The 121,896-nt window shown below is 44.1% G+C and overlaps 3 protein-coding genes across 3 annotated transcripts; 1 reads left to right on the forward strand and 2 right to left on the reverse strand.

Annotated features, from left to right (window-relative positions):
• Positions 1-61,219: 61,219 nt before the first annotated feature.
• EPDR1 (ependymin related 1) lies at positions 61,220-85,667 on the reverse strand. Its single transcript, XM_054385057.1, has 3 exons — positions 85,405-85,667; positions 63,084-63,292; positions 61,220-61,410 (listed from the first exon to the last, which is right to left on the reverse strand). Exons 1-3 carry the CDS (start codon positions 85,665-85,667, stop codon positions 61,220-61,222), a joined length of 663 nt encoding a protein of 220 aa, XP_054241032.1.
• A 1,648-nt stretch (positions 85,668-87,315) lies between these two features.
• SFRP4 (secreted frizzled related protein 4) lies at positions 87,316-97,538 on the forward strand. The gene is made up of 6 exons (XM_054384946.1): positions 87,316-87,757; positions 87,904-87,984; positions 88,075-88,140; positions 90,762-90,960; positions 94,920-94,983; positions 97,353-97,538. The coding sequence occupies exons 1-6, from the start codon at positions 87,316-87,318 to the stop codon at positions 97,536-97,538; spliced, it is 1,038 nt and encodes a 345-aa protein (XP_054240921.1).
• Positions 97,539-105,872: 8,334 nt separating this feature from the next.
• On the reverse strand, positions 105,873-120,009 carry NME8 (NME/NM23 family member 8). The gene is made up of 15 exons (XM_054384977.1): positions 119,977-120,009; positions 119,818-119,875; positions 119,314-119,420; positions 117,911-117,982; positions 116,721-116,837; positions 116,041-116,107; positions 114,827-114,906; positions 114,335-114,427; positions 112,835-112,992; positions 111,538-111,707; positions 110,604-110,748; positions 109,808-109,915; positions 108,386-108,537; positions 107,272-107,416; positions 105,873-106,095 (listed from the first exon to the last, which is right to left on the reverse strand). The coding sequence occupies exons 1-15, from the start codon at positions 120,007-120,009 to the stop codon at positions 105,873-105,875; spliced, it is 1,728 nt and encodes a 575-aa protein (XP_054240952.1).
• Positions 120,010-121,896: the final 1,887 nt, after the last annotated feature.

Raw genomic sequence — 121,896 nt, forward strand, 5'->3', positions numbered from 1 at the left:
CACTGCCAGGCCATTTCACAGCTGATTTTTCTTTTTGTGGCCGTACACATTCATGCTCTCTCTCTCTGCAAGCTCTTTGCCTTTCCCATTGCTAGTGCCTTAACTTTCTTACACATATTATTTTCTATTAATTTTCCCTCATCATCCCCTCTGCATTCAATCTACAGATGCCCTGTTTCTATAAATAAGTTTTTCAGATTTTGCTTCCTTTTTCTGTTATGTTGAGTTCCTCTGCCCCTAGGAAAAGTGCTTTCACTCACAATTTATGAGTTTAACAAGAGCAAAAAAATTTTGAAAAGTGAATGGATTTTTAAAATTATTTCTCTTCCCTATAAACTGGTTATAAACTCTCTACCTGTACCCATAATCATCTTGCTATCTTATCAAAAACCTTCTGTATGCAGTCCTTATCTACATCAATAATTACCCCAAATTTTAGCTATGTTTTTGTGCATAAGCTACTACATGTGCACTCAAGAGTCAGTCTACTTCTAACTGTTTTAATGCATTTCTGGGTTTAACTGCTCAGGGTTTCCACCTAAACAAGTTCCATTATTGTCTCTGTTTTCTGGGGCTAAACTACAGCAGTTGTTCTATGAGCTGATGAAGAGAAGGGGAATTGGGAAAAGATGAGACCACATGTGGGTTGAAACGAAAATGGATTTTCTTGAAACAACATGTTATATTTATAACACAATAGAACTAATACCAATGCCTATATAAAGTATACAAAGTTATACTTGGTCCAGAAAAGGATTACAGCAGTAACACTAAACAGGAAGGCAGTCCCCAGGAACAGAAAGAGCCCAAGAAGAGATGGAGTTCAAGCAAGAGACTCCCCTGTTTTCAGCAAACCTCCCTTTTTATACTGAGTATGACATTTATGGCATGGGATATAGCTGTATCCAACTGAATCAGTTGCCCTGGCTGATTTGAAGCTGTTAATTGCCTTAAGGCCCATGGTGGCTGAGGATTCTGTCACAGCAAGCCCCAGGACATTTATGCATACAAATATAGCTAGTAATGTCAACCTTAGGAATATGAGGATATTCTTGTAGGACCAAATAAATGTCTGGTATTTTCATGAAGCTTTAAAAGGAAGGGATTATTTTTGTCATTCTTGTGACTAGACTTACCGAAACTAAAACATTTAAGTGAAAAGAAAAAAAAAAGAGAAGTAAAGGTTAGGAAAGCAAAAAAACCTCCACCACTCTAGGCCAGAGATGTGACCCTTTGATGCGTTTTATTATACCAGAAGAGGAAGTATGTCCAGATTACTGTACAGAAACTGCCCTGTAAGCAAGGCAGGGATTTTTACCACACTGGACTTTACCCAAGAAGTATTTCTAACTCATTCTTGCAAAGCCTGTGGCAGCAGACCAAAAGGGTTAGTAACAGTTGCAGCCTTCAGTAAACAAGTTATGTATTGTCACTACAACTATCGTCACCTCAGCAGGCAGTCAATCCCTCTCAGATTTTAGATTTACCTGGTTAACAATGATGACTAACAAGAGAGTAATTGTTTCTAGGATAGTTTGCATATTTGCAAGGCCCTTTGTCCCAGCTATATTTAATAACATTTTCTAAACATAGAGAACTCTTAGGGAAATAATGTATATTTAAAGCACTATCACCTCTAGAAAGGTTGTAAACGCTGGCATGTTGCTTCAGCTAAAGGGTTACTTAAAAGGGTGCTTTGTCTAAAGCTGTTGAAAACCACTTGAGAGCAGCGCTGAAACAGCTGCTGCCCCTTTGTTTTTTGTTTGTTTTTATCTTAAATGGCTGTAGATCAAATAGGTACCTCTATAACCCTTGTTTCCTCTTCCCTCTTTCTCCTTTCTATTTTGCTTTAAGGAAAGTATTTGCTAATGTCAAATACTTTGTTCTTGTCTGAATGACAACTATTATTCTAAACAAAGCATTTGTGGGGAATTCTGAGTAAGTGGATGAAAAACTAATAAATCATCTCAATAAAAAGTCAGACAAGCAAAATTATGCAAGAAAACCTGAAAAATTCAAATTACTAAAACATGCACTTTTTTCTTTTCCTCCATGCTCTAGCATATGACCAGAGAAGTGGGTGTCAGATTTTAAAATATCTACAGTCACAGAATCACAGAATATACCTGGCTGGAAGAGACCTCAAAGATCATCCAGTCCAACATTCAACCCAGCACTGAAGGGTCAACACTAAACCATGTCCCTCAGTTCCAGTCCTTTCTCCCGTAACACCATACACAAACCCAGCAGAATAAACTGCAGAACCCACCCTTTAATTTTCTGTGATCAAATTTAATGAAGCTTGTGTATTTTGTTATTTTAAGTCACTCCTATCTGAAAGCTGTTATGTGCTCCTTTCCATCTCTTTTCCTGGTCCCACAACTGCAGGTTCTTGTGAAATTCCCATGAGGTTTAGGTTTGTTTTCTAAAATGATATACATGGACCACATGCAATGCTGAATTCAGTTGAGACTATGATTCTGTGATAAAGACCTGGATGTACCTGGTGGAAAATACAGGAGCATGGCAAAGTTTGATGCGTGTACCTCAAGGAGGTTTGATTTTGGGTGAGAACAGCCAGTAATTTGAACTGTATGATGCTGTTACACGATACCTCTCGTCACCATTTCTCTAGACATTTATCGCAGTATGAAACACCCATATTGATGAAGAAGGTATTTCAAGCCACTGAGAGCAAGTCCCTGTGATTCCGATGGGAGCCCGGGCGGGGACTGGCGTGGCCGCGCTGCGCGCACCCCGCGGCGGCGCACCGCCTGTCCCGGGGAAAGGCGCTCGGAGCGCCTCGGGGGCGGGAAGCCAGCCCCATCTTCTGGGCAGCCGGCACGCTGCACCGGCTGCTCGGGCTGGTCCGGCAGCTCCGGCCAGCACAGCCCAGAGACAGCTCAGAGTGTGCCGGCGGAGTTCTGGGCCGCGGCAAGCGGCACTTGCTCCGGTCGGCCGGATTGAGCTCAGCACAGGCGCTTTATGGCATACACAAAGACATTTCATACAGTCACAGAATGGTTTGGGATGGAAGGGATCTTTAAAGGTCATCTAGTCCACACCCCCTGCAGTGAGCAGGGTCATCCCCAACTAGATCAGGTTGCTCAGATCCCCATCCAACCTGACCTGGAATGTTTCTAGCTTCTCTGGGCAATCTGGGCCAATGTTTCACCATCCTCAGCTAGAAAAAGCCTTCCTTCTCTCTAGTCTAAATTTCCCCTCTTTTAGTTTAAAACCATTATCCCTTGGCTTGCAACAAGAGGACCTGCTAAAAAGACTGTCCCCATCTTTCTCATAGGCCCCCTTTAAGTACTGAAATGCTGCAATAAGGTCTCCCCAGAGTCTTTCTCCAGGTTGAAGAACCACAACTCTCTTAGCTTTAGAAAATGGAGCTTTTCTAGAACTGAAGCAAGTGTTGATGTTAATTTGTAATTATAAACAAGAATTCTTAAACCTGATGAATAAAATTCCTAAAAGGAACTACTATGAGTTTAAAGAAGCTGTAAACATGAAGTGTTGCTAATTTGATACAATTTACGTTAATTCTTTCAGTTAAAGAATGATGTACTACTTAAAAGGGGAGAGAAGATGCTGTTCTAATGCTGTATTGAACTCTGCCCTGTGCTACAGAAACAGGGAAGGAAATGCTTGTGGTTTTCAGTCTGTGATATGGAAGCCTAAACCCATCCCTCCTGATGGTGGGAAATCCCGTCTGCTAGATAGCAAGCACAAAGCAACATGGGTAGCTGTGGGCTGCAGCCTTTCTCACCAGCTCTGCGGGAGCTGGGTTTGATTTTGGAGATATGTTTTGTCTGGTAGTTTGTTTAGTTAACACAGCTAATTCCCTTTCCAGGATGAAGGAGAAACTCTGGAAACGTCATCCCGTGGCACTGAGCCCACAGAACCGTGGCCCCTGTGGGGACAGGCTTTGATTTTGAGCTTGCACCTTATTAGCAATTAGCGTTGTTGCCAGGACTGTGACTTCATTCTCACAAAGCCTCTTTTGCTCAGGAATACCTCATGGAACTTCTCTTGAAAGCCTCCTGCCCTGCGCAGTGTTACGTCTTGCTACAAACCATGAGGTAAGGGGAGATGTGGTGGGAGTGTGGCTCCTAGAGTGAGGACTGATGGAAAAGATTCCTTCCCTGGCTCTGTTGACTTCTTTCCTCCCGTTTACGGTAGGACCATGCTGTGATTATCAGGTGTGTTCACAGTTCCCTGATGGGAAATGTTGTCTTGTGCCTTGTTCCCTTTCTGTGATGGCCCTTGAAGGAGAGAAGCCTACATACAGTTAATGGGTGGTTATTCAGCTCCCAGGTGGCTCCAATGAACAGATGTGGAGGGTCATTCATGGGCTGGACTAGATGATCTCCAGATGATCTCCCTTCCAATCCCTATCATTCTGTGTGATTCTGTAAAGCTTTGGAAACCAACTGCACCTCTGTTTTGTTAATCACTGTTGTGGCAGGGAACATTTCAAAAACTTTCTTCAGGGATACAGAATTTAAAAGTCACTTTGCTGAGCTGTTAAAAGCGAAGACAAAGTTACTGTGTTTGAGGATGTTGAAAGCTAGATTTCAGGAGGCTGGAACAGAGACTCCCAAAGGTGGATTTTTCCTGAAACAATAATTTAGCAAGTGAGGCATCAAATGAAGAGGAGAATAATTAACTTACTCTTGGAGGACCAAATAAAAGATGTAATTTGAAGTCTATATACGAAGGCTACAAAGTTAATAGGTCACACTGTACATGCTTCTGGAATAGAAAAGTGAGAGGTGAGAGCAGAAGGGCAGTTCAAGAAGAAAAGAGACTTGACAAATTAATAGGCCACAGGTCCATATGCAAATAGCAAGTAAGTAGCACATAGAGAGTGAATTTTGTTCCCTTTTATGTAGAAGTTGCATTCAGCTGTAATTTCAATGCAATAAATGATACTGCTACTTTAAATATCCCACAACTTTTTATAGAATATGTGAATGGAGAGGTGCAGAGATGTACATCCAGCTCTACTGAGAAGTGCTTTCATAAATATCTGTAGACGTGGTCCTGTTCAGAAGATGGCAAAGAGCTCAGGGCTGCAAGCTCTGCCCTCAAGCAGAGGGCTGTGTCCCAAGCACCAAGTTACACCCTTCAAAGGGAAGATCTTGGCTTCGAAAGCAGAATGACTGTCTCAGACAAATGTTTGTTTTAAAAGTATTATCTGCCTGAGCCTCTCTGAAGAAGAACTAAGGCTGGTTTGTTTGCTTTCCTCCCAGCCTTTGGGATCTAAGGTTTGTTTTTCTAGCATGTACAGGTAACGGGAGCAGTGTTTGCCTTCAGAAAGAAGCAAACAGTAATAAGTACTAAAACAGGGGAATGTCTCAGGCCAAAGTAAGCTTAATTGATGTTCCTGTGACTTAAGCCATAAATGCAAACACAATTTTTGCTCTTTCTAATTTTTGAAGACATAACTTCATACGTTATGGCTAGTTAGAGAAACATTATAATTTCTTGACCTGTTGATGAACTGTGAACTAGTTCTTTTGCACTTTGAACTATTCTGAATAATTCTGAAAGTGAAGGAGAACAGCTCACTTGGCAATCATGTCCTCAAGTGGGTCCAGAAGGGCCACAAAGATTATCAAGGGGCTGGAGCACCTCCCCTGTGAGGAAGGGCTGAGAGACTTGTGGTTGTTCAGCCTGGAAAAGAGAAGGCACCAGGGAGACCTTATAGCAGCTTTCCAGTGCTTAAAGGGGTCCTATAAGAAAGGTGAGGAGGGACTGACTCTTGATCAGGGAGTGTGGTGATAGGATGAGAAGTCACAGATTCAAACTGAAAGAGGGTAGATTAGATATAAGGAAGAAATACTTTACCATGAGGGTAGTGAGGCTCTGGAACAGATTGCACAGAAAACTTGTGGGTGCCTCATCCCTGGAAGGGTTCAAGGCCAGGTTGGATGAGGCTCTCAGCAACCTGGTGTACTGGAAGATATCCCTGCCTGTGACAAGGGGGTTGGAACTAGATGATCTTTAAGGTTTCTTCTAAGCTGAACTATACTATCATTCTATGATTCTGAACACAGTGATGCTGCTGCTTTTTGAAGGGGGATCAGAATACATCAGGTATGTTGCAAGACACTTGAAGAGGACAAGAGCAGCTGTGAAAGTGCAGGTGAGGTATAAAGAACAGAAAACCAGTCTGAGAGAAGTGTTGCAAGAGTAAAATACTAACCAATACCCTGAAATCAGTTCATAAGTGACTTACTGACTGCAGATCTCCCAGAGATTATTGTTAGGACCATCCTGATGTTAACAATAAAAGCATCACAGCATTATAGCAAATTTTTTGTCTGTGCCCTAAATTCACAAGGTTAATACAACTGAGGGACTGTTTAAGGATGGCAAGTTTGCCAGAAGCACAGGTAAAATAAAAAATCAGCAAATCATCAGTTGAGAAACAATGGAAATGTGTCTGAAATGTGTGGGTAAATGGAAATGTGTCTAAAACGTTTCTGTGTAACAGGTACTTTAGTAAATCCAGCTAAGCATATTCCATCAGACAGGTGCCATACAAAGAGACAATCAGGAAAGGAAGCTTTGAAAAAAATGGCCAAGTCAGGAAAGTACATTCTGTTTGGGTATATTGTATTTATCTAATAACAAAGCAGATTAAGCTAAGCAAGCCATATGTTGGTAAAATTATGGCAGTGCTTTTATAGACTGTTCTGCTTACAGCCTAAAAAGTAAATATATCCAAAAGCAATAAGGACTTGAAAATTCTTGTTTTTACTGATTGAAGTCCTGTGTATTGGGCAGCAGCAGAAGGTTACAGTAAGCCTGAACTTTCACATCTCACTCACAAGTGATGAGACAGGATAGAAAGCTGATGTTTCAGTTGTGGCTTGGTTCTACTGCATTGTGTTTTATTATAATTACATTGGTTTGAGAGTTAAATTACTGATGAAGTGGCGTATGATTCCCATGTCAACAGAAAACCTCTACAAACAAGGATTTGGTCTCTAAAACACACACATCACAACATACTGTCCTATCATTTACATCTGACAAGACATATCCAGTGTTTTGGTTGGCCATCAGATATGAGGGGATAGCCAAGTTTCCAATAGCTTCACTTTCCAAACTTGAAATAAGACTTCAAAAGCTGTAGAAATGCAATTCAGGACTACGAAGCCCTGTACATACAGTATCAAATCTTTTGAGAAGGAAGAACTGTGGGTGCAATTATTGTTATGCTAACTGACAGAGTTTCTGGAAATTGCTTGAGATTTGCTGTGATTTAAAAATCTTTTCCATCTGTGCTTTCTCTGGGTTATTTTAGAGGACATTTATAGAAATACATCCACAATATATCATGGCCACAATGCACAGATGATATTTGAAATATGTTTAAAGTAATATGAACACTGATTTCCCTAAAGAGGCATCCCAAGTAATGCTAGGACTCAGAGGGAGTGAAGACTCAGGCTGATAGTCTTGGCTAAGTAATCATAGAATCATAGAATTGTTAGGGTTGGAAGGGACTATTTCCACCTATTTTCATCTATTTCCAACCCCCCTGCCATGGGCAGGGACACCTCACACTAGATCAGGTTGCTCAGAGCCACATCCAGCCTGGCCTTAAAATCCTCCAGGGATGAGGCTTCCACCACCTCCCTGGGCAACCTGTGCCAGTGTCTCATCACCCTCATGGGGAAGAATTTCTTCCTAACATCCAATCTGAATCTGCCCATTTCTATTTTCGCTCCATTCCCCCCAGTCCTATCACTATCTAACACCCTAAAAAGTCCCTCCCCGGCTTTCTTGTAGGCCCCCCTTAAGATACTGGAAGCCACAATAAGGTGTCCTTGGAGCCTTGTCTTCTCCAGACTGAACAGCCCCTCTCTAACTCTCTCAATCTGGAGAGGTGCTTCCAGTCAGAAGTCATTAGTCTCAGAAGAACGAACAGTGTCTTCCTGTTCACTGAAGATATCCAAGGCTGGGAAAGGACTGAGCTTTTCTTCATGCAGGCATACTTCAGCAAAATAGGATCCAATCCACGGAAATACTCATCAATGCAAAAACTGATCATCTATCCCACAAAAATTAAGAGGCTGCACATCCTGTGGTAAGAACAGAATAGTTATTACAGGTTAGTTCTTAGCTAACCAAGATGCTGACACTATGCAAAACACTCTTGTAGCAGTAAGTCTTCATCTGTGAACCAGTTAAGTCCATACTTTCCTCATGCTGACTTGGCTGTCTGAGAGATTAGACACCTCAGACCTTTTCTTCGTCTGCTTTTCAGGGTAGAAGTGCTTATAATACGAAAATGCAAGTGAGATGTAGTGGTTCATGGTTTAGGCAGTAGGGGTGAGATGCCTGGGCTGCACCCAAAGGTGTAATCTTTAAGGAGAAGCAGTAGACATCTTTCTGCAACAGCTGTTGTATGTTGGGCACTGAATTTCGCAAGCATTGCTAACCCCATTGACAAACACTGGATAGCAGGCTAAGGGCTGATGCAGTCTCTAAAGTGCCATAGCTTCATCTGCCAAAAATCAACCTTGTGAGCGAGTGGTAAAGTAGTCAAAATTGGATACAGTCATCTGCCACTTCTGGAGACAGTATTTTTTTATTTGTTTGCATGCTATCCATAAGCTACTGCTGTATTTACTTCACACAAGAAGGGAAAGTAGAGAGCATGGTATACCTTTGGTGTCTTTTTTCATGATTAAGCGCATTTACACACTTCTGAAGAGTGAGGTCGGTTTTCCCTCCTAGCTATGGCTAAAGTCTTAAAGAACCTTAGGGTTACCATGCACTTCTGGAGCTCCTGCAGAGCTTTGGTGCCAAGAGACTATCTCCACGCTCTTAAGAAATTTTTAGAGTAGGAGTGGCAAGTTGGCACAAATCTTCCTCAGTGTGTGGAGGATGAACATTGCTCTATCTCTTTGGAGGATTCTACAAGTAAAGCAATTATAGAATACAACTAGAAGCTGGCAAGGCCTTGAAAGTATCACATTCTAGTCTATCATCCTTTGCACTGGTGTATATACAAGGAAAAAGTTGCACTCCTTGTCCCCTGCTCTTAAGCCCAGCACGAACATCATCAAACTACAAATAGGATGCATGTGGCTGCTCAGTTCCCTGACAATGGGGTCAGTTTCTCAGCCTCAGCTTCTTCCTGCCTTCCATCATCTCTGAATATAGTGTGGAAGCAAATTGTTATTTTTCTTTTTAGACACCAGATGCAAATCTAGGCATGCAGCCAACTTCATGTATCCTTGAACAGAAATAATAAGACACATCTTCTGGGAAGAGCAAGCGAGGAGTTCAAAGGGCAGATAGGCTTTCAGCTACATTTCTGTTACACTTGCACAAGCCTCAGCACCCACAGCAAAACTAAAGGAACCACTGAAAAGTAAAGTTAAACCCAACTGCAGGTAGTTCAGCTACCATCAGAGAGGAGCAAACTGTTATCAGTGCTTCAGTTACCAAAGAAATGCCAGCAGCTGTCATCTTTTACCAGCCATGCTACTCACAGCATTTAAGTGCAGCACCATGGAGGGTGACATGTCATCTCCAGAGAGCATGGAAGGAGCATCCAGGCACAGCAAATACTACCTTGGGCTGCTGAGTTTGCTCCACCCCATTGAACTGTGAATAAATATCAGATGTGGAGGGAAGGGAATGATGAGGAGAGTTTTACTTGCTCATGTGTGGGCTGAGAAGTAAAGCAGACATCTCTTTCCAGTTGCAAGAGAAGCTCTGTGGGACAGATGAGGACTGGGGACTGCTACTACCAGTCCCTCTGAAGAAATGAAGTGCACAGAGTGTTGTCAATAAGGTGCTGCTGGTTTGGGCCACTTATTGCTGCCACTGATGGTGATAAAATTGGACACGGGGTCTCGTTACAATGATTAGGAGTGAAACAAATGGATTTGTTTTCCAGCGGTCAAAGGGGGGATCAAAACTTCATATTACTATTTCTGAGGACTTTGGTCACTAAGGCAGATGAATAACTCATAGAGTTGGTATGGCCTGTGTATACAACAGTGTGTAATGCAATATTTTCCTTATCTCATGAAACATTCTTATGCATAAATGCATTGATTTTCTTTTGTTTCAGAAAATTAAAAAAACACCCCAAATGTAACTAAAAATTATCTGTAGCCATTTTCTTGTTAAATGACATATAATGAAAATTTTTAATGCCTTTTTTCTTATTAAAATATGTGCCAGCAATGACATACAATATTATGGGATTACTATAAAAGGGCTACTTAACATTATAAACCCCATAAGAATCTGAGATTATGGTAAATAGAAAATTTTGTATGATGAAATGCAGAAATAACCAAGGTCTCTAATGAGTGTATAGATGATTCCTGTGCAAGTGATCCGTTGTGCTATGGTCAGATTGCCATATGTGCTATGTTTGTGTGATAGAGAGCAGTAGCCCAGGCAGCTGCTCCCTTAGTTGGACATAAATCAGGACACCAGACAATTGCAGGGGAATTTTCTGAAATGACTCACTGAGGGAGCAGGCTGTTGAAGGATGAGGTGGGAAGACAGACAGCAAAGTCATCATTAAATTTTAAGCAGAAGGCAGATAAAAATTCATGAAATTGTGGTCTTCCAAAATAATTCTTAACTCAGATCATAGAATAATTTCTTTAATTAAAGTAAGCAGCTCTGTTTTCCCTAGAGTCAGCAGTATGAATTGGGAGGGCAGGAATTTGGACTGATTTGTGGCGTGAACTGAAGGGAGACTTGAAACTCACCAGAGTAAAATTCTGCAGATAAGCACAGCTAACTGAAAATCCTGAACAAAAGAAAACCATTAAAGTAACTGGTTAACTTTTTTTTTTAAATTGTATTATACATCTCCACAAGATGTGTTCAATGATCTAGCTATTTGCCTTTGCCATCTCAGACCATCCTTTGCTAACAATGTGATTGCTTAGCTACCATGAAATTAGACTTCAAAGCCAATGATCTGAGAAAACAGCTTTGCTAACAAGGAATTTTAAAAGGATATTACACAGAATCACAAAAAGTTAGGGGTTGGAAGGCACCTCAAAAGATCATACAGTCCAACCACCCTGCCAGAGCAGGATCACCTAGAGTGGGTTACACAGGAATGCATCCAGGCAGGTTTTAAATGTCTCCAGAGAAGGAGACTCCACAACCTCTCTGGACAGCCTGTTCCAGGGCTCTGCCACCCTCACAGTGAAAAAAGTTTTCCTTATGTTCATGTGGAACCTCCTCTGCTCGAGCTTGCATCCATTGCCCCTTGTCCTGTCATTGGACATCACTGAGCGGAGCCTGGCTCCATCCTCCTAGCACTGCCCTTCACATCTTTATCAACAGCAATAAGATCACCTGTCAGTCTCCTCCAAGCTAAAGACCCCCAGCTCCCTCAGCCTTTCCTCAGAAGGGAGATGTTCCACTGCTTTCACTGTCTTTGTGGTTCTGTGTTGGACTCTTTGAAGCAGCTCTCTGAAGTCCTTCTTGAACTGAGGGGTCCAGAACTGGATACAATATTCCAGATGCAGCCTCACCAGGGCAGAGTAGAGGGGTAGGAGAACTTGTCTTGACCTACTAATTGCACCCCTTCTAATACACCCCAGGATGCCCTTGGCCTTCTTAGGGTAGTAAACCTCCCAGTTTCCCTACCTTTAGGAACTCAGTGCTTTTATACCAAAATATGGTAAGAAGGACCATTAACCAGATCAGTGCAGGGCTGTGCACCTGTCAGCATGCATCGGGTCTCTGAAGGCTCCTCTGTCAGCCAGCCAAGGTTCATATGGAGGCTCTCAGAGCTGCCCTTGCCCCAGGTCACCAGACAGACCTGCGCAAGCCAAAGGATGATTGCTTAAGCCAGCAGTTCTGAAAATTACATGCTGGTGCTAGATGCAAAGAGTTTGAAAGTGTATACCTATATATTTCTTTCTGCAAAGTTTACAACAGCCATTGTCAAAGATAAATTTCAGGTAATAGAAGTCATGTCACTGCATGTTAATTAAGAGGAACAGCATTTTCACCTTATGCTGTATTAGGGGAAATTCCCAAAGGGCACTGACACTTGCTATCTAAAGTCCCTCTATTTTTTCTTCTGTTGTTTCTGGGATTCATATGACAATCAACTGTAAAGTCTTCCACAGGTCATGTTTCTTAATGAGTATTATCATGGCACCCCTGCATGAGCCTGCACAGTGCTTTGCAACCCCCCTAAATAACTCAGGACTACTTTTAAGCCTAGTCAGAGGCTATGAAAGAATGTTTTTCTAGTCTCCTGTTCTTGCATTTTGGTCCTGCTGTCTGTACACAGGACCCTGGGGTGCACTGATTGATGAGAAGCTCAGTGTGAGCTGGCAGTATGCTTTTGCAGCCCAGAAGGCAAATTGTGTGCTGGGCTGCAGCAAGAGGAGTGTAGCCAGCAGGGCAAGAGAGGGGAGATTGGAGTAGATGATATCTAAGGTCCCTTCTTTATAATTCTATGATTTATATATGTATGTATATGCAGACCCAAAAAGAGACACACAGGAACTTGTTTCTCAGTAAAATAAAGCATACCCAGGATATGATTGGATTGTTTATTCTGTACTTTTTTTTTTACTTGCCTAATATTCCTTAATGAAAATCTAAAAGCAAAACCATATCATGGTAAAGGCAGAGGAAGCAGAGAGCGGTGCATATCTTGGGCAACTGTCTCATGAAGCCAACTATGAGGTGCAAAGACTGCTGATGACTTAATACCTCAATTTCCTGTGCTTGGTGCAAATAATATGGAGATCCCTTAGCTCACTCTGCTAAATATGCAGTCACAGAAAACGACCATACAGATCATTGTACTGTGATTAAAGATGACTAAAACTTCTCCATTTGCCCAGCAGGATGAAAAGTAAAAACTTCAAACTTCCAACTGTATTGGGCTTTAGTCATAAATACAGACACCCTAATGGTTACTATGATTTTCCTTTTGGGAGGTGGGGAAGGGGGGGGTGCATGTATTTAGAGGATTTCAAGACTAATCTTAGAAATGCTTATTGTCTTAGTGACCAGTCTGGCTGCTTTTTTTTTTCTTTACTGTGTTTTTTGTTTTTGTAGAAGCTAAAAATAGTTTAATTGGTTTGTGCTAGCAAGAAAAGCTTGGTTTTAATTCTGTGCAGACATGTGGCATAGGTTTGGGATGTGGGTTTTTAATGACCCAGGTAGTTTATGCTTTGTCCCCACAGGATCATCAACACCACATGCTCCAATGTACTGTTGTGTTTGTACAAGAAAATGAAACCTCCAGGCACTGCAACCTTTCTTTTTATAACTCTTCCACCTGCCAGACCTGAGTCGAAGTTAGAATACAGAGCTTTCTAGTGTTGTGTAATCCTTTGGCAGAAAGCAGAGTTTACAAACAACAGAGGTTGTTCACAGGTGCCTTTGGTACTTGCAATACCCTTTTATGATCCTGGGTTTTATTAATATTTCAATACTTCTCACATTGGACTTTAGAGGGACCGCCTTCACAGATGAAAAAAAAAATTAAAAGACATTCAGGTGAAGAAAAACGTCTGGGTTTAGGAAGATTTATGGACAAAAGGAACTGCCTGACTCTGGTGTGGTTATTGCTCATTGCAAATAATGAGCCTGAGAAATGGACCATGGGTTTCTGGCTTACACTGCCATTTGTACATCTTGTAACTTCTTTTAGCAGAAATTGAAGTTAGAGACTTTGATGCTACAGGTACCTCATCAGCTAACCTCTCGGACCTGGGAGGGAAGAAAGGCAGGGATGGGGAGGAAAGATGAAAAATCACTCACCTGGTTGTCATATATTCCGTGGTATTTTTGTTCTAGTTAGTGTGAATCATCCTGCAGCACTCTGTCAGAGTCTGGAGGATAAGGCAGGATGTGTTTTATCACAGAATATATGAAGACCCTTATGCTATGCCACTGTTTCTGTTTCTCTTGATCAAGCCAGATTGTCCTTTCATGTTTTAGTCTGTAAAATTCCAGGGATCAAGCTCCCAGGCTTGTTCAAGGCACAGAGCTCAGTTCAAGAAGGAAACTAGGCAGTGTGCCAGGGCCAGCTTTGTTACTCAGCTCACTAGTGTGACAGTGTGCAGCACCAAGGGAAAAGCACAGCTAGTGATATATTGCAAAAACTCTCCCTATATATATAATGAACATTTGGGATCTACAGAGTTACTGAGCAGGAACTGTCTGAGGTGAGAACAGCTTTCTCCTTTCTGTTGCTGAACCTTACCTCCCCCTCCAGCTCACAGTAAAACTCTCCTTGCACAAACGGATTTGCTGCTGTCTGTGACTCCTAAAAGAACCTTGACTGGATGCAGTTAAAGTTTTGTGTCAAGATTCATGCTACTTAGAAGGTTGCCATCCTGCTTCAAAGGAATAGCAAGGCAGCAAAGCTTTTATTATTGCTGGTCCAACCATGTGAACTTTGCTTAATCTGATATCAAACTCCTTGCATGTTTTTCTCTTACTACTGAAAGGGCTCTAGCTGTGTCTTTTCAAGGGGCATTTTAAATCATATTCCACTGGTTTTATTTGCTATGTCTATTTAAGTGGCCTATGAGTTGGTGAGTGATTTGAAATCGTCCTTTACCATGGGATTGTCCATTGATCAAAATTTAAGTATCCCCATGAAAATGTCTCAGATTATTGCTCCTTAGATGAAAATGGCAATTACACCAAATGAGTCATAGAAAAAGTAATCCAATCTCTCTCTCCTCTGAATGTAGTAAAGTACAGGCCTATGCGTGGACGCTCAAGAGCCAGGGAAGGTTTTGCCTTGCCCTTTATCCATCACCATCATCTGTCCTCACTGAGGAGACACAGCTATGGAGCTCCACTACCACCTCCATGGCCAGACCACCTCTGCTGAGAAATACACATGTGGCTATTTAACAAGCTGTCCCACTGGCCTCCTGTGATTCCCCTGTGAACTGTTTACATGTGCTCTACCCAACACCTGAAAAGCTCATCTGATAGCATTCTTAATCCAAGCACATACTTCTAAATCAGGCATTCACCAATAACAATGCTCAGTTTTCTCTGTCTTTACCCTAAGTTTTGCTTTGGGGTTTGGTTTTTTGGTTTTTTTTTTTTGAGTATGTATACAGTAACTGTGAGCAGGCAGAGTTGGCAAGGTACAGGACAGAGAGAGGAAACATTAATCTGCTACGATAAGACATGAACTATGGATCTGACTCAGGGACCAAATTTATGAGTGAATGTTAAAATGTGGCTAGGAACTGGGGTATAAAAGCCACTGTAACCAGCTAGTTAATGCTGCTGAATGATGAAAACCATGATAATTACAGGGTTGTATTTGCCTTTACAGCCATAGGAAATTTGTGGTAAAGCACAAACTGAAAAGCCAGCACAAAAACACAATCAGTATCACCAAATGGGTGTCAGATTTTTACAAGAATATAAAGAAGTCATTTTTCAATCTTTTTTTTTTTTTTCTAATTTGACTTTGTTTGTCTGAAAGACTAGGAAGGCCAGAAGCTGTACTTGATAAGTTTGTGAGCAGCCCCAAAGAAGCAATCCACATTGCCCTGCCCTGACAGGAGATGGGGAACTGCTGTCTGAGCTGCTAGTGGGGCCAAACCAAATAGTCCCTCAAAGTCCAGCCCAGGAGACTCCCAGCAAGTACCACTGAGACCTGAAGAGCACCTGAAGAGCAGGTGGAGCAGGTTGCAGCTGCATGTCCTGTGGATATCTCTGAAAGCAGTTCACCTACTCAGCCCATCAAGGCAGAGTGCTACAGCATGGTCTTTGAGTTGTCCTAAAACCTTGATTCATCCTTCAAAGTTCCTGAAGTTGGACTATTTTGCAGGTTAGGCAGCAAGAAGAGAGGTTACAGTGTTTTCTTGAACTTTTTATAACTTTCCAGGTGTACTCTCAGCTACATCATGGTTTCTAGGGAAGAAAGGGAAAGTGGAAGGTAAAGATTTTGCTGAATAACTTGGGCAGATTGTTTTGGGGGTAGTATTTGGCCATTTGCCTAGAGGTCAGTCCTTCTTAATAAATCAGCCAAGGTTTGGGCCACACCGATGACTGCTTTCTTAATTCCCAACTTCATTTGAGCCCCATTGTTTCAGGAGGGGCACCTTGGGAACAAGGTGCAGCTGGAATGGGAAGTGGTGAAGGGAGACCAGCACTTGCTCTGCCCCCCATCAACCCTGACTATGTGGATCCAAAAGGAGCTGTTGTCACAAGCAGGAAAGATTAAAATTCCAGTGGTTTCTGCAGACAGACTGTCTTACCTTTACAGCAAGCTAGGATCTGTCCCATAACATAGCAGGATGCTTCTACAGGATCTGTCTCCGTTCAGCTCTCTGGGCTGGAAGTCTCATGAAGCTCCTCAGAGTGTTTTGTTTTGTTTTGCTACTGGGGATTTGAAGGTTGGGTCATGAAGACTGTGACCGATGGCTCAAGGGATTCCCCAGGCTCCAGCCGCAGCAGCAACCATTTGTTTTCTTTTGACAGCCTGCGGGGGCCCTGAAGGCAGCTCAAATCCACCAGTGGACTACAAGCTACAAACCACAACCCCTCTCCACTCTTTTACAGCATGTACCTGATGGGAATATAAGCCCTGCAGGCCCTGGCTGTACTTTCCAACTGTTCTCTTGAAATTCACAGTGGTTTGGTTTTGTGTTTGGCTTTTTTTTTTTTCATCCAGGATTTGCCCAAAGGAGCTTGTTTGTATTTTGGCATCTCTAGAGGTGATGGCAGCAGCTCCAGTAGCAGTTTTCCTCTCTGAGTATACTTAGAGGGAGAGGTTTTCAGAGGAGTGTGATGGCTTTTGTAGTTCTTTAACTTGAGTAGCATAAGAGGCTGGCAGAAAACATGTTGTATTGCCCTACAAGTGTCAATAAGGTGTGCAAGAACCAGGATAGAAAATTACATAAAGCTGTCTGTGAGATTGCTGTTTCACACCTGAGAGCACTTCCTAAAAAAGCATGGCTAGAAGGAGTGTTAGATAAATTTGAGCTGGAAGAAACCATTTCTCCACTGTTTTCAGTGATACATTCTCGCACCTGATGGCCCAGTTCTTTCATTCCAGCAGGTTCTAGCAGAGCAAAGCTGAACAGGTTGCTAGCAGAGAGCCCAATGTTATCCTACTGCTAAAAACTCAAATATGCAGGAAAAGTCTTGAAGCTCCTAAAAGAGTCAGATGACTTTGATGGAGATATGTTCTTGCAGTGATAGTGGATAGATGCTCTACATGGAGGACCCCTTTCCCTCACTCCCCATCTCTGGGTGGATTCAAACCTTCTTGAAGATAAATAACATAAAAAATATCTCAACCATACCCATCTTATATGAAGGTGGTTTGTAAAGCTCAACATTTATTTATGGATATGGGCAAGACCCCATGGATTCTGTCACATCTGACATCTGACCTCTCAATCACTGTGGAAGATTGGGATTTTTCTGTAGGCTGCCTGGTAGACAGTAATCCCCCACAAACTCAGCAGTCCAAGACCTGAGCAACTGTTTGCCTGCTCTACCAAAGGCTCTTCTTAGCCTGCACAACCAGACTAGAAGGATAGTTGTTATTACACTGTGATGGCTAGTAGGATGTCTTTTCAATCAGCTCCATGATAAATGCACACAGGGGATGAATGACCACCACTTCAGCTGTGCCACATGGTGCCTTTTACTCTAAATCTACTACTGGGGAGATCCAAACAGAGCTGAACATCTCAAAGGAGTGGCAGATGCCCCATACTCAATCTGCTGTATGTTATAGTTGAGCTCTACTGAGGTCAGTAGTACACAGAATCACAGAATAGCAGGGGTTGGAAGAGACCTCTAGAGATCATCCAGTCCAACCCCCCTGCCAAGGCAGGATCACCTAGAGAAGGTCACAGAGGACCACATCTAGGTGGGTTTTGAATGTCTGCAGAGATGGAGACTCCACCACCTCTCTGGGCAGCCTGTTTCACTACTCTGACACCCTTAAATTAAGGAAGTTCCTCCTCGAATTTAGACAGAGCTTCCTGCATTCAAGTTTGTGCCCCCATATCCTGCAAGGGGACAGCAGGGCAAAATGTGACACAGACCCTCCTGAGGGACTAAGGATGCCCATTTCAGGAGGAGAAGAGAAAAACACAGTTTTAAGCTGCATGGGGTTTTATCATAAACAGGTAGGTTTGAAAACCATTTTGGAGCAGCGCACAGCTACAAACACAATATTATTTCTAGAAACCACCCATGGCCTCAGTGCTGAAAGATGCAGAGGGGCCTCCGCACGAGGAACGTCAAGTTCTCGTGTTCCAGACTGCGGTTTCCTTGCACCTTTCCATTTTGGCATAAATTTGCAGAGCAACTCACCATTTGTAATGTTTAAAGGTTAGCTGACGCACCAAGCGTATTCTTGGGCCATGGGGCAGCTGCAGTTCCAATGGGAGCAGCTGGGAGTGGGGAAAGCAGCACTCTTGTCTGCCTTACAACACTGGGGAGACGAGCTGCAGGAGCCAGGAAATCCTTTGGGGTTTTTTGCCTAGCCAAGGGAGTAAAGTCTTACTTTTTTTTACTTCAAGCTATAAAGATGCTGGTTAAAATTAGATGATTTGTTGATTCACTACAGGTTTAAAAACAAAAAGGCTCTCTGACCAAATTCTTTAGTGGGCAGGAGAGGCTTCTTTGTTAAAACAAAACGAAACAACAAAAAAATCACCCTAAAAGCAAAAAGCACAACACACATGCACATTCAAACACGCTTAAAAGTTACTGTTTTTTCCCTGGAAAATGTGGTTTCTCTAATTGAGGGTTGTAAGAAAGAAAAAAACCTTTTCAAGCATCCCACTCGATTAGTCATTCCAGGGTGGGTCAGTCTTATCATTTCACGTGATGTCCAGTAATGGTGATGCAATAAAGCAGATGCTGTCCGAATTTCGTGCCACCAGTCAGCAGCAAAACTATGCAAATCAAACCACCAGCCTCTTCTAGAAATTCCAAAACATTCCATCTCTTCCAGGACCTCTCCTTAACAGCCTTTGCCTTCCCAAACTAAACACGTCTGTTCCTTCTTCAGCAGCACATGACAGGAACAAGGCCCAACTGCTGGGTTTAAATTCTCCTTGGATACAGAGAGGTTCTCCACCTCTTTGGAAGAAGAGGTAGGGAAAAATAAGATTTCCAGAAATTGATTACAGTGTGGCAAGCAGTACTGTGGGTAAAATCTCTGAGGCAGGATCAACCCACTTAGTCCTTCCAAGACACTCTATCATTCTAGGAAGTTTCTACTCAAAGAAAGCAAAATGATGACAAAGTAATATTAATTCTGTTGCTATTTAACATATTTCATATCTAACTGATGTGTGGATACACAAAAAGGAAAGGCAACATGCTCTACTATCAAAGTTAATAGCTAATTTATCGAATCACAGAACGCTTTGGGTTGGAAGGGACCTCCAAAGGGTATCTAGTCAAACACCCCTGCACTGAGCAGGGACATCCTCCACTACACCAGATTGCCCAGAGCCCTGTCAAGCCTCACCCTGAATATTTCCAAGGATGGGGGCTCAACTACCTTCCTGTGCATCATGTTGCACCACCTTCATGGTAAAAAATTTGTTCCTAACATCCAATCTAAATCTCCTCTTCTCTAGTTTCAAACCATTGCCCCTCACCCTATCACTGCAGGCCTTGGTATACAGTCCCTCTGCATCCTTCTTGTAGCCCCCTTCGGGTACAGGCAGGCTGCTATAGGTCTCCCTGGAGCCTTCTCCAGGCTGAACACCCCCAGCTCCCTCAGCCTGTCCTTGTAGCAGAGGTTTTCCAGCCCCCTGATCATTTTCGTGACCCCTCCTCTGGACCTGCTCCATCAGGTCCATGTCCTTTCTGTGCTGAGGGCTCCAGAGCTGGCTGCAGTACTCCAGGTGAGGCCTCACTAGAGCAAAGTGGCAGAATCACCTCTCTCCATCTCTGGCCATGCTCCTTTTGATGCAGCCCAGGATGCCATTGGCCTTCTGGGCTGCAAGAACACACTGCTGGTTCACATCCAGCTTCTCATCCACCAGCATCCCCAAGTCCTTTACTGCAGGGCTGCTTTCTATCACCTCATCCCCCAGCCTGTATTGATAATGAAGATTGTTCTGGCCCACGTGCAGGACCCTGAACTTGGTCTTGTTGAACCTCATGAATTTCACCTGGGCCAAATTTAATTAAGCAAATTTCTGTTGAGTAGCCCTCCATAGAGAATGTGACTTCAAGTGACTAGTTATAACCAGCTTTTACCCCCAAAATAAGAGAAAGCCTAATGAAAGTGTTACACCCCAAGATTTTCTTGCCACAAGGGGAGATTGTGTTAGCAACACATGAAGAAGTACAAGGATGCAATCAGAACGACTAGCACCAAGCACAGCAGTCTCTATCAATCAGGCTCTCTGTTTAAGTGATAAGGTATGATTTTTATGTTGAATATTATTTTACTTGAAAAAGTGGCAATATTTCTGCTAGAACATGAAGTCTGGAAGCTATTTATAACTGAAACCTCATTCCCCAGCTGCCAACAACAAATCTACAGCAACACTAGCATCTCCTGTAGAACACTTTCTTGAGATACATGACCTGCCAAGTTGTGGATGAGTTTTCTACCTTAGAAGTAGAGTTCTCTAGAAACTTCTGAAGTTACTTTGGGTATGTAAGTAAATGCCAATGGGATTTTTGTTAGAGGGAAAACGTGCTCCATATCCAATTGCACTTCTAAAATGTGTAGATTCTAAAATTTATAGGTAAAGGGGTTGTACCAGAGATGGATTTGGTTGTATAATTAATGCCTGAAGAATGAAGAGCAAGGTTTTCATAGGAACCCAGCTGTAGTGAAAGGACATGGGCACAATGGCAGCAGCCATATGGCAAGGACAACTGGGTGAAAAGCCTATTGTAGTCAGTTTGCTGCTCATCAGTGCTGGCCAGTGTACCTAGAGAAGAGACAACCAGGGTCAACAGATGCTTTCTTAAATCAAACTCTGCAAGGCTAAGTTGCTATTCACACCAGGAATTTTCTTGAGGACCCCAGCACATACACATCAGGGAAACCAACTGAGATAAGCACACAGCTACGGCAGAGCAGAATCGTCCCAGAACTTCACTTCTATGCTTGAGGAGCTTCATAGTCTTGTTGAGATGGTGACCCTGTGAGACTGAGATATCAGAAACTTACTGCAAGACAGCTCTGCGCCCTCCAACATCCAAAGAAGCCAGCATGTGGTTTGTGGGAAACAATTCAGGAATACAAGACATTTTGAAGTATCTCCAAGTGCTGGCCCAGGAGGAGGGCTTGGGACTTAGACTGGAAAAGGCCTGGGGTAAAATCCAGCAGTGACTGGTGGAGTTCAGTACTTGGAGAAGTCAAAATTGGGGCAATACAGTGTTTAGCCTGAGAAGTGAAATAGGGAAACAGACTTCTGACAAGTTTTCAGTGGAGGAGTGATTGAGGAAGCCTAGTTTGCAACAGACTGACAGTGAAGCACACTTCAGGGGTGAGTGCTGGTGGAGAAAGTGTAGCAATAGAACTGCTTTTCACAGGGCAGCACCATGTTCAGGTTTTCATGGATCAAATATTCCAAAAAGCTTCAGCAAGACTTCCAAAAGACTTAGAATGCCAACTGTTTGTAACCTTCTGCTGGGTTTAATGCTCAGTCCTTTCCCCACCAGTGTAATCTGGAGCAGGTGACATGTAAGGATCGAGTCTGATCTTACAGCCTTGAGGTACTTTGAGAGGCATGCCCAGACTGGATACTCAGGAAAGGGCTGCCCAACACAGGTTCTCCCTGGCCAACACTTCAAAACAGAAAATATTGTTCTGCTAACACGTGCTCCCAGATTCTCCTCAAAAGTGACTTCCCAATATCCTGCATGATGCTCTAGCATGGCAACATGGAACAACTGAGTAGAAAACAGCAGTTCTCTGAGCTTGGATGGAGGGATGCAAATGGCATTTGGAAGAGGAAGAGCAGGAACCGAGACCTGTCAAATGAAGACTGAGAGAGAATGGAATTACGAAGAGCATTTCCCTCCAAACAGGAACTTTGAACCAAAGCTTCAACAGCTCTTACGCAACAGAGATAACTTATTGCAGTCAGAAATGAACATTCATTCACAGGAATGTGAGAGGCCCAAAAGCTTGATGATATTATAGTCTGCAGCCTTGAATGGAGACAGAAAAGACATGCAATAATGTGGCATTTAATTTGGGAAGGGAACACATTTTCTGGATCTTTTTAATTTAAGAGAATAAGTGTAGCTTCATTAAACATTTATGCCTCATGAACTGACCCAGATGAAACCAATACATAAGAAGAGATCACCCATTCTGCTTGCAAAAGGAGTCAGAGTGAGAGTTTTGGAACACACTGAAGGAGCACTGCAAATGCCTTGTGTTGTAGTGCCCTGCATTGTCTCTTACCAGCGTGCTGCATGTGTAAGCAAAGGCCACTATGCATGCACCCTGTTAGGATTAGCTTCCTGATTGCAAGGCTGAATACAATGAAGGGATCATTATGGAGGAATCTATTTTAAATGCTGTCTTGTCAAAATGTTTAAATAAATTATCAGATTCAGAACTGATCATGTAGCATGTGAGACCATCAATGGCCACACTGCTTTCACTTGTTTCTCTGTGATACCCAGTTGGAACTTTCCTGCCTGCAACATTATGAGTGCAAAGAACTTTTTGGAGGAGTCTTGGAATCTAGAAACATTCTGCTGGATAATTTGGCAGAGAACAATAGTACTGCAAGGAAATAAAATGCTTTTCTAGGCCTAAAAATAGTCAGCATTAACAGGTCTCTAATCTTGCACGGATCTGTCGCTTGGGCAATGTAGTCATAAAATTGAGCACTGACCACTTGCATTCTGATGTTTCCATTTCTTAATAATTCAAAGTGCCTGCCAAACATAAGGAAACTAAAATTTCAAAGATGCTCTGATGCTGTGTCAGAGGAATCAATCATTTTCCAATAGATGGTGTCTAGGAATGATGCCTGCCAGGATCTCAGTGGGAGGTTCTGAAGGCATATTTTCTGTAACTGAAGGCAGAAGCCAACTTATTTCACACAGCTCTTCAGCATGATTAAGTTTTCCAGTGCCTGGTACCTACTCTGAAGTAACCATGGCTGTTCTATATTGTTTTCTGTATTGCCAGTGTAAGACTATGTACATTCCTTTATCTCCAGCTCCTGCTTGCAGGGCTTGTTAGTGGTTGCCACTTGGCAATTTATGTGTATGAAGGATGTTAGCTAGTGAGTTGGTCATGATTAGATCACTCATCTGTGTCTTCTCTATGTGTGTGCTCACAGAGTCACTCAGGTAGGAGAGAGACTTCTCCTACCCTCACTGAGCTGGGAAAGAGTGTCTTGATAAGGGGTAGCAGAGATCTACAGATTCTCCTTTACTGATCTAAGGAGACATATTTAAGATGGGAAAGGCACAGGAATGTGCTAACACACCATGGCCATGGTAGTAGTGTAGCACATGTGAATGCTGTGTGGGAGAAGAAAAGATTTGAGAGTCACAAATAAGCACAACTTCTATTATCCAGCTGCTAAAAGTGACTTGTCCTTATGTTTTCAACTCTGAGAGCTGTGGACTTGGACAGGCAATGGAGGAAACCTTCCCTTCCCAGAAAATTTAACCAAGCTGGATAAATTTCTGGGAGAGAGCTTAAGTGGCTGACATTGATGGGAAAGATAATTAGTGCTAGGGTGAATGCTTAGCTTTACTGACTCAGACATTGCTCAGTTAATGCTACGTTCAGTATTTGCAAGATCCCAGCACAGCCCTTGTGGCTTTCCCCATTGGTTTACTTCACCAAATATCAGTTGGTCCAAAGTGGAAGCAGAAGAGAGGCATGCACAGACAGATGCAAGTTGTATGGGTCCCTACTGATGAACTAGTGCTCTGTGAGAAAATACAGCAAAGAAGTACAAAGAAGTCATGTATAAATTCAAGCTGGAAAGTAGAAGGTGTTGAATTATTAGAGCAGGGGGATCTTGCAACACTCTGTTCATGGGAGCAGCAGGAGGCAAACCAACATGATTATTTTTAAGATGGAGCAATGCTGTGCTTGTGAAAGGGAAGTGTGGTAATAAAATGATATGACCTTGGTGCTCCAAGAAATCCTAGTCCTGTCTTGGTCTGTAGGAAGGATGAGTTTAAGGAAGCTGCTTATTCATATAGGATAAAAGAATTTAATTGCTCTATGTTCTGGAGATGTGTTTCACTGGACGCCTGTAATGTGAGTGAGGGAACACTTGTAGCTTCAAATGCAGCTTACTCCATCAAAGCAGGGAATGCAGTCTTTCTTATTTTTTTAATTTGACTTGTGGTTAATAAAACCCTGGGAACATGTTCCTTGCCCAATTAAACATCAATTATTACCAAACGTCTGAAGAGAAGTGTTATGTTTATGGGTTCTTTGTTTCTCACCAAAAAAAAAAAAAAAAGTCCCAACACCACTTTCAAAAACAATTGTGTTACCCTTATCTACTATTGGGTTTTGGAGTTTCATGACCTGTTTGTGCCGCAAGAGCTACCAGCATCTAAGATGCATCAAGTGGTTTCAGTTTGGCTTATGCACGCAAATAAAATCCCCAAATGTTAAAAATGTGACTGCCAGAGCATTTACCCTCTCCTCTCTCACTGCCAACCCTGGCCTACTTTAAGACAGGCTGTAATAACCTCCCTGTATTTCTGTGTGAGCATTCCACAAAATCTCCGTTATGTCTGCCTGGCCCTCCACTGAGGGTGATCTGCAGCTGCTGAGCTAAAGATTGGCAATACACTACTTACTGTCATGACACACTGCTGGGAATTCAGTTTATTTCCAATATGAAATGTCAGCCCAGATGGCCCTTCTATAGAAGGTCTAAGTGGTTACTCTTCACCACTACCTTTCTTTGTTCTTAGGTGTCTAGACCAGGTTGCTCCAGGCCTCAACAAAATCCAGGATCAAACCCAACTCTGTGGATCCTGTGGTCAACTGATCCAGTTATCATAGCTAGAGCTGGTCCTGGCACCACTTTCAAAAGCAGTGACTTGCTGTTCCCATCAGTTTTGTTAGACAGGGCTTTCTCATGGTGTGAAAAGACTGAGAGGAGGACATTTTCATCCATAAGCCCCAGTAATGCTTCTTCTGGGCCATGTTTTTGTGATACATGATATGAGATGTGGTCAGACGACGTCTGCCAAAAAGGAAATGGACACAAGCATGTAACAGTGCAAGGGCTTACAGTGAAACAGCTTTTGATAATGCCTTGGGTTAAAAGGCAGTGTCTAAGCACTGCGGGGAGCTGACATGAAGAATGTCTAATAGTTTTTTGGTTAAAAATGCTCTGGTGCTACAAATACATGTTATTTTTTATACTGTTTTGATGGTTTGATACATATGAGATGTTTCACCAGGGACTGGAATTGTGCCTTTGTTGAACATTTACCATGAACACTTACTTGTCAAGGTATTACAAGGAGTAGCTCTGGAATTTAACTTTGATGATGCTTATGCAAAATCCTGAAAAGACAGAACTCAATCTGAGTGTTGTCAAAAGTTGCTCAAAAATACAGCAACATGGAGGTGTGGAGGTCAATCACAGAACTTCTTCACCTACTATACCACAGCAGGCTGCTACAACATGGAGAAAAGAAATTTCCTGCCTGATACGAGTTTCAGTTTCAGCAAAATCAGTGAACAAAATCCTGCAGGGGAAGGTGTTGCTGAAGTGGTCAAAATGCTAAAGATCTAACAGATTTGTAGAGCTGCAAAGGCAGGTTTTTACATCAGCTTGCTGGGCTGAGGAGGCATGCAAACCCCTGGAACGCTTCATTGTAACCAGATGGTACACAAGAGAGGGGAAATGTTAAGTGGGAAACCGTTAAGAGAAGGAGGTCAAATATCAGCCACTGAAGTGGTAACATCTGGATCTTTACTAAGCCCATGGAGGAAGCAGTCTTTTAGAGGGAGTGCTTCCTTTTCAAGTTAAAGAAAGAAGTGTTTAGATGATAGAAAAACTCCTTCACTTCTTACACTAGCAAAATCAAGCAAGTTTTTGTTGTCTAAGTAACCGTTCTTAGAATGATCAGCACCTTCTCCAGTGGAGTCCTGCTATTTTCCATCTGTTTGATGATTAACAGAGTGAGGCTGACAAGTCTGCCTTGCAGCTTCCTAATGCATTGTATCTCCTAGACCTTCATGTGGTGAACTCTTCTTTTTCTCCTGCTTGCTTTTAGAACAAAGAAAGCACAAAAAAGTGGTCACCATAGTGCCAGAAGTGAGTTTAATGACTTTACAAATGCTAATGGAAAAAAACTTATTTCACAGGTTTCTGTGATCAGAAATAGGAGGTGATGTGAATAATTCTGCCTTGGCTTACAGTGCTGCTGAAAGTGTTAACATCTTAAAAGCCCTCATTCAGTGCTTGGAACTTGAGAGCATTTTCACATACTACATGGCAATTGCTGTTGACTTTATTCTCCTAACATCAGGGCACAATGAAAATTAATTCATCAGCTTGCAGTCTGACAGTGATTAGTCTGAGTGTCAGACCAGCAAAAACTGGAATTCTGATGAGCAGAAGTGTGTAGTCTTCCAGGCACATCTGACACACTTCCATTTCATGGAACTGTTGGAACTTACTGCAATGCAATTCCTCTGGGGAGCAGACATACTTTTTTTGTGGTCTTTTATCTTGAGATTTAAAAAATATATACATATATATATTTGAAAAGAATATTGTCTTTTTTTTCCTTTTTTTCTTTTTTTTTTCTTTTTTTGCAAATGAGGTGCTAAAGCAGAGATCACTCACCTAATCTGTCATGGTATATTTGGGAAGCCAAGAGAAGCCTGAGTTAGCCAGGTCTCTGAGGTCCCAAATTGTATTCAGTTTCCTAACATCATGCTGAGCTCCACAAGAAATTAGCTGCCTGAATAATTACTCTTAGTTTTTTTGGTAAAACGTTCAGCCTTTAAAGCAACCACATTCTAGATAATAGAAGGATTACCAAAAAAATCCTTTTATATTAATACCTAATCTCATCTACAAATAGTCTGCCACTAATTGTTTGGGTAGTGGTAACTAGTAGACAACAAATTAGCAGTAATTAGTAAAAGTAATTAGTAGAAAGTAATTAGTAGACAACAAATCCTTAGTTGCAATCTCAGTTAAAATAACCTCCCTCTCCCAACCAATGCAAATGGACTCTCCAAAAGAAATAATTATATCCCTGAGGAACAAGTTTAATGCCTTGCTTGGATACACCACATTTCTCAATAGACACCTAAAGGTGAAGCCTTGCATGCAACAGACAGAAATTAATAGAAAGAGACAGAACGAGACAGAGCAATAGAGAAGTTTCTCTAAGGAACAAGGAAGAGAAGGGTCAAAGGAAGGAATATTTTGTTGTCTTGAAGTTGGTTTGAAGCAGTTTGTGAAATGTTTTGTGCTTTAATAATATGGCTGGGGGAGTGGGGAGGTTTTGCCTAGAATAAAACTGGAAGAATGATTCACCGCATGTCTGCAGCTGTTCCTTGATCCCAGTTAAGCCTGACACCACTAACACCTATGAGTCAGCAGAGGCTCCTTGGGATGGGCTTTGCCTGCCCTGTTTTGAGCCTGTTACAGTAGGTCTTTACCCATGTCTAGAAACTGGCTTCCAGCATTGCCTCTGTCAGTTTTTCCTACCCACTATCAAATGCCACCAACCTCCACTAAGAGCAGGGATCTGTGACTGCATCCCATGATCTCTGCAATGCAGCTGTAACAATCTATACTTTACTGGTTATGCCCAGGACCTCAATGCTGTTTGTCATCTCTCTGTAGCCAAGATAACAGATGTTCCCTTAGGGACTTTGTGACATGATGTTGAAGATTAACATCTGGACTGGTCAACAAAGCCCCAAAACAAGGATGGCTGTCATAAGCTGCAGCAAGGACTTGCATTCTTGAGGATCCTTTATTCTCTTTGAATTTTCATGTCCTCTGAGCTGCTTCAGGTTTCTATCTTGACTTAATCATAGCACTGTTGAGTTTAGAAAAGACCTTTGAGATCACAAAGTCCAACCGCTCACCTACACCTAACAATCCCACCACGACTGCTGAGCCACCACCACTAAACCACATCCTTCAGCATCACATCCACACGTCTACAACTTCCTAGACAACTATTACAACATTTATATTTTTGGTTAGTGAACAGGCTTCTATCTTCTGGAACCATTATCCAAAGAAATGTGACAAGCAAATGGTAATGGGACTATTTGGAAGCATATTTGATTGATGTGTTTGCTAGAGTTATCCATAATTAGAATGCTTTACAGTAGTTCTTATGATTTATTTTAGTTCTGTACCTAAATCTAATTGTTCATTGTTTTGGGGTTTTTCTGGGGGTTGAGGTGTTGTTAGGAATGTCTTACTAAACAATCTTCTCTGTACTGCAGTAGGATATGCTGCTGGCTGATCTGACAAATGAAATGATTTCTGAGAGTAGTTTTTCTCCAGATGTTAAGTATTGGATGCCACCTCCCATCAAAAATATTTTATATATGTAGCACATGGGCTTCTTCTTAAAAGAACACAGAATCACAGAATGTATCTGGTTGGAAGAGACCTCAAAGATCATCCAGTCCAACCCTCGACCAGTACTGAAGGGTCAACACTAAACATATTCCTAAGCACCAGGATGGTGAGTCCAGCACTGCCCTGGGCAGACCATTCCAATCTTTCAGAACCCTTTCACTGAAGAAATATTCCCTAACATCCAGCCTGAACCTCCCTTGGCACAGCTTGCAACCATTTCCTCTGGTCCTGTTGCTTGACACCAAGGAGAAGAGGCTGCACCCCTCCTCAGGAGGACTGAACACCCCCAGCTCCCTCAGATGCTCCTCATAGCCCAGATGCTCCAGGCCCTTCTCCAGCCTCGTTGCCCCACTCTGGACATTCTCCAGACTCTCAATGCCCTTCCTTCTCAACGCCCTGTAGTGAGGGGTCCAGAACTGCACACACCACTTGAGGTATGGCCTCCCCAGTGCTGAGCACAGGGGGATGATAACTTCCCTGTCCCTGCTGGCCACCATGTTTCTAATACAAGCCTGGATGCCATTGGCCTTCTTGGCCACCTGGGCACACTGCTGGCTCGTGTTCAGTAGACTATAAGATAAGCATTAGTGCACAATATTAACTTAACATACAATTCAATCAACGTGGAAGCAAGATCAGCTTAAGCTTTTTGCCAATAGTCACAGCAAGTCAGCAGCAGGTCTGGAACAGAACATAGATATTTTATGTGACAAGTGTGGAAGCATCTTCCAGATTTCGCTTCAAAGTATTCACTGCAATGTGACCTGCTGGACAATGTCAGTGGACAGTCCAGATAAGGAAAATGACAAGTTTTCAAATAAATCCCCATGTCTGTAGCGCTTGTTCTGCACCTACAGACTTTAACAAATCCATACCTAAACTAAGACCAGCTTTGGGAATACAGAGCAAGGTGGTTTGGAAGGCATTTGGCAGGTGCTCCCAAAGAACTCTTCAGAGGGAAGATTATCTGCTAAATTTTTCACTTTACAAAAGGTGCTGGGTAGCTTTCCATTTCAGCCTGCCTGATAAGCAGCCTCCACAGTGATATCACCTGGAAAAGCAATGATTGAGGGGGTTATCAACACCTATGCCAGTTACATAAAGACATCATTGCTGGTGCTGATTAACAGGTTTCTGGTGTAAAGGAATAGTTTTGTTTCTCATCTGTTAGCTTTGGGCTGAATTAGTGCAGTATACTTCATTTACACCTGCTGTCTTTCATAAAGTGGAAGGCAGCACAGGAATCAGGTTGCAGCTTGGTACTGGGGGCTATGCCTTTCCACAGGACATCACATTCATGTGCTGGGAACCAAATACTCATCTGAGGAATGCTGAGTGGAGTTTTGTCCTACAGGGTTTTGTCCACCAAGCTTTTAACAAGGTTGTAATTACTTATCTTGGTCTCTGTCTCTTCCTCTGCCATGTGGTTTACAGTCATGGTCAGAACTTTTGGAGACAGGGTTAAAAAATCCACTGGGATTTGGCTTTCTGGCTTTCCTGAAGGTACCTTTCTAGGTGCCCTTTCTTTGATTTAGTATTGACTGGGCAAAAACAGAGTTTCTAGAATAATTTGTTTGTTTGTTTTTTAATTCAGCAGGAAAAGGTGTGGTTTTGAAATGCTTACATAACAGCTTTATGTTTATCTTCATTGCTTTTAATTGGCTTCAGAATTTGCAATCTCTAGGCCTGACACTGAGCACATCCTGCCTGAGCTTACACTGCCCTTGAACTTCCATCATGTCTTCAGAAATGAAGGGAAACCACATCAGTTTCTACAGCCAGGCTCTCTTTCATTCAACAACTCAAATAAAAAAAATTGGTTTTAAAATGACTAATTTTCTTGTTTGTTTTTAAATATGTACAGAGATGATTACCATCTTGTCTGCACCTGTAGATGTAACACTCTTAGCTTAAATTCTCTTTCCAAGCCCCCCAGAATTCTAACTGTGAAAGGTTATATCTTTACTGAAGCATGGTCTTACAAGAAAAATGGAGACCAAAATCAGAAAAATAGGTCCTGTACTGCAGTCTGTAATTTTCAGACTTCTTCATAGAATTCACAAAATCACAGAATTGTCAGGGTTGGAAGGGACCTCAAGGTTCATCCAGTTCTAATCCCCCTGCCATGGGCAGGGACACCTCACACTACAGCAGGTTGCTCAGAGCCACACCCAGCCTGGCCTTCAAAACCTCCAGGGATGAGGCTTCCACCACCTCCCTGGGCAACCTATGCCAGTGTCTCACCACCCTCATGGGGAAGAACTTCTTCCTAACATCCAAACTGAATCTACCCACTTCTAGTTTTGCTCCAAGCAAGCCTGGCCACCCATCTCTCTATTCCTCTAGAGTTTTGAGAGGAAAAGATCGAAGCACACAGAGCTGTTACCTCGGGATAAGGTCTTTTAACCCTTAAGGTAACTTTGCCAGTGCTGAAATTACTGTTCTCTAAGGGTGCACTATGTCATACTTTATCTGCAGGAAGTTTTGGATGTCTCCATGTTAAAATATTGGGTTTGTTACAACAAAAGCCCTCATATGATTGTTAAATTTGCAGGGGAAAAAAGATTCAACAAGCTAGTTTGTTTTCAAAGAGTATGTGAAAATAAAGTTAAAATATTATCAAAGGCCTACTTGAGAGGAATTTAAAAAGACTTCTGCCAAGAAAAATACTTTTGGAAGCTGATGGCAAGGTCAATATTTGAAGTGTTTATTCTTTAGCTTTCTCAACAAAGTCTTTTCAGTCCAAACAAAGATACCCTATCATTAACTATCAACTCAGATGGTCCTGATGGATTTTCTTTCTCATAACTCTGAAGAATGGTCATAAGTCTTCATGAAGGCAGGCAAAATTTTAATATGCCAAAAATGATACAAGTGAGCTGGTGGTGAAACATTTCTTCCATTAGGGGGTCCTATATTTTAAAAATAAGTGGCCTTTGAAATGACTCAAAAGAATTTCCCTCCAGACTGCTCTTGTGAAATGCAGTGGCTTTGTCTCTGTCGTGGTTTGGGTTGGAGGCCTTTTGATAAATAATAGAATTTTTTTTTTGGTAGTTCTCATCCAATTATTCCTTCAGATGCAGTCTAATAATCTGTCTAGAACTCCTTCTGAGACAAGAGTAACATTACAGTAAGCGTTCCATCTTCAGCACAGAAGAAAGAAATGGGTATTAGGAAAGGACATTCAGCTACACCTAATTTGGCTGCTCCGCAAGTACCTTTTCCTCCAGAGCAGACTAGCAAAAGGACTTGTATTTTATCAGTCAGGACATAGTCTGTGAAATCTGTTGATAGGCACAGTCCTTGAAGGCATTGCCAAAGGGCTGAGGGAATTCACATCAGTGCCTGCCCTTTGTGGCCATAATACAGGCCAGCAGAGGAGAGGAAAATGCAGTCCCTCGCAGGGGCTGCTAGAGCTGGATTGTTAGAGCTGATCAGCACCAACTATTTCTTCCAAACTGGTGAAATCATGGTGGTACTGTCAGGGTGGGCACTTTCTGCAAGCACCAGTATCATTCTTCTCATCTGGTATGGACCTTCTCCTTACAGGTCTTTTAAAAGGATGCTTACTACCCAAAGGTTTTATTGCAAATCTGTAAATAACTCTCTGCAGCCAAAACACAAAGCTGATGAAAACTGCCATTGTACTGAAGGTTTTAAGGATAAGGACTCAAAGGAAACCCAAGCACAGGCCTTAAGGTGGTGATGAGTAGCTCTTGGTTTCTTGCCTGCATGGATTTCCATGGCTGGGATTGATCTGTGCTGTCTGGGAAGGTTAAGACTAGAGTTTTTTTGCCTTGTATTGTACAGTATGGCAGTTTGCATCTGGAAACTTCTTAGGTAGAGTTGGAGGAAGTGAAAATAAATTTGAGGACAATGCTTGGTGTCCCTAATTACATACCCAGGTGCTTTACTTAGTTCAGAGGTGGGTGAATGCTCTCCTTCAGCTAGAGCAAAATACTTCCATATTAAATTATTGGTTATGAATTCAGAACGTGGATTTGCATCAGCCACTGAGGTTATGTTTGGAGAAACCACTTAGGTTTAAAACTAAAATTTGCTTGACTTTTCCACATCTTTGTTCTCTATACTCCTGGGATTTATACAGTGCCCATCTTTTTTTTTTTTTTAATCTCATCAATTTTGAATGTTTGAATAATAAGCTAATAGCAGCTTTTACAGCTTTAATTTAGACAATGCTCTCAGTTAATTGAAGAAGACCTGTAGATACCCTGAGAAGAAGTAGAGCAGTTCATGTGTGTGTCTCAACCTCAGAATTATTTTTTCTGTAACTGCTATTGTTGTTAAAGAAGTAAAATGCTTTCTCCACTCCAAGCCAGAAACTTTTCTGCCTCACTGCAGCAGAAATTGAAGTGTTTTCCACAGAAAATAGAATTTTCGATTCTAGAGGACATCGGCTCATTCGAAATGGCAATGAAAACAAGTCAAGTGAATTGAGGCTATTTTCCTCTGTGATGTGAAGCTGATCAACTCTGATGACCACATTTGTTTCTTGTGGTATTTTGAAAATGGCATTTGAATTTAGAAGACCTGGCTTGTTATCAATGGTTCTAAAAATGTAACTGGTGCTATTCAAAGTTGTTTCCAGCATAGTCTTATTAATAAATATACTCTAATAGGAGACCATAAATTTCATTCTACAAAATAAGTCTGTCTACATATGTGGCTAACCATACCATGTCTGGCGATTTAATCTACTGAGATGCTTCTTCATTCTCTTATGTGTAAAAACACAAGTGCTCTTTGGTAACAGATCAGTATTTCACCCCCACATTCACTTGAAAATTAAAAAGCTTAGTTTCAAAGGGAAATAGCAAATGTTGCAAAATACTGATGAAAACATTAAAAGAAGTCTTCAACCCTTCAGATTTTCTAAAATCAATTTGCTGTTCCTCCACTCTTCTTACCACCACTTTCCACACACTTAGGGGAAACAGGAGAGAAACCAAAGTGCAGGATTCAAAAGCCCAGACTTTGTAACCTCTGCACATCACACAGCAGCAGTGGCAGAGACCAATATTTTGATTCCCAGATATCCTTGGAGTCAGGAAGAGGAATTCCCAGGATCACAAGCCCTGGGAGCTTTTTGGGTGTACCAGAACTGAAGGACTCCTTAGGGCGCTTGAGATGGAGAGCAACCTGGAGGAGCAATTGGTACCACAGACCCACCGGAGTACTGCTGTCATGTCTGAGCTGGGCACACAGAACAGGCAAAGGGAGAGGAAAGTTGCTGCCTTTCACCCCCTGAGGTTTGGCTAGACAGTGTCAGGAATCAGGCTCACTGAGGTGCCCAGGGAATGTCCAGGAGATTACTGAGATCTACATGAAAGGAAATAGTGGTTGGACATAAGGGTGTGTGTGTGTGTGTGTAGAATTCCACTAGGGGAGTGGTGCAGCCCTGAAAGAGGGCAAATATTCATTGGAGAAGCTCAAGGTGCAGCTGGACATGATCCTGAGCAATGTGACTTCTCTTTGGAGGCAGCCCGGCGTTGAGCAAGATTTGAACTTGAGGGCTACCAGCAGCCAGTTGCAGCCTCAGCTATCCATGGATCAATGACTCTCATGTAATACATTGAGACAGGGTAGAAGTGAAAAAACTGAATAAAGTGTTCTAATGACATTCAGAAAGATAAGGTGAAAGAGCTCCAGAAGAAAGATTTAGAATAGAAACATTGTTCAGATTCTCAGATTAGAGAAAACACTCAGCAAAGTTCTCTCATGGATGCAGTTCTTGCAAGACAGTGAGAAATCAATTATCCTCTGAGAGGATTTAGTTCAAATCCTTAAGTCAGCAGCCAGCATGAGAACAGACAGTGTTAAGCAGCTGAAAACTGTTGCTATCAGGGCAACACAGGTTCTGCAAGATAATTCCTTTTCCAATTGTTTACGGTATGGCAGGTTTCATTTTCACTTAAGAGGAAGTTCTTGCTAGAAAACATTCACCCTGTCTGTAATGATGATATTCTAATCAGTTTTAAAGAGTGCAGTTTCCTAAAACCCTCCAAAATGCCCTACCATAGTTTTTCTCTGCAAAGGTTTTCCAAAAGTAGCTCTGCCCTTGCTGCCTTCTAAGATAATTGAGAACAGCTGCATTGTTCTCTCCCTGAGAAAACATGTGAGATAGGAGGATATAAAGCCAATTATAAGCCAAATGATGAACTTTTTAAAGCTGAAAATACTCACAAGACATGTAAATTCCTTCCTAAGCTGTTACATAAATAAAACTACCACAGTCTTTAAATCTCATATTAACATAAGGCTTTATGCACATCAGCTGAGGCTTTCTAGTGCTCTGCTAAATATGCAACCAAAAGTCATGCTAGGTGAAATGATGGTTTAAATGCAAATTAACCCCTGACTTCATGAAGGACTCTACAAATAATGACTTTTTGATGCTGCTTAGGTTTAAAATTCCTCAGTAACATTTGATAAAATGTTCTAAGTGCTAAATTACAAGTTAGTTTCCCAAACTAATGCAAGTGGATGGTACAGCAGATTGCAAACCGAAGTATGCATCTTTTCCTTGAGAGACTGGTCCAGAGCCTGTTGAAGCTAACTGGAATTTCCCCAGCGAGTTCACTTTGTGCTTTGCAAGACACTCAGGGTATGGAAGAAAGGGCAAACCCATGGATGGTATGGAAGAAACGGGAAACCATGTGATTAACATACCAGTAGGAGACCTGCAGTACATCCAGGGTTTAGCTTCTCTTACTGTCAGCTCTAGGTGTGTGTCGGTGTGAGCTGAAATTCCCCCCCCACCAACAATAACCAGGCTAGCTCAGTCTGGAAGCAAATGAAAAGCTGTATTTACAAGCAGAGTCTAAAATCTACAATGAAATGCAATGAATATGTACAAATATACAAAATTCACAACATTCACAAATATATACAATCAACAGAAAAAGCACAATCGATCTCCCTTTGCTTCCCCCCAAGGGGACCCTCCCAAAGGGGCCTCCCTCTCCCAGGAGCTTCCCCCCCAGACCCCCCTGGACAGAGAAGCAGAGTTTAGTTAAGCAGAAAGTTGTTAACTTAGCTGCCAAGGTCAGTACGAGTTATCTTCAGCCAGAAGAAAAGAAGAAACAGCAGCCAGACAGCCCAGCAACTGCCCCCACTGCCGAACGCAGAATGTGCAGAGTGCCTACTTTGTTTTGGGTAATAGTTCTTAAACATTTCTATCTATCCAATGGAAGTGTTTAGAACAATCGTTATTTTGCTTTCTTACACCCAATAGTGACTTATTTACATTCTTTCACTTTCTCTGTTCTGAACTTTGCAAGGAAAAATTAAAAAGACAGTTTCAAACCATCACAAGGTGTCACACAATCACAGAATCACAAGAACGTTAGGGGTTGGAAGGAATCCCAGAGATCAAGTCCAACCCCCCGGCCAAAGCAGGATCACTTAAGGCAGCAACACATCCAGGCGGGTTTTGAAAGTCTCCAGAGATGGAAACTCCACAACTTCTCTGGGCAGCCTGTTCCAGTGCTCTGTCACCCTCACCAAAAAGAAGTGTCTCCACAGGTTGAGGTGGAACCTCCTCTGTTCCAGCTTGTACCCATTGTTCCTTTTCCTATCACTGGACACCACCAAAAGGAGCCTGGCACCTTCATCTTGACACCCACCTCTAGATATTTAAAGATGTTGGTAAGATCCTCTCCCAGCCTTCTCTTCTCCAGACTGAACAGCCCCAGGCCTCTCAGTCTTTGTAGGAAAGATGTTCAAGTCTACAATTATCCCCATAGCTCTCTGTTGGACTCTCTCCAGCAGATCCCTGTCTCTCTGGAAGTGTCCATATACTGAGTTTTAGCTCCCTGCTGGGCATGATCCCAGTGCTAAGCTTGATCTCAGCATTTCCTAATGCATGAAATACAGTCTTAAATCTTACCATGGAGCATGAGATTCGTATCTCACTCTCATTCAGCCACATGCAATGTGCTTTGAAGTCAAAAGCCTAACTGAAACAAAAAGATACTTTTGACTCTCACCTGTCTCACAGGTGCTGGTTAATGTGGCAATCATTCAGTTTTGGACTTCTTTTTGCATCAATGCAAATCAATTTTGAGTAAAAATAAATCCATTTTGGTAAAATCCCAAAGCAGTAAAGAGAAGCAAGACAGATCGATGGAATCATAGATTCACATAATTGTTTTGGTTGGAAGAGATCTTTAAGATCATCCAGTCTCATCATTAATTAACCCAGCACTGCTGGGTCACCACTAAACTGTGTCCCTCAGCACCACATCCGCAACGTTCACTCATCTCCATTGACACTGGGCACGGGGACAGAGGAATTCTGTCTGGGCAAAATACAAAAGGCAGCAATAAAACCTCCTGCTGCTGCAAAACATTCCCATCCAGTCTCATGGAAACCAGCCTAGAGCAGGAGCAGCCTGCCTGCAAAGGAAGTGGAAAATTTCACCAAGTGAGAAAAGCTTGAATCTGTGTGAAGGATCTGGGTTCACCCTACCAAGCGTTGTGATGGCTGATAGACCTGCCCTTGGCGTGGGGCCTCGACTTGTCCCACTGGTGTGGACTGTGGAGGGTCTTGCAGCATCTTCACCACCCTACCAGGCAACTCTAGGGAAAGTAAACTCCCTTGGGGAAATTTTGCCCTGTTGGCATGCAGGAGTGTCTGACCATGAGTTGCAAAGAAACAACCACACATATGCTGGCAAGTTCACACTTTCATTTTAGAGGGACTAAGCCACGTTCATTATATGTGGGCCTATTTTTCTTAACCTTTGAATATGTGGGGCTGGCAAAACAGCCTCAGTGGATGATATTTGGTGCTTTGTATATTTTCCATGCAAGGTGAGCCAACAAACCAGAGGTGGCTGGGACTGGCCAAGTCCTCCTCCCTGTTGTGCAGACTCATGATGTACTGAGGAAGCCCCATGAATGGCTGCACAAAGGTGGGAAGGCAGTGGGGGGAAAGGAAACCTCTGCTATTTCACCATAGAATCATAGAATCAGTCAGGGTTGGAAGGGACCACAAGGATCATCTAGTTCCAACCCCCCTGCCATGGGCAGGGACACCTCCATCTTCAAATGGTTCCTAACATTCAGGAGAAGAAACTACAGAGGAAATCTCTCCCGGCATTCACAGCCTGGCTAACAGGAGACCTTTCTGCTCCAGCCCAACATGTGACGGTCCTTTATTTGGATGCAGCTTCTCTCCCACCCCCTCACCACTGGTGATGAAAAGCCCCAAATTTGTCTCAGAAGGAGTGTACCTGACTGTGTGGAAAAGGACAACTGTCTGCTGCGAAAAAAGCTGCAGATTGAGCTGTGGTTACTGACCCTGTCTGCGGCTGAGGGCTCTGTCGATGGAGGAGCCTACGTCCAGCACTCGGCAGTGCTCCCGCCTTCCAGAGGTGGCTGGCAGATGTTGCTGATGTCTTTGGCTGCCCTGAGTGTCCCTCACTCAAGGCCCTGCACAAAATTTTCTCCTATGCCAAGAAGATGAAAAAAGAAAGAAAAAAAAAAAAGAAAAAAGAAGAAAAAAAAAAGAAAAAAATTATACATTAAAAAAAAAAAAAACAGTCTGGAAAATATGTTGCTGAAAATCAACCACCATAAAAAAAAAAAAATTAGTTCAAGATGTTGTCACTTCCAAAGCCAGGAGACACTTGGAGCACAATGCAGTAAGCCTGTCCAGCCTCTGGACTCCCCTTGGACAGGGACAAGTTATTGTGGGTGAGATAAAAAAGGTCCTGAGTACCCAGACAAAATTTTCCTTTGACTCTGTGCAGTGTATGTGTAACCCAGTCTGTGACCTGCACTAACCGAGGGGATGGAAAAGCCATTTGTGATCCTTTTTCAGTGATACCTCCATGAATTCACTTGTTTTGGACAAAGTACAAACAGCAGCAGCTACCCATGCTGTGGTACAGCCTATTTCTGCCATGTTGCTGGCGGGATGTGGCTAAAGAGGGCTGCCACAGACTCCCCTCAGTCCCCCCAGTCCACCCTCAGCTCAGGGCTGGGCAAATTCCAGTTCCTGGTGTACCGGGAGTGGGTGAAACCCCACAGTAGTATCACACCTGCCTGCCTGGCAAAGCAAATGCTGCAGAAGAGCTGTCAGTGTTTGAGGCTCCATGTTTGAGGCTCCTGTCAGCCCTTGGAAGTCTGATTCTTGCAACTCAGCCACAAAACATAACAGGTGGTCAGCCTGTGCACACCTTTTGCAAGTAACCAAGTAACCTTTAGTTACTTGGACATCAAGAGAGGGGTCTGACCACCACCCCACCACCCCCACAACCTATGACCCTTCCAGGTCTGTCTGTGTGGATACCTCAGGCTTCTTGGGGGCTTTCACTGTAGCAACACTGGATTTAGCTCTAAGGTGAGTACCCATCATTTTTATAGACTCATAGAATGGTCTGGGTTGGAAGGGACTTCTAAAGGTCATCCAGTCCAACCCTCCTGCAGTCAGGAGGGATATCTCCAACTAGATCAGGTCACCTAGAGCCTTGTCAAACCTCACCTTGAATATCTCCAGGGATGGGGCCTCAAACACTTCTCTGGGCAATCTGTTCCAGTGCTCAACCACTCTCATGGTAAAGAACTTTTTCCTAACATCCATTCTAAATCTACTCTTCTCTAATTTCAAACCAATGCCCCTCGTCCTGTCCCTGCAGGCCTTCATAAAGTCCCTCTGCAGCGTTCTTGCAAGCACCCTTCAGGTCCTGGCAGGCTGCTATAGGTCTCCCTGGAGCCTTCTCTTCTCCAGGCTGAACACCCCCAGCTCCCTCAGCCTGTCCTTAAAGCAGAGGTGTTCCAGCCCCCTGATCGTTTTCGTGGCCCTCTTCTGGACCCTCTCCATCAGGTCCATGTCCTTCCTGTGCTGAGGGCTCCAGAGCTGGCTGCAGTACTCCAGGTGAGGTCTCACCAGAGTAAAGTGGCAGAATCACCTCTCTCCATCTCTGGCCACGCTGCTTTTAATGCAGCCCAGGAAGCCCTTGACCTCTGGACTGCGAGCTCACACTGTCTGCTCAGGTCCAGTTTCTTGTCCTCTGGTACCCACTGCCCTGGGCAGTGCACCCACAGGCCGAACACAGGGCACAGGACACACCTAGGGTACAGCACACACCGAGGGCACAGGACCTGCCCTGCCCGCCCGGCTGCTCGCGCATCCCTTTGGCGCCAGCCCGCTGCCGGCTGGGCTCTGCTCTGGTGCCCCCTGTCGGCCTGGATGTTCAGCTCACCTCAGAGCTGAGCGTGGCTGCCGCTGCGGCCTTCGCTGCCCGGCATGGCATCGTAGCATCGTTTTGGTTGCTCTCAGGAAGCAGCAGCCCAGACTGGGCCAGCCTCGTGCCTCCTGCCGTTTGGGAACCAACCCCAGGGGACTGAATTGCAGCTCAGTTCAGTCCCAGCCCCGCTGAGCAGCCCTTGCCCCAAGGCTGGCAGAGACCTGATGTGAGGCACCTGCTGCCAAGCACCAGCTGCGTGTGCTGCAGACGTCCTGGGCTCTGTCCCACCACCCAACTCCTTCTACAAGGTGCCTTGGTCCTTTCCAAGGCTGTGGGCAGGCACAAGTTCCAGCCAGGTCACCCCTGGTTCGTTCCCTGGGCTGGGCACCCCAGTGCCCCTGTCCCAGGCCACCTGCCACATCCCCAGTGGTGCAGAGCTGGCTTCAGCAGGCTCAGAAGTCATGTCAATAGAAGTGGTTCCTCTTGTTTGAAAATCTGCACTCTGGCCAACATACCATTTTGTTTCAGCAGCAAATACACACAGAATCACAGAATGGTGGAGGTTGGAAAGGACCTCTGGAGATGATAAAGTCTGTACATTGATATATTGCTTACTCCGGCAAGACTGAGGTGTATGTGCTTTCAGAAGGTTCCCTTGAACTGAGCATCTCAGAGGAGAAATTTAAACTGGTATCAGTGTCCCTTCCAGGAGCCTCTTTTTTTCTTCTTTCGTTCTTGATTCCTCATTTCTTTCACCTGCTCATCCTCCCCTTTCTTCCTTTTATCCTAAGGTTTTTATTTCCATGAGCCAGTGCTTAGTATGTGGACTTCAATGTGACTTTTTAAAGTCACATAGTAACACAGTTTTAAGGCAAATCAAATTTGATCTTTCTCCATTTTTTAGCATTGCAGCCCTTTTAAAGTGTCATGTAAGTTAAAATATATGGTGTTATAGTGAGAGGGGCAGGGAGGTTGGAGTAGATGATCTCTAAGGTCCCTTCCAACCGAAGCCCTTCTATGAACAAAAGTATTCCCCCCCCCTTCCCTTAAAGACAATACAAAAGAAATTAGTGAGTATATTATATTTGTCTCCTCAGGTTTTAGTAGAAGAGAAAACAGTAGTTTTCTCACTGAAGTTAAAAAAGAAAAGCCTCATTTTATTCTCAACATTAGGTATATTTGCTCCATATTTAATTAAATGAAAAGCCTGGCTACAGACTAAAACGTTTCAGTTTCACATCAGATAATAATGATAATAGTATGCCAATTCATCAGTTAAATGGTAAAGGAGGATGAAAATGAATCAGTACACAATGTAAGATTTGTATCACTGGTCTACAAAGGGACAATTATAGCAACTCTTATTAAAATATGCAGCATGAGGCAAAAACACTTGCACAAAAAAATCAGAGAACTTTGGGCAATTTCTCTTAACAATAGTGGCAACCAGAGACAAGCTTCATGTGGTCCAAAGGAGGTCCAAAGTTATCTGTGTTGCAGCTAGATGAAGAGCTGGCTGTTTAGACAACAAAGATTGTAAATAGGGATTTTGACTGAATTGTCTCCTACTAAAGCAAACTTCTAGCTCAGGTCATGTAGCTCACTCCACAAAATTCCTCTTTTTATTCCTTGCCTCTAAGGGGAACTGAAATTGCTCCATCACATGTAGAGCTAACTCTGCTCCTTTCTAAGGTTGAACACAATGAACCCTACCAACTGTCCAGATGGAACATGTATCAGAGTGATTTTTAATCGAGAAACCAAAATCTGTGACTTTTCTGCTGGTGTTTTTTGTTTGTTTGTTTTTTCCTGTTGTTGTTGTTAGATACAAAGCTGTGCAAAAATTCCTGAACTCAACTATTTTGCTTATTTTCATTACAGAGATATGAAACGAGTCACAAAGTCTTTGACCTAAAGGCTTGTTTGCTTGCATAGTTTTTTCCCCCCTCCACCAGAAGTCAAAACTAAACGTTATTGCACTTTAGGTTATTTTTCAACCTATGTGCTACTTTCCAGCTTAAACGTAAAAAGAATTTCTTGTCAGTCATGTGTGTCTGCTACCTCTGGCTGCTTTTCCCTCACTTTCATAGGCATACCTGTGCTGTGCACCTCTCTTATGGAAACAGAAATAATGCCTATCCAAAGTTGCCCCCTTAATTGAAAATATAAGCAAAGAAAGTTAGAAAGTAGGAGTTTATGCATACTAACTCTACAAAGCAGTTCAAGCCATAATTAGAGAGGTAATTTGGTTTCTTAATGCTTTCCCTTGGTTTAAAACTAGTAGTAAGGAGTCGCCGATGCTCGAAAGTTGAAGATTATGAAGGGTCATCTAGAACTTAGATGTTAGAAATGGGGGTATAAAACAGGGCAAAGATGTGGTGGCTCTGAAGAAGTAAAGGTTAGGAGCAAGAATCTCTGAGTTTATGCCAGAGAAATTCTTGTTTGAAGTTCAATCATTCCACGAAATCCACTCTGCCTTGTTTGTGTGCCAGAAGCTTTCACCAAGGGTAAGCGTCACAGTTGGACGTTTTCCTGCTCGCCCCGTGCAGTCTGGTGCTGAGCACTGAGGAAAAGCAAACGAGCCACGTTTCAGACCTCCAGCTCAGCCTGAGACATTGCATACTGGGTGCCACAGTGACAAAAGAATGGACAGTCTTGGACAGATTTGTAAGCCTGTATTGTGATGTCCTGGTGTTAGCCCAGGAGCTCAGTGACAGGTCAAGGGGTAGTAGGCACAAAATGGATCACGGGAAGTTACCTCTGAACACAAGGGAAAATGTCTTTACTTTGAGGGTGACAGAGCTGCATAGAGAGGTTGTGGAGTCTCCTTCTCTGGAGATACCCAAAATCCACCTGGATGTATTCCTGTGCTCTATGTGAACATACTTTAGCAGGGGCATTGAACTAGAGGATCCCCAAAGGTCCCTTCCAGCACCTACCATTTGTGATTCTGTGATTCTTTATGGAAACCTCAAGCAACAGGGACCTCTAATATTTGCTCACACAGCTGTATGTGCAGTACAACTCGAGAGGTCAAACATTATCTTTTCTATTTGTTTGGTGGGGACTACCTTTTGTGATGCTCTGGATGAATGGAGGTTAGATCTGTGGGGCCTGTGCACCAAACAGGACAGCAAGGCAACATCATGCAACCTGTGGGTGATGCTGATGAGCACTGAGCTGACTGCAATCCAGTTTGTGCAGAGCACCAGTGTGCACAGTTGGTGAGTCTTGACCTTATGAAACGCACTAATTGGCAGAGGGCTGGTGTTTGCTTCCTCTTTCTTTTTTGCTAGAGCCAGGCCTTTAATCCCAGTGAGTGCCACCCCGGCGTGGTCTGGCGTGTGCTCGTTAGGGGATGCTGAGCTCCTGACAGCCTCCTGCCTGGAGTTCATTAATTACAAGAGCAGTGCACTGTGCCAAGCGTGTGGCTTCCAGGTCTTTGATGGCGTGTGTTTTATGCAAGTGTGGACAGCACTGGCGTCTGCTGTGCCTTGCAGGGTGACATGGAAATGACAGTAAAGTCGAGGGTGTGCTTGTCCACCACAGACGTGGAAGCATCCTGCTTTCATCACGCCAGAGAATCCAGCTTTCACCATGCTCGTTATGAGCTCACTTCACTGGTGTCATCTCACAAGTCCCTGAGGTACTTGCACGGACAGAGCAGCAAAATTGAAGGGATTCATGGTCTATTTCAGAGGCAGTTGTGTGATGTCAAGTTTGAAACTGTCTTTTTAATTTTTCCTTGCAAAGGTCAAAACAGAGAAAGTGAAAGAGTGTAAATAAGTCACTATTGGGTGTAAGAGATCAAAATACTAATTGTTCTAAACACTTCCATTGGATAGATAGACATGTTTAAGAACTATTACCCAAAACAAAGTAGGCACTCTGCACATTCTGCGTTCGGCAGTGGGGGCAGTTGCTGGGCTGTCTGGCTGCTGTTTTCTTCTTCTTCTCTTCTGGCTGAAGATAACCATCCTCTGCTACCAAAAATCTGTACTGGTTTGGGGCCAGACAGATCCTCTCTTGCCCCGAAAGGGACAAAAGAATGACACTCACACAAACGGATTGGAGAGTGATGGAAAGTTTAAATGGAAAAGCGATTGGTGAAGCTACAGAAAACTACAAACTACACAGCATAGTGGCAGAGAACATCCCAAAGCGTACAGAGCCCGTTACATAATTCCCAAAGCTTCCCAGTTCTTCCCTTCTTCCCACCTGAGGGTCTACCCAAACCCCCAGGGCTCTTTCTTCCCTCTCTGCTCCCATGGGAGATGTCCTCTCTTATTGGGTAATGCCGGGGGAGTATCCTCAAGACCTCTTAGGCCTATCTAGGCCTAATGCCAGGAGGAGAATGGAGGAGGGGGAGCAGTCTCAGACCTGGCCAGCCTGAGACTTGCCTAGCAGCAGGAGGGGGAAGAAAGAGCCCTGGGGGTTTGGGTAGACCCTCAGGTGGGAAGAAGGGAAGAACTGGGAAGCTTTGGGAATTATGTAACGGGCTCTGTACGCTTTGGGATGTTCTCTGCCACTATGCTGTGTAGTTTGTAGTTTTCTGTAGCTTCACCAATCGCTTTTCCATTTAAACTTTCCATCACTCTCCAATCCGTTTGTGTGAGTGTCATTCTTTTGTCCCTTTCGGGGCAAGAGAGGATCTGTCTGGCCCCAAACCAGTACACAGGTGCCCAGAAGTGAAGGCTGAGAGGGGACCTTAGCAATGCCAATAAATACCTGAGGGGTGGGTGCCAAGATGAAGGTGATGGTCTCTTTTTGGTGGGCAAGAGGAAGGTGCCAGGCTCTTATAGGTGGAGCCCAGTGATAGGACAGGGAACAATGGGTACAAGCTGGAACACAGGAGGTTCCACCTCAACACAAGGAGACACTTTATGGTGAGGGCGATAGAGCACTGGAACAGTCTGCAGGAGAGGTTGTGGAATCTCCTTCCCTGGAGACTTTCAGAATCTGCCTGGATGTGTTCCTGTGTGACCTGCCCTGTGTGATTCTGCTCTGGCAGGGGGGGTTGGACTCAATGACCTCGGGAGGTCTCTTCTAACCCCTAACATTCTGTGACTCTATGTGATTCTGTGATCAAGATGCCACTGCTGAGGTCAGTGAAAATGGAGATAAAACTGAACCAAGATAATGGAGGGCTCTTTAATTTGGCCTGGGAGTTTCCCAACATTCCCAAACCCAGCAAGGGCTTTTTGCCTGGATTTCACAAATAGCAAATGCTAGGTAAGAGTCAGCAGCTCGCTCAAAACCAGCCAGCATAGCTCCACTGGATGTTGTGGACTGACACCACTTTGTGCCTGGCCCATAGTCTTTTGGGCCTCCTGATTGCTGTGACATCCACATTCCAAGTGAAAAATAAACCCATTTAAAGACAGTTTTAAAATGTAAGATTAGTTTATTGACTGCTAGCATCAAGCCTGCCCAAGGCAGCTATCTGTAATTTTAGAACATCTTAAGAAGTTTTATAGATCTCATGAAAACACTCTTTTATATCTCCTTGGTGATTTAGCCTTCCACTTACTTTTGAACTTTTCCACCTTCAGACCCTGTGGAAACAACACTAAGCATAGAATGAGAATGAGCTCACATCATCTGCAAAGCCTTCTGTACTGGAGATGCTGTGCCTAACTTCAGCAGACCCCTACCAGGGCAATGGAGTTCAAAGGAACATATTTTGAAGGTTTATACCATGGTACCAAACATCACACTCACTGATGTCCTTGCCAGGATCTGCTACAAAGGAACATCAAAACAGAAATTAGTTTCATGAGCAGATGTCAACCTTTTTTCATATTAGACTGATACTGGAGTTCAGTGACCAGGGGTGTTCCCCAGTGCTCAATTTTAGGGCCAGTTCTGCTCAACAATTTTATCAACGGTCTGGATGCAGGAGTTAAATGTTCCACTAGCAAGGTTGCTGATGATAGTAAATCGGGAAGTGATGTTGACTCTTCTGAGGAAGAAAAGGCTTGCAGATGGATCTACATGGATGATAAGGTCCTTGAGGAGAGTAGCAAAGCTGGTGGAGAGCCTGAAGGGCATGTCCTCTGAGGATTGGCTGAAGACACTGTGGGTTTGGCTAGTTTGGAGAGAGGAGGCTGCAGGTCAACCTCACTGCTTTCTACAGCTTCCTGAGAAGGGAAGTCGAGAGGGAAGTGCTGATCTCTTCTCCCTGTTGCCCAGTGCCAGGGCATGTGGGAATGGCTGAAAGCCCTGTCCATCAGGGGAAGTTCATGCTTGACAGAAGGAAACATTTCTTTACAGAGAGGGTGGTCACACCCTGGAACAGGTTTCTTGGAGATGGTGGTTGATAGCCCAAGCAGAAAGTCACAACTGCCCTGTCTTGTGGAGAGCTGCCTGCTACTGGCACTGCACAGGGAACACCAGCTCTTGGCTCACTCATCTGTCCCCTGTGACAAGGACTTAATGGCACAGTAGATGGTATCCAGCATGGTGGATGTTACAAACTCCACCTCTCCAGCCAAGTTTGCCCATGGAGTTTCTTGCAGCATCTTGAATTATGGGCTGCTTTATCTTCTTGGTGAGTGTCCTTCACCCAAGTTGCTGCAGAGCATGGACATGCTGGTCTGTAAACATCATTCCTTTACAGGACATTCTTCACGTTGACCACAGGTCCTTCCTGACGCCAACCATGTAGAATAACCCAAACAATGGAACTTCGTGGAGCTGAAAGAAGGGCTGCCAGCTGAACCCAGCCTCTTTCAACTCCAGAGGCAGATGCAGGGTCAACCCACAGATGATGAAACAATGCTGAAAATATGCAACTGATCTTGAAAACAAACAACAACAAAGAACCCCCCACCAATTCACTATAAAATATTAACCTTTGCCAGAAACAGGAAAGCAAATAACTGATGACTGATGCACAAAGGAGGCTCTTTCTAGAACCAACTGTGATGGTTTGAAACTGTCTTTTTAATTTTTCCTTGCAAAGTTCAGAACAGAGAAAGTGAAAGAATGTAAATAAGTCACTATTGGGTGTAAGAAAGCAAAATAACGATTGTTCTAAACACTTCCATTGGATAGATAGAAATGTTTAAGAACTATTACCCAAAACAAAGTAGGCACTCTGCACATTCTGCGTTCGGCAGTGGGGGCAGTTGCTGGGCTGTCTGGCTGCTGTTTCTTCTTCTCTTCTGGCTGAAGATAACACACTCACCTTGGCAGCTAAGTTAACAACTTTCTGCTTAACTAACTCTGCTTCTCTGTCCAGGGGGGTTTGGGGGGGAAGCTCCTGGGAGAGAGAGGCCCCTTTGGGAGGGTCCCCTTGGGGGGAAGCAAAGGGAGATCGGTTGTGCTTTTTCTGCTGATTGTATATATTTGTTAATGTCGTGAATTTTGTATATTTGTATATATTCATTGCATTTCATTGTAGATTTTAGACTCTGCTTGTAAATACAGCTTTTCATTTGCTTCCAGACTGAGCTAGCCTGGTTATTGTTGGTGGGGGGGGGAATTTCAGCTCACACCGACACACTTTTTATTTTTGGCGCTCCAACTCGGGGCTCAATTGCTTGTGATTTATTTCTGCTCAGATTAGGAAGCAAAATGAAGCTGTTTTGGATTCTGAGTCATTCTATTTCATCTATTATCGGTGCAATTGTCTACAGATGGGCCATTTCTTGCATGATAGACAAGATTGTGAGATATGTGGCATATAAGTCATTTCTTTGGGTTAAGAACAAGTTACTGAATGTTGGTGAATTCTGTTGTGGTCTTATTGGGCTAAGAAGCTATGGTAACTCAACTATGGATCTGCTAGCAGACACATATGAGTTTGTTACTCCTCTTACAACTACAGAGGGTCTTTGGAACCAGTGGTACCCTAGATATCTTGTGCTTGCCTTAATTTTGTTGCTTCTTGGAATAATCATATGGCTACTGATAGCACTGTGTCAAGAAAGACATAAGGCTACTTGCTCTTCCAACTCTGCTGTGAATGTGAAAACCAAGCCAGTAAATTTGGTGGCCACTGTAACCAGAAAGCGTAAAGGAGATGCAGATGCTGCAGGAGATGGTGCAGATGGAGATGAGGGTCCTTCTACTCAGGGTCCCTCTGTTAAGAAAGATCCTTCTGATGAGGAAGAGAGGGTTAGCCTTAAAACTCTGGTAGACCTCTTGAGACCCCACATGGACGATGGAGATGTAGGTCAGGATGTAGACCCTGGTAGATTAGCAACTGCTGGCAGAGCCTCTGAACTCAAGGAAATTCAACGGAGGATTACAACAGGATTATGGGGACAGCAACCTCAGGATGATGATGATGATGATGATGAGGATGACATACAGTCAGCTAATGCACCCAGACAGGAAATTAGACATGTGAGGAAGGATTACATCAGAGGAGATAATGAGCCAGTCCTGTCTTGGCTAGCCAGGTGTTTTGATATGGGAGCCCCAGCATTGGTGGTAGGCGACAAGTCGGCCTCTCAGTTGGGGATGCTCTCAAAGGATACAGGCATAGACAGGCACCTAGGCAAGTGCATTGGTAAAGTTTCTCTGTGGGCACGCCTCCTACTGGCAGTCTCGCTGAGGTACCCCAGCAGAGATGATTTACCATGGAACCCTAAGCCTTGGACCACAATAGCTGAGGGAATCAAGCGTCTGAGAGAGTTTGCTGTGAGAGAAATAATGTATGGAGATCATAAGACTCTGAATCCTGATGAAATTCCTGTTGGAACAGGCCTTGCCAAAAAGCTCATTAAGCTTGCTCCTCCTAATTATGCTACTATTCTGGCAAGCAGGATTGTGGCAAGAAATTATGGTGGAGTGCCTCCCACTGTTGGCCATTTCACTGACCAAATGAGGCAGTTGGAGGATAGTCTTGCACGTACTTCTTTGGTTTCAGCCATTGAGGCTCTGTCTGGAAAGATGGAGAATTGCATGAAAGAGCTGAAGGAGGAACTTAAAACCTCCATATCCAACTTGATGAAGGGGGATGATTCTGATTCCTCTTCCTCCAGATGGATACAAGTTTCAGCTGTTAGGAACAGACGTGCTCCAAGGAGGCCATTCCAGAATAGGTCAAACCAAAACAGACAGCAGAGGCAATCACGTGGCAGTATCTGGATAACTCTGCGTGATCAGTTTGGTGAGAACATGAACAGATGGGATGGTCAACCAACTTCTGATCTTTTCAAGAGGTTACAGGAGCTGCAGAGGGGCAGATCCCGAGGTAGCAATACCAGGAGGGTAGCTGTCGCTTCCTCAGTTTCCCAGAACAACTCTGATAGCTCCAACAGTGATCCTAATTCTGGTGCTGGACATTGTGCCAGCTGTACATGTGGAGGTAATCCCCACCATTAGGGGTGCCCTGCCTTCCGCCAGGGGGAGGTAAGGGATAATGGAGATAACAGAATCTATTGGGATGTGTACATCCAGTGGCCTGGCACTTCAAAATTTCAGAAGTACAGGGCCTTGGTTGACACAGGAGCTCAGTGCACCATAATACCATCAAATTATCAAGGGGGAGAATCTATAACTATTCAGGGAGTCACTGGTGGATCTCAAGAGTTGTTTAAGATAGAAGTTGATATAAGTTTAACTGGGAAGCAGTGGAAGAAACATACTATTCTAACAGGTCCTAATGCACCTTGTATTTTGGGAATTGATTTTCTGAGAGAAGGGCGTTTTAAAGACCCTAAGGGTTACAAATGGGCTTTTGGAATAGCAACTGTAGAAATTGATGGAGGGAAATTGAAGTTGTCCATTAGACCTGAGCTTTCAGATGAATCTGCAGTTGTGGGACAACATGAGATAGAGGATGTAAAGCTGCCGGTTGCTTCTCAAACTGTGCATCACAGACAATACAGAACCAACCGTGACTCTTTGGTGCCCATTCAAAACTTGATTCGTCAGTTGGAGAGTCAGAAGGTCATCAGCAAAACTCATTCACCTTTCAACAGTCCAATCTGGCCTGTGAGAAAGCAGAATGGAGAGTGGCGTCTGACAGTTGATTTCCGTGCCTTGAATGAAGTAACTCCACCCATGAGTGCAGCTGTACCAGACATGATGGAACTCCAATATGAGCTGGAATCCAAGCAGGCCAAATGGTATGCTACCATAGACATTGCTAATGCTTTCTTCTCTATTCCCATAGCAGAGGAATGCAGGCCTCAGTTTGCTTTCACCTGGAGAGGCATTCAGTACACATTCAATCGTTTGCCCCAGGGGTGGATCCACAGTTCAACCATCTGCCATGCAGTGATCCATGATGCTTTGGAGAAAGGTGGAGCTCCAGAACACATTCAGTTCATCGATGACATCATCGTCTGGGGTGAGACTGCTGAAGAAGTCTTCGAGAAAGGTAACAAAATCCTTGACATTCTCTTGCAAGCTGGTTTCGCTATCAAGCGAGACAAGGTGAAAGGACCTGCCAGAGAAATCCAGTTTCTGGGAGTGCGGTGGCAAGATGGTCGCCGTCACATCCCAATGGATGTGATAAACAGAGTCTCCACCATGGCAAATCCCATCAACAAGAAAGAAACTCTGCGTTTCTTAGGCATAGTGGGATTTTGGAGACTGCACATTCCTGGATACAGTCAGATTGTGAAACCTCTCTATGATGTGACTCGAAAGTGAAACAGTTTCCAATGGGGTCCTGAGCAACAAGCAGCCTTTGACCAGATCAAGCGAGAGGTAGTCCAAGCAATGGGTCTGGGACCTGTCCGAACTGGTCCAGACATTAAGAACATTCTGTACACGGCCGCGAGTGACAATGGTCCAACCTGGTGCTTATGGCAAAGAGCTCCAGGGGAGACACGAGGACGTCCTCTTGGTTTCTGGGGTCGTGGCTACAGAGGCTCAGAGGCAAACTACACTCCAACAGAGAAAGAGATTTTAGCTGCTTATGAAGGAGTGAAAGCTGCTTCTGAAGTGATCGGAACTGAGTCACAACTTCTTCTAGCTCCTAGATTGCCAGTTCTGAATTGGATGTTCAAAGGCAAAGGTTCTTCACCACATCATGCAACAGATGCTACCTGGTCTAAGTGGATGGCTCTGATAACACAGAGAGCTCGAATGGGAAATCTCGAAAGGCCTGGTTTGGTGGAGGTGATCACAAACTGGCCAGAAGGCACAAGCTGTGCTAAACCTCCAGAGGAGAGAGTAACTCGTGCTGAGGAAGCTCCTCCTTACAGTGATCTGTCTGATGATGAAAAGAGATATGCTTTGTTCACAGACGGTTCCTGTCGTCTTGTTGGGAACAAGCGAAGGTGGAAATCTGCAGTGTGGAGTCCAACGCGCAGAGTTGCAGAAGCGAGAGATGGAGAAGGAGAATCCAGTCAATTCGCAGAGGTAAAAGATGTCCAGCTAGCTCTTAACGTAGCTGAACGTGAGAGATGGCCAAAGCTTTATCTCTACACTGACTCGTGGATGGTAGCCAATGCCTTGTGGGGTTGGCTGAAAGACTGGAAGAAGAATGGCTGGCAGAGGAAAGGAAAGCCAATCTGGGCTGCAGATCTGTGGCAAGACTTTGCTGCTCACATCGACAGAATCCCAGTGAAAGTGAGACACATCGATGCTCACATTCCTAAGAGCAAAGCTACTGAGGAACAACAACACAACCATCAGGCAGATCTAGCTGCAAGAGTTTCCCAGGTGGACACAAACCCTGATCCTGATCTTGACTGGAAACACTGAGGTGAGCTGTTTTTAGCTCGGTGGGCCCATGACTCGTCAGGACATCAAGGCAGAGATGCAACCTACCGATGGGCTCATGACAGATCCATTGACAATTCCATGGATGCTATCACACAAGTCATCCATGACTGTGATATTTGTGCTGCTATTAAGCAGGCAAAGCGGATCAAGCCCTTGTGGTACGGTGACCGATGGTCCAAGTACAAGTATGGTGAAGCCTGGCAGATTGACTACATCACTCTACCTCGTTCTCGATCTGGTAAGCAGTATGTGCTGACTATGGTAGAGGCAAGCACTGGATGGCTGGAAACTTATCCAGTTCCTCATGCAACTGCACGTAACACCATTCTTGGTCTGGAAAGACAAATCCTGTGGAGACATGGAACTCCAGAGAGGATTGAGTCAGACAACGGAACTCATTTCAAGAACAATCTTGTAAAAAACTGGGCCAAAGAGCACGGCATCGAGTGGATATTCCACATTCCCTACTATGCACCAGCTGCAGGGAAGATCGAACGCTACAACAGTTTGCTGAAAACCACTCTCAAAGCCATGGGGGGTGGATCTTTGAAAAACTGGGAGAAACATTTAGCACAAGCAACCTGGTTGGTGAATAGTAGAGGTTCAGTGAATCGAGCTGGACCTGCCCAATCAGATTTGTTGCGAAAGGAGGAAGGTGACAGAGTTCCTGTTATCAGAGAAAAGAATCTGTTAGACAAAACTGTTTGGGTATTTTCTCCTTCAGGAGAGGCCAAACCTGTCCGAGGGGTGGTTTCTGCTGAAGGTCCTGGTCACACCTATTGGGTGATGCAAGAAAATGGTGAAATTCAGTGTATTCCACAAAGAAATCTAACTTTGGCTGAGAGAGGTTAAATTCAGAGTGTTGCGCAGATACAGCATCGCGCCCAAGAGGAGAGTTCATGAGATCTACGGTGCACAAACCCTGAGAGCCCTGAGTCACCTGAGAGTCCCTGTTCCTTTCTTCGCTCCATCTGCGAGGAAACAAGCTGTTTGCTGTTTTTCATGGGATTTGACTCTTTTGAATCATCTACATCTGAGATAGCCGGAATGGACTATGGTCTTTATTCACCTATTGTTGTAGATATTATTTTAGATTAGATAAATGATAGTAGCAGCCAATGAATTGTTTAGAAGGGGTGGACTGTGATGGTTTGAAACTGTCTTTTTAATTTTTCCTTGCAAAGTTCAGAACAGAGAAAGTGAAAGAATGTAAATAAGTCACTATTGGGTGTAAGAAAGCAAAATAACGATTGTTCTAAACACTTCCATTGGATAGATAGAAATGTTTAAGAACTATTACCCAAAACAAAGTAGGCACTCTGCACATTCTGCGTTCGGCAGTGGGGGCAGTTGCTGGGCTGTCTGGTTGCTGTTTCTTCTTCTCTTCTGGCTGAAGATAACACACTGACCTTGACAGCTAAGTTAACAACTTTCTGCTTAACTAACTCTGCTTCTCTGTCCAGGGGGGTCTGGGGGGGAAGCTCCTGGGAGAGAGAGGCCCCTTTGGGAGGGTCCCCTTGGGGGGAAGCAAAGGGAGATCGGTTGTGCTTTTTCTGCTGATTGTATATATTTGTGAATGTCGTGAATTTTGTATATTTGTATATATTCATTGCATTTCATTGTAGATTTTAGACTCTGCTTGTAAATACAGCTTTTCATTTGCTTCCAGACTGAGCTAGCCTGGTTATTGTTGGTGGGGGGGGAATTTCAGCTCACACCGACACACCAACTTAACAAGTTTAAGGATGTGACTTTGTCTGTTTTTCTGGTAATTAATTTATTTCACAGGAATTTGTATTTTGGCATTGGAAAAGAGGAAATCCCAAATATTTCATTTATAATTATTTTTCCTCCTTTGCTCCTGAATTCTTTTTTCTTTCAATTTTGGAGAAGAAAGGACTATAACCGGTGTCCTGTGTGACTTAGGATGAAAACACAAACACTCACATAATATGGCAGTGGGAACACAGGCTAAGCAGTTCCTCTTTCCTGAAGAGCAAGACAGAGGATCAGCACCACTCATACACACAAAAAGAGGTCCCTGGTATTTTCCAAAGTATGGCATGGATGGAAGACTGCTTTTTGCCTCCCAAGACTTGCACCACCACTGTGCTCCTTGGCTGGGGACACATGAAAAGTGCTCTTGTACCTGCCCTGTGCTTGTGTTGTGGGCAGGTAGAGCTGTAAATTGGCAGCTGTGGATGGGGCAGCAAGCATGGAGCACTTCCAGCACAGGCTGTTGTGCACAAGCAAGAACCGCTGGGGAAACAGAGCCACGGAAGGAGCAGAGCTGGCCACTGCTGCAAGCTTGCACTGGGCAAGAGAGCCTGAGAGAGGCAGGGCACAAGTGGTGCCTTGAAGGTGTCAGAGCAGCAGAAAGAACTGAGCTAAAATGGCATGGAGAAGCCCTGACAAAGGGGCTATCCTCAATGCTGCAGGGTAAAAGAAACAACCCCTGGGGAACCAACAGAAGCTTCCAGTCCTGGGACCCTAGAAAGCTTCCTCCCCCCAGATGCAGAGCACAAGGGTCACCTATATGGGCCATGAGGGCCACCTTTGTGGAACATGAGCAGCAGGCACGGGGCCAGAGTAGCCCAAAAGAGGCCTGCCAAGGGCCTGTGCTAAGTGCTGCAGAGGAAGGCAAAAAAACCCAGGGACATCCCAAACCATAAAGAGAAGCAAGACAGACCCTAAATGCTTGTAGAGCCTCAAAGAAGGGCTGAAATTCCAGATTGTCACTGAGGTACAGAGGAACTTTTTATTTGTAATGAATGGAAAACGAGCCTCTAACACACACTGGGCCATTAATCAGATTGCAGCACGGGAGCAGTGGGTGCAGGAGGCTGCCAGGCTACGTCTGCTGGTTAAAGAACCTCAACATTTTGATGCCAGCTCAGTGTGGCAGGACAGGCCCTTGCACCTGTCCAGCTGTGGAGCTGATGGATCAGCAGGCAGAGGCTGGAGGTGAATTCCCTTGCCCTGAGTGTCCCCCTCCAGAGGGCTGTAGGGCTAAAGCAGCCTGTCAGGAGCAAGGACTTCAGGCTGCATGAAATTTAGAAGCTCTATCAGATGCTTTGGGCACACTTGAAGCCCAACTGGTAGCCAGGGTGTTTGAGGGCTGTGCTTTCCTCTCTGCAAAGGGCCCCACAATGCAAGTGAGTGCTGAAGCAGCACATCCTGAAACAATTAGCTGTACTGCACTAATTGCATTCCTGTACTGTGCTGTATCCAGCAGCAATCCAGGCTGAGAGTATCAAGTTCCTAGCTGATTGCACTGCTTGCCACATCAGAAAGAAAAGATAATTTCTGTAGTCAGTGGTGCTGGAAAGTTTGTGGGGAAGTGCAGGTGTTTCTTGGCTTTCTTCTTCTTGACCAATTCCTTGGCTTCTCTTTTCCTTTCACCAGGACAGCCTGACCTGGGCTTTATATCCCATCCCAAAGGTTTTCCTGGGGATGCCTGCTCCACAGCAGGGCCCTCGAGGGTGAGGAGTTTCAGCACAAAGCAAATGCTGCTTCCAGCCCCCAAGTGGAATGATTCTGCTGACACCCTTGGGTTCAGGTGGCCCAAGGTTCACCATAGTGCTGGAGACACCTGACCAAACACACAGCACAGATGTCTTTGTCCTGTAAAGCCTTTGGACAGCCATGTAGAGCTACAGGAGGAAGCTTTAAAGATGTTGTGCTTGGCCACCCTTGCCTGGTGCTTTTGGCTGGCTGGGACACGACTTGCTGTGGAGGCAAAATCCAACACTCCCTCCTGCTCTTATAAAGGTCTTCCAGAGAGGGAGACTTCACTGCTGAGCACACGTCTGACATCATGCAAGAGCTGCTCTAATCCAGACAGCACTGGCCCCAGTCTGTGAAGTGTGAGAGCACTTTGCTTCCTCTGCCTTGGTTGCTGTGACTGCCTGTCTGGCCAGGCCAGCTCGGGTGGCTGGTGTGGTGGGAGAGGCAGCAGGTGCCTGGGATGTGTCCTGCCTTGGTTCACTCTGGGCTTCTGCCTCTGATTTGTCTTAATGCTTCCCACAGGGACCATCTGTCCTTTCCATCCACATGAGACTGTTGGAACAAATAATCCTAAGGGCAATATTGTTCTGACAGTGTGAGCTAGCACAAGGTGGAAATGAAAGGGGGGTGAGGTGCTTTTGGTGTCCAAACTCAGCAGCTAAGGACCTTGGAAAGGAAGGAACAGGGTCATAAGCACTGACTGTTGATTTCCACCAGCTCGAGATGACTTTGTGCTCAGTCTGTCCACTTCAGCTTGAGGTGCAAATGTTTGGTACATCCTTGGAGTGAGCCTGAAAAGCCAAATCCTTCCAAACCCTCCTTCCATTAAACAGGCTGAAAAGAGGCAAAGAGGGTTCTCTGTCATTTTATTTATTTAATTATTCCCTTCTCTTCCTTGGGGTTTGTTGGTTTCCAAAACCAAAACTGAGTCCCTAGCCTGGCCTGCAGGATAATTTTAGTGCAGCGGGTGAAACCCAACCCTCTCCTTTGGCGTGACATGGACTGTACCACAGAGCTGGAACTCAGCTGCTGCTGTTTGAGGAACATCAAAGTTGTTTATCAGTGCTGGGCAAGCGTGGGAAAAACTCCAGGAGGGAGAGAGCAGCAGCCTTGCCTTGCCATGCCTGTTTCCTCTCCTCCCTCTCTCTTCTTCTCTCCCTCTCTCTTCTTCTTTCTCTCTCCCTCTCCCTTTCCCTGTCCCCTCAAGCCCCTTGCCTGGCTTCAGTGAAGCCTGAGATGAGCCAAATGAAGGGTAATGGCTGGGTGCTGACCACATGAACAACAACCCCAGTGCAAAATGTGCACTGCTGGACTTTCTGTCCTTCCTTCAAACAAAATATCACACTGGAAGCAGGTGCAGCATTTCATTCAGTAGTTTCAGGCTCTATGCTGAAACACCCACATCAAACCACATGGATCTTTACCCTGGAATGTGTTAAACCAGCAAGGCTTGGAAATGTACCCCAGCAGCTTCACAGCAGCAGCTCAGCATTCTTATCCTGTGTACCTGCCACTCTTTTCTGAGACTGCTCATTGGATCACAAGCTTTTTTCCCTCTCCCCTTACAAATGCTTGGAACTGTTTAAAGAGTTTTCCAAGTTTGCTTCATTTGCTCCTCAGCATAAGTGCAGATGTGAAGATTACATCTGCATGTGTTCAGGTCCATGCTGTACTTTCAGCCTCCTGGAAGTAGCTGAGGGAGACCTCAAGCTCTCTGCAGTCAAGAACCTCTGCCTTGGTGGGTGGCTGCTCTTCTGAAATCTTTATTCCTCGCAGCTAGGGAGCAGGCAGTTAGCTGGTGATTTCCTGACATGCTTTTCTGTCATTGTGGGACAGACAGCTTGCCTTCAGTGTCAGGTTGTGGCTGGGAATGCAGGATATGATGCAGGAGCAACTCCCAGACCTCTCCTCAACTGGGATTTTGCAGCACCAGCAATTGTCCCTGAGCCAGTGCTGCTCTCACCTTCCTGTAGTTCAGTGCATGCTGTTCTCTCCTTTGGTTATGGCTGGCACTGCTCTAGCACCTGAGATGAGACTACTGGCAAAACTAAAGAGTCCAGGTCAGATCCAATAGGTTTGCAGGTGTTAAGCTCCTACTGCAATAAATGCCAAGTGAGAGTTGCAAGAGCTCTTGCAGAAGTGCACTCCCCTGGCTGTAGGAAGTGAAGGGGTGGTGGAAAAAGGCAAAGTTACAAGGAGTTAAGTGTGAGCAACTAGAATAAGGTGGAAAACACAAGAATTTCATGGAGGTGTCTCAAAACAAGAATATTGCATTGTTTTGAGCTGTCCTGATTAAAATTTACTATGTCCATGGATTATTGCATTTCTTCATGGAAGCTGGCATACCCTGCTGCCTAAATGGCAGCACTTCCATGGCATGCAGCATGGCTTGAAGCAGCAAAACCTATCCCTAAATACTAGAGTTAAGCAAACTGTTAAAGTAGGAACTAAACCAACTGCCCACATGTCCTCCCCAAACCCAAACTAAACTTCTTTTAAGGTTCAGGAATGTTTGGTTAACTTTATATAAAACATTGTTGTGTTTCTACACATTCTGCTTTCAGTGAAGCCTCCAAGCTGAAATGCAAAAAACATGACAGGCAGATCTGTCCTTGCACTGCTTCTGGCCCAGCTGAGACCAGGAGGCACTGGAAGTCTCACAAACCCAGCTTTGGCTCACAGGTCATCCAGCTCCCAGGTCCTGTCACTCTTGCCTGAGAGAACACAATGTAACCCCTGCACATACCAATTGATTCTGAATTTTCCACCAGGTAACATTGAGGTTCTGGAGCATATCCAGGGAAGGGCAATGAGGCTGGTGAAGGACCTGGAGCACCTGGGCTACAAGCAGCACCTGAGGGAGCTGAGGCTGTTCAGTTTGGAGAAGAGGAGGCTGAGGGGAGACCTCATTGCTCTCTACAGCTCCCTGAGGGGAGGTTGGAGCAAGGAGGGGGCAGCCTCTGGTCCTTGGTAGCAAGCAACAGGACCAGAGGAAATGGTTCCAAGCTGTACCAGGGGAGGTTCAGGCTGGATATTAGGGAATATTTCTTCACAGAGAGGGTGCTCAAAGATTGGAACGGTCTGCCCAGGGCAGGGCTGGAGCCACCATCCCTGGCAGTGTTCAGCAGCCTGTGGACCTGGTGCTTAGAGACATGGTTTAGTGTTGACCCTTCAGTGCTGGGTTGAGGGTTGGACTGGGTGAGCTTGGACGTTTCTTCCATTCTGTGATTCTGTGAAGACAAAAGGTCTCTTGTGGTACATGGCAACAAACCAGAGCAAATGGGAATAAAGATAACAAACCAGACACATGTGTTTTGCACTTCATATTTGGGTTGTGGCTAATTCAAAACACATCATCCCAAAATGTGTTGTCCACCAGCTCTTTGAGGACTCTCTTTATTGAATTTGCAGAGCACAAACACAAAGATGACAGCCTTGTTCTTAGAGGTACATGCTTCACCATATAAAACTGCCCTGCAGGTCAGTACAACATTTTTAAAGCACTTCTGCATAGCAGACTTTTGCAAATCCGTATTTAAAGGAGCATTGCACGTTATTGCTAGGAATGACCTCACTGTCAGCAAGCTAACACCTGCTCACTCAGCTGTCTGTCCTGTCACAAGTCATCCCCAATGATACAGTGCCACAGCTTCATGTTTGCTGGCCAAATCAATTCTAGTTTCCAGGTTCCTACGAGGCACAGATTACGCAATGCATGTTGGTATCACCTTAATGAGAACCTTATGCAGTTAGTATTGAAGTTGTCACAAAGAACACAAAAGTGACAGACTAAATGCACTCAAAGTTCAAGGAAACCCAACCCTTCTTTCACTACCAAAGTTTCAGTGTCTGACCTAAGATTTTGGATGAACTACCTCCACTTCAGCAGGTATCTGTACACACTTTCATCAGCAGGGGCAAGACAAAGCAAGATGCCTTTCTGCCCACAAATGTGAAAGCAAATAAGCACTGTACCACTTCCTTACATGCCAAAACCTATGAGCATTGAAAGCACTAAATGCCTGCCCAGCAGCTCTCCTCCAGACACACCAACCCTCCCAGTGCTGCACTGCTTTAGGCCAGACAACTTCTGGAGCAAACAACTCCCCAACACATGTAAGGGGACAAGGATCTGGCTTCAACCATATTTGCAAATAATAAATCAAATGCATTCCTACACCTGCAGAAGACAATTAATTTCACTTGGTAAAAGTGCCAGATCCACCAGCATCCCACACCCCTGAAAGCCTGAATGTGCATCAATCATAGAATGGTTTGGGTTCAAAGGGACATCCAGAGGTCATCCAGTCCAACCACCCTGCAGTCAGCAGGGACATCCTGCACTAGATCAGGTTGCTCAGAGCATGACCTTGAATATCTCCAGGAATGGGGCCTCTACCACCTCCCTGGGCAACCTGTTCCAGTGTTCCACCACCCTCATGGTAAAGAACTTCCTCCTAACCTTCAGTCTAAATCTGCATTTCTCTAGTTTCAAGCCATTGCCCCTGATCCTGTCCCTGCAGGCCTTTGTAAACAGTCCCTCTGCAGCCTTCGCGTAGGCCCCCTTCAGGTACTGGTAGGCTGCTGTTAGGTCTTCCTGGAGCCTTCTCTGCTCCAGGCTGAACACCCCCAACTCCCTCAGCCTGTCCTTGCTGCAGAGGTGTTCAGCCCCTTTACCATTTTCCTGGCCCTCCTCTGGACCCACTCCATCAGGTCCATCTCCTAAAGCAAAACATCTGCACTTCCCATGCTTTTTTGGTTAGTTATCTACTCCCTTTAAGGAAACTTTCACTCTGCCCACCACACAATCAGAGAATGATAGGGGTTGGAGGGACCTCTGGGGATCATTTAGTCCAATCCCCCCTGCTAAAGCAGATTTGCCTAGAGCAGGTTGAACAGGATTGTGTCCAGGCAGGTTCTGAATGTCTCCAGAGAAGGGGACTCCTGCAACCTCTCTGGGCAGCCTGTTCCAGAAAAGTATGTGAAGATAATAAGGTTTGAGATGCTGATGGGACAGCAATTAAGGCAGGGATGAGTGCAGTGGGTGCAAAGGAAAGCAAGATTGTGGTTTCTGCTTAGATTGCAGCACCTTGCAGTCACACTGCACAAAGGACATCTCAAACCCCTTCTCCCATTCCTTCTGGCACCTCTCCACCCCATTCACACAACTCTCTGTCAGCAGGTGATGTGTGAAAGCTGATTTAGCCTTTACTCATTACATGCTAAGAACAGTCTGATTTTCTGGCCTCTACTTGGGGTTATAAAGATGTTTCCATACTATTGAGTAAGGACTTCAGAAAGCAGTTATACAACATTAAAGCTGTTTAGAGTGCAGTACCTCTTAGCCTCTTTGCATAGCTTAAAGCTGGTATTGCCTTCAAAAGCAGGTACTAAAGTAAAACATGGCTGACAAATGTCTCATCAGACCCTACTGTAACACTTCACCAAAAGTGCAGCAGATGCAAGAAAACTTTGGCTTGGTTATTTTTTTGAGGGGCATTCCTCTCCCTTCTTCCCTTCCTTTCATGCCATTCTCCCAAGAAACAGAGCAGTACTTTAGCATGTCAGTTAGCATCACATGAATAGAGCTACTCCAGTTTCTTCTCAGGCAGAAAAAGAGTCAGCTCAGACATAACACTGCCAGCTTTCTGAAGGGCAAGAAACTCAAACACACAAAGCTGTGTCGGTGTGAGCACCAAAAAGCAAACCAAACCCAGGAGAATGAATTTCCATGCTTTTGATGTACACTCTTTCAAATGGGCAGTTTGGGAACAGGGATGAGGTCTTACCCAGGACATATTTCCTCTTCCCTCAAGTCCCCAAAAGTAACAACAGCAGCATCAAGCTCTTCCTTCTAGATGTTGCCTTTGTTGCAGCCTGCTTCTGCTTTGCCTTCTTTAAAAAAATAAACAATGAAGCCTCTGCAAAAGGAAGATCAGTCACAGCTTCAATAAATAGTATCTACAAATACTATCTTAGTGGTAACTATGTAATGCTGCAAGTGCACCACTGGACAGATTCATGTGATGGAAGAGCTCTTTTGTGTTCCCTATTTTGCTCAGTTAAATATTTATATTCTCTTGCAAGTGAAAACTTACAAACCCCAAAAAGATCAACAGTAAGCTTGAAAAATTGGATTAGACGTCAGCAGCTGACAATTCAAACCATACTCTTGGCTACCATCTGTTTCCCAGGGGCAGCCAGTGTCCATAATCAGCATTCATCTTCCATCCTCCTCAGCTGGGCTGTCTGGCAGGTGCTGGGTGGGGTGAAGATGGAGGGGTCAGCAATGCCCAGCTGCAAGTCAAAGAAGCGAGTGGAGGTGGTCACGCTGGAGTTCTTCGTGTAGGTCTCCTGTACTGGGTAGCAGTCCTTGACTGTGTAAACACCCACCCAGGACTCCACTGCAACCAAGCAGAAATGTGACTATGTTAGGGAACAGGAATCTATTCATGTGTTAGGATGATGCCAGTCCAAAAAAAAATACCCAGCATGGCCACTCCTCAAGCAAAGCCTTGAGGCTGGGACTGCCCAACAGTCTGTCTGTACACATGGCAACGCTAAGGAAGGCCACAAAGCTGCAATCACTTGGACACTACAATGATCTGATTATATTATCTACTTTATATATCTCTCTATCTCTGTATCTATCTTTCTGTCTCTCTGTCTTATCTATTGTTAAACACGAACGATATTTGGACAGTTGCCCAGGGAGGTGGTTGAGGCCCCATCCCTGGATATTCAAGGTCAGGCTCAACAGGGCTCTGGGCAGCCTGATCTAGTTGAGGATGTCCCTGCTGACTGCAGAGGGGGTTGGACTGGATGACCTCTGGAGGTCCCTTCCAACCCAGACCATTCTATGATTCTATGAACATATGTCTTCAGGGCTTCCTGATATTATTCTTCCTAATGTCCAATCTAAATCTGCTCTTCTCTAGTTTAAAACCATTGCCTTGTGTCCTAGAGCTACACACCCTTGTAAACAGTCCCTCCCTGGCTTTCTTGTAGGCCCCCTTCACATACTGGCAGCCTGCTCTAAGGTCTCCCCATAGCCTTCTCTACAATCTTATCCTTCATTTCCTACTTCATTATTTCTACTTTTATTTTTTCCCTGGTTAAATGTTCAAGTTCATATATTTGGTGTGTAGAGCCTGAAGTATTGCATTAGCTGAAGAGATCTATAAATTTCATGGGGCTTTTAAAATTATTTTTATGGTTGTCTAGGTCATCAGCAAACCATTGAAGAGACTGAAGCCAATGTGCTAATAAACTGCTATGCATCCAAAACCTCACATACTGTACCTTGGAAAAGTCAACCCACTTCCTTTTATGATGCAGGTGTTCAGCTGCCAAGTGCAGCAGATGTTTCATACTAGTGTAGTGCATAACAAAACTTGGGTGCATGGTAAGGATGTGGATATTAAGGATGTGGATATTTATTAAGGATGAGGATATTAAGGATGTCCATTGCTGCAGAGCCATGCTGTGGTGGTAGATCATTGTAGATTTTAGACTCTGCTTGTAAATACAGCCTTCATTTGCTTCCAGACTGGGCTAGCCTGGTTATTGTCGGTGGGGGGGGGAATTTCAGCTCACACCGACACACACGCATTGGATGTATTCTATGCTAACAGAGTGTAGACACAGACCTGCTTTGTTTCCACTATGCACTCTCTACTTTTGAGGACACCCCTAATTATATTACCAGTTCTTCTCTAGACATGTTTTGGAGCCAGGTTGCTGGGTTCAGATGCAAAAGGATGCTGTTCCATGCCAAAATCTGTATGACATAAACTAAAACACAATCAAATCCTTTGGACATATTTGATCCTGCTGAGAAATATTTTCTTAATAAAAAGCCCTGCTAACAAATTGCATTGATAACCAAATGCATGGATAGCAAAATGCATTGATAACCAAATGCATGGATAACCAAATGATATGCTGCACAAAGGTTAGATTTAGCATTTCTTCCCCAGACTTTACAAAAATATGGAATAATGCCTAATTTTATTTTTCCCTGGGTAGCAGAGACAAGAATTGTTATCATGAAGCTGAAACAAAAGCATGCACCTACATTTCCTGGCTGGTTTTCTGTCAGACCATTCCTGTACCATGATTTGATCTCCAGGTCCCCCAATGTAGTATTGATCTTCATAAGTTGAATTGGCAGGAATATTGTATGGATCCCATGGCTCTGTCAGAGCAGTCTTTGAGCAGAGCTTTGTGACTTGTTCAATCTGAAACATCACTTCATCTTTGTAGAGCAAAATGTATTCAAAGAATCTGAAACAATGAAAAAACAAACAACACCCCCCCCAAAAAAAACACAACCAAATTAATATATCACAGAATCACACTACATTAGAAGTTAGAAGGGACCCCCAGAGATCATCAGGTCCAACCCCCCTGCCAGAGCAGGATCACCCAGGGGAGTCTGCACAGGAATGCATCCAGGTGGGTTTGGAAAGGCTCCAGACAAGGAGACTCCACAACCCACCCTGGGCAGCCTGCTCCAGTGCTCTGTCACCCTCACTGGAAAGAAGTTTCTCCTCATGGTGAGGTGAAATCCTCTCTGTTCAAGCTTGTACCTGTTATTTCTTGTCTTGTTAGTCCACACCACTGAAAAGAGCCTGGCCCCCTCCACTTGACACCCACCCCTCAGCTATTGATAGACATTGCTCAGATCCCCTCTCAGCCTTCTCTTCTCCACACTAAACAGCCCCAGGGCTCTCAGTCTCTCTTCACAGGGGAGATGCTCAAGTCCCCTAAGCATCCTCCTGGCTCTCCCTTGGACTCTCTCCAGCAGGTCTCTGTCTCTCTTGAACTGGGGAGCCCAAAACTGAACACAGGATTCCAGGTGTGGTCTCAGCAGGGCAGAGTAGAGGAAGAGAGGAACCTCCCTAGCCCTGCTGGCCACACTTCTCTTGCTGCCCCCCAGGATGCCACTGGCTCTCTTGGCCACAAGAGCACATTGCAGTCCCATGCAGAACTTGGTGCCCACCAGCACTCCACTCTGTGTAAATGTCTTCAAATACTCCTGCTTCTGTGATGACTCTCACCAATCAAAATGTTGCCCAGGGAGGTTGTTGAGGCCCTATCCCTAGAGATATTCCAGTTGAGGATTGACAGGGCTCTGGGCAACCTGATCTAGTTGAGGATGTTCCTGCTTGCTGTAGAGGGGGGGTTGGACTAGATGACCTCTGGAGGTCCCTTCCAACCCAGAGCATTCTATGATTCTATGATTCATTCTGTGAAGAGTGTGGCTCTTACTGATGGTGCATGGCAGCCCTGGGTGCACAGTGCCCATGATTTACACTGTCTTTATTCAATCTGGATGTACCTCACACCCAGGTTTGAGAGAGAATTGGTCCTCTGTGTGTCCTGGAAACAGCAAGCGCAGAAATCTAAGGCTACACAGGATCTGAGTTTAGCTGCCTATGAAAGGAGAATGGTTAAGTTGTTGTTTTATAAAAAGAGCCAAAATCAATACCAAAATGTGCATTAATTTAAAAATTATAATCTAGGAAAATATTTTAAGATAATTTCCTTTTTAAAATTTTCTTCTTTTTTACCAGCCAAGTCCTAAGTACATCCAAGTCCTAAGTCTCCATTAGTTTTAAGAGCCTGGGATTTCATTGGCTGCTTGAGGGGAAGCACGGAGTCCTGAAAATAGGTCTTGGCCAAGAAACAGAAGAGGAAATGATTTTTAATTAGCTTGGGGTTTGGTTTTTGGTTTTTTTTGTTTTTTTTTTTTTTTTTAAGAAAAGGGAACATACTTGCAGCCTGTGCCCACCTGTAATGTTGTTTTTATAACCATTTAATTTCTTAAGCTGTAACTTCAAGAGAAACCCAAACAGTTCACTGGGGCACCTTCAAACAGATTTGGAGCGGTTACTTGAACAAGTTACCCTTTGCCTGACTGAGATTATTCCCCTTCATTTCCTACCATCCTATCCTGTCCTATGCCTCACACCCTTTGTACACTACACCCTTAACCCTTAACAGGAGCGTCTCATGGTCTTTTATCAGGGGGTTGGAGCACGTCTGCTATGGGAACAGGCTGAAGGAGCTGGGGCTGTTCAGCCAGAAGAAGAGAAAGCTGTGGGGAGACCTAACAGCAACCTTCTAGTACCTGAAGGGGGCTACAAGAAGGATGGAGAGGGACTGTTAACAAAGGCCTACAGTGACAGGATGAGGGGCAGTGGTTTGAAATTAGAGAAGAGCAGATTTAGATTAGAAGTTTGGAAAGAGTTCTTTGCCATGGGGGTGGTGGAACACTGGAACAGGTTGCCCAGGGAGGTGGTAGAGGCCCCATCCGTGGAGATATTCAAGGGCAGGCTCTGAGCAACCTGATCTAATGCAGGATGTCCCTGCTGACTGCAGAGGGGCTTGGACCAGATGACCTTTGTAGGTCCTTTCCAGCCCAAGCCATTCTATGGTTTTAGACAATACTTGCTTTTTCTCTGCCTGCAAATGGGTAAATTCCAGCGCATAAGGACACACTTGTGTTTTCATCCTATGCTTTAAAGTATCTCTTAACACTGGACCATATCCTGTGCAGATAATTCCACTGACTTTGCTGGAAGTAATCATGTCAGACAGGTGAGATATATGCTGCAGTCAGTACTCTCTCCTCCCAAGCTAAAGGAAGTATTTTTCTGCATAAGAGACCTATTGAATTCCATGTCAGGGCAGAATACCATGCCCACATGTCATGGGTGCCACGCAATCAAGAGGTGAAGCACTTGAGCTGAAGACATAATGCAAGGAGTGGGTGTGCATCCAAATACTATCTCACCTCTGACACTCCTCCTGAAATGTGGGGAGATGGTTAGAGGGCCTGGATAAGACAGACAGCCTGCATAACACACTTTTGGGCCCTCACAGAGTCCTAAACCCAGTAAACTTAACTAGTGACCTGGCCTTTGCATGGCTTTGTTCTGCAAGTTATTAATGCAGTTCAAAACTACAAATTATTGTTAATACTTGTCAGGAGGAAAAAAAAGTCATTAGACTCAAGATCCTGCTACCAGCTCTGTTTCAGGTACTCCATCTGCACCAAGTCCCACCAAAAAGTGCCCTGCAGAATCTCAGAACATTTTGGGTTGCAGAAGACCTAGGAAGGTCATCTAGTCCAAAGTCCCTGCAGTGAGCAGGAGTATATTCAGGTAGATCAGGTTGCTCAGAGCCCCATCCAATCTGATCTTGAATGTTTCCAGGGATGGGGCTTCTATCACCTTTCTGTGCCAGCGTTTCACCACCCTTATTGCATGCTGAGGCCCTTCCCGTCTCTCAGTCCTGAAGCACAGTACCTGCCCATCACCTAACACATCCACATGACTCCCAGGGTTCACTTCTGTACTTCTGAAGGCTTCCTCATGAACACCAAATCCAGAAGGAAGGAGCTGCTTGCTGTCAATTGCCTTTGCAGTGAGTCAGAGGAGCAGAGGTGCTGGCAGTGGCATGCCAAGCCTGTGTGGCATATTGAAGTACACCAGAGAAGGTCATTTGATAGAGAGAGGCAAAATAATGGTCTGAGGCTGAGACCGGGTAACAGAAATTCCTTGCATGCTAAATCTGTCTCTGCATCATTTTACCCTGTGGCTCTGGACAAGTAACTTACAGGACTGAAGCCTTAAAATGCCATTCTGGTTCTTTGGTTTTTGATTGCCGAAGCACTGAAGCTGTCACTAATCAGGGATCAAGAACCAGTTGTGTGAGGCATGGTATTAACAAAGAACAAAACCACAACTCCTGCCCCCCAAAAAACCATGGCATGATGGTTCTTGCAAAGCAGACTTTCCTCTTCTGCAAAGACACTCAGAGTTCTGTGCATCCAGGGCTTTAACCTGGTGATTCCCTTTTCCCCAGCTGCAGCTATTGCATCCTTACAGCTCCCACTTGCTTTAGATTACCTAGCAAGCATGCTGAAACAAGTGAAATCTGCAAGCAAAATATGATGTATGATTTGTATCAGAGATACTCAGCAGGGAACAGCACTTCTTACTTAAATTACTAAGCTGAGGTTGCTGCAATCACTCCAAAGCTACCTTTGCTTTCTCTATGGGATTAACTAAAGGCTTGAAGCATCTGTTTGCCTTTGTGGTGCTACTTAATTCTTTGCCAGTTCTGTTTGTAAAAAGGCATTTTTAAACACTCTGAAAGAAGTTATAAATGTCACTAAAAATATGTGTGTGTGACCCCCAAATTCTCTGTCCTAGTGTGCATGGACATCTAAAACATGTAATGCTTGAGTTAATTTGTACCCTCTTGGCAACAACCCACAATAATACCACAATTGCCCCACATATTTCTTATTGAAGGAAGATTTCACAGAATCACAGAATGTTAGGAGCTGGAAGGGACCTCAAAAGCTCATCCAGTCCAACCCCCCTGCCAGAGCAGGAGCACCTAGACTAGGTCACACAGGAACACATCCAGGTGGGTTTTGAATATCTCCAGAGAGGGAGACTCTACAACCTCTCTTGGCAGCCAGTTCCAGTGCTCTGTCACCCTCATAGGGAAAAAATTTTTCTTCATGTTTCCATGGAACTTCCTATGCCTCAGCTTCCACCATTATCCCTTGTGCTGTCATTGGGCATCACCCAGCAGAGCTTGGCTCCAGCCTCTTGGCACTCACCCTGCACATGAATGAGGTCAACTCTCAGTCTCCTCCAAGCTACAGACCCCAGCTCCCTCAGTCTCCCCTCATAAGGGCACTGTTCCACTCCCCAAATAATTTTTGTGAATCTATGCTGGACTCTCTCAAGCAATTCCCTGAGGTCCTTCTTGAACTGAGGGCCCCAGAACTGGACACACTACTCCAGATACAGCCTCACCAGGGCAGACTAGAGAGGGAGGAGAATACTGGGAGAATAGGAAGCTTTACTAGAAGGATGACTACAAAACCTCATCTTCTCAGATCTTCAGATGAAGTCCCTGTTCTAGGGAGCAGAGCTGCCAAGCAGATGGTTGGTAAACACTCCTTGGGTCAAGAGCATTGGTCTGCTTTTGGAAAGCCCTGGTGAGCTCGTTCAAAAGGGAGAAGCATTCGTTTGTCAGGGGATTTCTGGGAACTCCTTTCCCCTTTCCCATGAAGTTTTCGGTAATTTCAGACTTGTGTTTTTCTTCTGGTGTATCAGACCTCAACAACAACAGTCATTTACCATATTTGATCTCACATGTTTGGCAGTGGTGCTGGGCTATGGTATATTGTACAAACAGAGTCCTGTGCAAATACGTATGACAGTAAATGTAACCTGATCTTGTGTAAAAGCAGTGTTTTTCAGGCTGACTTAAATCACTCACAGCTTGTAAAGGCCTTCTCTTTTTTTTTTCTCTCTTTTTTTTTTTTTAATTTTCTAGGCTACCAAGCTCCTTTTATCAGGTATCTAATTACCAAGCTATATGAGGAACCTTAACAGCACAACCCATTTCTGAAGCAGAGAAAATTAGGCACTTTAACTCCTGTTAATTATGAAGTTTGTGTAGAAGGAAAACCTTAAATATAGGAACCACAGAATGGTCCAGGCCAGAAGGGACCCCCAAAGCTCATGCAGTCCAACCCTCCCACAGTCAGCAGGAGCATCCTCAACTAGATCAGGTTGCCCAGGACCTCATTGAGCCTGACCTTGAACATCTCCAGGGAAGGGATCCCAACCACCTCCCTAAACAACCTGTTCCAGTGTTCTACCACCCTTAAAGACCTTGTTCCTAACACCCAATCTAAATCTGCTCTTCTCTAGTTTGAAACCATTGCCTCTTGTCCTGTCACTCCAGGCCTTTGCAAACAGTCCCTCTCCATGCTTCTTGCAGCCCCTTTCAGGTACTGGAAGGCAGCTCTAAGGTCCCCCTGAAGCCTTCTCTTTTCCAAGCTGAACACCCCCAGCTCCCTCAGTCTTTCCTCATAGCAGAGCTGCTCCAGCCCCTTGATCCTTTTCATGGCCCTCCTCTGGACCTGCTCCATCAGCTTCCTACAGGGCTCCAGACCTGTACACAGCACTGCAGGTGAGGTCTCACCAGAGCAGAGTCAAGTGACAGAATCACCTCTCTGGATCTGCTGGCAATGCATCTTTTGATGCAGCCCAGGATGTGATTTGCCTTCTGGGCTGCAAGCTCACACAATCAAAAGCTGGAAAGTCAAAGCTACCCTAGCTAGGGGATGACATGGTTTTGTGACTTTAATTATCAAACTCAAAAAAAAAAAAAAAAGATGCAATGTCTTATTCTTCTAATTGTTTCCCCATTAGCTACCCTGGCAAACAGTAAGGGAAATGAAGCTCTTCAGTATTTCCTTTGCTGTCCCTTTTTGCCTATTTGACACTCGATAATAATGAGCCTGACCCACCAAGCTGCACCCTCAGAACAATACATTCTAACTGAAGCTGAAATTCAGGAAAACAATAAAACATTGTGCTTAAGGGAACTGTGTTTTGCAAGGGGCTAGAAGCTGCAGTGTCCTTACTGGAGAGCATCTGTGTGTTTCCATGATGGTACATTCGTGACTCGGAACTCTTGCTAGACAACAGCACTGCTCAAAGGGAAAGGAATGGAAGATGTGGCCAGAAGACCATAAAGTTTTCCAATGAATCAATGGAACCACCTCCTAGGGAATATGGTATATACACTAGTAAAACCACATGATATCAAAATATACTCGAGGCCTGCAATTATTTTCCTGTTCTGGGTTTGTAAAAAAGTTTAGTACAGTGAGGCCCTGAGCACACTAATAATAATAAAAGGTTACTGGAAAATCACAGCAGGACTTAAGAAGAAACCAAAAAGAATGAGGAAGGCCAGGACTTGGTTCTCAGTACACACTAAAGACCTTAGGAAGGGCAGAGTAATAAGGAGGGAAATGACAAGAGCCACGTTATCATTCATCTAATATTTTTCTCCTCCTTCTTGCACTATGTACAGAAGGGAAGTGAATAATCAAAAGAGTAGATGCTCAAAACTGAGATATGGAAATGCTTTTAGAGTGTACACTTCTACTAAGGCACTCTAACAACATGGAAAAAGGTAAGGAAAAGGAAGCTGAAATTTTAATGTGTGGAGAGATCCAGAAAAGTCATGGTTAAAATGGTTGAGAATTTGTCCAAAAAGACAAGCCCAAACCCCAACATAACAGATGTACCCATGTTCCTGTTCGGAGTTTTACCTCTAGAGTGCTGCCAGAAGCCCACAGCTCACACAACAGCAGCTAATGGGACCTGAGCAAGGCCAGGAGCAACAGAGGCTAAGACAAGATCACAGGCTCACAGGATGTTAGGGGTTGGAAGGGACCTCTGGAGTTCTTCCAGTCCAACCCCCTGCCAGAGCAGGACCATGGAATCCAGCACAGGTCACACAGGAACACATCCAGACAGGGCTGGAAGGTCTCCAGAGAAGGAGACTCCACAACTTCTCTGGGCAGCCTGTTCCAGTGCTCTGTGACTCTCACAGTGAAGAAGTTCCTCCTCATGTTGAGGTGGGACCTCCTGTGCTGGAGTTTCCATCCACTGCCCCTTGTCCTTTCACAGGGTGCAACAGAGAGCAGGCTGTCCCCATCCCTTCCTTCCTGATCCCCAGCCCTCAGCTATTGATAGACATTGATCAGATCCCCTCTCAGTCCTCTCCTCTCCAGATTAAACAGCCCCAGGGCTCTCAGCTTCTCCTCACCAGGCAGTGCTCCAGTCTTTCAATCATCTTTGTAGCCCTCCCTTGGAGTCTCTCCAACAGATCCCTGTCCCTCCTGAACTGGAGAGCCCAGAACTGGATGCAATATTCCAGGTGGGGCCTCACCAGGGCAGAGGGGGAGGAGAACGTCCCTGGATCTGCTGGACACACTCTTCTTGAAAGACCCACCCCTAGTTGTAAAAGAAGCCTTCAGGGAGCACCACAAGCTGGGCAGGCAAACAGGACATGTCGTGGAGGGCATGAGGTGGAAGTTTGTGTGGCAGGACATGGCAGAAAGGGCACCAAAGCCAATATCAGAACGATCTGACACATCAGAAAGGCACAGCACAAATAACAACTGAACTTAAACAACCTCCCTTTTCCAGATGCTTACTTTGGAATTGAAGAATAACAGAAAATAAGCACCAATTTTTCAGCTGGGACTGTAGCTTCTTACACATCTTAACTTGTATGTACAACAGAGAAGGATCTTCAGATACCATGAACAGGATGCACAAGAACTTCAGGAGACCTCTGTTGCTCTTCATTGAAATTGTAAATCCCATCATGCCTATACTGGGCCAGTTAGCTGCTTCTCAGAGTACATTCCTGTGTAAAAAGTAATTCCAAGGAAGTCTGAGGAATTGCCTTTTGAACAGATGGGGAATAGGTCCTCCTTCTGATAAATAATATCAGAATGAAATAACATCAGATAAAAGCAAACTCTTCTTTCATGATGAAATATTCCCTGGAAAAATTTGTGAGGCTATGTGCTTGTACCAGATTACTGACCCAAGATGTAATGGTTTCCACCTTCCATCTGCAATGATTTCCTTAAGAGGGATGATTCAGGTCTTTCAGATATTTGTCCAATGTAAAAAACAAAACCCACTGGGTCTGTTTTCAAGGGAGCTGGGAAGTCATGTCAGCTAGGATAATCAGACAACACACTTTGAAGGTGAAATACACTTTTATATAATTATAAAATGGCTCAGATTGGAGGGACCTCAGAGATCATCCACTCCAACCTCCCCACCATGGGCAGGGACACCTCTCAACCAGACTCAGCTGCTCAAGGCCTTATCCAGTCTGGCCTTGAACACCGCAGGGAAGAGGCAGCCACAGCCTCCCTGGTCAGCCTGTTCCAGAGCCTCACCACTCTTGTACTGAGGAACTTCTTCCTCAGCTCCAGTCTAACCCTGCTCTCCCTCAGCTTCAAACCATTCCTCCTTGTCCTGTCTCTAGACACCCTCATGAGAAGTCCCTCTGCAGCCTTCCTGTAGGATCCCTTCAGCTATTGGAAGGCAGCTCTAAGGTCCCCCTGGAGCCTTCTCTCCTCCAGGCTGAACACCCCCAGCTCCCTCAGCCTATCCTCACAGCAGAGGTGTTCCAGCCCTTGGATCACCTTTGTGGCCTCCTCTGGACTCACTCCAACAGCTCTGTGTCCTTCTCCTGCTGGGGACACCAGACCTGGAGGCAGTATTTGAGGTGGGGTCTCAGCAGAGCAGAGTTAAGGGGCAGAATCCCCTCTCTTGCCCTGCTGGTCACACTCCTCTTGATGCAGCCTGGGACACAATTTGCCTCCTGGGCTGCATGAGGGCACTGCCAGCTCATGGTGAGCTTCTCCTCAATCAATGCACCCAAGGCTCTTTCTTCAGAGCTACTCTCAACACACTCTGCACCCAGCCTGGATTTGTGCCATGCATCACAAGATACTGTCAGGTCTCTTTATGCTCTTGAAAACCAGCTGGGGTGCAGATACAGAAATAATGAAGAGGTGAATATGAATTTCCAAACTATGGAGCACTTGCCCTAGGGAACACATCTGTGTATTTGATGCACAACCACTTCACAGATTGTCTGCTGGCCCATCACAGAAACAACACTTGCTGAAGACAGAGCCATCAGCTCAAGTCACCATGGCTAAGCACACATGGCTATTCTGAAGAATGTTTATAGGCACTTTCATTGTATTAAAAACCTGACCCATTTATTTTTTCATTCAAGGGACAGCTGCAAGAAGCAGAAGCAAGGAAGGCAAGACCTGTAAATAATATTGGTATAAATATACTGCACTGGCACAGCTGAAAGTTTTCCATTACTCAGGAAAAGGTCACTAGACCTATTGAACATGTTTAGACTACCCCTGCTGCTTAAAACATGACAGAAATAGCTTTACCATTTAGCATCTGACACAAATACAAGTTGAAGTCTTTAGCAAACAGGTATGCCTGCCTAATTGTGGGGTGTTTTCCTGACACACAGCCCAGGGTCATACATGCACTGCCAGGGAGCCAGACTTTCCATTGAGCTTTTCTTAATTAATATGAATTCAGAACTTTTAGACCTTCCAAGATCAGTTTCCTTCACTGTTCCTATAAGGATAACAAATCAGAAAATAACTCTTGTTTTGAAACTAAAAATGACCTTATAATTATTTAAAATGTAGACAGTGTCTCATATTTGCATACTGTGGGTTTTGGGTTTTTTTCTGTCTCTGAGTTCTTTTATACATTTAATGGGCAAGACTTTCAAAGCTGACCAGTAATTTTGCCCCTGGCTGTCAAGAGATAATTATTCTTTCCACATCCCAACACCAGATCCTCATGTAACTGCAGCTGTTTACAGTTTCCATCTCCCAGCTGTGTAATTAGAGATAAATCTGGCTGTAGAACCCCTTCTCCAAAATGATAACCTGACTCAAAGCCCTGTGAAATCAGCCAGAAAAGCCCCACTGATTTTTACAGAGGTTACATCAGGTGCTTATTTGCCCTTCCATTTAGAACAAAGAAGCTGGAAGACGTTTAAAATCTAACACAGGTGTCAACCTCACCTCAAATATTGCATCCAGTTCTGGTGTCCTCCTCATCAGAAGGACACAGAGCTGCTGGAGACACTCCAGAGGAGGCCATGAAGATCATCTGAGGGCTGGGATACCTCTGCTATAAGCATAGGCTGAGGGAGCTGGGGGTGATCAGCCTGGAGAAGACTCCAGGGGGACCTTAGAGCTGCCTTCCAATAGCTGAAGGGATCCTACAGGAAGGCTGCAGAGGAACTTCTCATGAGGGTGTCTAGAGACAGGACAAGAGGGAATGGTTTGAAGCTGAGGGAGAGCAGGGTTAGACTGGAGCTTAGGAAGTTCTTCAGTACGAGAGCAGTGAGACTCTGGAACAGGCTGCCCAGGGAGGCTGTGGATGCTTTCTTCCTGGGGGTGTTCAAGGCCAGGTTGGAGGAGGTCTTGAGCAGCTGAGTCTGGTTGAGAGGTGTCCCTGCCCATGGTGGGGAGGTTGGAATAGATGACCTCTAAGGTCCCCTCCAATCTGAGCCATTCTGTGATTCTGTGAGCAACTTGTCTCAAATGGGCAATGTGAGGAGATGCTGGGGGCAAACACAACATGTTTTATGCACTCTCACTCCCCAGAATGGATTTTCACAAGTTTAAGCTGACTGTTGAATATTCTGGCTTTCATGATATTTCTTGTGCTCTTCTTTATACTGTTCTGGGCTTTGTTTTTAGGCACTTGCCCTCACCCTAACCTCCCTCTAAAAAAACACAGGACATGGCACATCTTTAGCAAGCACATTATCCAAGTCATCCCTTTGATTCTCTTCTGGGACAGGTAGGTTAACAAACATCTGACTGTTCAAATCCATGTGTGTTTTCTGCACACAGGTATTTAAAGTAAAAAAGTGATAGAAGGAAGCATCCAACTCCCCAGATGCCACCACAGATAAGAAAAAAAAAATTATTTTTTATACAGAAGATGTAGGCCACCAAATCTGGATCTTACTAAACAGTGAAACATTAATTTGGGAACTAATTGTAGTAAGAATTCCTCACCCTGTATGGAACTCTGCTTTCCAAATAATGAAAATCCTCTGAGAATTACCCCAACTGCATAGCATGAGTAAACTTTCCAGTGCTGGCTGGCTAAAGTATGGCAGAATCCTGTTTCCTGGCATTAAAAGTAGCTGAATATGATAAAACCACAGTTGCAGATGGTATTAGGAGATACTGAGAGAATGAATAATGACACTGTTCTTTGCTGCACTCGCTGCATCGACTCCATATGAGCATTTAAAAGCTTTCAGCACTGCCATGCATAAAACTACCCTTGGAAAACTTTGGGGAAAATCTGGCCATTTCTCCTCAGAAACATCACCAGGTACCCATGCAAACAGTAGGTTTCCATGCCAACAGGCTGCTACAGGAGAGATTCCCAGCTGTTCAGCAGCTCAGCACTACACAGCTTTCCTGTGTAGGGTTTCACCCAAAGAAATGGCAAATGCCAAGCACATCACATTTTTAGGAACTTTATCTACTGAGCTATATAATTCACAGATGAAGCAGCAACTTCACCATGAATTCCCACAAAGAACTGACAGGAGGACAGCAGATAAGGATTGTTAAGTGTGAAAGCACCAGAACTGACAGGGAAACTGATGGGCACCATCAGGACTCATCAGAAACCTCAGTGGAACATCTTATAAGTAGTTGTCTTCATCACTGTCCTACACCATTTTTTTTTTCTACAACTGGTCACAGAATCATAGAATGTTAGGGGTTGGAAGGGACCTCCAGAGACCAACTCCCCTGGCCAAAGCAGGATCACCTAGGGCAAGCCACACAGGAATGCATCCAGGTGGGTTTGGGCAGTCTGCAGAGAAAGAGACTCCACCTCTCTGAAGTCGACCTCCAACCTCTCCATAGAGAAGTGTCCTGTGTTCTAGCCCGTACCTGTTGTTCCTTGACCTATCACTGGGCACCACCAAAAGGAGCCTGCCACCTTCATCCTGACACCCACCCCTCACATATTTATAGACATGGATCAGATCCCCTCTCAGCCTTCTCTTCTCCAGACTAAACAGCCCCAGGGCTCTCAGTTTGTTTTCACAGGAGAGATGTTCAAGTCCCCCAGTCATCCTCACAGCTCTCTGTTGGACTCTCTGCAGCAGATCCCTGCATCTCCTGAACTGGGGAGCCCAAAACTGGACACCCAAGTTCAGAATAAGAACACAGCAGAACAGTGACAGATGTTTTCCTTCTTTACTGTGCTGGTAAGTGGTTACCATTCTGTGGAAGTGCTCTGGGGGGGCTCTTTTTCTCACCTCATTAAAGCCTTAAGAATAATAAGTTATTTATTAATTAGAAAAAAAAAATTATAAACCAGTTTGTTCCCAATAGACAGCCTGGGATATTAGTTACAGATGTCATTAAACTTTTGCTGCCTTCCTGCTAACTCCAGTAAGGAGGTGGACAGTGTGTTTTGAACTTACACTCAAAAATATGAAATGATGTTTGGCAGTAGTTATAAAAGAGCAGATTCTGAAGAGCACATAAAGTCCATCTACAAGGGTCAGTGAAACCATTTTTGGAACAAATTCCTTGTGAACTATTCAAGTGGCCCAAAGGTAAATATGCACAGTGTCATTACAGTGTTGCTTTTTAAATGGAACAAAGAAACAAGGTTCACCATAAGTAACCTTAACATGAGCTGTTGCAAGAGATGTGGTGAATTTAGGCCTTCCGCACTGTTCTGCTATCAGTCACAGTATCACATTTCGTTATTAACCGTCCTCAGGATAAATAATCCATGTAGAAAATCAGATACCCAGTAAGTATGTGGTATCACCTCCCCTCTGAGAAGGGCAGAGGAGTTTAATCAACTTAAGGAAAAGCCACTTCTTGAACATTTTATACTAAGTCAATTCAGACTGCAAAGAAGAGATTGCTTTTGGTTTTAATTTAGGCAACACAGTTGCAGCCTTCAGAGATCCAAAAGAAGTAAGGCCAGGGTGGACCAGGCCTTGAGCAGCTGAGTCTAGGTGAAAGGTGTCCCTGCCCATGGCAGGGAGGTCGAAGTAGATGATCTCTAAGGTCCCTTCCAAACTAAGCTGTTCTGTGATTCTATAATACTCTTCCAGAATTCACAGAATCACAGAATCAATAAGGTTGGAAAAGACCTCAAGGATCATCAAAGCCCAACCTGTCACCCAAGACCTCATGACTACTAAACCATGGCACCAAGTGCCATGTCCAATCCCCTCTTGAACACCTCCACCACCTCCCTGGGCAGCACATTCTATAAACCTTATTTGCTTTTTACCTGTAGCTTTTAGATGGCTCTTTGGGGCCATGTGGGTTGAATCAGACCATCATGCAAATTCTACACATATTTCTATTAAGTTTTGAAAGATGCTCCTTTTCTATTTACAAAACCAAAACGCAGACAGAGCTCCAGACTTGCAGTAATTTGGTATCTATCAGTGATATCTGATAATCTGAATCTGAAGGGTCAAAACCTTAGAGGGTTGTTTGGTGTTTTTTGGTGTGTTTGTTTTTGTTTTTTTTTTTTTTTTTGGCCAGGCCAGAAATTAACCCTGCATTGTCTTATATGCAGAAGAAATAAGCTATGCACATGCAGCACAGCAACCACCCATTACTGGTGACCTTCCCTTCCAATAGAGCAGTGCACACCACTGACCCTCATCCACAGGGGTGATGGACTAGGGTAACTTCCAACCCACCCATCCAGTCCCTCTTGTTCCTTCAACATGGACACAGGGGCAGCAAGACAGCGAGATCCAAGTGCCAGACAATTATTGAAGCAACAAGGAGCTATTCAGCAGGGAAAGGCAGAAGGCTGGAGGGAAGTTCCCCCTGGGATGGATCTGGTCCATGAAATATAGTCTGGATGATGCCAGAATGAAAGGGTAAATTTCATAAGGAATGAATGGGATAAAATAGGCTTTCATGGAATGAATAGCTAAGAAGCTCTCAAGACATATGAAAATTTAGTAGCCAAAACCTGAAAAACTATAATAACTACAGTGAGAGCACTGTACAAGAAGAAAATGTCTGCCAAATTCATTTTCTGATGCCAGAAATTCTGAAAATTGTGAAAAACTGAAAACAAAATCTGAAAAAGTAAAAATATGGTCATTGTTAAGTGATGGGAACAGCTCTGCTGCCTGTAGGAATGTTGCTAACTAAATTCTCAGAGCAAAAGCAAGAACTGCAAACATTACTTTTACCTTACCCACTTCTTGTGGTACAAGGGAAACATCTTCTAATAAAGGAGGACATAAAGCCAAATGTGTGCATATAACCTTCAAAAGAATTATTAAGCTGATTCTCAAATAAATGTTTGTCAAGAGTCTCTATTCATAAAAGATGAAAAAAAAAAAAAGGTACAAGTTCAACTGAAAACAAGTGATTCTTTCTTTGATTTCTTCTTTCTTGCTACCTCCTGTCATAAATCAGGTTTTGGGCAAGGGCAGTTGTGCTGCTGTTGGAAACCCCTAATTTACTCTTGGGTATGAAAGTGTAAAAGGTACCAACTCCAGAAATTAAGAGACTACTGAAAACAAGGCCTGTCTTACATGTTGAGCCTTCTATACTTTCCTGCATGGGAACAAACTCTTGGCAGAAAATCCTGTCCTTGACCTGTGACTTTTTGGGTACCAAAGAGTGTCCATGATACAGGCAAAAAGACATCTCCCAGAGCCTCATGAGGACACAAAGTTTCCCTGTGGAATCTCAGATTGCTTGTTAAAATAGATGTCTCTCCCCTGGGGCCATAAATGTGAGGCAGTAAACAAAAACAGCTGAAAGAAACAGGTCTGCTTGGCAGAGACAAGGAGAAGGTTCATTGGCCAGTGGTACCTCCAGGTTATGCAATGCCACGCTGGGCATAATGCTCCTTATTCTAGAAGAGCCAAAATATTGCACAAGGTGGCCCTGTTCCACCCAGACATCACCCCCTTCCCAACATGCCAGACGCTATACTATGCCTCACAAACACTTTGGAGGAGAAAATAATTTCCCCTTTGAGTTAAGAAGAGCAACAGGTAAAAATACGTGGAGAGAAAGAACAGGCGAGGTGCTGAGCAGGCAGTTCCCTATAAGGAAGGCCAAGCTGTAGGTCTTCTGAAGACAGGGATGAAGTTGGCCATATGAGGGTCAGGAGTCAGAATGAAGCTGCTGCAGCTACACAGATCCACAGGCCAAAAGTCACTGCCCAGACAGGCACAAGTCCATTTCTCCAGAAAGCAGCACTAATGTGACAGGTACAGGACAGACTCTTCCCCCCAGGCTTTGCACAGAACCCATGCCTAAATCTCGGCTTGAGAAGAAAGCTTTGTCCTGTTTGCTACTATGTTCATTCCTGAATTGTCCATGGTCTGTTTCACTTTCTAATCTTACACATTTATTTACCTGTCTCTTATTCATACTCTTACCTCTTGATGACATCTGGCCATTGTGGCAAGCATTCTTCTTCCCCAGAGATCCTCTGGATGTAACCTTCTCCCACGTTACGTGACAGAGGAATGTGTTTATGGTTTTCCTGAATGACTCAGTATTATTTGCTATGCCACTGTCCTTTCCTGGACTGTAACATCTAATCATGTTGAGTTTAGCCATCAGTTCATAGCAAAATGGAGAGGATGGAAAGAGATTTGAATGTTTCAATGCTGCATCAGCTAATGACCTGGCATCCAGATGGAGGTACATATCAGCACCATTTCACTGATTTGACTTGTCTCTGAAAACGTCACCCAGCTGAAAGCCTGCCCCATGCAGTTAATAAATGGACAAGCCTGATGAGATGCAAACCAAATCAATTCTTCAGCAGGAGAAGAAAACTTTCAGAGCAAGATGACCTTTGACAGGAAGAAGCATGAGAGCATCCTCTGAACTACAGAAGAGTGAAGCTATAACATAGGTAAACTCTCTTGTCACATGCATGAATCAACAGCCATACTAACTAATGAACAGCAGTCAGCATTAGAAGTACATCACTGAACAAGTGGATGGCAAAATGAAGTGCTGGGGAGGTTCAAATAAAAATCTTTTGTTCTTCTAATTAAAACATCCTGCCTCCTCCCTTGAACACTTCCTCTCCTCTAACTGGTAATCAAACACCAAAATTCATCCTTGGAAGTGCTGGCAGAGGCAGGGTGTGGCCTGGATTCAGAGGCACAGGTTTTATCACTGCATCTTCCAGTTGCGCTCGGATGATACAACACTGAAAGCTGTCCACCACAGTTATACCACTGCTGTCATCAATCAGCCTGGAGCCTGAACAACAGCTTCAGTTCTGGTAGTGTGGACCAACCTCAGGAACTGAGACCAAATTTCAATTGCCAACAGAGAAATGTACTTCTTGTTCATACCTCCCACATACATTACAAACATGCATCTGATGTGAAGTCCTGGGACAGATCCTTGTGCCAAAGGCAAATTTCTCATCGGCTTCACCAAGTTTGAAGCCCTGAGTTACCAAAGTAAGTGAGAAGTCCTTTCTCCCCCTCCCCCAAACTCTTCAGCTCTTCAGGATGCTTTCAGCTGTAGCATATGCAGCCATCAGAGCCCAGACCCTTCTCCTTCTGGCAGATCAAAGAAAACAGAAGGTTATATAGGGTCTGCATTCTTCAGTCTATCACCTGGTCTTAGCTCTCTCCAAATGCCAGGATGCAGTAGAACCTCCTAAATCCTGCTCCTGGGAACATACCACTTCCCAGCTGCTAGGACAATAGTGGAGAATATTCCCTCATCCTGCAACTAAGGGAGCCCTGGCACACACCTAGGGCTCAGCCCAGGGAGAGCCACAGCCACAAGAGGGAACTGATGGGATACACACATCCCTGGGAAGAGGCTGTGCCCTGAACCACCCTGTCATGCCAGGCACTGAGATTGTGCTGAACCAAACAGGGAGGGAAAATCTGGACAGCATACAAAGAGGAAGGATTCTAGAAAGCTCTAGCACACATTAACTGGGTATGTTTCTGGAGGCATTTCAAGAAATGCTCTCTTGAATACCTAAAATTGAATAGAATTATTGGCCCTTTTACATCTAGGAGACCTGGATCCTTGACTTAAACAGGATGCAGTTGAAGCATCAGCTGGTAAGGTGTCTACCCTTTGAATGCTTTTGTCCTTCACATTTCTCAGAAAGCAATGTACAAGTCAGGCTTTTCCCCTCCTCACAGAAGTGCAAGATCAGTCCTAAAATGAGAAGATTATGGTTTGTCCCTCAGAGGAGATCCTTTTTCAGACAAACAGCATTTGGTCCTATGAGAATAGGTATGATGTTGCCAGTTGTGCCACCTGAATTACATCAGGCCTCAAGCTAAGCGGAGCCCAAATGAAGATGGTAAATACAAAGATTTCTTTCATCGTGTTTGTTTAGCTGTTCAGCCCTGTCACCATCAACTGCCTGCTCGTTCTCTGTGAGCACAGACAAATTAGGAACTAGGATATCACCTCCACTCTAGGTTTCTAGCAAAACAAAGCAAAACCAAACAAAAGCTGAGGCTTGTACAGCCAACCCTCTGTACCACAACATCACACAACTCTTACTAGAACTGTTGCACACTTCAGGCAGTTGCCTAGCATCTGATTGCCAGCCCACGTCAATCACAGCAGCTTTCCAGTGCCAGCTTTCCAAACTCACCATCATTACCAGCAGCAGACACCTAAGAGAACTTGGCACCTATGGGAGGAAAGTAAATGCAGGATTTGAATACCCTCCCTCAGTTCTTATTCTCAAAAGTGATTTAGAAAGACAGTAGTTTATGAAGCATTCTAGAACTCAAGAACTCATGTTAGATTTAGAGCAACTGCTGAAAATTCACTGCAAATTAAGGGTCTCAGAAGTCAGCACACTCTACACAATCCTAAAAATGGGGTTTAGGTTCTCAAGTAACTTGGACAGTTCTGAAGGTTTTACCCATGACCATCGTTCATTCCCCTAAACATTTAAGCTGCAGAAACCACTCCCAAAACCAAGTCTGGGAAACAAATTTGCAGTCACTCTGGGCAGCTCAATACTTAGCCTGTTGAGTCACCATAATGACCACAGAAGGGATGGATTATATGATTTTCATAGGTCAGACACTGCTGTTTTTCCTGTGCAATCACACATCCTAAAACAACTAAGAAGTACTTGAGATAGTCAGACCCACGTGCCCACATGCTGCTTGTTTTGAGAAGTCATCACCTCCTCTCCAGCACCTGACCAGATGCTGCTTGTCTTCAGTCAAGGACAGGGATTGAGAGGAGGCTCAGGGGAGAAACTTATTGCTCTCTACAATTACCTGAAGGGAGGTTGCAGCCAGGTAGGGGTTGGTCTCTTCTCCCAGGCAACAGCAACAGAACAAGAGGACACAGTCTCAAGCTGCACAGGGGGAAGTTTAGGCTTGACCGTAGAAAGAAGTTCTTCCCAGCAAGAGTGATTGGCCATTGGAATGTGCTGCCCAGGGAGGGAGTGGGGGTCAGCATCCCTAGAGTTGTTTAAGAAAAGCCTGGATGAGGCACTTAGTGCCATGGTCTGGGTGATTAGATAGGGTTGGGTGATCAGTTGGACTGGATGATCTTGGAAGTCTCTTCCACCCTGGCTGATTCTGTGATTCTGTAATAACAGACATACTTCTCTAAACTGTTAGACTAGCAGTTTTTAAGGCCAAGTGAAAGAGTTCATCCTTGCCCATAACTGTGCCTGTCTTTTGCAAACACAATTGAAACAAAAAGAAATTACCAGCATAGACTCACAAAATGGCTCAGGCTGGAAGAGACCTTGGAGATCATCTACTCCAGCCACCCTGCCATGGGCAAGGATGCCTTTCAACTAGACCACGTTACTGGCACCTCTTCCGAATGGGAAACGACACAATCTACTCAAATGAAAACCTCTTTTCTCTTCCAGTATCAGCTGAGCACTACATGAAACCAAAAGAGAGGACAGTCCCTGCTCTCCTTGTCTATCCCAAAAATTTTGACCCTGAAAGGGAAGGAAGCAACAGTGTAAGGCACACTGGAGAAAACATAAGATGCAAAGCATAGCCAACACTGGGGCTGTAAAAGCAAAAAGAAAGTCTAGCAACAAATCCCATCTGAAACAGCCTCTCCTCTAAAAAGCTCAGCCTAGGATCCCCATTGGTAGTTTCTATGCTCTTAGCAGGTAGTCAGCAGTATGACCCAGAGGAACACACAACCAGCAAGCTGCTTGAAACCACCATCAGTGCCTGCTTTAACTAACTGACTTCACTTGGCAGTACAGCAAGAAAGGTGGGTGCTCAGGTGGCATCACTGCAGCTGCCAGATGGGAATGGGCACCCTCTACCAAAACAGTCATTCCACCTCAGATCCTCTTGCAATAGCTGTGGAAAAGGTGATGTTAATCAATGGGATATTCACTTTATGGCCACTATTCAGGAGTTTGCTTAAAACTCTGGGTTGATGTCAGTATGAAAATGCCACAGAGCAAATCCCATGAATTTCAAACATGCATGTTCAGTAACAACTGAAAGTGTCAGGTCTTCCTGTGGTTATCAGCCTGCAAGCCCTTCCAACCAGGCAGATCTTTGTGTCCTTGATTAACCTCAGTCACGGAACTTCAACAGGCCTGTGTCCGATTAACGTCCACATTTGCAAGCTTCTGAAAACACTTTGTATAAAAATTGGGTTGTTTTGGCCAGCCTTGATTGCTGCATGTAAGTCACATCTGACAGGAGTAAAATGTACCTAAGAGCTGAGGACAGCACTATTTTTCTTGTTGCTTTTGTAGTCACTGCCTTGGTGTAACTACCCTTTTCTTGCCAATGTCAAAGTGGAGAGGGGGAGAAGTTATTTTTCAAAAGGCAGGATAAATCCCCTCGCCTCGAACTTCTGAAGGCTTCAGTTTATGACTCACTGTGTCCACAGTGAAATGAAGTTGTGATCACAACTCCAATCCCAATCCAACACACACTGAAGTCCATGGGATTTTTTCCATGGACTTCAATGGAAGTTGGATCACGCCCTTAACAGACACTAGCTGAGCACAAAACAAAACCGCCCTCCAGTTTTGGATGGCAGAAGATAGTGCCAGCCTGGAAAGAGCAGGGATCACTGTGGTCAAAGATTGTCTACAGAAAAAATCTAATGCAGGAAAAAACAACAGAAAGATGCTTCAACAGCACCTGTCTGCACTCTGACTCTTTCTAGCCCTATCAGCCCACATGAAACTGTGTCCAGAGCAAATATTTAACAAAGATGTAAAAGAAGACCTTGGCAAAAGCCAAAATCTGGCCCAGAATGGACAATACAGAATAATTATTCAATCTTGAAATCATGTTTTCAAATAAAATAAACATAAGCTTCAAGAAATGAGCTCAGAAGCTAGACAAGGCTTGCATCAGACTTTTTAGTACAATTTTATGCTTGTTCAACGTGAAGGTCAACTTAGGACTTTGAAAAGAAAGGGAGTATGAGCACAGCCACTGGTCAGACTCCGTTGTGTGTTAGCAGGACACCAACAAACAGCTATTACATTGCCTTTAACATTCCTCATAGGCCTCCTACAAAGAAAAAAGCTCACAATGACGGAAAGCTAACTTTGAAAATTAAACCTAAAATAGCTTTAAGAGTGTTTGGGGACTGTTAGAGAGAGGACCAAAGAAGAGCATACACTTTGAAAAGATAAAAACAAGGATTATGTGATGTGGCTAAGAACTTGATCATTGTCAGGAGAAAAAAGCCAAGAGCAAAAAAGAATATTAATGTTACACTAGCAGAGACCACTTAGTTTGGATGACACAGCATTTATAAGCTGGTCTTCACCATGGCTTATACATCCTCAAGACTGATGCACTATTATTTAAGCAATTTCTGAGTGGGAAGGGTAGAGGTACAGGCAGACTGCCTACCCTCACACTGGGAGAGTTACTGATGCCCAGTACCCAGAAACATCTCACTTACTCAGGCCTCTCTGGGATGATCATTTCTCCCACCCAGCCTGTCAGGGCCTGAACTTGGCAGGCTGAGGAGAAAAAAACAGAGGTTTCCTCAGTCAGCTTTTTTTCTACACTTATTTTTCAGCAAATCAAGAAATGCAGGACATGAGAATTTTGCTGAGTTAACTACATCCTTAACAGACACACACTGTGTAAATTCAGAGCAGGGCTGGGCAGTGGGTGCCATGTGAAAGAGTCCACTGTGCCACAGGTAATGAACAGATGCTCCTCACACCCAGCACTGTCTTAGCACTTGCAGGAACCTAAAACAACCAAAGAACTTGTAAAAGGTGACTCAAACTTGTCAACAAACTACTGGCCTACAACCCCTCCCCCCTGACATTGTTCCTACATCTGTTTGTAACCGCTCAGATTCATACACGTGTGAATATCCCACACTTGGGGCTGCGTTTGCAGACACAGCTCCCATTCCATTCGAAAAGAAAAAAAGAAAACGTAAAAAGTGGGAGAAAGGAATTATCCTCCCAAGGGTGAAAAGCTGACACTGTTGATCCCAACAGATAGGCAGATTGATGACAGATTAGATACAGATTAGATAAAGTGTAGATAGAAAAATAGATATATACAGATTGATATTGACATAAGTATTGGTATAAGTACTTACATAGAAGATATAGCTATAGATAGGCATTGATAGAGGCAGAGATAGATACAGACACCGAATAAAAGTGGTGCCGGTGCCAAGTTTTACTCCCCTAAGCCGTTCTGGGTAGCTGCCCCTGGCAGCCCCGCCCGCCCCTCCGAGGTCGTTCTGCCGCTCCCCGTCCCCCGCACCGGAGGTGCCGCCCCGCAAAGGCGGGGGGCGCAGGAGACACCCCCCACACACACTGCCCGCATCCCCCCACACCCCGCTGGGAGGCGTCTCCGGGCTCTGCCCCTATCATCCCCTCCCCGCCCGGCCCGGCCCGGCCCCGCCGCGGGATCCCGCTGCCGACACCTACTTCTTGCAGGGAATGAGGGCCTTCCTTTCCTCCAGGATGCGGAGGCGCTGGTTGGGGCCGTCGTAGGAGACGAGGGCGCGGGTGTTGCGGCCCGTGCTGTGGTCATAGAACACAGTGCGTCCTTCCCACTGCCGCGGTGCCTGGCACGGCTCGGCTCCCGCTGCCGCCCCGCCGGCCAGCAGCAGCAGCAGCAGCAGCAGCAGCAGCAGCCCCAGCCGCAGCCCCGGCCTCGGGCACCACAGCCCGCCCGCCGCCCGCGCCATGCTCCGCGCACGGCACGGCTCGGCTCGGCTTGGCTCGGCTGGGCACCGCGTACGGCCGCCCCGCACGGCGCGCAGGCGGACAAGCAGGCCTGCTCCGGGGGGGCGGGGGCGGCCCGCCTCCAAACCCGCATCACCTCGGCGGGGGAGAGGAGGTTTCTGTCCCGCGGCTGCCAACAAGCAGGAGGCAGTGAGCAGAGGGGCGTCGGGGACCCTCGTTTTCCTCAGGCCCCACCGTCCCATTGCACCTAGGGTGGCCGGCAGGGTTTTGCTTGCCCTCGTCCCCGAGGAGCGATGCCGGAAGGGCACCTGCGAGGCCTGAGCCTTGGGGTGGTTCTGGCCACTCTGTGGGCTTTGGGTGGGAGGGTACAGGCGAGCAGGAGGGACCTGCTGGACGAAACTGCGCTAATGTTTGCTCTCGTGGGAGGGATTTCGGTGGCTGTCCAGGGACAGTGTCCCCAGGCGCATAACAGCCCTGCAGCTCCCACTGCTCTGTCGTTCCCTGTTCCCTGTCGTTCCCAGCTGTTGTTCCCTGCTGGCTCTGGAGGAGCTTCCCCAAGGGGAAGGGAAAGCCTGTGCCCCACAGGTCCTCCTGCTCTGCAGCACCCAGGCCTGAGCTTTGCCGGCTCTGCCAGGGGATCCCTCGGTACCTAGCCAGGCCGGGAGCTACTCACTGGGAGCCGCGCCGGGGCTTTCCCCGGTCGCCGCCATAACCTGGCATTGAGTTTATCTCGGGTTTTTTTCGGCGGGTCCTCCCAGCAGGGCTGCGGCACTTGCCCTCAGCGGAGGAAGGGTCCACAGGCCATTTCCGTGCGCAGGGGAACAGAGGTTGATTGGGAGGGAGCCTCTTGCTCCCGCCTCGGCGTGCAACTTCGCTGTATGAAATGAATATAAAAATCACCTTGGGAAAAGCCTGAAATTCCTTCTCATACCCATCTGCAGATGCGACTGTGATGGGACAGAGGCGAGGAGAGAGAAACCGTGGGCTGCCTGCCCGCAGAGCAGCCTCGCTCCCGCCTCACTCCGGCCCCCTTTACGTTCCCCGTCCCGAGGAAACAGCAACTTGTCCGCCTCACGTCTTTCCACCGAAGTAACTCTGCAACCCCTCGCGGGAGGGGGACAGTAACAGCCGCTGGAGCTCCCCCAAGCCCGCAAAGTTTCTGCTCCGTGTCTCTAGGGAAACTGTAGCCTCAAGTTCAGCCCGCAAAAGGGGGGCTCCGGTGGCGGCTCCAGCCTTCCTCCCGCCGCCCTCCCGCCTCCTCTTCTTCCTCTCTCCCCGAGAAGACAGACCCTGTGGTTTGGGTTTGCTTTTCTTCCCCCCCGCGCTCCTTCCACCTGAAGGAATTTATGACACAGATGAAAACTGAAAACGGACGAGAGCCGCAGTGATGTCGCCGGGGGATTAGACGGGGTGGAGGTGATGTCACCGTGCCTGCACAGCAAAACACACGCACACCCCCCCGGCGGAGCGGTGCTGCCAAGGGAGCGCCATCAGCCCCACGTCACTCGTGCCGCCGGTATAAATGCGGTCCGGCAATGTCCATGGCTGTCGGCGCGGCGGATCCCGCCACTCCACTGCAGCCGGGTGCCGGGAGAGGCAGCGGGGCGGCGGCGGCGGCGGCGGAGGAGGAGGAAGAGGAGGAGGAGGAGGATGCTGCGCGCCTTGGTGGCGGTGTCCCTGTGGCTGCGGGTGAGCCCACGGGCGCAGGGCGCGCCGTGTGAAGCGGTGCGCATCCCCATGTGCCGCTCCATGCCCTGGAACATCACCCGCATGCCCAACCACCTCCACCACAGCACCCAGGAAAACGCCGTCCTCGCTATTGAGCAGTACGAGGAGCTGGTGGCCACCGGCTGCAGCCCGGTCCTCTCTTTCTTCCTCTGCGCCATGTATGCTCCCATCTGCACGCTGGAGTTCCTGTACGACCCCATCAAGCCCTGCCGCTCCGTCTGCCAGCGCGCCCGCGACGGCTGCGAGCCCATCATGCGCCGCTACAACCACAGCTGGCCCGAGAGCCTCGCCTGCGACGACCTTCCCGTCTATGACCGCGGTGTCTGCATCTCCCCCGAGGCCATCGTCACCGACCTGCCGGAGGGTGAGGGCCCCAGGGGTGGCTCCCTGGGGCGGTAGGGAGGACCCTCCCCTGCCCGCCGCGGGGTGCCCTGGGTTTAGGGAGCTGCGGGACCCCCATGCCCCTGCCTCAGGAGCATCTCCTAGACAGCTTTCCTTCCCCGTTTGCAGATATGAAGTGGACGGACTTCACGCAGGGTGTGATGGTACATGAGAGACCCTCGGAGCCCGACTGCAAGGGCCGCGGCCAGGGTGAGCCTCGGGTGCCCCCCCACTCCCCCCTCCCCGGAGCCAGTCCCTCTCTGGCACCCCTCAACCATTTCCCCTTCTCTTCCTTTGAAGAGCGGTGCAGGTGTAAAAAGACAAAGCCTACGCTGTCGACCTACCTGGCCAAGAACTACAGCTACAGTAAGTGTATGGCAGAAAATGCTTCATTTTTGCCTGTCCCATCCCTCTCAGTGCCCACTCCCCACCCTAAATAGGCAGCTCCGTGTGGGTGCAGCGAGCAGAGCGTGAGGACATGACAGCCTTTCCAAGTGGGTTTTTGCCCAGTGACACCTCGTTATGCTCTTCCAAACCCTGCACCTCATGCTGGCAGCAGTAATTGCACAGACGATGGTGTGTTTCTGGTGAAAGCAGTGAAATGTTGGTAATGTGCAGGGGGCTCAAGAGGTCACTGAGCAGAAAGAGTGCTTTCTTCTCTAAAGGTCACTCCAGTAAGTGCTGTGTGACCATGTGCTGCTTGAACTAGATCCTGTTTTCATCGAGCAGGTGGAATGAACAGGGTTTTATCACCTCAGTATAACTTGGAAATGTGAATGCAGCTGAGGCAAGGAAAAAAAAATACTTAGAGGTTCATCTGCTCTTTCGCTAGCCAGAGTTTCACCTGGTGCAGAATTGTCAGAAATTAATTTAATTCAGTGACACTTTGCACCACCCAGCAAGGAGCTGGCCCATAGTTTTATCATATGTTGCATGACATACTTGCAATACAAGTAAGTACTCAGCCCTCCTGTCATGTGCTCCCCTTCCCCTCTCCTTGTTTTTCTGGTGCTTGTCAGGAAGAACTCTAACTAAGATCAAATCAATATGAGCTGAAGTGTCTGTAATGACGATAGAAAGCCCCTATTAACTCTGAGTTGAAGGTGTGGTGGGATGGGCTTCTGTGCTCCATGGCCTTTTTCTCACATGACAGCTGTTTCTTCACAGGATGGGCTCAGTTCTCCTGCAGCAGGGTTGTTCTAGCCAGGCAATTCCTGTTTGTCTGATACTATATGAAAGTACATTTGTAGTTATTTGCTTCTTTGTTAGTTTAGGGGAAAAAAATCCCAGACCCTGGGTTGGTTGGAATAATCAACCTGGACATTTAACTTAGGTAATTGTACACTTTTTTTTTTTTTGGTCATGGAATTTTGGTGCATTTATGCTGTTATACTTCCTTAATCCATCTTAGTGCAACACAGTGATATGTTCAGGTGGGACAATGAACTTCCACAGCTGTCTGAAATACAGGAGGAGGCAGTGATATAAAATGACTCTTTCAAAGTGAAATACAGATGTTAGCCATATGAATTCTGATTTCAGTGGGAGTGTTGCCCAAATTAAAACCATAGGTTGGGATCCAAAATTTAATTCCACTGAGTGTGTGAAATCAAAATTTTGTTTGAGTGGTTAGTTTCTATTGAGTCTCCTCTGAAATTAATAGATATGTTTATATGCAAAATTAATTGAGAGACAAGACAAGGCAGAAAAAGCTACAAATAAAATCCATTTTTTTTCCTGAAATCCATCCAGAATCTAACTGATTTGGCTGGATTTCAAAACTTGATGTCAGTCAGACTTGAAAATGGATTGTGGGTCTCCAAAACTGAAGTGTCTCATGTGTTTTGGAGCTGCTACACATGTCCTGATAAAGCTAGCACATAAAATTCAGGCTGCATAAAAATTGCTGGAGGACTGGAACAGGCTGCCCAGGGGGGTTATGGAATCTCCTCAGGAGCTATTCAAGACCCACCTGGATGTGTTCCAGTGTGATCTACTCTAGGTGGTCCTGCTCTGGCAGGGGGGTTGGACTGGATGATTTTTTGAAGTCCCTTCCAACCCCTAACATTCTGTGATTTGGTGATTCTGTGATTCCAAACATTTGTAGGTCCATGTGAAGGTTTTTGACCAGAGGCAGTGTTGATGCAGGCTGATCATCCTGTGGTACCTCCACTTCTCATGCTTCTTTCACTGAAGAATTTTGTGACAGTAGGACTCTTCCTATTTTGACATTTCCTAGAGACAAAGTCCTTCTTGTAAAAATGATGCTTCTTTCCTCTGTTTTGATCCTTCTCCGAAGAGAGAAGGGATGAAATGCTGCAGGGGCAGGTCTTGCCAACCTTCACAGGTGTAAAATTAGCCAGGGGTCATCCTCAGTGCAACTCACACAGTTTCACCAAGGCAAAAGATGAAAAGTACAGACTGAGTAAATCATGACAATCCTAAGCCTCTTAGTGTTTGACTACTTGTCCCAAACCTTCCCTTGGGTCAGTGGTTAGAACTGATGATCTTAATGGTCTCTTCCAAACAAAACAAGCCTAACATTCTATGATCTTCTTTCTTCTATTTAAGGATGCAGCCTACAGGGAAATAATTCTATATTGGAAAGTTCGAACTCACACTAAAGTAAATTCTGTATTACTTAATTGGAAATAGCAGATGTGGCTATCAAGTGGGTCTGGTTCATGTGAGGGGTTGTTCCAGTCAGAGCCAAAGGAGCTCTTTGTGTATGTGACTGCAGGCCAGATCGCTTGGCCTGAGCTGGCAAAGAGGTTGAATTTCACAGTTGTCAACAGTCCTATTGAAAACCAAATCGGGATCAGGCCTCTGTTATTCTAAGCCACTGTGTGTGCCCACACATGAAGAAGTGGTTGGAGCTTCGCAGCCAAGACAGCAGCTTTCAGCTGGAGAAGTTTCATTTCATGTTGGGATGTGTTCACGTTGCTGAGGCTCTTTGTTGTTCTCATGCCTCTGCTTTCCCACTGCAGTCATTCACGCCAAGGTAAGAAGTGTAGAAAGAGGGAGCTGCAACGAGGTCACGACTGTGGTGGAAGTCAAAGACATACTGAAGTCTTCCACACCCATTCCTCTGTCTCAAGTGCCTCTTCTGACAAATTCCTCCTGCCAGTGTCCACCTCTCCAGCCCAAGCAGGACGTTCTCATCATGTGCTACGAATGGCGCTCGAGGTGAGCCCTGGCTGTGTGGTATTGAAAGGTGTTACGGGCAGGGAGGAGGCCCAACAAAGCTCTATTTCTGGTCATGTTTTGTGAGGCTTACTTGGCATTACACTGCTGGTAGTTGTTCTGAAAGTGACTCAGTGCATACCTCCGTGTTTCAACTACCTGCACAACTACTTTTTTTCTGGTCTCGGCTCCGTGCCGTGGTGCAGTGTTGCTGGCACACAGAGCATAAACTCTGGGGGCATTTGGTGCTATCAGCATATTGCTTAATGCATCATGCAGCAGCTCAGGCATCTCCAGCCATTCAGGAATGTTTTTCCAGAACTGCTTTCCATAGGTATGTTCTGCTTTATGTGCTACAAGCCTGATGGTGGCTACAGATGGTGGTCTTTGTTGGCAGGACCACAAACCTCACCCACCCCAGGGCAGGGGACAGAAGATGATACCCATCTCCTGTCCGCAGAACTGCTGGAGGCAGAGCCAGCCCTTCTCTGCCAGCCTGTCCATACCTCAGACCAGTGCCATCAGTGAGATGTTTCTGATCCCACAGCTGCACTGGGGCAGCCAAGGCTGCAGCCGTTGGAGCTCCAGATGTAAATACTCTCAGAGCAGCTTGCCAGTGCTGCTGTATGATTGAAAGACAAAACAACACCAACTTTACCACATCATTCATCTGGCAGTCAGCCTAGCTCCAGGCATGGAAGGCAATCCCACATGCTGGTCTGGAGGGGAGAGAGATGAATCACAGCTCCCTTTTCTCTCTGGGTCCTTTAAGCAGAAAGTGACCTCCCATTACCAGTGTATACCAGTAGCAGCAGGCCCCACCAGGACAGGTTGTGGTGTGGTAGGTCCATGTGTGCTGTGGGTTAGAGCTCAGGCTGCTTGTAGAACATGCAGGCTGGTTTTGTATAGCATGATGTGGCTGTTAATTGATCATGCACAACTGTAAGGCCCACAGGACATCTCTGTGCAGCACTTGATTGGCCACCTCCACAATTCCAACGAGTTTATGTTAGTTTTATGTTGATCTTTTAAAAGCATTTTACAGTGTTTCTAAAAGCTGCCATCTGATACTTTATGACCCTCCCTTTTTTTTTTTTTTTTGGTGAGCTCACAGGCACAGGATTGTGTGAGCTAACAGTATTTTATTATTGCACAGCACCTTGCCCCTCCAGGTCTGGAAGTATTTCACAAAGGTTATTTAGAGCCCTCTACTTGTGTGAGTTGTTTTAGGGATCCATGTTCTCAGTTCTGCAGAAGGATCATGACCGATTCTGGAGGAGGAGCTCTGAGCTGCAGAGCTGTGGTGGAAAGGACCCTTGTGAGGCTGTCAGGAAGAGGAGGTTTCAAAAGTGAAAGGCTGTGATCTGCTTCTCCATTCCTATGGAAAAACACACCATTCACTAACTATTTTGTGATGGTTTTTAGAGGCCACTGAGGTTTTTAATTTTACATAGTGTACTAAAACAGATTTGAAAAAGAAACATGAACTATTATATGTGCTTCCTGTTGAACTCAGTGGCATGCAAACAGAAGGTTTTGGGTTACAGCAGCTTTGTAAAATGCCAGAAACAGAATGAGTGGAAGCTGTGTCTTTGCTGAAGTCCATGGCAAAACACCCAATGCCTACCTATAGGGTTAGGGTCTCACTCAGTCATGGAATCATAGAATAGGCTAGGCTGGAAGGGGCCTCCAAAGGTCATCCTCTGCAGTCAGAAGGGACATCCTCAACTAGATCAGGTTGCCCAGAGCTCTGTCCAGCCTCACCTTGAATATCTCCAGGGATGGGGCTCCAACCACCTGCCTGGGCAACCTGTTCCAGTGTTCTACCACCCTCATGGTAAAGAACTTGTTCCTGATATCCAATCTAAATCTCCTCTTCTCTAGTTTGAAGCCAATGCTCCTCATCCTATCACTACAGGCCTTTGTAAACAGTCCCTCTCCATCCTTCTTGGATTCTTTGACCTGAACAGAAGCATCATCAGATGTGCAGTGTGTTGTGGTTCCACTCATCACAACAACCTTAGCTTCAGTCCTTTATGTTCATTCTCTAATCTCTCCTTGGAAAGAAAAAAGAGCTGTGTGTCATGCTAACCTTGCACTCACTGCAGTCCTTTTATGTTTGGGCAAAGTGGATGCTCTGTGGCTAATGGGTGTGAGTGGCAGCCGTTTGTACTCTTTTTGAACTGGTGTGAGCAGCAACACTGCTCATGGAAACTGAAGGCCAGGCCCTGCTGTTCTGTGTGAACCTCACCCACCAGCAAAGTCCTGCATGAAACTGTTTGCATTTATAATGATAGTTTGATGTCTCCAGTCAACACTGATGTCTAAGTAAAGCCTTTTGGAATTAAAGCATATTGAGGCCCAGGTCCTCCAATAGGGGAAAAAATGGAAAAAAAAAAGGAATGAAAAGAGAAAAGTTAAAACTACTTAAATAAGTTAAACTAGTTCAATATTTAGCAGTAGAGGAGATACAGAAATTCCAGCATCCCTGTGCTGTAAAATAGTTGTTTCTAGGTAGGGACTTAGAAGGTGAGGTGTGACATCAGACAGCTTTAGAATATTTTAGAAGCTGTTTGAGGCATGTATATTTAATAGTTCTATTTTTGTTTTGTTAATTTCATAGCACCTATACTCAGTATTTTTATACAGGGGCTAGGCAGGTTTCACTGGTAGGCAAATACCAGTGCCCAAATTCACTTTAGAGCACTCATTAAGTGGCTAGATGTAGGAAATACCTAATGGCATCCTTGTGGGTTTATGGTTAGAAATGGAGATGATTGTGCATGGTCAGATAATGTGTGAGCACCAGTCAGCTGAGCTGGATTAACTGCTGCATGTGGAGCAGCTTGATTAAATTCAGAATAAAATACATTAGTTTCAATGTATTTTGCTTTTTGGCACACACACATAAATATATAGTGGAGAAAAGTAAAAATCTGTGTGCATAGACTTCAAAAGAGTTTCATGGGGTGTTACTTAACCCATCCCTTTCTCCTACCAGTGACCAAGGCAGGAGAGTCTTCCCTTGCAGAAAAGCTGCAGAGGACAAAGTGCTCTGTGTGTTCCCTCAGTACTGGTCATGCACTGCAGATTTGGCTGTAACTTTTAATTTCTCTTGAAAACTGTTTTTGTTTCTTAATGCACCTGTGGTGCATTAAGAAAAGTGTGGCCAGCAAGTCTAGAGAGGTTCTCATAACCCTCCACTCTCCCCTGGTGAATTCCACACCTGGAATACTGTGTCCAGTTTTGGGCTCCCCAGTTCAGGAGAGACAGAAATGTACTGGAGAGAGTCCAACAGAGAACTATGAGGATGCATGGGGGACTTGAACATTTCTCCTGTGAAGAGAGACTGAGAGACCTGAGGCTGTTCAGTCTGGAGAAGAGAAGGCTGAGAGGAAATCTGATCAATGTCTATCAATATCTGAGGGGTAGGTGTCAGGATGAAGGTGCCAGGCTCTGTTTGGTGGTGCCCAGTGATAGGACAAGGACCAATGGATACAGGCTAGAACACAGGAGGTTCCACCTCAACACAAGGAGACACTTCTGTATGGTGAGGGTGATGGAGCACTGGAACAGGCTGCCCAGAGAGGTTGTAGAGTCTCCTTCTCTGAAATCTTTCAGAACCTGCCTGGATGCATTCCTGTGTGGCCTGCCCCAGCAGGGGTGTTGGACTCGATGATCTCTGGAGGTCCCTTCCAACCTCTAACATTCTGTGATTCTATTTTTACAAAGTTTAGAACAGAATTTCAGAAGTGTCCTTAAAAGGATGGAGAAATCCTTTAGAAAGCATTTAGGGGTGGGGAAAAAGATTTTTTTCTACCTATTGTCCCCCACACAGAAACTGTCAGCACCAAGTTCCTGCTGGTGCATTTCAACTCAGTCTGTGCTGAGTCCTCTGAAATGGCATCTCAGGAATCAAAAGCAGAAATATCTATAACTTGTGTTTATTTCTTAATTTCCAGGTTGATGCTTCTTGATGGATGCCTAGTTGAAAAATGGAAAGATCAGCTGAACAAAAGATTTAAGGTAAAGACAACCAAAGAGAAGAATGCTGATAGTCTTCACAGAAGGTTAAACACCTTTGTCCTGTTGCAGCACTAAATAACTTGCTTTGACTTTCAGGTATCCATAACACCTCTGGGTATTCTTTTCAGTTCAACGTTTTCATAGCTCATAATTACATAGAAGTGTAAGTGGGAATTTGAAAATCTTAGTTGTGCATTGCAGGGTCTCTAAATTTTTATTGCTATTTTATTTCTGTTTTACCTGCAAACTGTCCCTAAACAGCGTGGTGGTTGGGTGATCCTTGTGTGAATTCTGGCTTATTGCAGCAATGACTAGGAATTTGTTTCCTATCACTGCTAAGGCAAGTGACTGTCTGTCCACGTCTCGTAAGAAAGGAAGTGAAATTCTACTGTCTTGGCTAGCTTGGCTTTGCTGCATTGAATTTTGCATTCTGCAGACAGAGACTCCACCAGCTGCTTCCTACTAAACACCCACTCCAAGTATTGGGCATCCCCTCAGTGGTGTCAGGGAACATGGGAAGGAAAAGCTTACTGCTTGTAAACTCCTCTTTATAGTGGAAAGGAGAGGTGAAGCAATGCAGTCTCCCTCACACAGTTAGAGAAGGGAGAAAGTTATTTCTGGAATTCAGGCAAGATTTCAGAGCATTAAGGACATGGAGGTGTATTTATTTTAATTGTGAACTGATAGGCAGTTGATAAAGCTGAGGCAAAAAAGAGGTGTATATCCATAGATTACAGACCAGCTTCATGCAGGAAAATGTAGTTGTTGCCTTTATCATTCTAATTTCTCCTCAGTCATAGAATCATGTGAAAGCTGTGTGTGAACAAGAAAAATGCTTTAAATATTTAAAAATTAAATACATTGCAATTTGAGTTGATAGCCATGTGGGATTTAGGAGGATACTGACATCTGCCTCAGGCTCTCAGAATCCCTTAGCTGTCAATTAAAGAGCTGTTCTGGCTCTCAGTGTGTTTTAGTGCCCTATTCACACTGCTCTGTCATTTCTAACTGTGTTGTGAAACCTGTCTGGAGGTTCATTTCCAAATTGTCATGGCTGCATGACTGCCAGACAAAATACTTACTCCAGCATGTGTCATTCCCTCTGATATTAATAGTTTAATGAATTAAGTCCTTGCTTGTACATCTCTGGGTGGGACACATCTAAATGCCCTCTGATGGTTTTTGGTTTGTAAGGATGCCTGTCATGACCCTGACTGCACCAAGATGGCCCGTATGGAGACAGGCAGCAGAGTGCCTTCGTTTTAATGCCCATCCTTCATCTCTCTAGACTTGCATCCAGCTTTCTTCTTGAGTTACCACTTAAAACCTGTTTTGAGCTGTCTGTGGACCACAGAAGACAGCTGTTAACCACAGCATGGCTGAGCTCTTCTCTAGCCAGGACCAAGAGTCTCAGTAGCAAGAGGATCAGTGCAGACATAGTAAGCAGGAAATCTGGAGAACACTTCTCTTGCTCTGGTCACTGGGCAAAGTACCTGCCTTTGGGACTTTCAGAAAAGAAAAGTCATTATAGAGGGGAGAGGTGAGATCCTTCAGTCAGGTGAGGTTCTTCAGTCTATCTTGCTTTCCTTAGAATAAATATTTCTGTTCCTGGAGGTGAAAGACTGCGGCCTCTGCTGGTGTCATGGGTCTCTCCATGTTTTGGATTGACTAGCCACATACTACAACTGTCAAAGCTTATTTTCTAACCATTGGGCCTGTGGGTTTGGAAATCTGACAGCTGTTCTCTTTGGTGGGTCTTGTTGCATTTCAAGCTTTCTGAGGGTTGCTGCTGAGTGAAGCTGGAGGTGCATTACTGACAGCCATCCCAGTGTGGCTGTGAGCACTGTCATTTCGGGGGTCCTTTCTTGCTGGCTGCCTGTAACAGAAGCTCTTCCATGCCTAGGGAAAAGCAGAAAGTAAACACCACCTTCCCTTGTAGCTGCCTTTTGAAATACATCCTTTGCTTTCTGCAGGCTTTTCTGAGGGTAAGTCAAATGTTCAGTAAGGCAGCAAAGAGGGGGCTGCAGAGGAGTTCAGTGTACAGAACCTCTCTTTTTGATAGCATGGTATTAGCTCTCCTGGGTCTCTGGAAAGGCATGAGATGTGCATTCACCTGCAGCATGGAGATGAGATGTGTTGTTGTTGTCATTTTCATCTGGCATTGTGGAAAATCCCTAATTCAAGAGCATGTGGCAGGTTCCCCCTGCAGAGAGCCACGACTGCTGGGATCAATGGTCCTGCAAGCAGGAGTACAAAACCATTAAGTGCAGCACTAGTACCAATGGTTCAGACTTGTTTTGATTGAGATGTAATTATTTATGGTTCTGTCCTTCCCTAACTCAGCCTCTTTGTCTTCTGCATGTCCACAGAGGTGGGAACAGAGACTGCAAGAACAAAAGCTGCGGGTAGCACGCAGTAAGAACCAGAACGCAGGACACAGCGGGCGGAGTGGAGCCCCAAGAACAACCAAGAACACCAACCCGCTGGTCAGTGGCCCCAAAAAAGCCATTAAAATGAGGAGTGGCCAGAGAGAAATTAACCCTAAAAGAGTATGAGTGTGAAGTTTCTCAGAGGAAAGACTTTGCTGCATGATGAGAGTCACCACCCGGCTCGGTCGGCATGTTTCAGTAATCCAGAACTCATGGCCTTAAAAACTCACAACCCTTTCTACATAGACATTTTTGCTGCACTTTTAAAAGTAAAGGTTTTCTTCTTCCTTTCAGGCCACTGCAAGCCATAGAGTGTAGGCTTGCTCTAATCCGTGGCAGGCATATTCAAGATGACTGACCTTTATCTTAGGGCTCTGATTTGCAGTTCTAGATAGATCTAGCCTTGGCTGCCAGAGGTTTTAACTCCTTATGCCGGTTGCCTGCCCTGCTTCCCTGCCAGAGGTTGGAGATTCGCTTGGGTGATGAAAGGTTGGGAGCTCAAATCTTACAAGGAGTGGCTGAGGGAACTGGGGTTGTTCAGTCCAGAGGAAAGGAGGCTCAGGTGAGCCCTTCTCACTCAACTACCTGAAAGGAGGTTGTAACAAATTGGGGGTTGGTCTCTTTTCCCACGTAACAAATGATGGGATGAGAGGAAACATCCTCACATTGTGCCAGGGAAAGTTTAGGTTGGATATTAGGAAAAATTTCTTCACCAAAACGGTTATCAAGCACTGGAACAGGCTGTCCAGGGAAGTGGTGGAGTCACCATCCCAGGAGGTATTTAAAGGATGCAGAGATGTGGTGCTTAGTGATGTGGTTTAGCGCTGGGTTAACAGTTGGATTCAATGATCTTAAAGGTCTCTTCCAAGCCAAACAGTGCTATGATTCTGACGGGCACCTCTTGTCTCCTCAGAAGGTGCACTGGTGTAGGAGTTGGTGAGTTGGTCTGCCAATTAGTCTGGTCAGCTGAGAGCTATGGCAGCTGAGGAACAGCAGAGGGATGGTAACCTCTGGCAAACATCTTGGGCAGCAACTGCTGCAGCTGCTGGAGCTGAATCTATCTGCTCTTTGGAATAGCAGCCCTTGCTCAGAGCATTCAGAAGCATAGTTTACCAATAAGCAGCTGGGTATGCATTATGTGATTCATTGTTATCTGTGTGCCAAAAATATGCTTACAGTGTTAGCATTTGATCTTGTGGGTTTGTGTAGCAAAAATGCATTGAAAGCAGACATTTTTTTTTTAAATTGTACTTCAGGCTGGCTTCTGTTGTTATAATTTCAAATGTATTTAAGCAACTAATTGACAAAAAAAATCAATATTTTTTAAAAGCACAGATTGAAGTGAATCAGATCTGTAGAATTCATAAAAGTAACTCTTATGTTTGCTATAATATAGCTTTGGTATGAAAACTGGAATGGAAGCATTATTCTAAACATAACTGACAGCTACTGTCCAGCATGAAAGAGAAGACAGAGCTCCCTGTGGCTCAGTCTTCATTTGGATAGCTTTTTATCCTTTGATCCCATATTTCTGAACCTTTTTCCCCATATCAAATAAAGAATTACACAAGGTTTGTCCCTATTCCTCAACTTCCCCAAACAACTGGCTGGCAGCAGCTTTGCTGATCGTGAAGGGAACATTTACACTGCAAAGGGTGACAAACACAGCAGATGCTTTTGTTTCAGTACCTGAGGAGGCCTGCAAGAAGGCTGGAGAGAGACTGTTTATGAAGGCTTGCAGTGACAGGATGAGGGGCAGTGGTTTGGAGAAGGCTCCAGGGAGACCTAATAGCAACCTTCCAGTACCTGAAGGGGGCTACAAGAAGGCTGCAGAGGGACTATTTGCAAAGGCCTGCAGGGATAGGGTGAGGTGCAATGGTTTGAAATTGAGACATAGATTGGATATGAGGAACAAGTTTTTTACCATGAGAGTGGTGGAACATTGGAACAGGTTGCCCAGGGAGATGGTTGGTGCCCCATCCCTGGAGATATTCAAGGTGAGGCTGGACAGGGCTCTGGGCAACCTGATCCAGTTGAGGATGTCCCTGCCCACTGCAGAGGGGTTGGACTAGATGACCATTAGAGGTTGCTTCCAACCCAGGTGATTCTGTAATTCTATTTATGTACTGAGTTTTACAGAACAGGAAGACTTCTGTGTAGGTTAATACTCAGTTGCTGCACACAAAATGACAGTTGGTCATTACAAGAATTCCAAGGAGATTCTCAGGTGTGACATTCAAGACAGAACATGCTGGAGTGATCTCTGTAGCAGCAGCAATATACTTGGTTATGTGCTGCTAACCTGAGCTGAAGGCATCAGTGCCAAGTTAGAATGCTTCAAAGAAAGGGACAGGAGGTGCTACACAAAAATAGAATCACAGAATTGTCAGGGTTGGAAGGGACCTCAAGGACCATCCAGTTCCAACCTCCCTGCCATGGGCAGGGACACCTCACACCAGATCAGGTTGCCCATCCAGCCTGGCCTTAAAAACTTCCAGAGAAGGGGCTTCTACCACCTCCCTGGGCAACCTGTTCCAGAATAATAGCAGATTGAGTAGTTGAAGGGGAAGAAACCCAACCCTGCATGAGCATTGGTTGAGTTTTCAGCAGTTGATTAAAATATGCAAAGGTCAGCATTTGAATGCAGCCCTTCTTGCTAATTCTGGGCAGATGAAGAACTCTACCTCTGTGGAACATCTGCTGAAAATGAGATCCAAAATTCAATCTAGGTGCCAGGAATGCTGAGCATGTATTGCATCTCTTGACTTCAGTAGGAACTGTGTGTGTTTGACATGTTTAAAGAAACAGACCACCAACTAAATACAGACTATAGATGAAATCTTCATCCTGTACAGTGAAATGGAAAAGCTGCAATCGACACCAAAGGAGGCAGAATTTCACTGCAGGTGACTAAGAAAGGTGAGTTTGAAAATGCTGAATTAACAAACATGATCCAAAAGAGCTGTGTGATTGGAAAGCTTCTGAAACTTTGTAGCAGGAGCTCTGAAGCTTTGATTGCCTGTTGATCCCAACTGAAAGCATACTGTGTCTATGGTTAGCTATTAAAAATGTATGACAGTCCTGTCAATGTGATGTTCAAATAGCAAACACCAAAGCTGTGATACTTCACTTCAACAAGGTCTATTGTGAACCTCACCAAGTGTAGTGTTTGTGCAAGGAAACCTTTGGGGCAGCTAGCTAGACTTCATAGCAACATTACATATTATTTTACAAATCTTAAAATAAAACTTTAGGGGTTTTGGGGGTTTGTTTTGTTTTAAAGCAGAAAAAAATGTAAAGATTCTTTTGTACAGAGATTTGTCACCATTCCTTCTGTAAGTTACTGTCATTGGACTGTGGGGGTTCCAGTAAGTTGGAATAAACGTTGATGCACCAAACCAGAAGTTTCCAAGGTCCTTGACATTTTAATGGGTCCTTTATGCTGACTTTCATTCTGATGTGGCAAAAATGCAGAAGGCAGAAAGGCAATAGAACAAAAAACTCGTGTTACAAAGAGCAGATGTGCAGACAGGGAGGATGGATCAGTTAGGTCGTGTGTTTTCCCAAATCTGTGTTTTCCTGCCCAATTCAACACTAAGAGAAGTCACTCCATTTTGAAAATCCCTTACGATGGTTAACTCTCTGTGACATCAAGTGCCAGCTGAATGCAGAACCGTGACATCCCTGCCCTCCAGCCCTCTGCCCATCACTTGTGAAGGTGTGAAGCAGATGTTGGAGCAGCAGTGGCTCTTGGAGCAGGTGAATGCATCCTCCCAGCTCCCCACTTAGCTTGCTCACACTTCTGTTCCCTTCCTCTTTCTGCTCACCTCGCCTGGTGCACATCCCTGGCCAGGTGTGATCACTGCTGTGTTGGTACCTCCCAGCACTGCAGTCAGGAAACCTTGCTCTAGCAGAGAGGGCAAAGAGCTTGCTGCTGGAGGAAAGTAATTACTGTACCTGTTTACAGCTGAAAACCAAACAGGCCAAAGTTTGAAGTATTAAATGTTTTTTTTTCTCAGATACAGTTGTCTTCCTACTGAGGGGCTTGGCATTTCCTTCATACAAAATAAAACCTGCCTGGAACACCCAGCAGATGGTTCTGGTGTGTTTCTTACTACCTCCCACACACATGTGCACAATTTGGTAAGAGGTGCTGTTGAATATCTTCACTGAATGTTCTACCCTCAGGTCCAAAAGATTGAAACCTGAAAAAATATTTATTCTAATTGGGAATAATTGGCACCCTTTTAGAAGCTCACTCTAAATGTAAATCAAAACTCTTTTATGAAACACATTTTGGAAAAAAAAAAAGCAAAAACAAACCCAAAACATCAATGGCCCTCCACCAAGACCTGAATGACCTGGTCACTTGAAATCAATTCAGCGTGGTGGTGACTTTGTACTTTTGTCCAATCACTGCATATAACTGAGAAATACTTCCTGTACAAATAAAAAGATTTTTCCAGTCCAAAATACTCAAACAGCTCTTTAAGTGTTTTATGCAGCATTGTAGCTTAGATTCCAAATGAATGAAACCTGAAAAAATATTGACTCCAATTATGCACAACCAACACACTTTTTTTTTTTTTTGGTTGTGCTTAGCAGTTGAATCTAAATGCACAGCTAAAGATGTTTACTCAACCAGATTTTTCTGGTAAACCACATCAGCTCTAATTATTAATTTTCAGAACAAATATAAACCTGTCAATAGGGGGTCAAACACTCAAAATTGTTCCCATTTACAGGAAGAAACCAATAGCTTGCAAGTTACTCATTTCTATAGAGGTCCACAACTTCTAATTAGAGCTAGTCAAGGCTCTATGGAAAAACTACATTTAACTTCAACTGCTGGCTCTGTATTTCCTGTCACATCTCTGAAAGTAGCCATCAGCCTTATTGGAAGGTGAGACAGAACTTTGAACTTTGTTTGCTATGCAGTAAATTCAGGGGCTTCAGGCAATCAATATTGGGCTGGCTTTGGTTGTTGCTGGCAGAAGGCTTGTGGATGAACCAGTATAGCATAATAAGCACAGAGGGAAGCATCTGGATAGGAGGACATACTCCTTTCTAGATCTGGATGATAATATTAAGATCAAACCCCACAAGCACCTCAAATATGTCAGTCTGTCTTACAGAGAGAAGGGTAATGTATGCATCAGAGTGGTGGGGAGGTGCCCCAAACAGACCCTAAGTATGGATTCCTTCTGGTTGCAAACTCTGGTTTGTAGATACTCAGAGCACATCATTGTTTGTCCTCTGAGCAAGGCAATCAGAAAACTTCAGCATTCACTCACAAAGAACTGTAGATAAAGGGAACAGAGATGTGCAAGGTCTGACCTGCCCATGTGTGTATCTTGTTCAGCAGTCAGAGCAAAGGCAAACCACCACAGTGGTACACACCCACAAGCTGATTGACTCCATCTTCTTGGCAGGGAAAAAGCTTTTCCCCCACTTCTCTTATTTTATTATGCAGTAAGTCCCTACAAATACTCATTACAATCAGACACACTAATCTTTCTTGAACAGGATTTTGAGATTTAGAACTGGTTTGTTTACCATTCTAAACCAAAACACATCTTTAATATAGACTTAGTGTCCGATTATGATTTCTTTAAAGTTCCTAAACAAGGAAATACGTGGTCTGTTGTACAAATAAACATGGCCCTGTGGTTCTATTCCTCTCTGCTGGGACAGAAATCAGAGGAATAATTATGTTATCTTTTGTTAGTGTTGGAAGAATTTTCCTCACATCACTGCCCCAGTTAATTCGACGCCGAACCACGAGATACTTTATAAATAAACGGTCATGAAGGTCACATTCTCTCTTGATCTGGCCTTTAGCTATGGGGAAAAGGACAGAGCCAGATTTGAAGGCAGAGGAGTTCTGTCAATTTAACTGCAAGATTTTCATCTGTGATACTCAAGGAGTTTGCTGGAGCAGAATCCTCCTACCTCTGTAAGTGCAAATGCTTGCTGGTCCCACTAGGAGTGCTCACATTCTTGGAAGTTACATCCATGTCTATGTCACAGTAAGAGGAAGACGAGTGGATGACAGCCTCAAGTGTGTGTAAAATACCTAAATGTTGAGCTAAACCTTCAATAAGACAAAGTAATATTTTAAAATATTGGCAGGTTTTCAATGACCATGGTTTTGAATGTTCAATATTTTGACATTGTGCAACAGGCTGTAGCTCAAAGATACAAAACCTTCATGAATCTGGATCCCTTCACCAGCTGACTGAAACAGATTTTTATTGTCTTGAAATGTATCTCTTAAATTCCTCCTTTCCCAAGCTGCTAAAAGACACTAAGGGCAAGGACATATTTAGGAGAAGAAACATTAATAAGTTGGATGTTCCCACATTTCAAATTGGGTTTGGATATTTGTGCCACAGGAAGAAACACTGTCCTAGATTTATGCATTTCCATGTTAGCTACTGGATCACTTTAAGCCAAGCACCAAGCAGGGGTCATAACAAATGCACATGAACATGTGAAGCCTTCAACATCTAATAGTTAAACCAAACTGAAGGAAATCTATATTGATTAAGAGTGATGCAGTGGAGGATGAGGAATGGTTAAACAAGTGATAACTCAGGATATAAAATCATATCACACTTAGGCTACTGTTCTCCTACAGCTAACTGAAATTTCTAAGACCACAATAAAGGCAATAAGTGACCCAGAGCATTCCAAACCTGTGTATGGTGCCTATCAAACTATTTGCTTGTCAACTTCCATCAGAAGTTTCACAAGACAAAGACATTTTGCCTTTTTTGGGTATTTCTGCTGCTGGCAAGAAATAATCCCATCTAAACTTTCAACACTGGATTTGCCCCACTGGTAGAGAAGGCAGCAAAGATCTCAGGAAATGAGCTGAGGTGTCTGAAATTGCCCTACTCAGGCCTTTTCTAAGACTGCTTCACCCAGAATACTCAGAGTGCTGAAATACTGCCAGAAAGAACACTTTTAATGGGTTTTTGAAGTAAAAGACAAGCCAAAGAACATACAGCCCTTCTGAATATGCTTCTCAGAACTCACTTCACCAAGGTGACATGTAAATTCTTCACTAATCACAACTTCCTCCAGGCTAGCTAGCCTCCAGTCAAGTTTATGGCAGTAAAGCAACTGTAGGTGAAAACAGGCCACCAGGAGAACGCTCAGTCCAACTTCTACTGGAGCAATGTCTACAATAACAAATGCCCCACCACAGCAGCAATATTTGTCAGGAAGCTCTTTATAACAACTGGTTGTATTAAATAAATAGGAACAAGAACAACAAAAAACCACGAGAGAAAGACTCTGGACTTTACACTTATTATCAATACCATTAAGTAAACTAATTGAATGTCATTCTTTAATACCTCAGCTTCCAACAGACTTGGACAGCAAAAGTGAGAATGTATTAGCTACAAAAGAATTTTTGTGTTCTTTACAAAGCCCAGCCAAATTAGACTCAAACAGGACAGAAATTCACCAGTTTGGCAGGAAGGTAGATGTCAAGAGTAGCTCTCATGTAAGAGCTGTCTTTGTTTTACTGCATCTGATATATCTGAATTGAGTAGATGGAGTGGAAAGCAGCTTCTAGTTTATTATCCTACCTGTGAGTAGGATTATCCTGCCTGTGAGTGCTAGAAGATGTTTAGGGAAAGGATAAATAAACAATGCAAATGCTTTTCAGGACCTGAGGGAACCAATAGGCCTTAAGAGCTCTGGGCAGTTTCCAAGTGGGATGCAAACCCATACTGTTGGCCAACAGGCCCAGGAGCTGGATTTAGCCTCACACTAGGGCTTAATCCTTTCCTGTTTCAGGAATACCTGTCTTTGGCCCTCTGGCCTGTTGTTCCTGACTGGGACCCTGTTCTATATCTGGTTCATTATTTGCTTTACATAAGATTGCTGATGGACAAGGCTACTCAGTCCTGCATGGATGCTGGTCTGGTGAGGACACAGCATGGCTTCTGGCCCCTTCTCCCTTGTGGAGCATTCCCAAACTCACTGCTGCTCCCTGACAATGTTGTAGCTGTGCCTCCATGACCTTTCAGCATTTCTCCTTTGCACGCTCCCTGAGCTGGAAGACTCAATCCACATCACAGTAGACTTGTCATTAGCAGTGTTTTAATGACCTTCCTTGACCCTGTTTTTTAAGGTAATTATATACAAAACACCTTAGACTCCTAGAAATATCAGAAAGGCAAAAAATCTGCTAGAATGATAAAAGAAAAACTATCTCCTAAGCATACATAAAGCAATCATTACTCCTATCAACCTTGTAGCAGCTACTACTTGTTACATGGACATGCTTTGCAATATGGCAAAGCTGATAAAAAAAAAATGGATGGAGCTTGGAGGGACATGTGTGTGTGTGTGTGTGTATAGGATCTTAAATAGGTGGATAAATGGGTGGATAAATCCCTCTAATGACATGAATATCACATTTCAGAGGTGGCACTTAGTTGTTCAGTCTATATCAAGCTCTCCAAATACGCACTCAATGCTTTTCAGGGCGTGCTCTTGAGTAGACGATCCATGAACAGCATTGGACAAAATATCCCGAGCAAAGCGAGCTCGAATGGATTCAGGAAAGTTCTCTTTTGCCACTTCTGGGTCTGTTGGACCCATTAGATTCCTCCACTCTTCAACAGCATTTTCCTTCGTCAAGATCATTACCACTGACGGACCCCTGTGAAATCACAGAATCACAGAATCAACCAGGTTGGAAAAGACCTTCAAGATCATCAAGCCCAACCTCTCACCCAACACCATCTCATCAACTAAACCATTGCACCGAGTGCCTCATGCAGTCTTCTTTCAAACACTTCCAGAGATGGTGACTCCACCACCTCCCTGGGCAGCACATTCCAATGGCCAATCTCTCTTTCTGGGAAGAATTTCTTCCTCACATCCAGCCTAAACCTCCCCTGGCACAGCTTGAGACTGTGTCCTCTTGTTCTGCTGCTGCTTGCCTGGGAGAAGAGCCCAGCCCCCACCTGGCTACAGCCTCCCTTCAGGTAGTTGTAGAGAGCAATGAGGTTTCCCCTGAGCCTCCTCTTCTCCAGGCTAAACACCTCCAGCTCCCTCAGCCTCTCCTCACAAGGCTGTGATCAATACAAGGAAATCAATACAAGGAAGCTCTCACACTGTCCCAAGGTGCAGACTGATCATGAAGGGTTGTGATAAGCATTATGCTGCCTGAATTTTATTAAACTGTTTATATTTTAAACTTTGTTTCTGAGTGGTTTTTCTGGTGTTTTGTTTTGGTTTGTGTTTTAAGACAATATCCTGTGTTTGAAAGCCAAAAGGATTTTAATGGATCAGCTATGTGGATTTGGACTCTTTTGTCCCCATAGTTTCTGAAGCAAGATCACAGAATCATAGAACGGTCTGGGTTGGAAGGGACCTCCAAAGGTCATCTTGTCCAACCCCCCTCTGCAGTAAGCAGGGGCATCCTCAACTTGATCAGGTTGCCCAGAGCTAATACACAGTGTTTTATCAACAGCTATACTAACAATATTATGAGAAAGAGATTTGTCCTACACGGGTAGAACAAGGATTCCTTCAGAATTTGGGCTTTGGGAGGGAAAAAAAAAAAGTCCTAAATAAAGGTCACCATCCCTAAGTTTGGAAAGAATTTTAAATTGGGCTTTTGGAGGAAAAAAAAAAAGTCCTTAAATAATGGTCACTATCCCTAACTTTGGAAAAAATTTTAAATCTTCCTTTTGAAAGGAAGAACATTCCAGGCTAGAAGCCACTCAACCTGCCAAGAAGAATGAGAGTATAAAATCTTTAGCCTGTTCTGGGTGCAGCATGTTTTGTTAGCACTGTAAATTCAAAGTTTGCTTCATAACAAGGCACTTACTCAGTCATATAGTTGACTAGCTGCTCAAAAAAGGGTTTTCCTTCATGATCCTTATAAAACTGTGCAGCCATTTCACGAGTTAAGGCTTGTTCTTTAATCTTTGAGATGGTAAATCCAGCATCTTTCACTTTTTGCATGATGTCATCTAGGAGAATAACAAGCAAACTTGTTCTTCATTGAAAAAACCCACCCAAACTTTAAGTTTCAAATAAAACTAGATGCTTTAAAAAATAATAAATAAATTTTAAAATCACCAATATCTATTAAAATTCTACTTCAAATATTTAACAGTCATGGAGAATATAACAAACACTTCAAGAATCTTCTAAAATACACAGAACTCATTGTCATTGTATTAATCTGTCCCTGTGCAGGTGACCAACCCAGACTGGTATAACCATACCAGGACTGGTATAACTTTACCAGTAGCATTCACTACTGTTTCTTACACTGGGCAGAATGTGGACTGTAGCTGAAATGTTCTACCACACATCAGCTGGCCTGTTAAAATCAGTGTGGCTTGATAGAGGAGGGGAAGAAAGACTCACAAAATTTAGTGATAAATTAACATTAGAAAGATTATTGGAATTTGTTAGGGCAGGAAGGAAGAATGCCCAGAAGAGGCTGTGGATGTAGGGTTTGGAAACAGCAGCAGCAAAAATCTTTCAGGTAAGATTCCAAACTGTACACAGTGTTCTTTCTGCTTTGACCTTTCCTTCTCATTCTCTTTGTCTAAATGGCAAGTTAAACCAAGGATGGGAATGCATCTAATTGAGCAATGATCCCTTCTGAGCCAATAGAGATACCTGGTTCATGAATTTGGGAAGACTCTCTCCTTTGACTTAGGAGGCTACTGGGCAGTTAGGCTGCACAAGTGTCTGGCTTTTACACAGTTTAACTTAGCTAGGAACTCTCTCACTTCAATTCACTACTATTCTTGGGAAGAGCAAAGGAAATGCCATATCTGAGACCTCAATAAGACCTGTAAGTATTCCCCTGCATGGAAAATGATTTCAGAGAATAAAAAGAAGGTATCTGACACGAAATTCTGCCATTCACACTGCTAAGATTTTGCAGAAATCACATCACAGGCCATACTTTCTAGACCACTTACCTTTGTGCTCTCTAGCAGCATCAGGTTTGATTAGTGCCAGAGTATGCTCCTGAGGGAAGAAGAACTGCAGTTCCTTCTGAGCTTCATGAGGTGTAGAACTGCCATGCAGCTGACTAATAGGTACATTCTCCACTGCATACATGGCTCGCAAACTAAGAGTCATTAATAGAGTGAAGTTACTGAGAGGAATAGCAATTAGGGAGTCAGCGTTGGCTGACCTTCACCCAGAGAGTAGAAGGTAGTGTTGATCTGATAAATGATCCCACTGTAGGAAAAGGAAGCCTTCTTTGTCTACAAAAACAATAATCAACTTTTTAACTAAGTGCCTGAAATGTGAACACCTTCCCCCCTGCTCTCATCTCCTTCTATTTCCAACATAATTACAGTTCTTTCTTAATGAAACAGCAATTCTGTCAACAACAGGTAAGATATCCCAGCAATTGCTTAGCACATTATGATAAGCAGATGAAAATAAGGTCTTCATTTAGAAAAGATGTAGGAGAAACTTAGTCACACATAAAATATTCTACTGATGCATTAGGCTGAGAAAAGAGACATTTAGCCTAGAGAATAGTTGTGCTATGTCAAGGGAAAAATTAATCATTCAGTCATAGAATGGTTTGGGTTGGAAGAGACCTCCAAAGGTCATCTAGTCCAACCACCCTGCAGTCAACAGGTACATGCTCCACTAGATCAGGTAGTGCAGAGCCTTGTTGAGCCTGACCTGGGGTATCTCCAGAGATGGGACCTCAACTATCTCCCTAGGCAACCTGCTCCAGTGTTCCACCACTCTCATGGTAAAGAACTTGTTCCTAACATCCAATCTAAATCTGCTCTTCTCTAGTTCCAAACCATTTGCCCTCATTCTATCCCTACAGGCCTTTGTAAACAGTCTCTCTGAAGCCTTCTTGCAGGCATCCTTCAGGTCCTGGCAAGCTGCTATTGGGTTTCCCTGGAGCCTTCTCCAGGCTGAACACCCCCAGCTCCCTCAGCCTGCCCTCATAGCAGAGGTGCTCCAACCCCCTGATCATTTTTGTGGCCTTTCTCTGGACCTGCTCCATCAGATCCACGTCCTTCCCGTGCTGAGGGCTCCAGAGCTGGCTGCAGTACAGGTGAGGTCTTACCAGAGCAGAGCAAAGTAAGACACATTTTTTTTTCTCTGACTCAAGAGATCACCTTTCATCTCAATACCCTTTTTTAAACTCAGCTTTTCATCATGTTTAGCAGCCATTATTTCTCCAAACAGTGCATATAGTTTCTATGTGTACTACATAATTTCTTCCAAGTCTAGCAACCTGCAGAAATATGTCTGTGTTCCCAGATGATGGCACTGTAGTTACACCAGTTGGAATGTGGTATGCATCCAGATGAGGAATGTGAATACAAATTGAAAGCTGTGAGTGATACTGGCTGAAGTATTACCTCTCTGGATTTTCCTTCTTAGCCTCTTCAACAGTCTTTGGGCCTAATAAATCTCTCCAGTGTGCTACAGCATTTTCTCGTGTTAGAGCAAGTACAAGAGTTGGACCACTGTAAAATGGGAAAAATGGCATTAAAAAAACCCAAAACAACAACAAAACCCCCACAAAATGCTCTGCAATTTGTAAAGGTAATTGGAAGTTTTATAATCCAGGCTAGGAAAACAAGATCTAGTATTAGAGGACTTTAAAACCCATGTGTTTGAACAGCTACAGACTGAAAAAAAACATATGGGGCTTAGACAGGGATTTAAATTTTGGTGGTACTGAATGTTAGCACAACAGCAAGAATGTCACAGAATTGAGGAATGTCTTTGCTATTAGATAGAAAAATGTTAATCAACTCCTAAGTTTTCCTCCCAGCGATATCCCAGCTTCATATGAAGGCACTATGGAAACATGATTTCTTTTTCCTCCCCAAGAAATCCAGCAGACAGCCTGGATGAGGATTTCAGAGCTCTCCCACAGACAATCTCAATGCAGCTTCCAGAGCAGAGCACAACTGGTGTCACCCAAAGCAATGAAGCTGACCACTGACTTCAACATCATACATACACATCTAAAACCCCTCTATCTATTTATCTGCTCTGCTTGGGAATGATCTCATTATCTGCAGCTATCTGATCCTGATTTGAGTTTTACTAACCCCCCAGGTACATGGGTGTCTTGTAGCCATGTATTCATTATGAAAATGTCAGTCATCTTTACAGATCCCCAGTGTCCCTTTTCACTCAGTGTACCTGGTCATTTGCTCTAGAAGGACTGGGAAGTAGTCTTGGTCTACGTGCTCTTTATAAAACTCACGTGTTTGCTCTTCAGTTAGCATTATTTCTTTCTGCATTGCTATTTCAAAGCCATCATCCTTTATTCTTTGTATGATAGAATCTGTTGAATATATCGAAATAATTCTAAGTTGCCATCCAGTCATTAATGTGCACACTTGTGAAGAAATCACATGGACTTCCCAATCGTAATGTTGCTTTTGGTTTTTTTTTACAGGTGAATTAATTTCCTAACTGAAGAACAGAAAACTAATTTCAAGCAACTTCTAGAGGGCTTCAGTAGCTGCCTGGACACTCATGATGATCACCTCCCTAATGCTTTCTCTCACTTCAGAAACACAGAATCAGAATCACAGGAAACATTCAGTTGGAAGAGACCTCCAAGCTCATCCAGTCCAACTTTTGACCCAGCACTGAAGGGTCAACACCAAACCATGTCCCTAAGTGCCAGCTCCACACACTGCTTAAACACCTCCAGGGATGGTGACTCCAGCACTGCTCTGGGCAGACCATTCCAGTGTTTGGGAATCTCAGTAGGAATTGCTGATTGAGAAGTATGAGATGTGTTCCTATCATCAAAAGAAGGTCTAAGGATTTTGAATAGGTGGATATTCACCTACCACTCTTTGATTCTGCAATTCTAGAACCATTCCATCCAAATACCAAACCTAAAGATGTTCTTGAAGAGAAAGCATCCCAAGCAATAAAAGTCTTGACATTTGCATTCTCAATAGATCAAAATCATTAACCATGCAACTTTTTTCTCACAAGGATTGCTCTTGACTTAATGCTGGGGAAACAACACAACCTAAGAGCATTTTATTAATAGAATCAAATTTTTATAATTTAAAATATGAGATCTTAGGTAGAAAATGTAGTTATTGACACTTACTTCGTCTTTCCTTTAAGAGACAAGGTCTAATTAAGGCCAAAGTCCTTTCAACTTTGTGGTCTGCCTTCTTTGCATCAAAATTTGGGAAAAAGAAGGCAAGTTGTCTGCTGGCATCTTCTATGCTGTCTTGCACATCACAAATATTTAGTATGCTCTCTGCTTCTTTCAGCCTAATGAAACACAATACTGAAGTCACTGCATGTGTTGTGTTAACAGTTGTCTTCTTGAAGATGCACTTTCTTCAAGCTTAGTGAAGCATAAGAATAGAACTAAGTTTTTATTAAATTCATGACTAAAGCAATGTTTCTGAGAAGAGTATTATTAATCTTCTCCAAAAGTGCCTTGTCCTGTGCTATGAAGGAGAAATCTCAGTCGTGCAGCTTTTCTAATCCTCCTCTAGCTTATTCACAGAATCACAGAATTATCAGGGTTGGAAGGGGCCTCAAGGATCATCCAGTTCCAATCCCCCTGCCATGGGCAGGGACACCTCACACTACAGCAGGTTTCCCAGAGCCACATCCAGCCTGGCCTTGAATAATTCCAGTGATGAGGTTTTCACCACCTCCCTGGGCAGCCTGTTCCAGTGTCTCACCACCCTTGTGGTGAAGAACTTCTTCCTAACATCTAATCTAAATTTCCCTTCCTCTAGCTTGGATCCATTCCCCTATACCTATCATTACCCAACACCCTAAAAAGTCCCTCAGCAGCTTTCCTGTAGCCCCCTTCAGATAATGGAAGGCCACAATAAGGTCTCCTCAGAGCCTTCTCTTCTCCAAACTGAACAACCCTAACTCTCTCAGCCTGTCTTCATAGGAGAGGTGCTCCAGCCCTCTGATCACAGAATCACAGAATGTTAGGGGTTGGAAGGGAGCTTAGCATACTTCAGGTGTCCCTTGGACTCCCTTGGGCCACATCTACACTTTTCCAGCAGACACAAGAGTAAATATGGACAGAGTGCAATGCTTAGTTGGGCAATGATGGTGGTGAGCTAGTATGAAGTGGAATTGCACAAGCTTTGAAGTGTGGCACTGTTCCCATTTGTCTGCCAACCCATTCAAGAGTGGTTCAGAAGCAGCAAGAGGTCAGTGTCCTGTGCTTGTCGCCTTTGTCTGGGAAGCATGGAGTTTCTAGGTTCCCACAGGAACTACAGATGCATCTCTTTGGTGGTCTTATGAAGGACCATGCCTGCCTACTCCCTGGACCCTATGAAAATGGGCACCTGAGAATGTACCTTGGTATAGGGTGAGCTCTGAATATGTTAACCACATCACCTGTGCAGGTTTTCACTGGTACTTACCTGTCTGGACTCTCAGCTTTGGGCTCATCAGGCACACTCTCACTTGGTTCATCTAGTTCTTTCCAGTGAGGAATAGCACCACTTGCTTTTTTTTTTGTGATTGCCAGAATGTGGCATGGTCCACTCAGCATGAACTGAACAAAGTCCTCAAAATCGGGCTAAGAAACAGATGTTTTCCATATGAATTGCAAGAAATCTGAGTTTATAATCAGAAATGAGATGGCCATCTGTGATAAAGGAACTCATCAATTTCTCTTCTAAAATTGCATTATCCTACGTTATTCAAAGACCTGTCAAATTGTTTGGGAATTCTTTTAATCAATCATTTGAGACAACAAAATTATAAAATGTCCAAACCAAAATTAACTAAACCAATTTGTTGTGTTTTTAACTCCTTCAGTTTCAACCTGCAGTCTTAGATATTTTCATCAGACAATAACTTTGGAAGCTGTTGGTTTTAATTTTTTTCCCATAAAGACGACTTATTTTCACCTCTGTTTCGAAACTTTGTATAAACTCAAGTCCTGGGTTTTGAACACAAATCCTGGCTTTGCCAAAACCAAGCTCTTCACTTCCTTATGAGCTTTCCCTGTTACTTCCTTTCTAAACCACAGTGCAGCCACCTGGTGATTACTAGCAGATTTCCACATTCTCTGTCTTCAGTAGGAATCATCTTGCCTCACTCTCATTTGGAATGCTGCAAGAACACTTTCCCAGCTTCTTGGTTTGATTATGCCAATCGTTTCATTGATCCCTTCCATTAGTGTCACTAATAACATCAAATTAATTGTCTGCATAGAATTCCAACCGCTGTCTTATGCAGATCTTAAACAGAAGGAGGTAGAAATATTTGCTGAACAGATTCAGATCCTTCTGTAGAGTCAACTTTCAGTGTCATATTGCCAAAGCACTTAAAATATCCAAATGCTGGTTGCTAGACCACTGTCATTTAATGATGACCAGCATGATTTCATTGTTTTCTTGAACTTTCTGTCGGTCCTTAACTATTTGTTTCCCTCTAATACAGAACAAGGGCAGAAAAATAAATTTCAATGGAGATGCTCTCTTTTTGCCTGTGCCCCTGCTTATTCCTTTTACTATCCTGTGATAAAAGAGGAAAAGTTGCAATACACACAATCTCTGGATCTATTTGATGCATACTATCATATAGATGACAGTTACTTTTGGGTTTATGCTACATTTCAGTCTGTATTTAGAGTCACAACTAAAACTCTTACACATTCTTGATAACAGGAAGAACTTCAAAATCTTTTGGTGGACTTCAGTATAACTCAGTTGGAATGTTAGAGTGCTACCAAGCCATACATTTGGATGAGTAAGTAAGAAAAGAGTGATACCTCTCTATTTTTTTCCCCTACCTACTAATTCTATATTAATTCAGTTCCTCAGCATACTGAAAACATACAAGATCTGCACACACAGATAACTACAACAATGTTTTACTTCTTCATTTTGTTCAGATTTTCAGTTTGGTTTTACCTGGTCTTTTTTCTGGGCATAGAAGACTCTGATTTGTTCGTCAGTTAGCATTTTCTCCTCTGCTGCTTCAATGCGAAATCCTGCACCTCTAATCTGCAATTATTTAGTTATTACTCAGCAGCATTTGAAAATGGATATATACAAAATCATAGGTTATTGTAAATCTAAAGAATTAACTTCACCACCACTGTCTCCAGTTCTCATTTCTATTGCAAATGTGGCAGAAGGGCACTTTTCTGTTTGCAGAGTTCATGCCACTGATCAGCACAGTACAAACTAACGCCATCCCTCATCTACTGTCGTAAAATATTGAAGCAGTAACACCAATCTGAACATCATATTATTTCAAGTCAAGATTTTTGTGTTCTTATCATCCTCATCAGAAAAGCATTAATACGTCTTGTTCTAAAACCTGGGCATAAATCTTGGATCTACTTAATCTTATGTCTCTTAACCAAACAGGATGAATGAACCTTTCCAAATTCTGTCTACCTTTCGTTTAATTTCTTCTACATGTCCCTCTAAAACATCATCAGGTTTTATGATTCCAACAGAATATCTAACTGTTTCTTCTGGAAAAGGAAAAAAAAATGTCAATTAATACACTGATTAAAACAAACATGCAATTTATTTTTCAGTTATTGGCAAGTGGGTCTCCCCAAATAAATTTCCCATTTTATCATTGAGACCACTGAACAGTGGTTCCAAACCTTTAAATTACTACTGCACTTGAAACATGTCTTTGAGTGCAGGACTATCTTTGGCTATTCCTGGAATCCACATCCCTGATCAATCACTGGTGTTTGGGGTAGTAAGACAGAGAAATGGATCATACAGAGGGTTTGTAATACTGTGCTACAAGGCCTCATAGGATTTGTGAGAGAAAAAAGAATAGGCTAAAGCAATGGTCATGACTATATCAATTGAAACATACAATAAAGAAGGCATCAAGAGAAAGGAGAATAGACTCAAATTAATCCATGCCTATGATATAATGCCTTCTCACAGGAAAAAAGGTAAGATCAAGGAGAAGCTGGAGGAGTTTATTCCATTTCAACCTTGCTGAATGGAATCCTGTGCCTCTATGAAGCCACCGGAAGCTTCAGCAGCCACAGATAACAAGAATAGAAAATATATAAGTCCCAGTTCATGTGAAGCCTGAGATAAATCATAGATATGGGATTCACAAGCTGGATGGTGCTTTTTTGGTGCTCTTATGCGAGTCTGTTCTTTATTTTTTTAAATCCAGTCTTCTGAGAGTTAATTAAAAAACAATCTGAGACACAAGGCATGCCAGTGCTTCACATGAACTCTTCCGGTCCTCTCTGGTTGTTCCTGTAGAACATCCAAGGTTTAACAAACAGCACTTGAACTAAAGTGCAGCACTGACACAGGGGCTGTGTAGAAGTGACTTTCAGGCACTAGTTTTACACAGGAAGGTTCCCTGACACATAGCACTGCTGCTGTGTGCCAAGGACATGAAGGTTGCCAAAGGTGGAGGCAGGGGTGAAAATATTACTGACAGTCCAATATCTTAATTTCTTCAGAAGAAAGAGTCTTCTCAGTTTGATATCCTCAGTCATAGCCTCTCATATTATGAAGTCAAAAGAAGACCTGTAAATGCTGTACATAATTCTTGATCAAACAACTCAAAAGACATTTGTTTTTTTCTTTCTGTTAGCATTTCTAAAGCCAAATATATTTACCCTCAGGTACATTCTCTTCAACACTCTCTTCTGATGATTTCTCCTCTAGGAAAACAAGTTCATCTACCTAAACCAATTGCAAACAGAGCAGAAGTACACCACCAGTGCAAAGTTACAGTCAAACAGCAACCAGAACTTTATGACACTTATCTTAAAGTAAGAACATATTTGGTATCCTGGAAAGGGAGAAATTCTGAGAAAGGCCCATGGCTTAGTTTGATTTTCCTGAACTGAGCTGTGGTTTGTTCTAAGTTGCCTTTTACTGTAAGCAGAGTTCTTTGATCTCCATTTTCACTCAAAGCAAACAATGAGACATGACTATTTGCCATGTTTCCATTTGTTTCACGTGATGCACTAAGTTAGAGCTGAAAAATACTCAGGCCTGAAAGAAAACACCATGACTAAAACCTTTACGTGCTAGTGACATTTTGTCCTCCTTTCCATTTCTTACTCTGTAAATGTAAGTCTGTGAATTTAACTTCATCTTAAGATGAAGTTTAACAGAAATTTAACAGAAATTAAAAAGGAAAGCAACCCCCATGACACTGTACTTTTAAGAAAAAAACAACCAATCACCCAAAACTGAAACATTACCAAACCCACTATGATAGGCATTGAGAGAAGCTATGTAAGTGTAATAAAAATACTCCTTTATATCTAAGGGTCTGTTTTGTGAGTACCTTGGTGTGTTCCTTCTGTCCAGCTTCAATTTCCCTCTCTTCCTGCACCAGCTCTGTTATTTTCTTACTTATAAGAGGAGCATTTACACCTCTCACTATTGCAATAATTTTACCATTCTGTAAGAGAAAATTACACTCTTGATGAGTCCTTGCCACTTACTTTATACATTCACTTGAGGTTTGGAACATACTGTATCTTGCTATTTGTTCCAGCAGCAGGACCATTTCCTATGCCCACTGAAGTGAGTACTAAATCTACTACTGCCTCTGCTTGTTCAGAAAGAGCCTTTCTTGCTTTAACTTCCTCTCTTCTTCCTCTACCTAATTTTCTGTTCATCTCTGGGCTCAGCATTAATAGTACAGGCAGAAGTAAATGCAAGTGTGGAATTTATTAGCTCTTAATTTCTACAACCTGGACTTTCTATCCTTTTATTTACACCACATTTTGCTGTGTGCTCTACCACACTCAGGAGCATCACAGAGAACCTGTGATCAAAGGTAGTGCTGGCTTCAGTTGGCAACCATTTAAAAGACATGTAGACATGGTGCTGAGGGGTATGGTTTAGTGGTGACCTGGTAGTGCTGGGTTAACAGTTGATCTTGATGATCTTAAAGGTCTCTTCCAACCAAAACAATTCCATGATTCAGATTCAAACCTGAAAGTGTCTTGAAAGTATCATTGTTCTTTGCCCACCACCTCCTAAGTGAGCAGGGGAGAATGAGGAGAAGACTCTGTTCATATACATTAGTGAGAGATAATAACTATTAATTTTGATGATTGCTCAAGTGTGAAAAACAATTTTGTTTATCTGAAAGACCTTAAAGTGGCAGGGAATATAAATTCTTTTTCCCTGAGGGAAAGTGTGCATAAAATAATCGTTTCAGTGTAGCCACACATATAATTTTAATGTGAGAAAACCCTGGAAAACTTGCATGGGTTTCTCACTGAGTAATTACCAAAACTGTGGCTACCCCAAATCTTCTGTGGCTCTTTGTTCAGCAGCCACAACAAAAATGTTCTTCAGAACCACAGATTCAGGGCATTGGAAAAAGCCTCAAATAAACAATGCTTGATTGTGTGATCCTACATACAATAAAATACAAAGACATGATTTATACAGCTTTACATTATTTTAAATTTCAGGCAAAAGTAGGCAGCACAGTAAAAGAAACTGGTGGGATGTACTTACAACACAAAAAAGAAATGTAGGTTCACAGGTATTCCTAAATGACTGCAGAGTTGGAATGCTGTCAGCCTCTGCCTGAAGTAAGATGAGGAAGAGTACTTATATAAGTGTATGTACATAGCATATATATAAACATTATTATATATATTAGATACTTTTTATATATGTCTATAAAAACTTTTTTGCCTGCAAGAAAGCTGTAGTCTTGTATACTCTGGTGTTACACACTCAAAGTGCAGTCTTATATGCAATTAGCAGTCCTTATGGCACTGGTGATGAACAAACTGATTTAGTACCATGGGATTGGCCTCCCTTCCTATTTCAGCAGCTAATCATGGGGAAATATTTCATCTTAACACTGCTTTCCAAGGTAGGTTATAACAACATACATAAATCAAGAGGTCCATGCAGTCATAGATGGCACAGGTTGGAAAGGACCTCAGAGATCATCTACTCCAACCTCCCTGCCACGGGCAGGGACACCTCTCAACTAGACTTGGCCACTCAAGGCCTTGTCCAAACAGGTCTTGAACATCCCCAGGAAAAAGGCATCCACAACCTCCCTGGGCAGCCTATGCCAGAGTCTCACCACACTTGTAGTGAAGTACTACTTCCTAAAATCCAGTCTAAACCTACTCCCCCTCAGCTTCAAACCATTCCCCCTTGTCCTATTATGAAAAGACAGAAGAGATTATTCACTGTGTTGATTGTCTTTGTAACATGATTAGTGCTATGAAAGCATTTGAGATGACCTCTGAACATGACTGCCTGCTCTTTTCTGCATAAACAATAGCTGTATTTTCTGGAAAAATGCTTGATTGGGCAACTGAAAGTTTTCGGTAACATGAACAAAGATGAGCCTGGTCAACAGCAGAGGAAATCAATCTGTGAAAGAAACTCATCTACTTTAAATATGATCTCTACCTGCTATTTTGTGCTGCTAGTGTAGGGGAATATTTTTACTGTTACAGTTGTGTGATAATTTATTTTTCAATTCCCCATTTTTGCTCTCTTAAAAATGAAATGCAAGGGAATACTTGGGCAAAAGTTGCAATGGCATTTTTTCAAGGATGTGAGAATTTTATATGTGATAAACCGTAACGCAGAAAGTTAAAACTCAGAATCGTATAGCCTGACTTTGGGATGTTTCTGCACTCTCAGCAAGGGACATAAAAGGCAGCTGATAGCCCACAAATTTCCATTTCAGATCCTTTCATATTTATTATGATTTCTAATCTACCTTGAAACAAAGGATATCTATGTAAAAAGAGGCAGCAATTAGGCCAAAATTCTATCAGCTTGGTATAAGGGCAGTAAAGTGAAAGCTTTCTGTATGCAGACAGATAAAAAAGGATATACTTAAAATAAAATGTAAACCATATTCCATACAGAATGTGCATTCTTACCACTGCAAAATGCAACACATCATCTTCACTGAACTCATTCTGCAGTTTTCTGAACAAGCTCTGCACAGCTTTGCAAGGACCACACCAAGCCTGATACACATCTATTACTGCAATGGAATGAAAACCAGCTGACCTGAGGAATTTACAACATCAGATATATTCATAAAGGTGGGGGAGCAGTACTGGGAAAGCATTCACATACATTTTTCTGACTTCTAGTCAATGAATGCATTGTGAGTACATCAGTTTATTCAGTGGATACATCATAGTTTCCTTTCATTTAGAATACATTTGAGATCAACAACTATTTCAGACGATTAATCCCAATTAGCTATATTTCTGCCATATTCCTTTTAATTTAATTTAATTCCTTTTCCCAATATTGGTTTTCATTTACATGATTTTTGCCTCCCTGAGCCCATGCAGACCTTTCCTTTCCCACTGCTGCTCCTCTGTAGATATGACCAAATTCATGAGAAAGTAAACAAAAAGTAGTAACAGTACCTACTACACCTTTTGTCAGCAACATTTCATCCCACTGCGTTTGATCGGTTATTGTGGTCTGAAATAAAATGAATTGACTTTTTTTTTTTTTTTTTTACATCTCAAAAAGGCAGGGGGAAAAAAAATCTCTAAAATTGTTTAAATAATTAGGATTTATACCTGGAGCTGGACTTCTTTCTTCTTGCCTGCCATTTCCCTGTGATTATAGGAAACAAGTCAAAACATAAAGACCATGTAGCAGGTTTTCTAAAAGAATACTGACACACAGAGATAATTTATGTGGGGTTTGGTACAGTACTGCCTTCTGATTGCCTTAAAAACTAACTCATCTGAAGCCTCTATAACAATGGCAGTAAGCACCCCAGGTCAGAATTCTCTGGAACAACATGCAATGTATTTCACAGAATCACAGAATGGTCTGGGTTGGAAGGGACCTCCAAAGGTTATCCAGTCCAACCCCCTCTGCAGTCAGCAGGGACATCCTCCACTAGATCAGGTTGCCCAGAACCCTGTCAAGCCTCACCTTGAATATCTTCAGGGATGGGGCCTCTACCACCTCCCTGGGCAACCTGTTCTAGTATTCCACCAGCCTCATAGTAAAGAGCCTGTTTCTAACATTCAATCTAAATCTGCTCTTCTCTAGTTTGAAGCCGTTGCCCTGGTCCTATCACAAAACCCATTTAGCACAGGAAACAGAATAAAATCTAGTTCCTTAATCTGCTAGTCTTCCAAATTCTTTTTTTTTTGGCTCAGCAATTGTTCAAGCTTATAATTGCTCTGTTCAGAATAGCCACCGGGACCTTGGATGGGCTGACAGCTGCTGTAACACTGGACCATTTCAGAAAAAGCATTGATTAAAGACAATTATAGCATTGAATCAGGCTTCCTGTTTTCTGAGATGCACAAAAAGCAATGACGTACATGTGTCAAAATTAATCCTCATGCATTCATCATTCTGCCATTAATTAAAAAAAATATCATTTTAAAAAACAAAAATAGATCATTAACTATGAACTGAGCAAGGAAAGCAGTCTCAGTTACATACAGTGGATGAAGTTTTACTTCAGATTCCAAATGAAAGTTGACTGAACAATCAATGGTATCACTGCACTAGCAGCTTGAGTGAAGTTTTCTAAAGTCCTTGGTGAAGATGGTAGTCTTTGCCTTGGGGAACATGGAAGTGCTACCATGAATGCAACCTCTGCTGGCACTGACAAGTTAACCAATAAAACCATCCAGAGTTTGTCTTGACGTTCTTACTAGAGCTACTCCAATCACAAATTGGAGCACAGTGACCAATACAAGAACCTGAGAGCTCTTTTCCTGATGCCTGCTTCACATTTCATCTACACCCATTAAGGAACAAAATTCTAAATGCAGGCTTGCTTCAAATAATTTAAACCAGCTAGTGTGACAAAGTCATTAGCATAAGATGAATTTCAGTCTTTTGAAGACTGAGGAGATGATGCTAACTATTGCAACTACAGGAAACTGTAGTTTCTATTAGCAGGAAATCTTCAGCTAAAGAGTGTGACCATCTCATGCATTGTTCCCTACCATCACTGGACAATAACAATTAATGCATTGCAAGAGCAGATCTACAAAACATACACCACATAGATGACAGTGGGCTGTACTTCCCAATCTGCCTGCACATGCTGCCCAGTGGAAAATGGACAGTCATGCATTCTCAGATGGCAAATGAAGGCACTGCAGAACAGACACTGTAAAATAAAATCTGTGCATAATAACACATATTGGCCCATAGGTAGGGCTAAACTATAGTAGTCGCTCTATAATCTGATGAGCCCTCCCCAGCACAGAAGAGAAATAGAGCAAAGGAGACTCAGGTTGTGATGACAACAGATTTAATGAAGCAACCAAACCGGTGCCAAGGCCAGTACAAAGTACACACAATTATACTTAACCCACCAAAGGTGGAGTAGTCACAACATACAGGAAGGCAGCCCTCAAGAGGAGGAGAAGGAAGAGAAGCTGGGTGAGGACATGCCCAAGCAGGAGGTTCTAGCAGAAGACTCCCTCTTGCCCAGCAAACTTCTCCCATTATGTGATGCTTAC

The sequence above is a fragment of the Indicator indicator genome, chromosome 11, assembly GCF_027791375.1.
Source record: "Indicator indicator isolate 239-I01 chromosome 11, UM_Iind_1.1, whole genome shotgun sequence".
Lineage (NCBI taxonomy): Eukaryota > Metazoa > Chordata > Aves > Piciformes > Indicatoridae > Indicator > Indicator indicator.

Coding starts and splice junctions, on each gene's coding strand:
- NME8 (XM_054384977.1), bottom strand. CDS start 120,009: ATGGCAGGCAAGAAGAAAGAAGTCCAGCTCCAG. Junction 114,428..114,826: donor TAGAAGAAATTAAACGAAAG/GTAGACAGAATT, acceptor AAATAATTGCAG/ATTAGAGGTGCAGGATTTCG. Junction 107,417..108,385: donor TGCTGCTAGAGAGCACAAAG/GTAAGTGGTCTA, acceptor TTATTCTCCTAG/ATGACATCATGCAAAAAGTG.
- SFRP4 (XM_054384946.1), top strand. CDS start 87,316: ATGCTGCGCGCCTTGGTGGCGGTGTCCCTGTGGCTGCGGGTGAGCCCA. Junction 87,758..87,903: donor CGTCACCGACCTGCCGGAGG/GTGAGGGCCCCA, acceptor CCCCGTTTGCAG/ATATGAAGTGGACGGACTTC. Junction 90,961..94,919: donor TGCTACGAATGGCGCTCGAG/GTGAGCCCTGGC, acceptor CTTAATTTCCAG/GTTGATGCTTCTTGATGGAT.
- EPDR1 (XM_054385057.1), bottom strand. CDS start 85,667: ATGGCGCGGGCGGCGGGCGGGCTGTGGTGCCCGAGGCCGGGGCTGCGG. Junction 63,293..85,404: donor GCCCTCATTCCCTGCAAGAA/GTAGGTGTCGGC, acceptor TCATTGTTTCAG/ATTCTTTGAATACATTTTGC. Junction 61,411..63,083: donor CAGAAAACCAGCCAGGAAAT/GTAGGTGCATGC, acceptor GCTTGGTTGCAG/TGGAGTCCTGGGTGGGTGTT.